The sequence below is a fragment of the Pogona vitticeps genome, chromosome 4 (genome assembly GCF_051106095.1).
Source record: "Pogona vitticeps strain Pit_001003342236 chromosome 4, PviZW2.1, whole genome shotgun sequence".
Classification (NCBI taxonomy): domain Eukaryota; kingdom Metazoa; phylum Chordata; class Lepidosauria; order Squamata; family Agamidae; genus Pogona; species Pogona vitticeps.
In genome coordinates this window covers 83,021,778-83,143,673 of record NC_135786.1, presented here as the reverse complement: position 1 = coordinate 83,143,673, position 121,896 = coordinate 83,021,778, and the positions used below count along the sequence as shown (strand labels likewise).

At 42.0% G+C, this 121,896-nt stretch overlaps 3 protein-coding genes and 2 long non-coding RNA genes across 13 annotated transcripts; 2 read left to right on the top strand and 3 right to left on the bottom strand.

Annotated features, from left to right (window-relative positions):
• Window positions 1–517: 517 nt before the first annotated feature.
• LOC110089475 (interferon-induced protein 44-like) lies at window positions 518–15,357 on the bottom strand. The gene is made up of 8 exons (XM_020812573.3): window positions 15,287–15,357; window positions 14,555–14,756; window positions 13,054–13,105; window positions 10,394–10,589; window positions 6,385–6,537; window positions 5,913–6,084; window positions 4,251–4,351; window positions 518–989 (listed from the first exon to the last, which is right to left on the bottom strand). The coding sequence occupies exons 2-8, from the start codon at window positions 14,751–14,753 to the stop codon at window positions 777–779; spliced, it is 1,086 nt and encodes a 361-aa protein (XP_020668232.3). The 5' UTR covers window positions 14,754–14,756; window positions 15,287–15,357; the 3' UTR covers window positions 518–776.
• A 2,949-nt stretch (window positions 15,358–18,306) lies between these two features.
• Window positions 18,307–21,255, top strand: LOC140706323 (uncharacterized). The gene is made up of 3 exons (XR_012085962.2): window positions 18,307–18,371; window positions 19,682–19,724; window positions 20,518–21,255. It is a non-coding gene; the product is annotated as an uncharacterized LOC140706323 (long non-coding RNA).
• Window positions 21,256–23,646: 2,391 nt separating this feature from the next.
• LOC110089469 (interferon-induced protein 44-like) lies at window positions 23,647–41,820 on the bottom strand. Of its 3 annotated transcripts, XM_020812566.3 has the most exons (9): window positions 41,670–41,818; window positions 40,464–40,509; window positions 39,946–40,020; window positions 36,941–36,989; window positions 35,586–35,781; window positions 30,216–30,368; window positions 29,211–29,382; window positions 28,398–28,498; window positions 23,647–27,126 (listed from the first exon to the last, which is right to left on the bottom strand). In XM_020812566.3, exons 2-9 carry the CDS (start codon window positions 40,504–40,506, stop codon window positions 26,938–26,940), a joined length of 978 nt encoding a protein of 325 aa, XP_020668225.3. In that variant the 5' UTR covers window positions 40,507–40,509; window positions 41,670–41,818; the 3' UTR covers window positions 23,647–26,937. The 3 variants fall into 3 exon arrangements, with proteins under 3 accessions (XP_020668225.3, XP_020668226.3, XP_078249155.1); XM_020812567.3 differs by lacking the exon at window positions 39,946–40,020 and having other exon boundaries at window positions 41,670–41,820; XM_078393029.1 differs by lacking the exon at window positions 39,946–40,020 and having other exon boundaries at window positions 36,941–37,213; window positions 40,087–40,509; window positions 41,670–41,759.
• Window positions 41,821–41,850: 30 nt separating this feature from the next.
• On the top strand, window positions 41,851–51,068 carry LOC144589093 (uncharacterized). 2 transcript variants are annotated; one of them, XR_013544998.1, is made up of 4 exons: window positions 41,860–42,825; window positions 45,465–45,550; window positions 46,994–50,358; window positions 50,707–51,068. It is a non-coding gene; the product is annotated as an uncharacterized LOC144589093 (long non-coding RNA). The 2 variants fall into 2 exon arrangements; XR_013544997.1 differs by having other exon boundaries at window positions 41,851–42,825; window positions 45,465–50,358.
• Window positions 47,049–88,508, bottom strand: LOC110091231 (interferon-induced protein 44-like). Of its 6 annotated transcripts, XM_078393027.1 has the most exons (11): window positions 88,372–88,508; window positions 85,625–86,130; window positions 85,489–85,540; window positions 83,610–83,805; window positions 81,358–81,510; window positions 79,605–79,776; window positions 78,542–78,642; window positions 67,583–74,099; window positions 67,314–67,495; window positions 58,929–58,992; window positions 58,347–58,399 (listed from the first exon to the last, which is right to left on the bottom strand). In XM_078393027.1, the coding sequence occupies exons 2-8, from the start codon at window positions 86,121–86,123 to the stop codon at window positions 73,896–73,898; spliced, it is 1,377 nt and encodes a 458-aa protein (XP_078249153.1). In that variant the 5' UTR covers window positions 86,124–86,130; window positions 88,372–88,508; the 3' UTR covers window positions 58,347–58,399; window positions 58,929–58,992; window positions 67,314–67,495; window positions 67,583–73,895. The 6 variants fall into 6 exon arrangements, with proteins under 6 accessions (XP_072853934.2, XP_072853933.2, XP_072853935.2 ...); XM_020815266.3 differs by lacking the exons at window positions 58,929–58,992; window positions 67,314–67,495; XM_072997833.2 differs by lacking the exons at window positions 67,314–67,495; window positions 78,542–78,642; window positions 79,605–79,776; ... (3 more) ...; window positions 85,625–86,130; window positions 88,372–88,508 and adding exons at window positions 47,049–48,153; window positions 49,864–49,964; window positions 51,067–51,238; window positions 54,181–54,333; window positions 55,848–56,043 and having other exon boundaries at window positions 58,351–58,399; window positions 58,487–58,992; window positions 67,583–67,726.
• Between the last annotated feature and the right edge of the window lie 33,388 nt (window positions 88,509–121,896).

Here is a 121,896-nt window from a genome sequence, read left to right as displayed (position 1 = left end):
AGAGATATCTCTTGCACTTCCTGAGGTAATTTACTTAATGCAGTGTTTCCTTTATCCACCCGAGATGAGGGAGGGGGCGACTCACTTCCAAAATTGCCCGCTTTAATTGGTTCCTCTTCACAGTGCCTTAATATTAAAATACACAGGCCAAGATCCTAATGGTTGTATCCACCAGCTAATGAAATTAGCTTAAATCTCAACAGAGATCTGTTATTGGTATGAAGTTGGCATATCTATTTGCTAAACCAAGTCACAGCATGCAAAAGCAGAGGCCTACATAAGTCCTTACCTTGTGGGATTTAGCTATACAGATTCATGCCATTTGTGTTACATCAAGGTAAAAAAGGACTGGGGCCTTCTCTTCCTAGAACACAAAGTAATTCCCTTCAAAATGCAAAAAATTACCATATCCAATATAACATAAACAACCCAAACCTCAGAGAACAAGATTAAAATCATTGAATAGCTCAGTGACACGTGACAATGTTATCTGTACAGTACTTAGAAACACAGGACATTATTTATTTATTTATTTATTTATTTATTTATTTATTTATTTATTTATTTATTTATTTATTTATTTATTTATTTATTTATTTATTTATTTAATATCCCGCCCATCTGATCTATTCGACCACTCTCGGCGGCTAGTGAGATATTTGAACATTAAGATAGTTTTGCAGCTTTAAATATGTAAATATTAATCAGGTGCAAATAAAATCAATTTCATTACTTCTATAAGAAATCTGAAAAAACTTGGAAATGTAAGTGGCATATTAAACATTTAAAGAATCAGAATAATAATCATCCACAGGTCTTTGATCTGCAGAGATATTATCAAGGTATCGTTGGGCAAACCGCACAATCTGCCTCACGGCCAAAAGAATAAGGATATCAACATCATCTGTGAGCTCCACCTCTGAAAAGTAATTTCTTACAGGAACTATCTGACTCAAAGGGATGCCAAGTTTTCCTGATGCTATCTCCATCTGTAGAGGAAATAAGAACATGACAGATTGTCAAAAGAACTCTGCTTTGGTTTCAGAAAAAGGTGTCCATTGATATGGTCTGGGTACTGCTGGCCCTGTGAAGTGACTGTCTGGAATCTTCTGTGTGTTTTCTGGATGGCTATGCTGCTCTGTTAGAAGAACTGTAAAAGATAAAGGTAAAGGTTCCCCTTCACCATTTCAGTCCAGTCGTGTCTGACTTTAGGGGGTGGTGCTCATCCCGTTTTCAAGCCGTAGAGCCAGCGCTTGTCTGAAGACAGTTTCTGTGGTCATGTGGCCAGCATCACTAGGGAACACTGTTTTACCTTCCCACCGAGGTGTTACCTATTTATCTACTTGCATTTGCATGCTTTTGAACTGCTAGGTTGGCGGGGAGATGGGACAAAGTTAGAAGAACTGACTACTGCACAAACTAAATTACTGGAATACATTGTCAGTACTTTTTATAATAATACAAATGGGTGAATTTGTGCATGCATTTGTGTGTGTGTGCTACTACCATAGTCTCACGACTAAATATAAACAGATTCAGATGAAATTTGGCAGGAATACTGAGGAATCCCTTGAAGTTGTTTATCTGTGCAACACAATTGTTTATGACTTGATTATTATTTTTTTGTTTCAATCTTTTTGACGCCTCAGATTACTACATGTACTGAGGATGTGATAAGAGCCAGTAACTATGCACTATTTTTCAAGTCATAGCTATGTTTATGACTTGAAAAATAATCAAGTCATAAGCAATCTCATATTCCTTCAGTTTCCAGACTGGGATAACCCACCTGTTCTGGGGCAGCTTAATGCTTCTTTACTTAAAGATGAGACATTTAGAAGTCAGATGATCAAAAAGCTATCACGATACCTTAGTATCAGTGAAAGATCAACTAGTACTTGCATCATAGTGAGAAGCATGTAAAAGCTAGTTTCCAACATCCCCCACACCTAATCTTTATCATGATTTGCAAAATGCCAAATGTCAATCAAAAATTGCATCCCACTGACAAAGATGAAAACAATGAAATGCCTGCCAGCCTTGTCAAAATAAATATTACAATCATAGAACAATGAAGCTAGAAGGGTCCTATAAAGTCATCAGGTTCAATGCTTTGCTCAATGCAGGAATACAAATCTAAGGATAGAATAATAAAATCATAGAAAAGTGAAGTTGGAAGGGGCCTACAAGGCCATCAAGTCCAACCCCCTGCTCAATGCAGTAATACAATCAAAGGTCATCTACCAGGTGATTAGCTAAGTTTTCTTGAATGCCTCCCGTGTAGGAGCACTCACCAACTCCCGAGGTAACTGGTTCCATTAACGTACTGCTCTAACCATTAAGGAGTTATACCAACAATTCCATATGTTTTACTCAGGACAATATAGTTAGGGCAGACAACTGATAAAAGCATTCTTTTCTCATCTTGGTTTACTCTGCCTACATCATCTACAGCAACAGTTTCTTTGTCTTGGGTCAGAGATGAAATAAAGGCAGTGATTATGAATATGAATACTGATAAATCCTGAGGACCAGATGGATTTCCTGGAGAGCCTTTTCTAGATCTTTTAACACCAATATACCATCAGATCCCTGCCTTCTATGTTATACCATGAGTATATTATAGTGGTTCCGAAGCCTGGCAAGAACGACAATGTGCAAACCTATTTCTTTCATGAATGTTCATGTAATATTAATGGCTATAATAACCAAGAGGCACCAAAAGATCACTAAAACCCTAGTACCTCCAGACCAGGTTGGGTCTATACATGGCACTCGTGGTCCCAGTGATCTGAGAGCAGCAGTAGATTTGATTAGCGAGAGACCTGATCAGCTTAATGTTTCTTTACTTAATGATAAGACATTTAGAAGTCAGATGATCAATAAGCAAAAATTCTCTTTTGCCTGATGCTGAAAAAGCTTTTGACAAAACATACCAACAGTTTATTTTTGCTGAATTTATTAACTTTGGTTTCCCCTTCTGACTTTTGAAAAAGGATTTGGATTTTTCTAGATTTCTGTTCATTCTGTACATGGAACATATCATATGGAAAGGCAGAACAGATTCAGATGAAGGAGAGAAAACTGATGGAAGAAATCTCAAGAATTTCAGAGATAAAGATGACACCTTCTTATTGCCAGGAAGCAGCAATGTCTTGAAATGCCTTTTAGTAAAAGCAGAAGAGAGTGCCCAAGCAGAACTGTAGTTGAATGTTAAGAGGACAAAAGCCATGACTGCAAAAGAACTACAACACTTCAGCATTGAGGATGAAGAAACTGAAATAGAAATTTTGTGTGCATAGGATCAGTCATACATCCAGTTAGAGACTCTAGCCAAGAACTCAGGAGACTGGGAACAAGGATGCAGTTAGAAAAGATCATAGAGTGTAAGGATGTGTTACTGGCAACCAAGATCATCCACGTTCTTGTATTTCTCATCTCATTATGTATGGATGTGAAAGCTGAACAGTTAAGAAAGCTAAAAGGGAAAATGTATTTCTCTGAAATGTGTTTTTTCTGGATACCTGAGACTGCCAGAAAGATGAACAAGTGAGTCCTAATTCAAATCAAGCCTGGACTATCTCTTGAGACAAGAAAAATGATGAAACTGAGGCTCTCCTGTGTTGGGAACATTCTTAGAAGGCAGGATTCTCTGGAAAAGACAAATCTGAGTTGGATGGACTCCCTAAAGGAAGCAACAGGCTTGAGTTTACAAGAACTGAGCAGGGCAGTTGAAGACAGGACCTTTTGGAGATCACTCATTCAGAGGGTCTCCATAAGTCAGTAGAAAGAAATATGGATTTCTTGTGGAATTCTAAGTGCAGCCTTCCTTTACGATAAAAACAAATTACATGAATGGCAGAAATCCTGTTGTTTAGTGTAGCAAGTCATACTACAGGGGGCCTATTGAATCAGTGGGGATTTGGTGAAGTGACTCATCTGTAAGTTCTATTGATCAAAAGGGACTCACTGCTTGCAGAGAAGCCTATGGATGTTTACATGGAAGCAGGTGTCCAGAATAAAAGAGACTGAAGTGCTAGTACATGTGGGGAAGACTGCAACCTAAATGCTGAGTATATGTATTCCTTTCCTACAATGACTTAAGAACATAGCAGTGATGAGTGTTCATTCCATGGGTGAGTAAAAACAAAAGAAAAGGCCAGAACACTGTGCATAGCCTGACCGTGTAAGAGCATGGCTGCCTGTTTAAAACAATGACATTGACATGCAGAACAATAAACAGCATTTACCTTTTGTTTAACAGCTTGGCTTTTGTACACATCTGAAACGTCTTCTTTAAGAAAAGAAGAGATTTCATCCACTTTAGTAAGTAATACAAGTTGTGGCAATTCTGGAAGGAGAAAACAAGTTATTGAAAGAGCAGTATCATGAAACATGGATTTCCCAGTCTCTTGAATTCACTGTCATGGATGTCTTATCAAGAGAAAGGAAGTATTTCAAACCAGCAAATTTTTGAAATAGTTACCCTGCCATTCTTGGAACAGAAACTATAAGGACATTAGGACACCCAAGATGGTTCACAATATTAAAAGAATAAAATTTAAAATGTAAGAAGCTAAACATTAAAAAAAATTAAACTACAGTGGTGCCTCGCTTGATGAGGATAATTTGTTCTGTTCAAATCGCTGTTAAGCGAAATCCTCATCAAGCGAAATGAAAAAGCCCATTGAAATGCACTGAAAACCGATTCAATGCGTTCCAATGGGCGAAATATCTCAGCGTCCAGCAAAGATCCTCCATAGGGATGACATTTTAGGTGCCTGTAAAGTGAGGAATCCATCCTAAAACACAGCGGGGAGCCATTTTAAACAACGGGCAGCCATTTTGAAGAACTGACGATCAGCTGTGAAGATCGTCGTTAAGCGAAAAAATCGGTTCCCAAAGCAAGGAACCGATCGCCGTTAAGCGATTTTTGCCTATTAAAACATTGTTTTGCGATCGCAAAAGTGATCACAAAAACTTCATCGTCAAGTGATTTTCTTGTCTAACGAGGTAATCATCAAGCGAGGCACCACTGTACCGTATTTTTCCATGTATAAAATGATACTTTTTCCTAAAATAATTAGAGAAAAATTGAGGGTCGTTTTATACTCGGAAGGCAGCAACACAAGGCAGAGAGTGAGGCAAAGAAGAATCAGTGATCGGACACCTCTTGCAGCTGCCCATTAACTGCTGCCGCCAGCACTCAAACGCCCCCTTCAGCACCACTTAAGGGGCTTATCTCCAGCTCATGTTTCTGCCTTGTTCCCTGCCCGAAGAAGACAAACACTGGAGGAGGAGCCTGGCGGCAGCAGCAATAAAAAAACAGCCGCAAGAGACGACCGAACGTCACTGCTCCTTTGCATCTGTCTCTGCCTCCTCCTGCTGCCTCTGCCACTGGTTGTGGGCTCTGATTGTGCAGCCCTTTGATCCCTGCTTTCTGCTTCCTTTTTCTAAATCCCGTGGGGCTTAGCAAAAGGAGGAGGAAAGTAGCACTCAAACAGGATCATGCAGTTTGATCCCTGCTTTCCCCTTCCAAAGCCCAGGGTTTAGGAAGTGGCAGGGAAAGCAGCGATCAAATTTTCTAATTTGGGGTTAGAAAAGTGGGGATCGGCTTATACATCAGGTCGTCTTATAAACAGAAAAATAGTGTACATTATTCACTAAGTAAAACACAAGTGAAAGCAGGTAAACATTAAAAGTTATCTTATCATTGTAAATCATGATTGTTCCAGCTCTCAGAATCGCTTGACCAGCACTTCCTGTGCACATCAGTGTGCTTTTGGAGTACAACTCCTAGAATCCCCAAGGCAGCATGGCTACTGGAATTCCATGAGTTTAGGTCCAAAACTACAAATATGCATCATCACTCTGTGATCGTTTAGTTTCAAGCATTAATATGTGAAACTGACCAAGCTCAATAACTTTTTGTCGAATTTCTTTTAACTTTCCTTCCACCTTCTCAGAGAGAATTTCAACCTTGGATCCATCAATGACAAATACAACACAGTGAATCTGGTCCTTCAGAGAGGGATACTTAATGTAGCCAGGTGCACTTGGTTGCATAGCTGCGCTTGGATTAAACTGAAAATAAAAAGAGATAATAGCAATCAGCAGAAACAACAGAGAATAGCTAGAACGCAACCCAATTCCTGCAAGAAACTGCTAGACACAAACCGACATCTGAAATGCCTACTCAGGAAAAATGTGTTCCACATCAATACAAATGTCTTGCATGAAACAAATATACCAAAATTATCCTACCAAATGACAAAGAGACAGCTTTATGACATTGTGTAAATATGCCTGAGTAGATACTCAGATTTTGGAATAACTCTTCCTTTACTTCACATGAGCTGTAGAGTTTTAGGTGGCACATCCTACCTGATACCCATCAGGAATGTGTCCTTTTAATATGTTGATCACATCATCCATTTTCAGGCTGGCGAGTTCTCTTTCTTCTAGCCCCATGGTGTCACAGAAGATGATGGGCAATGGCTTTCCAGTGCTTCTGTTTTTCACTTCATAGGTCCTGTACTATTTTTAAGGGCAAATAAATAAATAGTAAAGTAAATTCTCATCCATGTGTGTTTTTTAAATATGTAAATAAGAGGCATCAAGTACAGGTAGACAAAAAGAACCACCTTTCCATTTTTTTTTATAACCTGTGTCACAAAACTAAGAATAGAGGCAGCCCGCTGAGACAATTCCAATCAGACAATTCCAAAAGTGGGGTCAGCCCAAGCAAAAATTATAACTTTTAACCTGGCCTTCAGATCAGCACCAAATAGGACAGAGTTGTAGCAGACAGTGTCCTCTTCCTCTCCACCAAATTTGGGAAGTTTTGACAAAGGATTTTTGGGTTACTTTTTTTTAAAGCACAAATGGTTTACACACACATAGGCAACCAGGATAAAATAGAGAAAAAGTGGGGAAATGATACTGAACACCTATAAAGAAGGGACAGAAGGATGACAGAGAGTCCTTTGAAGAAGAATCCTACAATGAAAAACCTGCACTTCTAGAAAATGAAATGAAAGCTGCTCTGAAAGAACTAGGAAGAAATAAATCACCAGGGATAAATGGAATACCAATAGAACTGTTTCAAGCCACAGAGACTGAATATGGCCATCAGAATCCTAACAAGAATCTGGCAATACGTATGGGAAATAAAACAAAGTCCCACAGACTGGAAATGCTCGATATACATTCCAGTCCACAAAAAGGAGATGCCAATGAGTGAACTTACTAAATATCATTTTAATTTCTTATACAAGCAAAGTGATTATCAACATATTGCAACAAAGACTTTTACTATATATTGTGCAAGAAATGTCTGATGAATGAATTCCAAAAAGAAGATTGTATTGCATATATCCACATGCTACTGGAGAGCACCAAAGAACTTCAGAAGATCAGTCTATGCTCTATAGTCTAGGCAGAAGTATCAGACAATGGTGCATTTTACCTTCTTTTCTATTGAATCTGTATTCAGAGCATATAATTAAGAAAACAGGAATGGATTCACATGAAGGAGAAGTGAAAATTGGTGAACGAAACATCAATACTTAAGAGATACAGATAACACCATCTGACTGAAGGAAACCCACAATGACTTGTAATGACTTTAGTGAATGTGAAAGAAGAAAGTTCCAAAACACAGTTGCAGTTGAACAGTGATGAAGAACTGCACAACTGCATTGAAAATGATGAAATTACAGTAGAAATTTTGTATACTTGTCTCAACCATCAACACAAATGGAGACTGCAATCAAGAAATCAGAAGAATGAGACTAGGAAGGGCAACAATTAAGGAATTAGAAAATATCATCAAGTGTATTAATGTGTCACTGGTGACCAAGACCAAAATCATCCACACTCTTGTCTTTCTGATAACGGATATGAAACCTGAACAGTTAAGAAAGCTGAAAGGGGGTGGAATGCCAGGCTTAAATGGCAAAGGGCAGCATCAATGATGTCTGCAAAGCTGTCTTCCAACAACACATTTCAAATGAGTTGACTTGTTCTTGCCTTTCTTCGTGGTCTTCTTTTCACATAATATGGATAATTTTGGCCTTGGTTTATTTATTTATTTAAAATATTTTTACCCCACCTTTCTCTTTAAAAGAACCCAAGGTAGCTTTCCAGTGAGATTCTTTGCTAACTCACAGCTCTCCCTTTTTTCAATTTCAAAAGGCAAGGGCGCATCTTTTGGAAAGCATACACACATGTTCATAGAGTTTTTGGCATAGTATGGCTTTTTATGTGCAGGATGCCTAGCCCAAACAAGGCTTTGAAAATTGGAACAGGGCTTTAAAATCTGCACTCTGAAGAACAGATATGGCAACATGAGTTTACCTGAGAGGTTAAAGGTGTGTGTGTTTCCCCATTACAGTGGTGCCTCGCTTAACGGGTGCTCCGTTTAATGACGAATCCGCATAGCGATGGCTTTTTTGCGATCGCTTTTGTGATCGCATTGCGATGTTGCTTATGGGGAAAAATCACTTTGCGATTTTTCCCCATAGCCCATTTTCCCCCAGCTGACCGGCTCCCACCGCTCGGCTGGGGGAAAATGCCGGTGGTATCTTCGGAACGACCACCGGGGAGCCCTGCCCCGCAGTCCTTCGGAAGCCACTACCGGCATTTTCGCCCAGCTGAGCAGCGGGGGCTTCCCCTTTGGAAGCTCCCGCTGCTCAGCTGGGTGGGAGCCTCCACTGGGAGGAGGGCCGCCGGGAACACCCGGGCCTTGCCCTGCCTCCCGGCTTTGCCCAAGCCACCCCTCACCCCCATCTCCGCTGCCGCCACTGGGAGACAAGAATGAGGGGTGGCTTGGGGAAAGCCGGGAGGCCGGGCAAGGCCCGGGTGTTCCCGGCGGCCTCCTCCAGACCCCTCACCCGGCCGGCCAGTCAGCCGGCCGAAAAAGCTGGCGTGCGCTCGGGAGGGGGCGGGGGAGCCTTCGCGCCCCCTCCTGCCCGATCGCCGGCCGGTCAGCCAGCCGAAAAAGTGGGGGTGCACTTGGGAGGAGGGAGGGGGAGCCTTCCTCTGCCCTCCTGGCCAAGCGCTGGCCCCATTTTCAGCCAGCTGATCGGCGGTTCCAAAATGGCCACGCGCAGCATTTTTGCGCCCTGCCCTTGCTTACCGAGGATGCGAAAATGGCAGCACTGTGGAGGAACATCGCTGAACGGTGAGTTTGGGGCCCATTGGATCTCATTAAACAAAGTTTAATGCATTCCAATGGGTTTTTCTATTCCGTTTAGTGATGTTTCCGAATAGCGATGGTTAATCCGGAACAGATTAACCTCGCTTTGCGGGGCACCACTTATGTGTTGCCCTCATACACGCTGTTGCTTCACTATTTTATTGTCCAAAAACAGCCCTTCAAAACAGGTTGGCAAAGAGAGACTACAGTCATTGGCCCACTGTTTTTGCTTCTGTCCTCTCCCAGTAGCCACAGTACAGATTATGTGCTTGTCTTCTAGGATCCTCTAATATAATACTAAATGAGGGAAGTTTCTTTTGGAATTTTTGTGTAGTATGTGCATACAGAAACATCCACTTTAAAAAGCCAAGAAATTTAATTCCTCCAAAAAATGAACAACTTCTGGTTTATGGATGTGAAATGTTGCCTCTCTTTTTGCAGCACCATATCATGCCCATGTTGCCATCAGGAAAAATCATACAGTGGTGCCTCGCTTAATGATTGCCCCGTATTACGACGAATCTGCTTAATGACCATCTTTTTGCGATCGCAATTGTAATCGCAAAACAATGGTCTAAATGAGGGAATTTCACTTAGCGATGATTGGTTCCCTGCTTCAGGAAACAATTTTTGCTTTACGACGATCAAAAACAGCTGATCGTCAGATTTTCAAAATGTCCACCGGGTGCTTAAAATTGCTCCCCGCTGTGTTTAGGGATGGATTCCTCACTATACAGGCAGCTAAAATGGCCGCCGTATGGAGGATATTTGCTGGACTGTGAGTTTTTACCCCATTGGAATGCATTGAACGGGTTTCAATGCGTTTCAATTGGGTTTTTAATTTCACTTTACGATGTTTTCACTTAACAGTGATTTTCCTGGAACGTATTATCGTCGTTAGGCGAGCCACCACTGTACCAAGTTTCACATAGGAATGGGGAGCCTAAATGTTGACAACACCAATGGCAGTAGTCAATATAGTCTACAGGCTACCTTCTTCTCTGTATTAGAAGATCCAGCAGCTGAGAGGAAAAGAACACTATTCAAAATACAACCTGATTTCGCCCATTCACCTTTGTTGAAAAACAGCCCTGACAATTGCTTTGTGTTTCATTGAGGATTGATTAACTGATGAAAAAGGGGCCAGCTTCTGGGAACACATCTTGATTTTAGATTTTGCAACCTGACGCTAACCTTCTTTGTCAGACTTTTGTCATCTGCTCCTGTCGCTGCAAGATGAAGCACGTAGCCCTGGAAAATGGAATCCACTGAGTTGAAAAAGCTGGACTTCCCAGCACCAATTTGCCCAATGAACAGAACCCGGATTTTTGGCACCAATTTTAAGGGACGCTTATATCCTGCGATCTCATCCATCAGTTGTTTTCTTCCTCTGTTGAGAAAGTGAAACACACCAGCTTAGCAAAACACACTAGGATCAACTACATTCTCTTAGACAGCTTTGAAGTGCCCCCCTTTTTAAAGGGGGTTGGACAAAACAAGAAAAAAAAGAACCCTGCTCAAAAGTATAAGAAAGACGATGGTGTAGTAAATCACCAGACTGTGTGGCCGAGAATCCAGTCTTCTTCCATAGGTGAAGTGAACTTAGCCGTTTGAATGGGCGTCATACTAAATATCATCCTTAGTAACCACAGCGGGTATTATACAATGGTGCCTCGACTTACAAACATCCCTCCTTACGACCATTTTTATTTACGACCAGCTCTGGCTGCAAAATTTTGCTTCTACTTGTGACCAGAGCTTCCACTTACGAACACAAAAAGGCAGGGGAAAACAACGGGGAATTCAAATTGCTAACTGTAGGTGATGATGAGGCTGCTTCTTTGTAGCTCAGGGCTGGGCAATTAATTTCTGTAAGGGGGCCACATGAAAAATCTGAACTGTGTTCGGGGGCCAAACCAACTTTACTTAAAAATAAAATGAAACAGTGATGTTATGATTGTTTTTATTTTAAACTTGTTAATCTTCACAAATACTAAAGAGGTTGTTTGCAGTATGTTAAAGACAAGCAACTGATCAACTTTAGACAAAAAGCTATAAATGGTTTTGATGTTTAAAACTGTCCGCGGGCTGGACAGGAGTGGCTCGTGGGCCATATGTGGCCCTCAGGCCGCACTTTGCCCAGGTCTGTTGCAACTCTTTCGCCCCAGCAGTTAGAGAGTGTGCAATCCAAGGAGGCTGCCTGGCAAGGTAAGGTGCTGCTTTATGCTTTTTAAAAACGGTTCTGGGTGTTTTTGCAGTGTGGTTTTGGGCTGGGGGAGGTATATGTTTCTATGCTGTGATGGGTCTTGGGGGTTTTGTTTGTTTTTTGTTTTTTTTCCCCTTTCCGATGGGTCTTGGGGGAGTTGGTTGCCTTTTGGAGTGTTTTTCCCCATTTCCAATGGGTCTTGGGGGTTGTTTGCTTTTTGGATTTTTCCCCTTTTCCAATGGGTCTTGGGGTTTGCTTGCTTTTTGGATTTTTTCCCGTTTCTGTTGGGTCTTTGGTTTTTTTGTTTCCTCCAATTTCCGATGGGTCTTGGAGGGTTGGTTGCTTTTGGGGGGGTTCCCCATTTCTGATGGGTCTTGCATGCTTCCCTTGCCTTTTCCTTTGTTTTCTTTGCATTTCTGATCTGCTCCATTTGTTTTCTGTGCATTTCCGATGAGTCTTGCACGCTTGATTGCTTTTCTTCTCCCCCCCCCCTTCGGCCAGAAGAAATTAATCGCATTTCCAATGAGTCTTGCAGTGATTTTGGGGGGTATGTGTGATTTTTTCTTTGGCCAGAGTGGATTAATGGTATTTCAATGCATTCCTATGGGAAATGGTGCTTCAACTTGCGACCATTTCCAATTACGACCATCTTCTAGAACCATTTAAGTTCGTAAGTTGAGGCACCACTGTATTCACTAAGGTCTTGCATGATATTTACCACAATGCAGAGAAATGTGGGTGTCACTTGGCTTTTCCCCCTACTTTTTGACCAGGCAGGAACCTGCACCCCAAGCTGTTCTTCTAGTGTGGGTCTTATGCTATGGCATCCTTCTTGATGAAGACTGCAGGATCCCATGGGATTTATGCCCTGCTTTAACTTGCTGAGAACCCACCACACCCAACAAGCACATACCAGACACTTGGAATACATTGCTGACATGACCTTAGGGGATTGCACAAAACAAGGGCAGATGGCAAGGTAAGTGTAGTCGGATCCACCCAGTGCGACCCTTCTCCACACACACATGTCACTTGCCCTCTAATCTTCCCTTTGTCCCCTAAAACCTCCCAATGAAAACTACCCAGAGAGAGGTAGTATGGATGGATGGATGGATGGATGGATGGATGGATGGATGGATGGATGGATGGATGGATGGATGGATGGATGGATGGATGGATGGAGGGTTTCCAGGGCTTTAAATAACCAGTAATGCCAATCATGGAGAGTCATTGGTCATCTGCAGGCATTACCTCCCCACACACTCACATACTTCATGAAGGCCCAAAGGGGTTTTCCCCCACATAAGAAAGACAGAGTGGCACAAAGGCTCCCAGGTAACCAATTACATCCCCAGGGGGCACCGTTGGATATTTCAAGTTGCCTCAAATTTCAGAGAAACTTTGGAAAGATTGAGGGAAAGTACTATGTAGGCTCTGGGCATGCAACCCATGGGCCAACTTTTGCTCCTTCCTGGCATATTTCAACCTCCTTCTAACTGGCGCTCTCCTGAGGTAAGACACTACAGTGATCCCACCATCCGTGAGCCACCATTTGCTTTCTATTTTCACAATTAAATGCCCTTCAGACCTATGGTTAATGCACATGATCATGAAATGTAACACAGGCAAGGCCAAGTCGTAAACCTACCCAGATGACAGATCAATCGGCCTCCATGGTTTTTCCAGCATACAGTCAGCACCTAAGGGGGTAAAAATATTTAGGGGGGGATATTTGGGGGGGGGGAATAATCTTGAAATTGTATTTTGTAAAATAGTTTTCTTTATTTATTTTTAACTATTTCAATACACACCTAATTGTGCAGGCTTCAACGCATTAAGTATGAGCCCTCTGTACTTTGAAAAATTATGTACCTAACAAGGTCCATGGCACAGCAATCATATATGCTACGTATTTTTAAAAGCATCATAGAACAGTTGGGGGCAATCTCAGAAGAAGATGAAGCAGGGGAGGGGGGGAGGGGAGGAAGACGGGGAGGAGGACATGCCATTGAGCAACACACAGAAATATTGAACCTTCACTATGAAAAGGTGTTTTCACCCCAACAAATTGATGAACAAAACACCCACTTAAAACCCATCTTTCTAAGGCTAATTATTTATAAATTGATTACAATACTCCTGGAAATGTAGAGCTTTCCTCTCCTCAAATTATCCATAGTGCCATGGTTTTAAAAATCTTAAATTCTGAGGGACATCTTTTTTTCTTTTTCAACTTGATGCAGCAAAACACAAAGGGAAACTCCTGAGGTAACTTAATTATTAAAGAAATCACAAGGCCTTCCATTTACAGAGGGAGGGGACGGGGAAGTTCTCAACAGGCACACCCTCCCAGGCATGTTGAGGACTTTGGACTATTTTGTCAGCAGGCAGAATAGCTCGGAGGTGAAGGGCAGGGACACAGGAGGAGTGCTGTGTTTGAGTCAGTAAAAGACTGGGTGGGGCGACAAGAGACGCAGCCGTGGGGTGGAAGACATAGTGCTGCTGTGTCTCCCTTGCTCCTAGTGGCCAGGAATCTCTGAAAGAACTGCAGAGAGTTCTCGCGGAGAGAGAACACTCCACATAACCATGAAAACAAGAAAAGCAGAGGAAGAGAGCCACAGGGAGGACCTTGCAGGTGACTTCAGCCGAAATGTGGAGCCCCAACAGGGCAATTCCGTGCAACTTTTGATTTTTCTTTTAAAATGCACACCGTGGTGTTGTTTCAAGTATCTGGAGATATTGGCATGCTCTTATCAATTTCAAAAATCTCAGCTCACTTCGTAGTTGGCACAGATGCATAAAACCGGCAGATAAAGAATACCACCTTAGAAACAGTAACATCTGTGAAATATAGTTTCTTGAAAACCAGGGTAACTAACCGTGTTAACTATTCATTTATGTTATTATTTGATCTCTGAATACAAGGGAGGGAGAGAACGCCAGTCACGCTGTCCTCTGAAGAGAGGATGGGAGACAGAGATTGAAAGCAAAAGAGATCCTTCCCTTTCAGCTTGATTTTTCCTCTACTTGCAAGAGGAAGGGGCACCTGCTGCTCTCCTCCCTTTTCTGGTCTTCCTTTCTGAGCAGGAAGTCTGGGTAGAAATGGTGCCCTTTTTAGACAAGAGCTCTTGATCCTCTGTTTCACTAACCTTTGCTGTTCTCTTCTTCCATTACCCTTTGTCGTTCACGTTCCAGTCGTTCACGTTCCAGTCGTTCACGTTCCAGTCGTTCACGTCGTTCACGTCGTTCACGTTCCCGTCGTTCACGTTCCCGTCGTTCACGTTCCCGTTGTTCAGGTTCCATTTGTTCACGTACCCAACGTACCAGCTCAGATATCCATTGTGCCATTGCCTGTCATACAGATCCAGAAATTTATGCAGTTTTCAGTCAGATAAATAAAAAATGCTTTGTGCTACATGCCTTTCATGTTTGCTTTTTTACAAAAATATTTATTTATTTATTTATTTATACATTTATTTATTCTCCAAATAATTGTCTTCATTTCTTAGCAAGATTAGAAATTTCTAATAGACAATTAATTACAAATGACCAACCCACATATGATAAATAAATTAAATAGATATAATGCTTATTTTTAAAATAATCTTCCAGATTAACTTGCATGACCTCTGCAGAGGTTTAAATGAGGAAAGAATAACTTCCAAAACCAGGTTCTGCTTATAAATGCATAATAATAACAATAATTACAATGATGGTGATAACGTATTTTCCTTATCAAGAGCCCTTCACCAGGAAATGAAAGGCTGTCAAGCTGCACTAGTACGTACTTGATGAGAAAAAGAGGCATTGACAAGTCCCCACTCAATTCTGTAACAAGGCTGTGTCAGGAAAATTTGATAAACAATTCCCCTTACTCTTACTGTGGTTCTTTCTTTGTTTTCTGTGTTGTGGCTTCCTTTCTGTCCAGTGCTATCTTGTCCTGTTGCTTTCACAACTCCTCACAGGTTTCAAAAGAAACCTACATTTATAGGTAAGGGGAAAACAAAAGTGAAAATGAAAAGTTTCCCCTTAAAAGGACAGGTTACTTACCTGTAAACATGGTTCTTCAAGTGGATTCTCTATGAATACACACCAGTGGGTAAAGACAGCGCCTGCGCTGGCCTCTCGGAATCTGCTAGAGCTAAAGAGAAAAGTAACAATGTTTTAGGTTGCCCTGTACAGCGCATGCTCTGCCCGCCAACAGCTCAGTTCCATATGCCCGCCACATAAAGAGAGTTGGAACTCATCTACCAGTGACAGACATGTGGGGAGGCCGGGCTGGACGTGTGTATTCATAGAGAATCCACTTGAAGAACCATGTTTACAGGTAAGTAACCTGTCCTTCTACAAAGTGGTTCTCTATGAATCCACACCAGTGGGTGACTAGCAAGCACACTTACTGGATGGTGGGCCGTCACTGTAGCAATGAAGTCAAAACAGCCCTTCCAAACTTGGTCTCATTCTTAGCCCGAAGGTCCAGTTTGTAATATGTAACAAAGGTGGACACGTTGGACCAAGTAGCAGATCTACAGATTTCTTGTATGTCAATTCCTCGCAGCAGGGCAGTTGAGGTGGCTACAGCTCTGGTGGAGTGGGCTTTGAGACCCTCAGGAATGGGTTTCTTCTGCAGTTCATGGGCCAAAGAAATGGTGGAAACCAACCACCTAGAGAGAGGAGGGTGAGGCGGCAGACCCTTTACGCTGACCATAGAAACAAAGGAACCGTTTTGGAACCTTTCTAAAGTCCTTAGTTCTGGTGACATAATAGGCTAGTGCTCTCCGAACATCCAAAGAATGGAGCATGCGCTCAATATCTGTAACTGCATCAGGAAACAACGTTGGTAAAATCAAAGGCTGGTTAACGTGGAACTCTGAAACAACCTTTGGAAGGAATGAAACAACAGGGTGGAGAACAACTTTATCTTTAAAAAACTGCAGATATGGGGAATCTGCACGTAGTGCCGCCAATTCACTGGCTCTTCTAACCGAAGTGATGGCTACCAAGAATATGGTCTTAAGGGATAAGAAATTAAGGTCACATGAGGCCATAGGCTCAAAGGGATGTCTAGTAAGACAATGTAGTACAGTCTGTAAGGACCACTGCGGAACTGGCTTCTTCCCCGGTGGCCTCATGTTGCATAGACCCTTAAAGAAGGCTTTAAGTGTCGGGTGAGAAAACCATCGAGATGACTCCGAGCCCGGAGGTTGGAAGGCAACAATGGCTGAAGTATAAACCTTCAGAGTAGATTTAGACAATCCGAAATCAAAGAGATGCTGGAGGTACAGCAGGAGAGTAGACAAAGCAACAGGCGAAGGTTGTAAATTGCATTCTTTAGTAAACTTCAAAAAACTCTGCCACTTGTATTTATAAAGCAACTTTGTGGCTGGTTTTCGTGCCTTATCAATGACCTCCGTCAGTGATGGGAAATCCTCTACACTGTCAAATGGAGGGCCTCCAGGTCTGGATGAAGGACGTTTCCGCTGCTCTGAGTGAGTAGTTGCGGATGCAATGGTAGTGTTACCCTGTCCACTGCATTCTGAAATAGTATGGAGAACCACGGTCGACGTGGCCACCAAGGAGCAATTAGAATTGCTTCTGCCCTCATCTGCAGAGTTCTGACAATGGTTTTCTGTAGAACTGGCAGTGGCGGATAAAGATAGAGCAGACCTTTGTTCCACGGGACCATAAATGCGTCTCCTAGGGATCCTTCCCCTTTCCCGCCACGGGATGCGTAGATTAGGCACTTCCTGTTGTCCTGGGTCGCAAACATGTCCACAAGTGGCTGGCCCCATCTGCGGCAGAGAGTGAGGAACACATCCTGATCCAGTTCCCACTCGTGGGATTGGAAGGAGCGACAACTCAGCTCGTCCGCTAGTTGATTGTCTGATGTTGAGACGTGGATGGCTACCGGAAAGATGTGTTGCTGGTAGCACCACTCCCACAGATGGACAGCCAGAAACAGAAGGGACTTCGACTGTGTGCCTCCCTGCTTGTTCACATAGAACATTGTGGTGTTGTTGTCTGTAACCACTTGTATAGCTCTGCCTCTCACAAGGGGGAGAAAGGCTCTGAGCGCCTTTATAACTGCCAACATCTCTAGGTGATTGATGTGTAGTGCAGACTCCTGCGGGGACCACAGTGCATGGATCTGATGGCCCTCGCAGTGGGCTCCCCAACCCACTGGGCTGGCATCTGTTGTCACCTGTCTCATGATCTGCAGGGGTCGGAAAGGTCTTCCTACCAGAAGGTGTGGAAGGAACGTCCACCATTGAAGCTGGTCTGCAAGCTCTGGTGTGACTCTGAGACGCTTGTGTTGACTTCCGTTGCGGGGTCGAACAAGGTCAGCAGCCAGCATTGGAGTGAGCACATCTTGAGGCGCGCATGAGGCAGGGCAGCGGTTGTCGAGGCCATGAGGCCTAGCAGGTGTTGAGCTAGCCTGGCAGACACTGTCCTTCGAGGTTTGAACCTCCGAACTGCCTTCCTGATTTTTTGGATGCGTTCTGGAGGCAGGAACATGCGTGCATGTACAGCATCCAGACATGCTCCTATATAGTCCATCACCTGAGAGGGCTCCAAATGAGATTTCTCGTAGTCGATAGATAGACCCAGGGCTTGTAGGGTATGGAGGACATGTTGAGTGTTCTTGTATGCCTGTGTCTTGGATCTGGATACAATCAGCCAATCATCGATGTATGGGTAAATTTGAATCCCTTGCAAACGCAGGTAAGCCGCCACCGGGGCTATACACTTGGTGAAGGTCCTCGGTGCAGTGGATAGGCCGAATGGAAGAGCCACAAATTGGTATATAGTGTCCTTGAACATCAGACGAAGGTATTTTCTGTATTTCCAGTGAACTGTGACGTGGAAGTACGCATCCTTGAGGTCCACCACAACAAACCAATCTCCTTTTTTCAGCAGGTGAATGATCCCTTCCAGAGTAACCATCCTGAAGCGACGAGGTCTGAGGTAAGAATTGAGGTCCCTCAGGTCCAATACAGGTCTTAGGCCACCATCCCTCTTGGGTACTGCAAAGTACCCATTGAGAATGTCTCATTGAGGTACATGTTCTCTGTTCTTCTTGAAATAGAAGTGGAATTAGCTGGGTGTTCCCAGTACTCCATGATAAGCTCCATAAGTTCAGGTACATAAGACAGGCTAACAGGATGAGACCTCTCCTTGTTGATGTCTCCAAAGATGAGGTCATCCTCACGAGCTGGTGATTTTTCCACCTCCATTCTTAAAGTAGTGGCCATCCTCGAGACCATTTGTGGGTAGGATGAAAAATCCTCAGAGGGAGAGGATGGATGAATATCTGCTGCATCCGATCCCAAAGGCTCTCCTGGGAGAGGTGTCTCTAAGGAGGCCTCAGAAGTTCCCTCGTCTTCCTGGTCAGATGAGGTTTGAAAGTCTTGGCTGCCATCATTATCAGAAGACTGAAGTATATTAGGACGATGGGGCGCATCCCTGGCCTTGCCTGACCTCTGGGGAGGAGGATTGTCAGGAGGTGGAGGAGGACTTACAGGTGTAGAAGAGGGAACAGGTTTTGATGACATCGACTTCGAAGTCTCCTTATTCACCGAGGTCGACTGTACATCCTTATCGACAACGAGGTGTTTACGTTGTCGATGCTTCTTCGGGGGAGGAGTAGAGGACAAGGACGAAGATGCATAACGAGTTCTCCTCCTTCGCCTCCTCCAGTCTCTCAACGTTGATGAAGATTCTGACGAATAGTCTCTCCAACGACGTCGACGGTGGGACCTCCTCCTCTCCATGCTGTCATTGGAGTTGGAGGAAGAATAATCCCGACGGCGATGTTTCCTATGCCTGTCGACCCCGGAACCGTGCTTGCACTTGTGATGGCGCTGGGTCTTCTTAGATGGAAGCTCCTCCTCCAAATCGGATACTGGGTGTCAAGGAGAAGGGGTCTCAATAGGCTTCACCAGTCTCCGCGGTGGGGAAGGTGGAGACTTGGAGCCTTGAGATTCCGGTGTCGACGACCGGGATCTAGACGCGCACCCCGTTAGAATAGGGCTATCAGGGGCATTGGCTAAGCCAGAAATCTCTTGTCCAATCTGGCTTGCCGTCGGTGACCTCTCGAGAACGACAGGAGGTTCCTATCTGGGAGGTAGAGAGGTACCCATATCCGATGTGGATTCTCAGTCATGAGATGAATCCTCCAGTATGGGTGACGGAAGCGAGGCCAAAATCGGAGAAACAATGAGAGTAACCTCCCTAGATTTCGGTGCCGACTTGATAGCAGTTTTCTTCTTTTTCAGGTGTTCGGAAGTCGGTGGATTAGAAGACTCATTCGATGCAGAGGTAAGTGTTTTCTTTGAAGAAGTCTTCTTTGTAGGTTTGTCCTTAGATTTTTGCTTAGGGGGCTTCTCCTTAGATGTTTCCGGAGCAGGGGATGGGACCACTCTAATCTCTGACCGCACCGATGAAGTAGAAGGAGCGACTTCCATGTCGGAAGGCTGGGAAGCAGAAAGAGTCTGTTTCCAAAGGGAGTATTTCAAACGTTGCTGGTGAGCCTTGAGGGTGACTTTCGTAAACTGCTTACAATGTCTGCAGTGGGAAACGGAGTGTGATTCCCCTAAACAGTACAAACAGAGCGAATGCCCATCCTCGAAGGGTAGTTTTCTGGAGCAAGCGGTACAGAGGCGAAAGGGTCCTCTCCTCGGAGATGGCTTTTCTTTAGGAGGCATAGACTAACCAAAGGTAACGCTGCACAATCGAAAAATCAGGCGCGTGGCGCCCCAGCGGGAGCCAGAAGGTTCACGAGCGGCTATTAAGATAGGAAGCAGCTTCAAGTAAAGAAATCCGGTAGGCGCGTGGCGCCTCAGCAGGAGGTAGATTGAGGCCAATTAGGCCGTTAAGGGCACAAAAGATCGCCAGAGGCAGAGGGAAGTCAAAAGGCCAGTCCAAGGTCAGGGCAACAGCAGGAAGATAAGCGGTAAAACAATCCCAAGTCAGGTAACGTAGAAATAGCCAAAAACTCACAGCTCTAACCGAGAGGTTCCAACTCCACGGGCAGAAAAATGGAACTGAGCCGTTGGCGGGCAGAACATGCGCTGTACAGGGCAACCTAAAACATTGTTACTTTTCTATTTAGCTCTAGAAGATTCCGAGAGGCCAGCACAGGCGCTGTCTTTACCCACTGGTGTGGATTCATAGAGAACCACGTTGAAGAAGCAACAACCATTTCAGTAGAAACAAGTAGTTGTGCAGAAACAAATCGTTTTTCAGAATGTATAGTTATTCCAATGCAACTGCAAGAAAAGGATCATATTCTGGTTTACAGAAACTATTCGCGAATACATTATTCTGTAATTAATTAATCTATTTCCAAATATTTTTTTCCATTTATTGGCAAGATTAGAACTTTCTGATAGAGGTGTAAATACAAAAAACGAGCCAACATATTATAGATGAATGAAGCAAGCACAATGCTGCAGAAAATAAAAATCCCTGTCCACACCTGGCATGTAATTATGCTATAAGGAACCCAAATGGCACTCTTTAGCATGAAAGGAAAGACTTTGCTTGTGTTTCTATTTAGAATAGATCCATCCTTCCTCTTCAAGAGGGGTACCACACTGTTCTGACACAGGGCTGGGGCATTAATTTTCTTTGGGACTATTTGGAGCCCTGCAGGCTGGAGAGCAGAAGAAGGGGACATATCCTCCGAGGGGTCACAATGCTTACATCCACATACAATGTGTGTCTGTGTTGTGGGTTGGAAATACAACACAAGCACTGAGACCCCCTGCAATGAAGTGAATCTGCTGCAAGCGTGGGACAGCTATGCTTAAACAACAACTTTGAAAGGAAGGACGGGAAGGGGGGAGGAACAGGGTTTTAAAAAAGCATAGAGAAGACAGGAAAGGGGGAGGGCAGGTGGGTTAGAACACGAAGGACCGTTGGCAGGCAGCGGTCCGAGGCTGAGAGCCCCTCTGAGTCTCCATGGCCTCTTCCGAGATCCAAGGGGCCGGCTGAGAGGCGGGGAGAAGCTGCACCCTCAGTATCAGGGCTGTGGATTCCCAACCAGAGTGGAGGGAGAAGAAGAGAAGGGAAGCAGGGCGGGAGGCAGGGGTGGGGATGTGCAATTTGAAATGCTTTGTCGAGCCACACCATCAAATTGATTTGGACTTGACTTGGGATTTTCCCCCAATGACTCGAATGTGACATGTGACTCAGTATCATTTTTTTTCAAGTCGCATGTCAAGTCCCTGCCTCTGCTGCTGCCCATTGCTTATCTTACAAGCAAGCAGCGGGCTTGATTTGCCTTCCAGAAGCCAGGCTCACCACTTCTGGGTATCCTCAGTCTCAACAAGATAAGGAATGTCTCGGCTTCTCAAGGAAGAGGAGGAAGGAACCATTTCCCCACCACAAGTAGGAATTTATTTGTGAACAGCTCCTTTATGCCTTTTCTAGGCCTTCTGCATCCTCCTCAAACACGTTTTTTCCATACTAGTTCAACTTCACTGGGAAAGAACCAATCAGTCATCAGCTCCCAGCCAGTCCACAAGCCCATCGCCCCTGCCCTCTTCCTCCAATACTATCGTGCACGTTAGTGGCATATAAACATCTCACACATGGCTTTCACCTGGCAGCTAGAGAGCACCAGTGTGCTTCTTCATTTCACGTCTGACCTGAACAGCTAGAAGGAGAAATAGAGGAGCACTAGGGGAGGCGGAGCGTTCGTGGGCGGTTTGTGCTTTGCCCACTGGGCATTCCCGAAGAGCCAGTCTCTGTCACTTTGGGCCAGCTGCACAGTCACAGGATGGCCACAGAAGGGAAAAATAAATCACTGGGAGTACTCTCCACCTGGAAAACCGAAGGGTCACCATAAGGCAGAACTGACTTGACGGCACTCGGTTAATTATTAATCATTATCTAGAGAACTGTGCTTTCTGCTCAGTTGTTGAAAAGAACAACTATTTCCTGGTGACCTGAGTTCAGCCTTTCTGGCTAATTTCTCCGCCTACTATGAAAAACCTTCTCTGGCTGAAATCTTATTCGTGGCAGAGAAAGTTAAGAACCAGAATAGGCCTTTTTGAATCAATGGGACATACAGTACTTATAAATTTAAATTAAAAATGTGCACATCCATGTCCACAGACATACTTCCTCTCCTATGGCCAAATATGTGCCCCACTTGGTTCTGCTGCTGCTGCTGTTTCTCGAGTACTTTACTTATTTTCTCCCCAAATGCGTATCTTATTTTATTTTGGCACGACACATAGTCCTACTTAGTACCAACTGTGAATAGGATGGCCCACATCCTGTTGCATATGTTATACACCTGAAGAAGAGTGATGATATCACCCCACCCCGTCTTTCAGTTGAAGACTTCCTCCTTCTATTCCATGGTTTCTGACTCCAGTGAGGGCCAACGGCATTGGGTTGATGGAGGATCCCTGCCCCAGTCACATGTCTCCCTCTCAGACCAACTGGAACAATCACAGCTACTGCCTCATCCACTTCCAGGACCTCTTTTGGGTCGGTGTGGGTCTTTTGGGTCATGGCTTGGAGAGGTGGCTGGGTCACCATTGTGAGGGCCAGTGGGGAGAAAATAACAGCTCATCATCATCATCCCTTATCCATGGCAAAGCTGACCCAGTGCCTGGTTTTGGGAGAACAGAGGCTGTTCTTCTCCCAGGGCACAGAGTTGGTGGCTCCTCTGTCCAGCCCTCTGACCCCAAGGAAGGCAACAAACCCCCTCTTCCTCTCCCTTTGAGTCCAGCTGTTGCCATTCGGCACCAACTGGGGCCTCCCCTACCAGATGTGGCTCATCTTCTCCCTTGAGCCCACTCCCACCTTTTGTTTTCCCACACCACACTGCTCTGATCCCTCTAAATTACTGAATAAATCAGAGGCATCAGAAGGCGAGAGGTTTCTTATGGGTCAGCCTCACATAGATTAACATTCCCCTTCTAGGAAGGTGGGTTTTCGCTTGCATGAAACTCAAAATAATTCATAGCATTTTAAAATAAAACATCTTCTGATTTATCTCAATACGTTTCTAACCCATTTTTGACAGAGAAGTGAGCTTGTGAAACATTTCAAGTTGATGAACTTTATATTTTATTTTATTAAGGACACATATAAGAAAAGCATTATGCAAGGTTTTTTTAAAATCTTTTTAATTTTGTAGTATTTCATTTTATTCATACAAAGAACCATTAATACAAGAACATTAAAACAACACTATAATATAACCACTGTTATGTATCACTACTGGGATATTAACTTGTTCATTACTTTTTCTTTCCTTTCTTTCTAATCAACATACTCTAATTTTCTCCAAAAATGATGAATTTTGAGCTTTAGTTTGTCATAATTTATCGTAATTTAATATAATTTCAGTTGTTCCATTTTACCTGTAGACCCAATATATCTCCAATGATTTTTATTATTATTTAGTACTTTAATTTTATACTATTGTCCTACTCCTGCTATTGACCTGTACCCTCTGATAGTGTTTGCTAATAATTCTATAATCAATGTGAATAAACATAGAGATAAGGGGCATCCTTGCCGAGTGCCTCTGTCTAAATATATTTTCTCTATTACTCTATCATTTACCAACACTGTAGCATAATACACTGTAGCCATGTGGCATACAAAAAAGCATTTCTAAAACATGAAAAATCTTAATTTCTAGATAGTAAAAATAATCATTACAAAAGAAAATCTTAGTTACATTATTTTGTCAGATATAGAAAAGAAAATCTTAGTTACATTATTTTGTCAGATATAGAAAAGAAAATCTTAGTTACATTATTTTGTCAGATATAGAAAAGAAAATCTTAGTTACATTATTTTGTCAGATATAGAAAAGAAAATCTTAGTTATATTTTTGGCAGAGATACATAAAAGAAAATCTTGCCTCTGCAAGACTTTTCCAAGCCAAATCACATATAAATGCACACACCAAAACAATCTGCTTGCCAGCACAACATTGGTAAATTACAGGTGCCAATTCTCATGTCTTCTAATTTCCTCTCTTCTCCTGACTTTCTAGTTGAATTTACTTCATATTTATATTTTTTTTCTTGTCTCAAGGGGCTTTAAGCAAGATCATAACAATCTCAGATTATCATTGCCAGCTTCTAAGAAGTGAGGTTATTTTTTATCTTTGTCAAAGCAATCTGACAATATTTATATGCTTCTAGTTACGTTCATAGTTCTACTTATCTATGGAAGTATTATATCATGGCAGCATTTTGTTATATGTCTACCAAAGGACTGTTCACAAAGAGGCTTTATTTCTCATTTAGTATGAACTGTTGAATGATTATCTGTTGCATTTAACAATGAATTATGAATCTCTGAAATTATCAGTCTTCCATTAACATACACGGTACAAAAACATTTGTTTCAGTAGGTACAGTGGGGTCTTGACTTGAGAACTTAATCTGTATTGGAAGGCGGTTCTCAAGTCAAAAAGTCTGTAAATCAAGTCTCCATTGACCTACAGTGCATTGAAAACCGATTAATCCCGTAACAGGCTGTTTTTGTTCCATTTTGGTTTTTTTCTGGTCTGTAAGTCAAATCTCAGTCTGCAAGTCAAACCTAAATTTTGCAGCCAGAGAAGTCTGTAACTCAAAAAGCCTGTAAGTCAAGCCGTCTGTAAGTCAAGGGTCCACTGTATCAGCAAAGTTATCCTTAACAAAGCATGTCATGGTTTTGACATTGTTGTATTCAGACATTTCTTTCTTACAGGTTTTTGGCAATGCCAGCTGAACCTTTTCTCTCAAGCCAAAGCTATTGTACTGCAGTGGCCAGCTCTGAAATGATGATGATGATGATTCACAAATAATTTTTATTCTGTTCTTCCAAAGGTATTTTAAAGCCTTTCACTCAGCTATGAATGATAGTTTTGTAAGCATCAGTGGTTTTTACCTTTTCTAGCCAGGAGTCTTGGCATCTCTACCTAGGGAAGTATTTCAACTTTCTATTTTTATATTGTCTAATTAAGCAAACACTGGTTTTACTACGAATAATACATCTGCCAAGATACTTAGGCTGTCACCTAAGGTTTCATTCAGGAAATTGAAGCTCGTTGGAGAGATGTTTTTTAAAAACACTATAGTCTGATTGTTTCACAAATCATCTGGCCTCTTCATTTTTCACTAGCTGCAGCTTCTGGAGTCTTTTCAGAAGCAGCCCAACATAAGAAGGCACCATAGCACACAAATCAGAAGATAAGATGTAGATCAACACAGACACCATTTGTCCAGTGACAAAATGAATCTGGAGATCTTTCACTCATGTGCCTTGATAGACTAATCTAAATATGCAAGTAGTAGGTGTGTAATTCTTTCCATCAGATATAAGCTTTTCACATAGCCTCATTCAACTGTTCTGAAGCCTGGGAAGAGGGTAGGCCCACCAACTTCCTCCTTGCATTGTTATTGCGACCACTGATGTGTGTTGAAGAGAAAGGTCCTGCTCGTATGTACACAGGAACAAGAATCCAGATCTTCCAGGGTTCTTGCTGATGTGTAGACTCTAACATAAAAGCAGGCATCTCTCCAAATTCATTATTACTAAGATGAACAAAGCCATAAGAGGGAGGCTGAGCTAGCCTCTGCTTTGTAACTGAACTGAGGGTTGCATTTCAGAAACAATGAATGGGAATAGATTGACTTTATCTATTAGCTGGAAACATCTACTTGTTTGATCTACAATTCCCAGAATGCCCCTTCCATCATAGCCAGTCACCATGTTACCAGAGGAATTCTGGGAGTTAAGAGTCCAGAAAGATAACTTATTTGAAACTGTGTGTTTACAACTATGTTACGAACAACTGTGAGAGGCACTAACGATATTATACAAAGTGTCAGCAAGGATAATTATCTGTTTGGACACTTCTAGGGCCTTAATATGAAAACACAAAGGCTAAGATCTCACCAGCATGACACAAGTGGCTTAAATCTCAGCAGTGTGCTGCCATAAATTAAGAAGTTCTCATATATTTTTGTTACTGAATGTCTCAGAATGCTTGTAGGAATTTGCCAGCATGATGTATGCACTTTTGTTAAGCTAGTGTAACAGTTCAAGAGCAATTTGGCAACTTTCTTCCTGGAACAAAAAGGAATTCCACCAGGAATGAATACGTTTAGCACATTCACAACAACGGTTCCCAGCCTTGGGTAACCCTGGACTGCAGTTTTCAAAAACTGCAACTAACTCAACTGGTGGTGAAGGCTTCTGGGAACTGCAGTCCAAGAACACCTGGGTCACCCAAGGTTAGGAACCACTGCACTATAAAATAATCAACTCAGTCCACAGAGAACAAGAATCTTTTGAGAAAATTGTGAATCACCATGTGACAATGTTGTTTGAACTCCAAAATGCAGAACAGGTGGGCTATTTGAACATTAAAGCTGGCATTTCAGCTTTTCACATTTAAATATTTTATCATTCGTAACTAGAATGCATTTGATAGGATATCTTTAAAAAATGTAGAAAAAAACCCTCAGAAATCTAATTGGCTTCAGTAAACATATCTGTGCTCCAAATATTAATCCGTTGTGAGACCTTCCTCTGAAAGGAAATTATCAAGGTAGCAGTCAGCCGATCGCATGATCTGCCTCACGGCCATAAGGATGAGGATATCAACATTGTTCTCAAGTTCAGTCTCGAAACAGTAATTTTTGATGGGAACTATCAGACTCAGAGGGATGCCGAATTTTACTGAGGCTATCTGCATCTGTAGAGGAAATAAGAGCATAAGTTATTGTCAAGAGAACCCTGCTTCAGCTTCCGAGAAATGTCATCCCAATATTGTCTGAGTACAGCTGGTCTTGCCAAGTTACTGTCTGCATTGTTTTCACTGTTAGAACCATTTACTATGTACAACATGAATTATCTTCGTTGCCAGTACCTTTCATGACAAAGTCTGTGATTTTGTACACACATTTGCATCTGTTGGTACCACAGCTTAAATACTATATGTCAAAACATTTGAAATTTGGCAAAAACACTACAAAAACCCTGTAAATGTGCATCTTGGGAGAATTGTTTTTCAAAAGTGGATTAATTAATTTAATTAATTAAATCTCCTGGAATTTAGGAAACATGGGGGGCAGAGGAAGGAAAAGAAAAAGTGGGAAAAGCACTGGGGTCCACAATAAGAAAGGCCAACATGAAAACACGTCTGGCTGATAGGGTTACATGCTCAACCACCTGTATGTCTTTTATCAAGCTGCAAGGTCCAAGAATGCTACTAGAAAGAGGGAAGTGATGAAACATTTCTGAGTGGTATAGACATAGGGAAAGGACTTTGAAGCTATAAATCGAAATCAACCTCCCTGCATTTAGTTATTCATGAGGGGCAAAGTGTTACTGGAGTGCAGTGCTTCTTGGGTAGTTGTCAATCTTCTCAAGAACAACCAGTCCTAGAGCCAAACTTTTACTTTAAAGACACAGGCCAGAAGCAATGGTGCATTTCCACTGGATCTTGTTATTCTACTGGAAATGCTGATTCTCCTGCCTCTGAACAGACAAACAGGTTATGAAAGTCCCTTCCAAAACAAAAGTCAAAGTTCCTCAAGCACCAGCCACCTTGCAGTCATGGCCTGGTGATCCTGAACACCTTGAGCTGCCATCAAGTGACAGTTATGAAAATGACAGAATTGCACAGGAGGAAGAGTGGAGGACCCATCGCTGCAATTCAATGGACAACCCGATGGGCGTTTACATGGAAGCAGGTGACCTGAACTGACTGAGACTGAAATGCTAGTTAAGTTTGCAGAAGACTGTAACCTAAATATGGAAAGACTGCCCATACTAAATCAGGCCCTATGTGTGTACTTATCCCGTATTGTGGTTTAAAAACATATAGCAAGGATAAGCATTCACACCACAGGGTAGTAAAACTGAAGGAAAAAGCCAGCTCTCTGTACATAGCCTGACAGGGCAAGAGCAAGGTTGCCTATTAAAACAGTGGAATCAACGTACCAAACCGCAACCAGCACTTACCTGTTCATGAACAGCTTGACTTCTGTATACATTTGAAACATTTTGTTTCACAGAAGAGCAAATTTCATCCACTTTGGTAAGTAATATAATTTGTGGCACATCTAGAGAGAGAAAATAAGTTATAAAAAGAAAAATAACATCAATCATGGAATTTGCCGTCTTGTGAATTCATTGTCATAATTGTCTTATTCTAGGAGGGAAAATGTTTCAAGTTTACTGGCCATGTTACCTGGGGAATTCTGGGAGCTGTGGTCCAAAAAGACAAATACTCATCTCTCTTAACCAGCAGAGCCAGTGGCAACACTGGCTTGAGAATTCTGGCAGTTGTAGGCCAAAGAAGGAACATTTCTAGCCAATACCACTCACTGATAAGAAATAGAGGGCCGGTGCAATCTGAAAATGGATGCATCTCTTTAGGGATAAAAACCTGATTCCAATTTATGCCAGTGCTGGGTACAATACAGTCCCTCCTTTGTGGAGCCTTGAAGTGCCTCATCATCTACTCTCCAGAAGCTTTGAAAGTTTCTTCCAAAACGCAGGGCTAAATTTTTCCAGCCCGCATACCTTGAGAAGCCATGAATTTCCAGTAAAGACCACCTGTTTTACTGGAAACCACAAGTGGAGACCACACTTCTGACCCTTGAAATGGTGCTGAGCTATACTTTCAATCATTCACGACTAACTTCAACAGAGCTGAAGACACAGCTTTCTCTCCCCTGTGCTAGAGAACAGGCAGTAATCTGAGGGGACCATATCACCTTATGATTTTTTTAAAGATTCAAGCTCTTCAACACATAAGTATACAAAACTGACCCAACTCTCTAGCTTTTTGGCGAAGCTCTTTTAGTTTTGATTCCATCTTCGGAGGCAGGATTTCAATCTTGGACCCATCAATAACAAACACCATACAGTGAATCTTGTCCTTCAGAGAGGGAGACTCGATGTAGCCGGGTGTACCTGATTGTATAGCAGCATGTGGATTAAACTGGAAATAAAAAAAAAAGGTAGTAGCAGTCATAGTAACAAAAATAGAGCATAGCTAGAATACAATCTGATTCCTGCAAGAAAATTGCTAGGCACATACCGACATCAGAAAGATCTACTCAGAAAAAAAATGTGTTCCACATAAACACAAATGTCTTGCATGAAGCAAATATATTAAAATTATCTTACCAAATGGCAGAGAAAGAGAGCCTACGCAATTGTGTAATGGTTTCCCTGGGCATAGGCTTAGTGGCATAAATAACAGCAAAATGCTGCTTCACAGACAGCTTGCCTCTCAGAGGCCAGTTATCCTGCTCTGTTTTTATGAGACTTTCACACCAAAGACCACCATATAAACATCAGTCCTTCATCTAGAAAAGTATCTGCAAATTACAGGAGGTGGCAAGTCTGAGGTCTACAGCAACATAACTTGTGACAAGTGCATCCAACTGCTGAATAGCTCAATGGTCTTGGCCAGTCATTCTCTATTGGGGCCATATGGTCCCCAGAGATCCCTTGGCATATTTGAAGGATTGCCACAGATTGGAAACAATGCTCTACATACCACTTTATAAGGCTTGTCATGCAGCTGACACAATCCTGATTCAGCCTGTCTTTCTTTCATTCTGTACTTACAGTAATGAATAGCTGATCTAGGCTTCTGGCTGCAGAAGTCAGGTTCTCCACTGTGCCTCCTTAACAGCTCTGCACTTCAAAGATTTGTTGTTGTTACTCTTACTTGCACTAAGAAAACTGGGTGTGCAAAACACAGATTCCTGAATAAATATCCCTTTATTTCACATGACCTGTGGAGGGTTTGGTTTTGCATCCTACCTGATACCGATCAGGAACATGTCCTTTTAATATGTTGATCACATCATCAACTTTCAGGCCGGCTCCTTCTTTTTCTTCTAGCCCCATGGTGTCACAGAAAGTGATAGGTAACACCTTCTTGTCACTCCCAGTTATAACAGGATAGGTCCTGTACTATTTTTTTTTTTTTAAAGGAAAATAAAATATTAGTAAAGTATATTTCTGTCCCCTTGATTTTTTTTATTTTCATACGTTACAAACTGACACCAAATACTGGCATACAGAAACAGGTTCTAAGGCTTCATAGGACTTCATTTCAGCCCAGGAAAGTCTTCAGGATGAGAAAGGAACTTCTAATTTCCAAAACGTAGCACAAAATTGCCACCTGTACCCCCAATCCCACTCACAGTGATTCAGTGGGGATTTTTATATTTGAAAGGTCTCCCTATTCAGAAGCTCCTTAAGATTTCCCCAAGTCACAAAAGAGCCCTTGGATTTCAACAACCATACTAATTTTTTTCTAGTCCCTGCTTCTTCAAGTCTCTCTAGAGGGTGCCTCCACACCTCTACGACAGGCCAAGGTTAGCATTTATTTTGTGATGCCACCTCATGGCAGCCATTTTGAACTGCTTTATTTCCAACCATACATGTCTCCAGCACTGTTTCAGATGCCCCTCCTTAACAAGCGCACCTCAGTTAACAAGTTTAAAGCTGCAGTTCTGGGGAAGATTTATGCGTTGGTAACTCTACCCTCCATCTCACGCTACCCGACAACCAACAGAGAGTCAGAACACCTCAGATAATTCATCACTTCCAAAGTCCTGCTACTCATTCTGGCCAGAATGGAAGACGGAGGGAGGCTTCCTACAGCCCCTGACCAACCCTCTGGGAAAAGAATGGAAGACAAAATGCCCAAATCCATTTTGTGTTCCACATATATTGTAAAATTATACAGATGTAATTTTGCCAGGAGTCAGGCCTAGGCACAATTCATAGTTCCCCCTATGGCTGAATGTGTTGCCATATCTAGGGATAGCACTTCAACCTTGGTACTATTGTAGCTACTGCACATGTACTGTCACATTATGCCAGCGTAGCTACATACATGGATTCCTGGCAATAATGTCAGGATCATCTAATTAATTGTTACAGTCCTCAGGGCATGAAAGTGAGAAATTCTGGATCCAGAAGATTTCTCACTGCTTATGACACAGTTTGATGGTCTACCACTGAAGGAAAAAATAGCCAATGCTACTCCTCCATGCATAGTCCTTTTCATGAAGGGGGGGAAATGCCTGGAAGCGCCAAGGAGGACATGCTCTCCCATTGGTAGAGATACACCTTCTCTGCTGACCCACAGGTAAAGAGGTACTTCCACTCCATCTCATCCCCCACAATACAGCTGTTTATGTAGGTTAGGATTGCTCTGCCTAATCCTGTTTAATACTGCTAGTACTGTTTCTAATACCCATAGCTATGCTACCTAGGAATTGTCAGGTAAAAAGGCTGATGTTAGTGAATATTTTATACTTGACAGATCATAGTAACCAATCTGGTTGTTTTAAGAACCCTCATCAGACACAACAACTTGTTTCTTTTTAATTTGTCGACACATTGCTATTTCATCTATCAGAATCAATTTTACTGGGTGAACTAATTTTTCAGATTGTGTTTTATGAAGACAGAAGCCTGTCTGTATTGCTTCTTCTTCTTTTCAAAAAGCCAGGGAGAAATCATTATATGCAAATGAATGAAAAGAATATTGCAGAACCAATAACACTGCTAAAGGTAGTGAAAGATTTTTAACTAGTTAATTGTTTGGAAGATGGAAGCAAACAAACACTGCACACACCTTTATCTGACTAGAAATTCCCATTCACCATCACAGAGTGTCCCCAGAACACTGTGAGACACAATCCAAGCAAAACAACAGCAGATGAATGGAGCACCAACTTCAGGCAGATTTGCTTTGATCTCAGAATGAGATTTCTAAGGTGAGCAATGCATGTAACATACCCAGTACATTTTATAAACGTTATAATTAGACATGGGGATGAATATAAAAATGAATCAGGATATTCAACGAACATCCCTGATTCATCAGATATTCGTTACTTTGTATTCTTGGGGTCCAGAGACCCCAACGAATACAAAGCAATGAATATTACCCTTTTATATTCGTCCCTGAAGAAAGTAGGAAAAACCACTGGGCTAGTCAGGTCTAATCTAAGCCAAATTCCTTATGAATACACAGTGGAAGTGAAGAACAGATTTAAGGAACTAGATTTGGTGGACAGAGTGCCTGAAGAACTATGGATGGAGGCTCATAACATTGTACAGGAGGCAGCAACAAAAACCATCTCCTCCCCAAAAAAAAGAAAATGCAATAAAGCAAAGTGGCTATCCAACAAGAACTTACAAATAGCAGAGAAGAGAAGGGAAACAAAATGCAAGGGAGATAGGGAAAGTTACAGAAAATTGAACACAGACTTCCAAAGAAGAGCAAGGAGAGACAAGAGGGCCTTCTTAAATAAACAGTGCAATGAAATAGAGGAAAATAATAGAAAGGGAAAAACCAGAGATCTGTTCAAGAAAACTGAAGATATTAAAGGAACATTTTGTGCAAAGATGGACGTAATAAAGAACAAAAATGGTAGAGACCTCACAGAAGCAGAAGACATCAAGAAAAGGTGGCAAGAATACACAGAGGAATTATACCAGAAAGATCTAATGTCCCAGACAACCCAGATAGTGTGGTTGCTGACCTTGAGCCAGACATCCTGAAGAGTGAAGTCAAGTGGGCCTTAGAAAGCCAACAAGGCCAGTGGAGGTGATGGTATTCCAGTGGAACTATTTAAAATCTTAAAAGATGACACTGTTAAGGTGCTACACTCAATATGCCAGCAAGTTTGGAAAACTCAGCAATGGCCAGAGAATTGGAAAAGATCACTCTACATCCCAATCCCAAAGAAGGGCAGTGCCAAAGAATGCTCCAACTACCATACAATTTCACTCATTTCACACGCTAGCAAGGTTATGCTCAAAATCCTCCAAGGTAGGCTTCAGCAGTATGTGGACCGAGAACTCCCAGATGTACAAGCTGGATTTCAAAGGGGCAGAGGAACAAGAGACCAAATTGCTAACATGCGCTGGATTATGGAGAATGCCAGAGAGTTCCAGAAATACATCTACTTCTGCTTCATTGACTATGCAAAAGCCTTTGACTGTGTGGACCACAGCAAACTATGGTAAATTCTTAAAGAAATGGAAGTGCCTGACCACCTTATTTATTTTCTGAGAAATCTATATGTGGGACAGGAAGCAACAGTTAGAACTGAATATGGAACAACTGATTGGTTCAAAATTGAGAAAGGAATACGACAAGGCTGTATATTATCCCCCGGCTTATTTAACTTATATGCAGAATATATCATGCAAAAGGCTGGACTGGAGGAATTCCAAACCAGAATTAAGATTGCAGGAAGAAATATCAACAACCTCCGATATGCAGATGATACCACTCTGATGACAGAAAGTGAGGAGGAATTAAAGAACCTCTTAATGAGGGTGAAAGAGGAGAGTGCAAAAAATGGTCTGAAGCTCAACGTCAAAACAACTAAGATCATGGCCACTGGTCCCTTCACCTCCTGGGAAATAGAAGGGGAAGATATGAGGGCAGTGACAGATTTTACTTTCCATGATCACTGCAGCCACAAAATTAAAAGACACATGCTTCTTGGGCGGAAAGTGAAGACAAACCTAGATAGCATCTTAAAAAGCAGAGACATCACCTTGCCGACAACAGTCCGCATAGTCAAAGCTATGGTTTTTCCTGTAGTGATGTATAGAAGTGAGAGCTGGACCATAAAGAAGGCTGATTGCCGAAGAATTGATGCTTTTGAATTGTGGTGCTGGAGGAGACTCTTGAGAGTCCCCTGGACTGCAAGGAGAACAAACCTATCCATTCTGAAGGAAATCAACCCTGACTGCTCACTGGAAGGACAGATCCTGAAGCTGAGGCTCCAATACTTTGACCATCTCATGAGAAGAGAAGACTCCCTGGAAAATACCTTGATGTTGGAAAAGTGTGAATGCAAGAGGAGAAGGGTATGACAGAGGACGAGATGGTTGGACAGTGTCATTGAAGCTACCAACATGAATTTGACCCAACTCTGGGAGGCAGTGGAAGACAGGAGGGCCTGGCGTGCTCTGGTCCATGGAGTCACAAAGAGTCGAACATGACTTAACAACTAAACAACAACAATATTCATCCCTTCCTTCCCTATCTGCTTATGCCACCGTGCATCAGCTGTTCCTTGGGGGCATAAGCTGAGAGGGCTTTTCCCTTCAAGTGGCTTGCTAAAGGTAAAGGAAATACTACCCCCCAAGGTGGGGGATAGCTTGGTTCCCCTTTCCTCCTCTTCCTCCCACACAGCATAGGAAAAGGAGCGTAGCCTGTCAGAAGTGATCCCCCATCCCATCTTTTCAAAGATAGGAGGGGTGAAGGATCGTCTGGGTCCCCCTTTGCTCCTCTTCCTATGCCCTTGTGGGGAAAGGAAGAGCATAGCCTGATCTAAATGATCCCCCACACTCACTGTCTTTGCAAAGATAGTGGGGGTGGGGGATTGCTTCTGACAGGCTTCCCTCCTCTTCCTATGCCGCAGCAGGGATAGGAAGACCAGGGAAGCCTGTCAGAAGCAATTCCCCACCCACAATGTCTTTGCAAAGGCAGCGGGGCTGAGGGACCACTTTGACCTCTTTCTTCCTATGCCATGTGACATATGAAGGCTGTTGGGGGCTGGCTTTTTTGTTGGCTTTTTTTTAGACAGCCCTATGGGCTGTCTAGAAAAACGAAAAAATGACTCAGCAAACCAAGGAATTGATTCATAGTTTGTCAGGCCACCGGGGGGGGGGGGCAATTAATGGTTTGATGACCCAACAACCAAGATGAAGCCCCATTTTGGTACTTCGTCCCCATCTCTAGTTATAATCCGCTGTCAAGAAGCAGGGCACAAACTACGAAATAAAAAACAAATCAAACCCTGGTTTCTCCTTGTATAATATTAAAACCTAAAATTTGTAGAGAATTAAAAGAACCACAAATCCAGCTACGATCTTTAAGAATGGGAAATAAATTACTTTTTCTATGACATTAGCATAGATATTTAAATACAGCTAAGGTTAGCATATTTTACCATAGGTCTAATTACTTCAGTGTGGAGGGACTGAGCTATAGGCTAATTTGAATACGGCAGTGGAACTTTTGTTTTTTTGGCAAAACTACAAGAACTAAAGTCTGACTGAGAAACACTGGAAGCGTCAAGAAAAAAAATTGAAGCTACAGACTGACTGGATGTGTTTTAATTTTAGATTCTAAAGCATATAGCTCACCTTCAATGTTATACTTGTTTCACCGACTCCTACCCAGGCTTGGTTCCGCACATGGCCACGGTAAACGGAATTCACAGAGTTGAAAAAGCTGGACTTCCCAGCACCAATTTGACCAAGTAAGAGAACCCGGGCCTTTTGCACTGAATCCAAAAGAGGCTTAAATGCTGAGATCTCGTCTATCAATCTTCTTCTTTCCCTGTTAAGAAAGTGAGACACATCAGCTTTGCAAAACATGCCAGTATTAACCACATTATCTTAGACAGCTCCAAATTGTTCTTTAAAAATACTTCAAAAGCATAAGGAAGATTGTATAAATGACCAAACTACCTAATATGTAGGTGGAGTGACTGTACGCTTTTGAACGGGCTTCATTTTAAATGTCATCCTTAGTAAGCACAGCAAGTATCATCTTTGTTAACTGCCTGATATTTAGCACAATGCAGAGAAATATGGGTCTCACTTGACCTTTCCCCTCCTTTTGAGGCAGGAATCCCTATGCCAAGCTGTTATTTTATTGTTGGTTTTATACTAGCGAACTCTTCTTAATGAAAAGTGCTGGGAGTCATTGGGTTTCTCTCCTGCTTTAAAGTTCTAGAACTCATCAGACCCAATGGGCCATACGCTTGTAAGGCATTGTTTACACGATCTTAGGGGATTACACAAAAGAAGGGTGGGCAGCAAGGCAAGTAGAATGGGCTTCCCTGTGCCCCACCAGCCTCTCTAGAACACAGAATCCATTGGATAAGGCAGGTGCAGAAGGGGAGAGACATTGGAACCATTATTTCTTCATTGCCTTGGATAAAGACTGGGAGATGGCCAAAGAATCGTTCACACACCCCTCACTTGGACTCCAATCTTCTCTCTGTGTACTAATACCTCCCAATCATGTGTGGGGAAAGAGAGAGAGAGAGAGAGAGAGAGAGAGAGGGAGGGAGGGAGGGAGAGGGAGAGGGAGAGGGAGAGAGGGGGGGGGGGAGATTTCCAGGACTCTGAACAGCCAGTAATGCCCTTTATGGAGTGCAGTTGGCCATTTGCAGCCATTACTAAGGCCTGTGCCAGCCTTTCCCCCTGCCAAAAAAAGGGAACATGGAGCAAAGACTCCCAGTCAACCTGTTATACTAGCCGAGGGGTGCTATCGGCCATTTCAGGCTGTCTCAACATTCAGAAAAAATATTTGGTAAGTGTTGAGAGAGTCACAGTGTGGGCTCTGGACATGAAACCCACACTCTGCTCATTCATGATTTTGATCAACCAGCCTCCAACTGATGCCCTTCGCAGCTAGTCTTTTTCCCCTACCTATTAAAATAGACACAATCACAGACTGCAACACAGACACGCTCAAGTCATAAACCTACTCAGCTGTCCAATCAATCTTCCTCCATGGTTCGCTCAGCATACGAGGACCTAATGAGGAAAAATATAAGACAGGGGTGACACTTCGAAATTGTAAATAACCAAAAATTTTAAAAAAATTAAAAGTTTCCTCTTTAATGTGAGTTTACCTTTTCCTTGTTATATTTCCTTCTTATTTAGAGTTAATTCCAAATAAATACACTTCAGTATCTTGCATCAGGAGGACAGTAGAATGAATGACTTCTGAAGTCACTTCCAACTGCAGAGTTCTGTATCTGTTAGTTATCTGTAAGGTTCTAAAAATTGATGCACCTCACTGCCTACACTCTGTGAATTACCTGGCCAGAGGGTGCGAGTCTGACTCCTCACCTGTGATGCTTTGGGAAGCTCAACAGCCCCAGGGTAACCCCAGAAGAAGGGAACAGATAAAGCACTTCTGAGTATTTTCTATCTAGAATATCATAGAAAGGATCGCCCTAAATCAGAATCAATTTAGCAGCATACAACTATTATTTTTAAAATGTGATACCAATACTTGACCAAATAGAGGTCTGCATGAAAATGCTTGTAGTGCATGCCTGTTCTGCCTACTACATCCAGTCACAGTCATTGTAACCTGGAAAGTATAATCAGACAGGCAAACAGGGTGGGGAAGGCATTGACACTCTCAGAACAGGAAGGATAACCAAGTACCTTTTGCAACTTGCCTTGGGCACTCATGGTGGGGCGGGTGCTTTCTTAGTGCACAGCAACCCATTTCAAGACTGCCATTTATTTATTTATTTATCTATCTATCTATCTATCTATCTATCTATCTATCTATCTATCTATCTATCTATCTATCTATCTATCTATCTATCTATCTATCTATCTATTTATTTATTTATTTATTTGACTTACATGCTGCCCACTCTACCCAAAGGTCTCTGGGCTGCTTACAACAATTAAAATTCATTTGATCTTGGGACCCTAGATGCAGAATCCAGAGCTGGGTATTTGAATCCTTATTGGGACTCCCTGAAATGAGCCAGCTGGAATCACCAGGAGCATATGCGGAGGATGGATTTAAGTCTACTGCCATCTATTCAGTCCTGGGCAAGCTGGAGAGTCCCAGAACACTTCTAAGAGAGACCTCTGAGTAGTTTCTACCTAAAAAAAAACACTTGGGAAGTCACCAGATATTGGGATCCACTTGATGACATATACAGTGGTGTCTCGCTTAACGGGTGCCCCATTTAATGATGAATCCGCATAGCGATGAAGATTTTACAGTCGCTTTTGCGATCGGATTGCGATGTTCCCTATAGGGAAAAATCGCTTTGCGATGATGGCTTCCCCTCCCCATCATTGCAAAAGCCCCATTTTTGCACAGCTTGCGATGAGGGGGCGAAGCGATCATCCCAGAAAAGATCCAGGAGCCATCTTCCCCGCTCCAGCCCCTCCCCCTCCCCGCCTTACAGCTGATGGGCGCTGCTCTTAGAAGCTTCCCCAGCAGGTAAATAGGCAGTGGAAATGCACTGGGGAAGCCTCTGAAAGTGGCACTTTGCTGGGGTGGGGGTGGGTGGGTGGTGGCAGGGACAGGCCCGCCACCCCCTCGCGCCCCCCTGAGTCAAAGCGGGGCTTTCAGAGGTGCATTTTCACTGCTGAAAAAGCCCCATGAGGCTTCCGAAAGCGGTGCGAGGGGGCTCTGGGGAGCGGGCTGCCCCTACTACAACCCCACTCACCCCCACCCCGGCAAAGTGCCGCTTTCAGAAGCCTCCTGGGGCTTTTTCAGCAGTGAAAATGCACCTCTGAAAGCCCTGCTTTGCCGAGGGGGGGCGCAGGGGGTGGCGGGCCTGTCCCTGCCACCAAACCCCTTCCCCACCCACCCATCAGCGCCCATCAGCTGTAAGGCAGAGAGGGGGAGGGGCTGGAGGGGGGAAGATGGCAAAATGACCACCCACTGTGTTTTGGCCCAGATTCCTCGCTTACCAGGCAGCGAAAATGGCAGCCGCATGGAGGATTTTCGTATAAAGGTGAGTTTTTTGCCCATACGAATGCATTAAACGGGTTTTAATGCATTCCTATGGGCTTTTTTATTTCGCATAGCGACGAATCTGTATAGCGACGATTTTTGCTGCACAGATTATCGTCGCTATGTGGGGCACCACTGTAATTAATTTCATTGCAAACGCTGTAAGGAAGACTGTGGTCCTTCTGGCAACCACATGCTGCCAACAATAATTTTATTTATTTATTTATTCAATTTTTACCCCGCCCCTCTAGACAACGTCTAATGACATTGCCTACTGACACTAGCAATCTAATAGGAGACCTTTCTTTTTGAAACTTGCAGAAAAAGTGATTAGTTAATGGCTGACACCATGGCCACTGCATTTTAGGCACATCTGGATTTATCTATAGAGCCAGATGAAAACCACCTACTGAAACTGTAGGCCCTCTCCAATTTCTTTCCCTTTCTTAATTGTCAAGTCTGACTCATTTTAGATGAGGCATCCTAATCTAAAATGAGTCACACTTGACAATTAAGAAAGGGAAAGAAATAGGAGAGGGGCTATAGTTTCAATATGTGGTTGTCATCTGGCTCTATAGAAAGTGTAAATCCAGATGTGCCTAACTTATATGCAAAGGGAACGTTCTCAACAGGCACACCCTCCCAGGCATGCTGAGGACTTTGGACTACTTTCTCAGCATGCAGAGTAGCTCGGAGGTAAAGGTCAGGGACACAGGAAAAATGCTGTGTTCGAGTCAGTAAAAGACTGGGTGGGGCGACGAGAGACACAGCCATGGGGTGGAAGAATGTAGTGCTGCTGTGTCTCCCTTGCTCCTAGTGGTCAGGAATCTCCAAAACCACAGCAGAGAGCAGATTAACACTCCCCATAACCGTGAAAACAAGAAAAGCAGAGGAAGAGAGCCACAGGGAGGACCTTGCAGGTGACTTCGGCCGCAATGTGGGGCCCCAACAGGGCAATTCCATGCTACTTTCAATTTTGCTTTTAAAACGCACCCTGTGATGTTGTTTCACGTATCTGGCGACGTAGGTATTCTCTCACCAAAATGTCAACCCAGTTCACAGTTGGCACTGATGCATAAAACCGAGGGTTAAAAAGAATACCATGTTAAAAACAGTAACATCTGAAAAAGATACTGTAGTTTCTTAAAAAAAACAAGAAACTGATAGTGTTAACTATTCATTCATGTCATTATTTGATCTCTTGTATGTGAATACAAGGGAAGGGGAGAATGCCAGTCACAAAGGGAGACAGATATTGAAAGCAAAAGAGATCCTTCCCTTTCAGCTTGTTTTTGCCTCTGCTTGAGGCTGAAAGCAAGTCTACAAGCAAGAGAAAAGGGATCCTGCTGCTCTGCTCCCTTATTTGGTCATCCTTTCCGAGTAGGAGGTCTGGGTAAAAACAGTGCGGAGAAAGAGAAAGCAGGAGCAAGGAGGAAACACCAGGCAGTCCAGGCAGCTGCAGTTCATCCCTTCTCCTTGGAGAAGAGACGTTGATCCTCTCCTTCACTCACCTCTGACGGGCTCTTCTGCAGGTTTGCTTGAGGAACCTCCCATTGCCTGTTGTGGAAATCCAGAATTGTTTATAATTTTTCTGTGTCACAACAGAATACGATATCCAGGCTTATCTCCTAGGAGGGGGGCTGTGCCTGGCAAATTACACTCAAGATAAGTAGATAGTGGTTGATGGGTTGGTTTGTTCTCCAAATATTTTTTCATTTCGATAGAGAATTAATTACAAATAATGAGACAACACATAATAAATAAAATAAAGCAGGTATAATCATGCATAAAATAATTAGCCCTAGCCTATAGTTATGATCTATGGAACCTTGGTGGCCCTTTTTAGCAGGGAAAAAAAGACCTTGTCGTTCTTAGAACAGATCCATCGCTCCCCTTCAAGAGGGGTCAAGCACGTCCCTAGCATATTACTAATTCTTTTCCACAGTATTTCGGGCCCAGCAGCTGAGGGGACATATCCTTCCAGGGAATACTATTAAAATCCTCTGAAATGAAATGACTCAGCAGCAAGCATTTGACAGCTATATTTAAACAGGAATTTTAGAAGAAGGGAGGGCGAGATGTAAATAAACATCGTCTTCCGACAGAGTTCAGGGAAGGGACCAGGCTGGCAGGCAGGCGGGGAGGAGCGAGAAGAAGGACGGGCGGCCGGCAGCGATCTGAGGCGGGGAACTGCTCTGCGCCTCCCTGGCTTTTCCTGCGACCAGAGGGAGAGGCGGAGAGAGGCTCAGCCAGAGACTGCCCGCAAAGCACCCTCCCCTCAGCCTCAGGATCATGGCTGCGGATTCCCAGCCCGGGCGGGCAGGGAGGAACAGACATCAGGGAAAGGGGTTTATTGATAAATGATCGGGCTGCGAAGAACCCTTTCCTGGGGGAACGGGGCCAAATGGCACTTCCCTCCCTCTACCCCCCCCCCCCGATCCTTTTCAGCTCAATCCAACAGCCCCTTCCCAAAACTGTAAGCCTGGACAGTACCTCCAAGTTGCACTGCTTCCGAATAACTTTCAAAACCTACTTTAAAATGTACAACAACAATAAAGAAAACTTATTCTACTTATCCTAAGCCCTTTACGGGGGAGAGAGAAGGTTGTCGAGCTGAGCTCGTGCTTGCTGAGAAAAGGGGGCATTAACAAGTCCCCCCCCATTTTAAAATGAGGATGTGGCAGGAAAATTTAATAAGCAACGCTATTTGCTCTTACTGTGGTTGCTCCTTTCTCTTCAGTGTTGTGACTTCCTTTTCAATTCAGTGCTGTCCTGTGCTGCTGTGCTGCTGCTGCTGCTGCTCACACAACTCACAGATTTCCGAATGAGCCTACCTTTATAAACTTGGGGAAATCAAAAGTGAAAATGAAAAACTTCTTCTTGATACACCCTTTCTGTACAAACAAGTAGGAGTGAACAAAAAGCTTTTCTAGAATGCACACTTATCCCAAGGTCTCTGCCAAAAGGACCATATTCTGGGTCTACAGAAACTATTTTGTCCTTTAAGATTATTTCTCTCATATTGTTCCCATCACTCTTTTCACCTGCCTTTTCCAGAAGAGACCAACCTGTCAGATTTAAAGCACAGGGGCTTCAAAAGCAGATCCTGGTTGTAAATGCACCACATTTTAATTATCCCAAGTCTTGGAAGGAAATAAAAGCTGGATTCATGAAATTAAAAAAAGCATCTTCATTATTTGAAGAGATTAAAGTAAAATATTGAAGCTTTGTGTAACTTTAAGAATATGCTTAAGAATTATTCCTGAAAGAACGTGTAATCAATAAACCTGTTTCTCTTTAAAAGTTCAGTACTAGATGGACCTTAGTCTTTTATAAGAAATGTAAGTTGATAAAGAGATCAACCAGTGGCAGCGTGTCAAAGGGCATGTTGGGATACCTTCGTGAGCTCTGTGTTTGGTGAAACAAGCAGGGGCCACGGGGTAAACACCACAACGATATAAAATTCTGAGTCACACCTGACCAAGTTGCTTCAGCATGGATGTTGAAGTCCCCCAGCACAACAAGTCCAAGAGACTCCAACACGACCTCCAAGACCAGCTCAGCTACCTGAGGAAGAGAGACTGTTGAGCAACACCAACAGAATCCCTATTCTGTCCAGGACTCCCACTTTCAAATACAATGGTGCATCAACTTACGAACGTCCCGACATGACAATTTCAAGTTACGACCATCTCTGGCTGCAAAATTTTGCTTTGACTTGTGACCAGAGCTTCCAGTTACAAACAGAAAAAGATAGGGAAAAAACACAGGAAATTCAAATTGCTAACCATTGGTGGTGAAGAGGCTGCTTCTTTGTAGCTCTTTCGCTCCAGCAGTTAGAGAGTGTGCGATCGGAAGAGGCTGCCTGATAAGGTAAGATGCTGTTTTCTGCTTTTAAAAAACTATTCTGGGTGGGTTTTGCAGCCTGGTTTTGGGCTGGGGGGTTATGTTTCTGTGCTGTGATGGGTCTTGGTGGGTTTGTTTGTTTTTTGGTTTTTTCCCGCATTTCCAATGGGTCTTGGGGGGTTTGGTTGCTTTTTGGAATATTTTTTACAATTTCCGATGAGTCTTGGGGAGTTGGTTGCTTTTGGGAGTGTTTTTCCCCATTACCGATGTGTCTTGGGGGATTTGTTTGTATTTTGGTGTCGCCCCCATTTGCAATGGGTCTTGCATGCATCCCTTGCTTTTTGCTTTGTTTTCTTTGCATTTCCAACCTGCTCCGTTTGTTTTCTTTGCATTTCCGACCTGCTCCTTTTGTTTTCTTTCCATTTCTGACCTGCACCCTTTGTTTTCTTTCCATTTCCAACCTGCTCCCTTTGTTTTCTTTGCATTTCCGATGTTCTCCCTTTGTTTTCTTTGCATTTGCAACCTGCTCCCTTTGTTTTCTTTGGATTTCTGACCTGCTCAGTTTGTTTTCTTTGCATTTCCGATGTTCTCCCTTTGTTTTTCCTTTGTTTTCTGTTCATTTCCAATGGGTTTTGCATGCTTGATTGCTTTTCTTCCCCCCCCCCCTTTGGCCAGAAGGGATTAATTGCATTTCCAATGGGTCTTGCATTAATTTTTTAAATTTTGTTTTGTTTGTTTTTTCCTTTGGCTGGAATGGATTAATTGCATTTCAATGCATTCCTATTGGAAATGGTGCTTCGACTTATGACCATTTCAAGTTACGTCCTTCTTCTGGAACAAATTATGGTCGTAAATCGAGGCACCACTGTACACACATTCAAACACAGAAAACTGAGGGATGTGGCACTTGACGCAGAAACATAGATCCAAGGCACCAATCCTTGTGGAGCTGCATTAAAATCATGGATTTCTCACTACATGACATTGTTACAGCCTAAGAACATAGATTCAAGCCATAGATTCTCATGGACCAGCATGTGTTTCCTCCCAAAACCATCTTAAATGTATCCCCTCTATCTCTCCTTTTATGGACCAAACCATAAAAATTGCAAGATATGACATTAAGGTACACAGCATGGTGTACTGGATAGAATGACATATTAGGATTCAGGAGTCCTGGGTTCAAATATCCACTCAGTTATGGAAGCTTATTTGAGAAAGAGGATGGCACTAGTAAAACCACTCCTTAAATACTTAACTTGCCATGAAAAGTCCTGGATCAGCCTCAAGGGATCCTGAGACTACAGCAAGTCCAGAATGTGGCAGCCAGACTGGTGGTGATATCAGCACGTTCTACCATATCACCCCAGTTCTGGCATGCTTTCACTGGTTACCCATTGTGGCTCAGATCAGGTTCAAGGTTTTGATATTCACATACAAAGCTCTGCATAGTTTGGCCCATGTTGTTGAAGTATGTTTCCCCAATGTCATCTGCCTGACTCACTAGATAATCACAGGCAAGGTTTCTTCAGGTGGTCACTCTGAGGAAAGTCCATAAGTAGAGGTGGGGATGAATTGAAAAAAGGGTGCTTCATCTGGATTCATCATTAGTCAAAGTTGATAAATGGATAAGGTGATGAAGCACCAAATTTTAGCAACAAATATTTGTCAAATCTTCCTTAAAACACGATGTCCCAAGGAACAGCTGATTGGCAGGACATTGACAAGCAGGCTGGCTGTGGGAAGGCAAACCCCAGTTTTAGTTCCTTTAACCACCCTATTTGTCAGTTAGCTGATGGTTGAGATATTGACAAGCAGCTTGTTCAAAATAACCCATCAAACCATGTTATCTGGAGCATCCATGCTTCAGTTATTGGCTACAAAATGAAGTATAAAAATAATGGATGCCTAGCTACCCAGTTCTGCCCCATTTCAAAACTACAGATCTGAGGAATGGATCCCCATTGGTCTGCATGATTTTTATATGGGATCTTCTCCCTGACACTTTGAAACAATATATCCCATCTCTGCCCACACACCAAACCATAAGACTCACAGATCCCTCACTTCATGGTGTCAACATGTTAGAAAAGTCTAGGTCTGAGCTGTGGATGCTCCCCAAATTATAATCAGATCATAGATCGTATCTATGCCCACAGATGACTCATACAAATCATGGATCTATTGACTCTTAACTCTCATCTGTGCTTATAGTCCAACCCATTAAAAAAACCAACTTCTTCACATTCACATCATACATTCAATTCTTGCATATTGCCCAGATATACAAGATATAATTTTACTTTCACTTATTCCAGAGTGTTGACATTCAGCTATGCCTATCACAGGAAAGTATACACTGATCAGTAACATTAAACCTACCTGGCTAATATCATGCAAGTCCCCCTCATGCTGCCAAAAATCACTCTGATGCATCATGGCATGGACGCCATAAGACCTCTGAATGTGTCCTGGTGTATATGGCTCCAAGACATTAGCAGTAGATCTTTTAAGTTGTGGAAGTGGTGAAGTACAGCTCCATGGATCAGATTTGATCTTTCATCATGTCCCATAGATGCACCATCAGATTAAGATCTGTGCAATTTTGAGGCCAAGGGAACACCTTGAACTCTGTCATGTTCCTCATTCCTAAACAATTTTTGCAGTGTGGGTGCATTATTCTACTGAAAGAGGAGTCATCTGGGGAACGCCATTGCCATGAAGGGGTCTATGTGTCCACCACAATCTCCAGGTAGGTGGTACATATCAGAGTAATATCCACAGGTTCCCCAGCAGAACATTGCTCAGAGCATAACACTGCCTCTGCCACCTTCTTCCCATAGTGCATCCTGCTGCCATCTCTTCCCCAGGTAAATGTTGCACACACACACAGCCATCCACCTGATCTAAAAGAAAACGAGACTAGGCAACCTTCTTCCATTGCTCCACAGTCCAGTTCCGATGCTCACAACCCCATTGTAGACACTTTTGGCAGTGGACACGGGCCATCGTGAGCATCCTGACCAGCCTGCAGTTGCACAGCCCCATATGCAGCAAAACTGTGATGCGCTGTGTTCTGATGCCTTTCTATTATAGCTACAGTAGCTTTTCTGTGTGATCAGATCAGATGGTCTAGCCGTTGCTCCCAACCCTGATGCTGGTTCACTGGTTGCCCTTCCTTGCACCATTTTTCATAGGTACAAACCACTGCATGCCAGAAGCTCCCCACAAGACTTGCCATTTTGAAGATGCTCTAACCCAGTCATCTAACCATTGCTATTTGGCTCTTGCCAGAGTCACTCAGATCTTTTTGCCTGCCCGTATTTCCTGCTTCCAAGACATTAAATTCAAGAACTGACTGTTCACTTGCTGACTAATACATCTCATCATTTGACGAGTGCCATTGTAACATATAATCAATGGTATTCACCTGTTAGTGGTTTTAATGTGGCCACTGATCAGTGTAGTTCTAAATCAGGAGTGGCCAAAGGACATCCTTCTGGATTTACTGCACTGTAAGACCCAGTATTCTTAAGGAATAGCTGTGCTGGCTAAAGCGAGCAGGCGATGCTGTGCAACACCACCTGAAGAGCTCCCATTTCCCTTTTTCTGTTAAGCAGCCCTGAATATTCAACTCTGGACAGCTACCTGTGTTACACTACTGAATTCAAATACAGATATATTTCCCCAGATACATAAAAGAGCTGTGAAATCGAAACAAGGGAATGTGTTCCTGGGTCATCTGACAATTGTCAACATGTCTTCATCCAAATTCATTTAACAAAATGATGCAGGAAATTGTAAAAAAAATATGGCCTGAAACCTCAGAGAACAGCTAACACAAGCCAAAGGCATAACATTAACTCGCTTCCAGACAGCGATTCTCGGGTCTCAAGCTCTTGAGAATCCCAGTAAGAACTCTTTAATTGCCAGGTGGAAGTGAATGAATGTGTTTGTGGTGAAAAAAAAATGCAACAGGATCTCAGCGAGTGTATGTTCTTACCCAGATCATAGCTATTCAACATTGTGCTTTGCTATCTGTTACAGCTAACTAGCACAAATGCACAGGTATCTGCTCTCCTTACCACCACTACCACCCACAAAACTAAAGTTAACAAATTTCTTAGAAATACCAATCAGCCCTGTTCATTGTTGTGACGATGCTTTCCTCTTAAGTATGCAAATATCCTTGCAGGTATATATGCCTGGTGGTGAATTCCAAGAGTTGCAGAAGAAAAAAGAGAAACATCTCCAAACTCTGATTTTAATCCAACATTTTGTTATACAAAATAAGACTAACAATAGTTGGAACGTAATTTGCATGGACTGGATATTACCAAACCCAGCCATTTCACAAGGTGCCCTGATAAGGATATGGATACCAACCACTGAATGGAACCACCCCTGTTATGAAAGCTGATCCTACAGGGCATCGGTTTGTGCAAGGAAAAGATATTGTTGCATGTTTCTAATGCTTGAATACAGTATGAATATTGGGGGAAATGGAAATAAAATTTAGGATTACTACTCTCCTTAAAAAAGGGTTCTATATATTCTCAAAGTATTGATGTGTAACCAATGTTTAGCTGATAAAACACAAGGTACCAGTTCTCCCAGAACTAAAGGTATGGATTTTAATTAAAATAACTTCTCTAGGGAACAGAAATTAACTTGTTTTGTTAAGACTTTGGATATAAGAACTTCTGTGTCACTGATAAATAATATCACCCTTTAAAAATAGACAGAAGATGGAATAGCTCAGTGGGTTGGTGTGCCTGGATCGGAACGCTCACTCTGCTTACCAGGAGAGGGGCCAGCTCAGATCACCAGAGTGTTTGCCCCTGATAGGGACTATATATACTTTATACCAAGAAAGATCTAGGAGGATCACCCCAAGACATATGACTGGACTGCACAGTTACTTATGCAAAACTGTCTAAACACCTAACTATCCCTGGTGAAAAAAGAAACAAATTGAGTTTTATATGATTGTATAGAGACAGCATAAACAAACAAACAAAATCCAGAGGTTAAATGCAAACAAGGCAACTGTAACTAATGACTATATTCTGGCTTCAATAATCAAACATTTTCTTATTAACAACCAGCATGAACTTGTTAAAAATCAAGAAAAACTACTAAGTGAACATATCATTCTTCAAAATAATCATCCATTTTGGAGGTGTGGTCAGAAGGGAAATTATCAAAGTAGCTTTCAGCTAAACGCAGCATCTGCCTCACTGCCATGAGTATCAGGATATCAGCATCATCCTTCAATTCAAGTTCTGAACAGTAATTTTTAACAGGAACTATCTGGGAAAGAGGGATTCCAAGACTTTCTGCTGTTATCTCCATCTGCATTAAAAAAACATAATATGTAGAGAAGCCTTTGTTCTTATCCTACTGCTCTCAAAAGAACTCTGCTAATCCTGATAATGTTTGTGTTCTCCTACCTTTGTTGCACTGTGTGTGAAGTTGCATAAGTTTTATTTTCAAATTGTGCAATAGATTTCCAAAATGGTTAATATAATGTGTAATAGGGCAAACTCATTCCAAAAGCAGAATCATTTTTTCACAAGGAGACTCCTGCTTATGTGATTAGCTCCTACTAACAAAAATGCAACTCCTCTTTTTGACAAAATACTGCTTTTCAGGTTTTATTTATGTAGCATGCAAGATTTAAAATAGATATACTTTGTTTCTAGGGCTTGGAATCAGGAGCACTGATCCTTAGGCACTTAAGAAGACTGAATTATTAATGTTAGAACACTGAAGAAATTCTGAAATAAATTTGACATTGTTATTAAGATATTAGTTTGTGTATTGAAAATATCAATTAAACAAAAAAGTAACATTGCACTAATATGAAACGTTATTTGCATTCAACAATTAAAATAACATTTGAAATCAGTGTTTAAAATTTTAAAGAATTAAGTATAGGAAATTAATTTTAATACACTTACCCAGTTACTGTACACAAAAGGCACACATTAATTTAGGGAAATCCCCCCAGTGCCAAGAATGGTCAAGATGGTTTATGGAATGCCCTCTTGCTTTTTTAAAAACTGTAACTTGAAAACCATTTGCCTAAATTTCCCCAAAGCTGGTACAGGATAAGAGCAGACTGTCTGCTGCATGTGTTTCTAATTTGGTGTTGAACTAAAGCCATTATGAAAAGTTATAGTTTTTTGTTTGGGCAGCCCCATTTTTAGAATTTCCTTGTAGAATGTTGATTTTCATTGCTGTGCAATAACACAAACGCACTCCTGTGCAGCTATAATTCAGTAACATGTCTGTCCACACAGGCACGCAGACAGGCATTCACTCAGATACTCCCTCATATTCCATTTGAAAAGCAGAAAAATATCCCATCTCTCAGACAGAGATGTTTCCATTTACTGCTGCTTCCCTTCATGTTTGATTTTAAAGCTGGGATATTAACTTGACTACTCCCATTCATTATCCTATTCCTCTTCCACAACCCAAAATATGAGGTAGGGAAAGTTCAGGAGGAGAACAACACAGGTGGGGCTCTGATCATTCATCTCAAATAAAGAAATAGGTAAAAGTGGGATAGCTGGAAAACTGCATAAGTCTGAGGTGGGACACTGCCCCATTTGCCTGAAAAGACCAGCCTCCATTGGAAAAAGGGTCTGGAGATACAAGATAGCCTAACCAAAGGTAGGAATGGAAATCAAATAACTTTGGTAAGTGTGAAAAATTGCAACCCGTATGCTGAAGTCAGCCTATAAATAAGAATTGCCAATATATTCAGCTTGTATATGTATGGCAGCCTTTAAAGGAAAATGAATGAACATGTTAAGATACTAGCTGAAATTCTGTTGCTTAGCACAGTAAGCTGCAACCAGACAAAGCCCATTTGAATCAAAGGAACTTACACAGAACTGATTCACCAAATCCACACTGATTCAATGGACCTGCACTAATGCAATTTACTACACTAAGCGACAGGATTTCAGGCACTGAGTGTGGACTTAACTGTAGGAAGAGTACTGCTTGTTCAAAACTGCTGAATTAATATTCAGCATGACAACCAATATTTACCTGTCTCATAACAGCTTGGCTTCTATATACATCTGACAAGTCTTCCTTGAGAGAAGGACAAACTGCATCCACTTTAGTCATTATTACAAGTTGAGGCACAGCTATAGGGAGAAAGTGAGTTACAAAAAGAACAGTTATTACAAAACATGGATTTCCAAGTCTCTTGTGTCGCAATTGTTCCTCAGTAGTTATCCAATAGGAAACTCTTTCATTCCAATGTCATAGACATTAATAGTTGTACATCATAGGATCATCAAATCCAGACTCTGTTAAGGAGGCACAGAGGGGAACTGAACTCTTAATCTCTGGCTCCATGACCAGATACCTAAACCACTAAGCTATTAAACAGTTATTCTCCCAGTGCTTCTCTAAAGGCAAATGGTCCAAACTCAGATAGCAAAACTTGCCTGGTAAAATGGTTCGCCATCAGAAGTCCAGTCTAGTCTATGCTTGTGATCTCTACCTCCAAGGGCCAGAGAGATACATAGAGTCTAGGTAAAGGTAAAGGTTCCCCTTGACAATTTTTTGTCCAGTCGTGTCCGACTCTAGGGGGCGGTGCTCATCCCGCTCTTCAAGCCATAGAGCCAGCGTTTTGTCCAAAGACAATCTTTCCGTGGTCACATGGCCAGTGTGATTTAGACACGGAACGCTGTTTACCTTCCCACCGAGGTGGTCCCTATTTATCTACTCGCATTTGCATGCTTTCGAACCGCTAGGTTGGCAGGAGCTGGGACAAGCAACGGGTGCTCATTCCGTTGCGTGGATTCGATCTTATGACTGCCGGATCTTCTGACCCTGCAGCACAGGCTTCTGCGGTTTAGCCCACAGCGCCACCACGTCTAGACTATCACAAAATCTCCAATCATTTACTTCTGACTAGGCTGTCAACTCCAAGTCAAGGCATTACACTCTTTTCTGGATATCAGGGTAAGTTCAACAAGCTAACAATCAGTGCCTTGTGCTTCCACTGTTATGAGGCCATCTATTTGAGATCTGTTGCCTTTCTAGAGCACAGGTGGCAACCACCAGCCATCTAGGGCCAGGTGCTTGGAGTGGACCTATGACTGGAGATTACCGACCTTGCACGAGTGGCATGTACTCTGGTGACCCCACCTTCCAAAAACAAACAACTCAAACCTTTAGAGGCCCCACTGCACCCTCTGGCTGCTCTAAACAGAAATGTTAAAAAAAAAAAAAACTGACCAAGCTTGTTGATTTTTTGTCTAGTTTTTCTCAGCTTTCTTTCCAGCTTCTCAGGCAGAATTTCCATTTTGGATCCATCAGTAACAAACACAACACAATGAATTTGGTCTTTCAAAGATGGGCATTTGATGTAGCCCAGCGTATCTGGCTGCATAGCAACAGTTGGATTAAACTGAAAAGGCAGAAAGCAATGGCAACAATGTTAATAAAAGCTAGCAAGGAATCAGATTTTGATAAGAATGTGTTTACAAGTATCTACAATTCTGTAAAAATTAGACATGGGATATTCATTGTCCTTTCCCAGATTGGCGCAGCTAAACTATGACAGCTATGCACACCATGACCAATTAGTGGACCGGCCAGTTCAGGGGGAGGGACTTGACTGCCGTGGCACCTGTGATGCCAATATTTGTATCCCCAGTGATACAAATGCAAATATCCCATATCTAGTAAAAATGTGCTCTCTGTAGCTACAAATAGAATAATCAAAATAGGAACAACAAATTTATCTGTGCTCTATCTCTGAGAGAAGAAAAACAGAAAGGCTATATAACTCAGTATGTTCTATCTAAACACTTAAAACCTAACTCAAACAATTGTATATGCATGTCTTGTCTACTCATGTCTCCTCTATTTCCTCCTTTTTGGTTTCTTCTACTGTTATATTCAGATAAGATCCTAGCAGCAGGCACTATAGAATGCCATACACTCGGTATTCATATAAGTGTCAACACCACCTTAATACCACATAGCAAGAGGGAAAGTATCCAAACTGGTAACATGCTTTGGGCACTGAGCCTGGAGGACACACTCAAAGTCATCCAAAGGCTATCCTATCAGGAGCTGGTGATAAGACAGCAGGGAATTGTGAAGAGGGACCAATTAAGATGTTTAAACCTGAAAGTGAGCCGTCCTCTCAATCATCTTGGACAGAAGGAATTGATGTGTTGAGTGCTATACCTGCAGTGATTCAAGACCTGACTCTAGAGGAAGATCAAGCCACAGGAGGAAGGGGGGAGGAAAAGACAGGAGTAGAGCAGCCAAATGGCAGAAGGTTTTTTGGTGACTATGGGATTAGAGGGGAAAAAGCGGGAAGACAGAGGAGCTGGAGTTCAGAGTGGATAGCAACAGGGGAAGAGGAGAATGAAAAAGGTAGCCAGGGACACGAAAGGGAAGAGGGACCGTATGGGTTCTCATTTCCAAAAAGAGAGCACAAGAGAGGTGGCAGACCCACACGGCTGGGATAGAAGTTCAGTTGGGAGAGTTAGGCCTGCTAGGATGGACAGTGTATGTCTACCCAAGACGAAAGGGTCCTCGGAAGAAGGTGGTATGCCAAGACCCTATCCCTACTGGGGAGACACCTCGTGAAGGAGACTGGTCACATAACCCTTGCTGCAAGACGATTTGGACCGTAAGGAGCAACCTCTGAGGAAACTGACCAACCGGGAGAGATTTGGGACATCACCGCGCTGACAGAAAGTACAATGTGGATGGGACTGCCTATAACGTGGACTGGGTCACTTTTAGTTAATGGTCCCATTGGACCTACTGAAGTTGTTATGCACCCCTCCCCTCCTAAAGAGATTAAATGTGCTGCTAAGGATATTATGTCTCCTGTGATCAATCAGGTAAAAGAAGAGAAACTGCTTAGTTTAGAACGAGAATCCAATCACAGCAATGTTGATCATTTTAAGTGCCTTGTAAGCTTGACATTTTAAGTGAAGCAAGAACAAGTACTTCATCCTTAACAAATATTCATTTTGATCAAGATTAGAAGAATGAAGTTAAAAAGGAGAAGTGAGAGTACACAAGCTGGCTGAAAAGCTCCAAATAAACATACATATTTTGCACATCCAAATACTATGCCAGAGGCTTCCTGTGGCAACCACAGCCAAAATTCCAATCCAAACATCCAAGCAGGAACAGGTCAGCACTTCAAATACAGTACAGTGGTGCCTCGCTTAGCAATTGCCTCGTTTAATGATGTATTTGCTTAGCGATGAGGTTTTTGGAGCGATCTTGCGCTTCGTTTAGCAATGCTTCCTATGGGCAAATTTCGCATAGTGATGTTTGGGACCCTGCTTCGCTTAGCGATGACAGTTTAGGTCCCGCTGTTTCGCTTAACGATGGTTCTGACAGCCCCGTGTTTGCTGATTTTAAAAGGTTTTGAAATGTTTTAAAAGGGTTTAGAATGCTTGAAATCGTTAGTGCACTTAATAAACCCTTTGTTAAACTAATTTGGCTTCATTCTGACTCTTTTTGAATTTTTTGTAAAAAAAATTTCCCTCATTGAAATGCATTGAATAGGTTTCAATGCATTTCAATTAGGGAACTGCGTTTCGCTTAGCGAATTTTCCTATGGCGATTTTTGCTTAAGGATGGCAATCCATTCCCATTGGAACGGATTATCTGGTTTTCAATGCATCTCTATGGGAAAACGCGTTTCGCTTAGTGATGTTTTCCCTTAGCGATTTTTTTTTTTTTGCACCAATTAAAATCGCTAAGCGAGGCACCACTGTAATCTCTTTTGTGAAGAATTTGCCATTATGGCTCCAATATATTCTCGACGGCTTTCATGGCCGGGATCTGATGGCTGTTGTGGGTTTTTCAGGCTCTTTGACCATGTTCTGAAGGTTGTTCTTCCTGACATTTCACCAGTCTGTGGCCAGCATCTTCAGAGGACTGGAATAAGAACAGAGCATGGACTGAGTTCCAACTCCACTCCTCTGAAGATGCCGGCCACCGAGACAGGTGAAACATCAGGAAGAACAACCTTCAGAACACAGCCAAAGAGCCCGAAAAACCCACAACAACCATGGCTCCAATACTTTTCACGGCTTCCTGGAAAGCCACTGTAAAACCACAGCTTTCATGCTACCACACTGTGGGGACAGACTACCCCCTCACATAAGCTGCTTGCCACCCAACTCCCATCCTACTTTCATGAAATCGGGTGGGTGGGTGACCTGACTCTCGGTGTGGGAATCAGGCTGTTTAAGACTTACAAATGATTATTCCTAAACCAGTGGCTCTTTAGTTCACCTGAGCAGAGATTCCTACACAAATGCATCTTTATTTTAAGCAACCTGTGGGCTATTATGTGATGCATCCTACTTGATATCTTTCAGGAATGTGTCCTTGTAACAGGTTGGTGATGTCGTCCATATCTAAACCAGCTCCTTGTTTTTCTTCTAGTCCCATAGTGTCACAGAAGACGATGGGTAATGGCTTTCCGTTGCTTCCATTTTTCACTTGATAAGTTCTGTACTTTTTTTAAAAAAAAGAATTTGAAAATAGCAAAGAAACCAGTATTTAAATACATTCTTATCTACATTGCTTTCACTCTGCAAATATAAGTATCAAATACAGACACAAGGAGAAAGGTTTGGGGGATTTTTTTAAAAAAAAGCTCTGCATATTATCACAAAATAGACTAAGGGGCTCCTTTTATAAATTTTGAATGTGTTGACTACAGCACAACATTTTTACTTGGAAGAAAGTCTGGATTTACAGCAAAATACATAACCATCAACACTGAGATTCAATTTAACCCAGTGATGTCAGCATGTATGTGAAATCTTTGAGCCTCAGTCCCCGAAACTTTACGTCTTCCTATACTGAATCTTATTTCTTTGTTTGATGCCTTTTATTCCTGTCCTCCTAGTTTGAGAAGATCCTTCCAGAATTCTTCATGGGTAGCTTGTGACATTGCCTCTGAATAATCCTGTATCACCTATATATTTGTCAAAATTATTCCTCATAACAAAATACTTTGTTCAAATGCAGCCAGTGACCTTTTACTTCCTGTAAAACTGTCATTTCACATAAAATGATTTTACAGTACTACATAAACCAATTCTTCAGACACACTTGCTGGAATCCTACTGCCGATTTATACTTGCATAAATGGCAGTGTGTAAGTCTTTGAGGCAAGTTGCTGCTTATTAACAAGGTGCCATTTCAGCTCCTTATGACTAGGCACATGCCCAGAAACCCAAGCAGCACCTCATTAACAAGCAACAATGTGCTACAAATACTCTCGGAATTTCCCTTATGCAATTATAAATTCACATTTTTTTTTGCCTTTCTTTTGATAGCACATTGGTAAAATAGCAGAATAAGAAAGTACATAAATGGTTCCAAAGAACACAAAGCAACACACAACAGAAAAATTTAAACTGTTATATATAGTAGAATCCAAGACAGAAGGGTCCTCGGTGTAAACAGTTGTGTTTTTAGAATACAAATTCTATATTTCCATCTGACAGACAAAACACTTAAATGCAGCTCATTTGGGGAAAAGGCCTAGGTTGGAAGCTACCTGGGATGCTTCCTTTGTTGGGAGAAATTGAGTCTATGTTAAGTTACAAAGCTTAGGCCCTTTTCCCAAGAAAGTGCCCGCCTGTCAGGAGGAACTCCCAGAATGGACAATAATGGCATTGTAGTCCAAATGGCACTTGGACACAGTATTCCAGGAGAGGTCTGACAAAGGTAGACTGGAATGATACTGTTGTGCTGTTCATCTGTTGATGAAGTTTAGTGTTGCATTTGCTTTTCATTGTTGGATCGCACTATTGAATACTCTTTAATTTGTGGTTTGCAGGGTTGTTGTGTGGGGTGAAGTGGATCACCAGTTAACAGGAAATATAGGTGGATAATTGTCTTTGGTTGTTTGTATCTTTGCCAGAAAGTCTGAGACAGGGGCATTTAAATCCTTAAGAAAAAGAGCTATGAAGTGACTGAATACATCTTAACCTTAAGATTTATTTGTGTAGAGATACCTGCAGCGTCACACTTCCAGAATCTGATCCTGCTATGGCTTGACTTGTCACATAGCCCCGGAACACAGAATTCACAGAGTTGAAAAAGCTGGACTTCCCAGCTCCAACCGGCCCAAGGAACAGAACTCGAACTTGTTGCACCGAATTCAAGGGAGGCTTGTAACTTGCTATTTGGTTCATCAGTTCTTTTCTTTTCCTGATAAGACAGTAAGACACATTTTATCTAGTAGACACAGAATTAAATTCACTCATCACCAAGGAAGGTAGAATTGCAGTAAGGTGCAGCTTTCCTGTGCCCAGAAGTTAATATAATTCAGTGTATTTCTTTTGAAAAAGACAAGGAAATCCAGGGATCGAAAATATCTTCAGTTTCAGAGGACAGTTTGGTGTACTTATAGATGTACTCATCTAGCATGGAAAATACAGCTTGTAACATCCAGCTTTAAATCAGCACTATTTAAACAATTTTTGTTGGAATAATTGCATACTCATATGAAGCCTTTAAGTACTTTTTAACTGGGAGAGACCTTTCTGGACCAGGGTTGATTTCAACCAACTCAGCAGCAGCCAATTGTTCCTTTACAACCTCAGATTCTTTTCCCTTCCTTTTTCTAGTGTTCAGTTAGTGTCTTGTTAGACAGTTAAAAAGTTATGGAGTCAGAAGTGAATAGTTAGAATGAAGTTTTCTTTCAGGAATGTAACTAGTCAGTTAATTATTAATCTAATTAACCATTTAAGCTCAGTTAGGTAACAAGTTACTTACACAAAATACAATTTTTGTTTTAGATAAGAACTGTAAGTAAACAAAAACTTCTCTTTTTTAATTTACTGGAGTCTCTGAGTGCATGCATTGAAACACGTAAGTGCCAGTTGAGGTAAACTAACAAATAAGAGGTAATGTACTAAGGGAGACTGAAGCTCAATCTGCTCTGTAGGTCCTTACCAGAACCATTTTTATCTCCTGCATAAGAGGAAAATTATTACTGTTTTTAAGGCCACATTCAGTTTTCTCACACCAAATTGTGTCAAACAACCCAAAGCTTTCTCTGGTCCAACTAAGCTGTAAAATAACACAAAGCCAAGCAACACCTTTAAGATTAGAGTAACTGGACTTCAATGGATGAGTACCTACCTTAGCAGAATTCCTCAGATGTAGGACACATATACAGGACTCGTTTTCTCCTTTTTCTAGGAGAGCGGCAGTCTCATGCACTTCACACCCGTCTCTCCCCAGTCTGTGCATTTTCAGGCACATGAGGAAAGCAGAGGATTCCGGTGCAATTAGATGGCTATTATCCACATACTGTCTTGAGGAAGTGTGTGGCTAAAAGGCAGTAGAAACTTGTGGGTTCAGGCTCAACATCCTGAGACTCTAGGTAAGTGGTTCCCAACCATGGGTCCCCAGACGTTCTTGAACTAAAACACCCAGAAGCCTTAACCAGTTTCTGTGATGGCCAGGATTTCTGTGAATTGTAGTCCAAGAACATCTGTGGATCTAAGGTTAGGAACCAGTAACCTAGACAAAGATTGGGCAAACATGGCCCTCCAGATATTTCTGGTATAAAACCTGCACAATCCACCATCAGTGACTAGTAGAGATGGCACTTTGTGACTTTTTACACTGCAATTCCCAGAGTACTCACAGGCAGAATTCTGGGAGATGGAACAAAAAAAACCCAAACACACCGATGTTTACAAAGCAGCTTTCATTATCTATATGTGGGTCTCCAATGCCATAACTTGCATTTCAAGAAGGAAACTGCCCAGGTGCTGACTGGGAGTCACAATGCTCCATGAGGGTCAGATCACTTCATGGAAGAGATAGCCTCACTGCCCTTTAGATTCTACAGCATCTCTCAAAGAACTACCATTCCCATGAAGATCTGTAACTCCCAGGCAGCATTGGGACAATTTCTGCCTTCCTGAAAAGTAAGCAATGATAACAGAGACCCACACAGGTACTGAAAGTTGCTCTGTAAACTCCTCTTTCGGTTGTACAGTATCTCCCAGAACTCTGCCAGGTGCTGGGATTCTCGGCAAATTACGGAAGCTGAAGTCCAAAAAAGCAGAAAATCCCATCCCTAAGGCTTCTTGAGACATGCAGCCAATAGCATCTGGAAGGCTAATGTTGCAGACTTCATTCAAGGAAGTGAAGGACAGGTGCCTTAACCTTTGCACTTTCCATAGTGACTTTGTATGCACTTTCTACAAAACTTACAATTTTGTTATTTTTTAAATTCCTGCTATGAAACTGAGGCAAATTACATCTAGGCAGATGCCAAAAAACTTTGAGGGAGAATCATACTAAAAGCAGTGTTCTCTAGACACAGTAGATTTGTTTTCTCTAACCCGACATTCTTTAGGTGGAATGCATGCTGACTAGGGATACTGGGAATTGTAGTCCAACAGTCTCCAAAATGGTAGACATCACATACCCATTTTTCTCATATTCAATTATCCCTGTAACAGATTATTAAAAAGACTGCTCATGTCACAAACTTACCCATGTGTCCAGTCAATCTCCCTCCATGGTTTTTTCATCATATCACCATCTAAAGGAAAACAAAGAATAATCTTTAGAATAAAATTCCATTAGTTTTCAAGGACAAAATCTTTTTTTTCCCTTTAGTTTAACTCACCTTCTACTCGGTATACTTCACATTCCAAAAGGACCTGGTCATTGCCATGTAAGTCCTCTGCAGAGAAGGTGTAAGTGGCACTGCCAACTTTTGTGGCTACTGCTGCACTGTTTTGTGATAGGAATAACAGGGCATTGTCTCCAAAATTAGGACCAGTTTGACTATGATCATAGACAGCCTGATTGGCAATTTTGACTGGGATTTTTAGAGGGCCGAGCTCCCCATCTTTCCCTTTCAGTCTGAAGAGGAAAGCTTTTTCATCATTCAGATACATCCCACGGGAAGTGTAACTCTGAACGGTAAAGCCTCCAAAAATATAACCACTTCCATTGTATGCCACAACCACAGTTGGGCCCTGGCGGTTGCATATGCTATGAAATGCATTAGCATCATAGCCATGAACACTTCCTTTATAAAGAAGGCTAAACTGTTTGCTTCCCACCAAATAGGACAGACTCCTCTTCTCCTCTTTTGTCAGTCGGGATTGGACGTTAAACATTCTTAATCTGCAAAATTAGAAAGAATAACAAAATCTGAATCTTTTGGGCTTCACATACAGCTTAAGAATTTTGTATAGACACACCACAGTGAGGGATTCTCATGCTAAATACTGCAGCCACATTACAATTATAGATACAAAAGATGGTTTGAACAGGTATGGGAAATGGTTCTTGTGGCAGCGCTTATCAATCACGTTCATCTGACAGAAAAGCTGGACAATTCCTTTTTGGTGATGGCTCAATTGATCATGACACCTATTGCCTCTCTACTTCCCCTCCTCGTCTAGTCTCACCAAGAGTTGGAGAACAAGCCATTTTGCAGGCACTGTTAGTTAGGCATCCTTCAGTCTCGAAAGACTATGGTAGCGTGCTCTGTATGGAGGGCTTGGAACAGCGCCTAGTGTGGCTGAGAAGGCCAATTCGAGAGTGACAGTCCCTTCCACACTGAAGACAAACCCAGTCTGTCCCCTGTCCGGCTCCCTGGTTTTGCTGCTTATGTGACTTCCTCTTTGCCTCGGCCTGCTGGGCAAGAGTCTCTTCAAATTGGGAGAGGCCGTGATGCACTGCCTGCCTCCAGGCTGAACGGTCAGATGTCAGGGTTTCCCATCTGTTGAGGTCTATTCCTAAGGCCTTCAGATCTCGCTTGCAGATGTCCTTGTATCGCAGTTGTGGTCTCCCTCTGGGGCGCTTTCCCTGCACTAATTCTCCATAGAGGAGATCCTTTGGAATCCGACCATCAGCCATTCTCACGATGTGCCCAAGCCAACGTAGGCGTCGCTGTTTCAGTAATGTATTCATGCTGAAAATTCCAGCTTGTTCTAGGACTGCTCTGTTTGGAACTTTGTCCTGCCAGGTGATGCCAAAAATCCGTCGGAGGCAACGCATATGGAAGGTGTTCAGCTTCCTCTCCTGCCGTGCACAAAGGGTCCAGGACTCACTGCAGTACAAGAGTGTGCTTAGAACACAGGCTCTATAAACCTGAATCTTCGTATGTGTCGTCAGCTTCTTATTGAGCCATACTCTCTTTGTGAGTCTAGAGAACATGGTGGCTGCTTTCCCAATGCGTTTATCCAGCTCGACATCTAGAGAGAGGGTGTCAGAGATGGTTGAGCCGAGGTACACAAAGTCATGAACAACCTCCAATTCTTGTGTGGAGATGGTAATAGAGGGAGGTGAGTCCACGCCCTGGCCCATGACTTGTGTTTTCTTCAGGCTGATTGTTAGTCCAAAGTCTTGGCAGGCCTTGCTGAAATGATTCATGAGTTGTTGGAGGTCTTCAGCAGAGTGGGCAACAATGGCTGCATCATCTGCGAAGAGGAAGTCCCGCATGCATTTCAGTTGGACTTTGGTCTTCGCTCTCAATCTAGAGAGATTAAAGAGCTTTCCATCTGATCTAGTCCGGAGATAGACGCCCTCGGTTGCAGCTCCAAAGGCATGCTTCAGCATGACAGCAAAAAAGATCCCAAAAAGTGTTGGTGCGAGGACACAGCCCTGTTTCACTCCGCTTTGGATGTCAAAGGGGTCTGATGTTGAGCCGTCAAAAACTACAGTGCCTTTCATTCCCTCATGGAAAGATCTGATGATGTTAAGGAGACGCGGTGGACATCCAATCTTGGGAAGTATTTTAAAAAGGCCATCCCTGCTAACCAGATCGAATGCTTTTGTAAGGTCTATGAAGGCCACTAAGAGTGGCTGTTGTTGTTCCCTACATTTCTCCTGCAGCTGTCGGAGGGAGAATACCATGTCAGTGGTGGATCTATTAGCTCGAAATCCGCACTGTGATTCTGGATAGACTCTATCTGCAAGCACCTGGAGCCTCTTCAGCACAACACGGGCAAGCAGCTTCCCTACCACACTAAGAAGAGAGATGCCACGGTAGTTATTGCAGTCACCCCTGTCTCCTTTGTTCTTGTACAATGTGACGATGTTTGCATCCTTCATGTCCTGTGGTACTCCACCTTCCCTCCAGCAGAGACAAGAGACTTCATACAGTTCGGTGGTGATGATCTCCTTACCGCATTTCAGCACTTCAGCAGGGATGTTATCCTTTCCAGGTGCCTTGCCGGAGGCGAGGGAGTCCAAGGCCGCTTTTATTTCTGCTAGGGTTGGTTCGTTGTCCAGCTCTTCCAAGACAGGCAGGCACTCAATGTTATTTAATGCTTCTTCGGTTACTACATTCTCTCTGGAATATAGCTCAGAGTAGTGCTGTACCCATCGTTCCATCTGCTGTGCTCGGTCCTGGATAAGCACACCTGTAGCAGACTTCAGGGGAGCAGATTTCTTCTGTATTGGACCTAAGGCCTGTTTGATACCGTCATACATTCCTTTGATGTTACCTGTGTCCGCTGCTAACTGTATCTGGGAGCAGAGCTGGAGCCAATAATCATTGGAGCATCTCCTGGCAGCCTGTTGGGCTTGACTGCGAGCGGCTCGAAGAGCTTGCACGTTGTACTCGCTAGGACAGGCTTTGTATGCTGCTAGAGCTCTTCTCTTATCCTCGATGGCTGGCATTAACTCCTCTGAATGGGCTTCGAACCAGTCAGCCATCTTTTTGGTCTTCTTGCCAAAGGTGGACAAGGCGGTGTTATAGACAGTGTTCTTGAAGTGTTCCCATCGTTCAGATGCATTTGCATCAGCCGGACCTGGAAGGGCTTCCTCAAGTGCTTGGGTAAATTCCTTCACTTTTCTTTCATCGCAAGTCTTGCTGATGTCAATACGTGGTCTTCCTTCCTTTTTCGTGTGATATACTCTCTTTGTTCGTAGTTTTACTCTACTACACACCAGGGAATGATCAGTATCACAATCAGCACTCTGGTAACTGCGTGTGATCGTAATACTAGGAAGGCTGGAACGTCTAGTGAGGATTAGATCAAGCTGATGCCAATGCTTGGATCTTGGATGCCTCCAGGAAACTCTGTGTTGCAGCTTCGTGTTAAAGAATGTGTTGCTGACACAAAGACCATAATAGCAGCAAAACTCCAGCAAGCGTTGGCCATTTTCATTCATCTTTCCAATGCCAAAACGGCCTAGACAAGTGGGCCAAGAATTATGATCAGCACCAACTCTAGCGTTAAAGTCTCCAAGAATGAACAGTGCCTCTCTTTCAGGGACTTTTTTGATAGTAGCTGCCAGATCGTCGTAGAATTTGTCTTTCACTTCTGGAGTGGATGACAGTGTTGGTGCATATGCGCTAATGAGGGTTACTGGTCCTGCTGATGAGTGGAGCTGCAGAGACAGGATTCTTTCACTCCCCACAGTAGGTGGAACAATGCATCTCAGAAGAGTATTTTTGACTGCAAAGCCAACACCATATTCCCTGGTCTCATTCGATGGTTTTCCCTGCCAGAAGAATGAGAAGTTTTTTTCTTTGACAGATCCAGAGTCTGGCAGTCTTGTCTCTTGTAAGGCAACAATGTCCATCTGCAGTCTACTCAGTTCCATGTCAATGACAGCTGTCTTGCGCACATCATCTATTTCTTGCAGGTCGTTAGGAAAGCCGTAGTCAGGAAAGCCAGGGGTCATTGTCCGTACATTCCAGGTGCCCAGCTTTAGGGCAGAAGTTTTCTTACGATTGTTGCATGGTGCACAGTTATCGATCTGCTTGTCGGGTTTGACCCTAAACCCCACGCACCCCGTGGAGTTAACAGACCGTGGCGAGGTAGCACCTTACTGGCTGGGGGCTGCCCAGCTTAAGGCGGGCGGTATCTACCTAGTGAGGTGCAATGACCTCTCCCACCGTCAGAAGTAGCCCCTGGCGTCCTGCTCTACGCCAATTGAGCAAAGACTTATAACCGGTAACTGCTACTTCCCGTGTTGTTTCGACGCTGTATGCGAAGCTGGAGTGTCCTCTCCAGAGCACGAAGCCTGGGTAAAATAATATGGAGGATAGGCTGTTACCCAAGCAGCAAATCCCCCCTCTCCACGTCGCTGAAATGGTCCAGTGGAGAGGCAAGAGCCAATACAACTGGTTCCAGCAACGTCGCAGGAGTTGGCAGAGTGACACAAAGTGCCTCCGGGACTCCAGCTCCGGATTTTGCCTCGAGGTTATCTCCTGAAGCCCTTTCCATGAGTGGATATAGCCACAAGGCAGTGGAGGTTTAAATTCGGAGTTTTCCTTCTCCTAGATGGGCTGCCTTCCAGGGCTGACGAGCCCCACCTACCCGGCCTGCTCTCTAATAATGTGGGAGTATGCAATGTTGAGTGGCTTTCTTATTTCCCAAATTAGGGTAAGAAATAGGATTAGAGAGTTTCATGCACCATTAAACATGCTCTCTGGCTCATCCTCCTTTAATGCTAAAACTCTGCCCTTCCTCAGGTAATTCATATTTACCATATTAGAATTGGGGTTAAGAGTTAGGGTATTTGAGAATTTCGCGCGCCGTTAGGCGCGTGGTCCAGTAAAAAACCCAAATTCAGGGGTCAGGCCCAGCCCCCTCTAGGACCATGTGGTGCAGGGGGCAAAGACAAAAGCAAATTCCTTAGCAAAATATCAATAAAGGCCTACCTTTATCCCTGAAACCTCCCTCAGCAATGGGCACAGTTTCCAGTAAAAAACCCAAATTCAGGGCGTCAGGCCCAGCCCCCTCTGGGACCATGTGGTGCAGGGGCCAAGACAAAAGCAAACCTTAGCAAAACATCAATAAAGGCCTACCTTTATCCCTGAAACCTCCCTCAGCAATGGGTACAGTTTCCAGTAAAAAACCCAAATTCAGGGCGTCAGGCCCAGCCCCCTCTGGGACCATGTGGTGCAGGGGCCAAGACAAAAGCAAACCTTAGCAAAACATCAATAAAGGCCTACCTTTATCCCTGAAACCTCCCTCAGCAATGGGTACAGTTTCCAGTAAAAAACCCAAATTCAGGGCGTCAGGCCCAGCCCCCTCTGGGACCATGTGGTGCAGGGGCCAAGACAAAAGCAAACCTTAGCAAAACATCAATAAAGGCCTACCTTTATCCCTGAAACCTCCCTCAGCAATGGGTACAGTTTCCAGTAAAAAACCCAAATTCAGGGCGTCAGGCCCAGCCCCCTCTGGGACCATGTGGTGCAGGGGCCAAGACAAAAGCAAACCTTAGCAAAACATCAATAAAGGCCTACCTTTATCCCTGAAACCTCCCTCAGCAATGGGTACAGTTTCCAGTAAAAAACCCAAATTCAGGGCGTCAGGCCCAGCCCCCTCTGGGACCATGTGGTGCAGGGGCCAAGACAAAAGCAAACCTTAGCAAAACATCAATAAAGGCCTACCTTTATCCCTGAAACCTCCCTCAGCAATGGGTACAGTTTCCAGTAAAAAACCCAAATTCAGGGCGTCAGGCCCAGCCCCCTCTGGGACCATGTGGTGCAGGGGCCAAGACAAAAGCAAACCTTAGCAAAACATCAATAAAGGCCTACCTTTATCCCTGAAACCTCCCTCAGCAATGGGTACAGTTTCCAGTAAAAAACCCAAATTCAGGGCGTCAGGCCCAGCCCCCTCTGGGACCATGTGGTGCAGGGGCCAAGACAAAAGCAAACCTTAGCAAAACATCAATAAAGGCCTACCTTTATCCCTGAAACCTCCCTCAGCAATGGGTACAGTTTCCAGTAAAAAACCCAAATTCAGGGCGTTAGGCCCAGCCCCCTCTGGGACCATGTGGTGCAGGGGCCAAGACAAAAGCAAACCTTAGCAAAACATCAATAAAGGCCTACCTTTATCCCTGAAACCTCCCTCAGCAATGGGTACAGTTTCCAGTAAAAAACCCAAATTCAGGGCGTCAGGCCCAGCCCCCTCTGGGACCATGTGGTGCAGGGGCCAAGACAAAAGCAAACCTTAGCAAAACATCAATAAAGGCCTACCTTTATCCCTGAAACCTCCCTCAGCAATGGGTACAGTTTCCAGTAAAAAACCCAAATTCAGGGCGTCAGGCCCAGCCCCCTCTGGGACCATGTGGTGCAGGGGCCAAGACAAAAGCAAACCTTAGCAAAACATCAATAAAGGCCTACCTTTATCCCTGAAACCTCCCTCAGCAATGGGTACAGTTTCCAGTAAAAAACCCAAATTCAGGGCGTCAGGCCCAGCCCCCTCTGGGACCATGTGGTGCAGGGGCCAAGACAAAAGCAAACCTTAGCAAAACATCAATAAAGGCCTACCTTTATCCCTGAAACCTCCCTCAGCAATGGGTACAGTTTCCAGTAAAAAACCCAAATTCAGGGCGTCAGGCCCAGCCCCCTCTGGGACCATGTGGTGCAGGGGCCAAGACAAAAGCAAACCTTAGCAAAACATCAATAAAGGCCTACCTTTATCCCTGAAACCTCCCTCAGCAATGGGTACAGTTTCCAGTAAAAAACCCAAATTCAGGGCGTCAGGCCCAGCCCCCTCTGGGACCATGTGGTGCAGGGGCCAAGACAAAAGCAAACCTTAGCAAAACATCAATAAAGGCCTACCTTTATCCCTGAAACCTCCCTCAGCAATGGGTACAGTTTCCAGTAAAAAACCCAAATTCAGGGCGTCAGGCCCAGCCCCCTCTGGGACCATGTGGTGCAGGGGCCAAGACAAAAGCAAACCTTAGCAAAACATCAATAAAGGCCTACCTTTATCCCTGAAACCTCCCTCAGCAATGGGTACAGTTTCCAGTAAAAAACCCAAATTCAGGGCGTCAGGCCCAGCCCCCTCTGGGACCATGTGGTGCAGGGGCCAAGACAAAAGCAAACCTTAGCAAAACATCAATAAAGGCCTACCTTTATCCCTGAAACCTCCCTCAGCAATGGGTACAGTTTTTACTGCAGGCACTGTGCAGATTAGATAAATGTGCAATTTCCATCTGTATGCACAGTAATTCACCACAAAATAGCGGCCACAGAATCAAAGAAATGTACAGCTTGAAGGGACCCGAGTTCAATTATCTGTCAAAACCAGAAATGCACAGCTAAATCAGATAGGAGGAGATCTAAACATATGGGTGGAGTATATGTTTCCTCTAAAAAGAATTTTTTTAAAAAAACTTGAACTGTAGGTGTTAAAAGTAACTTGTAATTTTGTCCAGATATGCAGCCCAGTCCTCCAATGTTTATTTGCTAGAGTATCTAACAGCACACCAGATATGCACTGAACATATATTTACATTTATCAGTTGACTCATATTTTTAGGATCACTACAGGATCCCACCAACACAAGTCAGGTTCAAAAGAGATCTTTTCTTCTGGCCCAAAGCAGAGGAGGGACAGGTCTACAAAGACTCCTCTGGCTAAATAGGGTTACTTAAGGTCATGCAAAGGTGTGGTAATGTATGCTCAACACATGGTGATCTTTGCATCCTCATGGCACACACACCTCAATCTACCCTCTCTGGGCCCTCTCCCTTTTTCCCTTGAATGACAAGAAATAAACAACAACAAAAATCCCACTCCTGGTTCCCTCCTCCTTCCTCCTCCCAAGAGGCAGCTTTTAAAAATACATTTAAAAAAATTCTAAATATGCTTTTAAAAATACTTTGGCTCTTCCCTCTTTCCCTGCACCCTGGAGCAGAAGAGGTTTTAAAGAGGCTGAGCTGTTTGCTTATGGCACATAACAACACTGGGAATCTCAAAGCCGCCAGACTTCCTTTTTACAGCACTTAAGTAATCGCACATGCTAGAACCGAACCAAAGCTGAAAAATCCTAGCCTCATCTAAAACTGGATTCGCTCCAGACAGAAATTAACAACTGTGCGGCGAGGAATGCGGCGGGAATGCGCCGGTTTACACAAGCATTTTCAGTATGTCACGTGATTGCTGGGAAAAGAAGAGAAACCACCCCTCCCCGCAGCTTGAAACAAACAGCGGGGCAACCCGCCCATCCGCTCCGCCTCACCCTTTCCTCTCGAGCAAGCGCTCGTTGGCTGCTCGAAACAAAAACGTGAGGAGTTTTTGTCTAAAAGCCCGGGTGTCATGGACTTGCCGCGCAGGTCAGGCCACCAAAGGCCACCCAATTCGAACTCAACCCCGTTCAACCCGCGGGAGCTGCTATGATACTTGCACCCGTTTGTACCATCGGTTTGCAAACAGTGGGGATCCCCCAGAAGTCCTTAAGACTTCGGAATAAACATGCCTAGGATTGCTTTTTTTTTAGCGTGTGACTATTTTGCTGTTGTAAATCATCAAAATTTGGGGGGGGGGGGGGGAAGGATTTGATGCACAGCACCAAACAGCTTTAGAACAAACAATGATCCCCCAGAAGGTAGCCACGCGGAGGATCATAAACCACCGCTATAGCGAATCCGGGGTAAGATTCCAAATACCAGAATCCTCCAACGCGGAGGATGGATCCCGGGAATTATAAGCCAAAAAACAAGTTAGGTTTTTCAGGCCGTGCCTTACACATGGAGGGAGAACGCTCTTTTTTTCTTTCTTTCTTTCGCCTTCAGCTCGGCTGCCCTCGCCTTCCTGCCTAGTTTGGTGATAAGAACACACCACGTTGAGGCTCTGCGAGCCGAGAAGAAGCGAAACCGAAAGCGCGCCAGTTCGCGATTTCTGGGAATTCCTGCCCCTCCGTGCAGGAGCTTTGCAACGAGAAAAACAAAAAACATCAGGGAAGTAGTCTGAGGATAAAATCAGCTTCACCCCCAACCAAAGGTTCACCCGCTCACCTGAGGGCTTCGTTTGCCGTAAGGGCTCCCAGGAAGAAAGATAGTTGGGGGGGGGGGGCGGAGCGGTCCTGCTGGCAACGGCGGGAAAATGGCAGAATCGACGCCCAGACCCTTAAACGGCACAGCCCACCTAGTTCTTAATTAGCAAATAGGGTCAGCTTACCTATCCCCTGAGAGGGTTCTGATTGGCAGATACCAGGCTTTCAGATATATTAGTGGGGTGGCTGAAGTACCGTAGGGCCCTCATGAGGTTTTTTGGGGGGTGGGGGTTAGATGGCCCCTGTCATTGGAGAATGGTTTGGAGATGATCTTATATAAAGTTTATGTGGATCAGTCAGGATTTGTGCCTTGGATTAGTGTTTTTTGCGCCTCTGCAAAACCATGCACTCACCAATTTCTATGGTATAGTCTGTGGGCACAGATGGGAATCTGTGATTGGGCAGTGGTTTAGGAATGATCCTACATAGAAATGTGGATTCATGAGGATCTGTGACTTGAATGGGTGTTTTTGTGCCACTGCAAAGCTATGCAACAAAGGACCGATGATTTCTGCCTTGTGGTCTGTGGGAACAGATAGGATCTATGACTGGTTTAGAGAGGATTCCATCTAAAGATCATATGAAATCATGTGGATCCATGCCTCAGATCCATCTTTTTGTATCACTGCAAAGTCATGCATCAAAGGAGCCATGATTTCTGTGTTGTAGTCTATGGAGATAGGTGGGATCTATGATTTGATGGTGATTTGGCAAGGATCCTATGTAAAATCATACGAAATCTTGAGCATCCATTCTTTATTTCATAGACTTGCCTTTCCCCCAGACCCTATTTGGGCATCCAGCGGAATGCTGACTCTTGCCTATGTGAGTGCATAGTTTGACTAGTCAGCTTTCCCATCTTGTCTGCTATGTTTCCAAACAATTTCTTATCACCAAACTAGGTAGGGCAGCTAACTGCAACAGCTGTGGAATGATCTTATACTGCTTTCTGCAGGAGATAAGAATGCTCCTGATCAAACACATTGCCTTTAGTTACTTTGTTGCTGCTACATAAACACAGTATACATGAGCACAATATTTTGTGAAGCCTTTACCAAAACAGTATGCAGAGTTTGTAGACCAAAGAAAAATGTATTTTGAAAAAATATAAACAAATAAAAAGGTTTAGTTATTAGGTAAAGGTGAACTATAAGAACAGTGTCTGAGCAATCAGTTCTTCATCATACACTCACAAGCCCTTTTACCTGACTTCTTTCTTTGTAGTGTAGAGACACATGACTTCTTTAGAAAGACGGATAGATATTTTATTTTTATTATTTCTTCCCCCCCCCCGAACTCTCAGGGCAACTTATAATACTAAAACAAACAAATTATATTAGCAAGAAACACAAAAGTTAAAAAAAAGATACTGTGGTGCCTTAAAGACTAATTGCTATATTTTAATGTATGGTTTCATGGAACTGGCCCATTTATTCAGACATAAGAGTAAAAATTAAATTTATTTATTTATTTATTTATTTATTTATTTATTTATTTATTTATTTATTTATTTATTTATTTATTTATTTCATTTATACCCTGCCTATCTAGTCAATTGTGACCACTCTAGGCAGCTGTTATGTTAACCTTTATTGTTCAAATCCAGGAGCCTGCCTATTCATACCTATTACCTATGTTTGATTGTTTAAACCAATATATCCTCGTTATTTGCTTTATGTGGAACTAAGACTAAGGAACCCAGAATGCAAACAAAGAAAAGTACACCCACAATATGTAAAGCTACATTTTAATAATAGCAATGCAGAGAACACATGAATTATTTGAAGATACCATCTTGTGGCAAAGGACCTCTGGCTGGGGCAATATAAAAGGAACAACCTCAGAATGTACAGGACTTTGAATAGAATTCATTAGCTTTTGAGTGGTGAATCCTATTTTAATTGCCAATGTCATGGTCAAAGAATATGATATAGACATCCAATTCATAAAGTTATCCTTGTGTCCAAGCAAACTTCCTCCATGGTTTCTCAATTGTATCACCAATATCTGAAGAAAAAAAATTAGAAGAAAAACATTTGGAAGTGTAATTAAATGGAGTTCTATATATCAATTGCCACTAGTTAAGAGTTGCCACATCCTGGTTGCATATCAGCTGATGCAACTGTGTGGTGACTATTAACTAAGACCATTGTATTTATGCTGTTTTATCTACAAATAGGATTCTAGCCAAATTATTTTTATATATAACTATTTTTCTACAAATCCTATTTGTAGAAAAAACAGCATAAATACAATGGTCTTAGTTAATAGTCACCACACAGTTGCATCACCTGATATGCAATCAGGATATGGCAACTCTAACTAGTGGCAATTGACCTCTGCATTTCACACCTGTGTACTTATGCTATCATAACAGCCAATAGGGTTTTGCCTTTGTTTTCAGTTTGCCTTCAGTTTGGTATACTACCTCACATTCAAAAAGGATCTGGTAATTTCCATGTAAGTATTCTGTGGAGAAGGTATAGGTGGCCCTGCCAGCTTTTATAGACCCTACTGCACTGCTTTCTAACAGGATCATGAGAGTATCATCTCCAACATTAGGACCATTTTGAGTAAGGTCATACACAGCCTGGTTGGCAATTTTGACTGGAATTTTCAGTGGGCAGAGTTTAAGGCAAACATTGGCAACAAGTCTGCCAATGAATTCAACATTAGAAATGGAATATTCAGGGTGACCTTTTCAGTGGCCTCTACTGCCATGTGGGGTAGTAGCAAGTTCCCTATCATGTCAATGAGCTTATACTGTCACTTTTGTTGAAAAAAAATGCAATTCCAAATGCACACCTGTATATTATGTTCTCCTAATAGTAATAACTACATGCTGTCAAGTGAATTCTGACTTGTGGTGACCCTTTCCAGGATTTTCTAGGTATAGATCACGCAGAAGAGGTTCTATTTTTCTGGTGTCAACCCGGGATTGTGCTGCTTGCCCAAGATCACATGGGCTGGCTCATCTCCTCCAGGGTACACTGGGAAATTGAACTCCCAGTCGTTGGCTCTGCAGCCAGATACCTCATTTGCTGAGCTGTGAAGCAAGTTATAATATTTATTTCTGGGCACATGTATAAACTATTCTTTTTGGGGGTGGGGGGGTCCACAGACATTCACAATAAGAATAGATGCAATAAAATCAACATCCATAATATATACAATAATGAGGGAAAGTGTAAAACCCATTAAAGACAATTTGTTAAACCCAGGGTAACTGATAATAAGGTTAACAACCAATGACTATTTATTTATGGAACACCCATGGTAGGAAATTCTGTACATAAAATGCCCCAGGTCTTCCCATGATTGTCATTTTCCCTTCAACAATGTCTCCTTTCTGGAGTCTGTACAGTAATAAAAGGAGGCAAAGAAGAAATGAAAGAGAAACTGAAATGGTTTATAAGAACAGCTTTATTTCCCGGAATTCTCCCTCTCTCCCCCCCCTCGCAAAATGCTATTTATGTCTCCACAACATAATCTTCCAGCAATGCAGCAACCTGTCTCTCCAATCAAACATCTTTCCTCTTCTCCTTTAAGCTCACCCATTCGCTGTGTGTGCCTGTAAAAAGGCATTCAGCTCCCTTTTTACACCCATTGTCTCACACAGGATACCTGACCTTACTCAGGAGTAACAACTTAGAACTGTGGGTAAACACTTAATTTGACAAAAGGGTGGGTGTTCTCACTGCAGATTTTGTTTTGAAGGGAATGGCTTGGGTGAGACAACAGGGAAGTTAATAATTGGTTTGTGTCTGTTTTTCTCCCCACCTGGTATATAGCAGAAGCTGGAAACAGAGTGAGTTCATTCCCTCCCCCATTGCCCCATGACTCCTCCCTCCTTTCAGCTTTCTAGCAACATCAGGGAAGTCTGCAAACCGAGGATGCAGGGACTGCTGCCAGCTGCTGGCTTTAGGTCTTGATACCTAATGTTGCCAAGAGAGGAAGCCTGAGCAAGGAAGAAAGCCTCCTAGTCTAGGAAGGCCTCAGACCAGCCCTTTTCCTTGGAGAAGAGGCCTTGATGCTCTCATTCATTCATCTTTGCTAGACCCTTCTTCTGGTGAGCCCTGTAGTTGAGAAAGAACCAATCATACATCTCATGGTGGAGGTGTGAGGAATGTAGGGGGGTGCAAGTAGGGAAAACCTTGGAGGAACATCTTCACCTGGGACAGAATAACAGAGTGGTGAAATACACCTTCCTCCCAAATGTGTCTGTCTACTCTCCTTGTCAGCCAGGGCTGAATAGTTTGGATTTGACCGGGACAGCCTCCACTACAAAAGATATAGGGGTAGGGTGTTTACAGAGGAAGGATCCGCAAAGCGATTTTTCCCCATAGGCAACATTGCAATGCAATCGCAAAAGCGATCACAAAAAAGCCATCGCTATGCGGATTCGTCGTTAAACGGGGCGCCCGTTAAGCGAGGCACCACTGTACTGTAATAATTCACCGTAAATTGTCCAGCTTTATTTTTGTACATAGTAATTGGGAATACCATTGTATGGATGACCTTCAACAACACATCCATCGTACACTTGAGGAGTTTTCCCTCATATTGGGGAGATACGATGCACGGTGGTTGAATTCATCCAGGACCACCCTCCTAAAAGTCCCAATTCCCAATGCTATCGAACAAAAAAAATTTTTTTCATTTTGTTTTCTTTATGCCTTAGAATTCCCTTCCTGAGTTCTTGCAAAATATGATGATGTTGCAGGTAAAACCACTACTTAAATACCTCACCTTGAAAGCCCTATTAGGGTTGCTGTAATTCAGGTCCAACTTGATGGCACATAAGAACAACATTTAGTTGGCAAAAGACAGGAACATACCAATTCTCCCAGAACTAAACTGGTCTCAGTGCACTGATCCTTATTAAAAGAATTTTGTAGGGCACAGAAGTTAACTTGTTTTGTTGAGACTTTGGATATAAGAACTTCTGCATCACTGACAAATAATATCACCCTTAAAAAATAGACAGAAGATGGAGTAGCTCAGTGGGTTGATGTGCCTGGATCAGAACGCTCACTCTGCTTCCCAGGAGAGGGGCCAGCTCAGATCACCAGAGTGTGCGCACCTGATGGGGGCTATATGTACTTTATACCAAGAAAGTTCTAGGAGGATCACCCCAAGTCATATGACTGACAAATAATATTGCCATTAAAAGCACTCAGAAGATAGGAAAGCTCAGTGGGTCGGTGTGCCTGGATCAGGAGTCGGAATGCTCACTCTGCCTCCCAGGTTAGAGGTCAGCTGAGATCACCACAAGTGCCTGAGATTGAGGGGCTATAAATACTTCATGTTATTACCGGCCAAACCTGGGTTCTAAGATTCTCTGGCAATGAATCATGCATAGACGCAACAGCTGAACCAAAGGCCCAATTTTATTTGAATAGCAGCAAATAAAAGGTCAGCTGGGACTGCTCTTAAAAGTAGAGAAGATCCCGAAAATACAGTGTACATATGTTTTATAATGATACAAACAAAGAGTCATAAAATGCTACAATTCTATTGGTCATTTATACCCCAAGTTTGGATCCACTCTCACATTGGGTAATGATGCCAACTACGCTGATCTATTGGATCCCTATAGATATGCAGATTGTGTGCCCATGTGTCTTTGGCCTATGCTCAAGATGCGCCTGAATGTTGGGGAAAGAATCTTATCTGTTGGTATGTTTATGGGTAGGCTTCCTGGGTCTTCACTCTCTAGCTCCCTGGTGTGAATGTTTTGGCCTGTCATGGCTGGCTTCCTCTTGCCTGCATTCCAGGACCAGGCCATCTGCCAGATCAAAAGGAGGATGGACAAAACAAAAGTGTGACAATGACATTCCATAGGATGTGTGAACGTTCCTCTATTTGCCTGAGCTATGTGTGAATGTTCTTGGGCCTAGTTTCTCTGAGGCCTGTGTTTTCTCTGCTAACGGTTATACTAAAATCTAGTTTGATTTTGGTCCAGTATCAGTACCGAGAAAAATCTAGGAGGATCACCATAAGTCCTAACTGACTGGACATAGTTACTTATGAAAAAATATCTAAACATTTAAATTGACTATCCCTGGTAAAATATAAGGAACAATTATGCTTTATATGATGATTGTACAGAGCACACATGAACAAAAAAAGGAAGTTAAATGTAAACAATATTACTGTAGATAGCCATTTCATTCTGCCTTTATTACTCAAAAAAAATTTTAGTTAACGACTAGCATCGATTTATTACAAATCTTCAGGAAAAATTACAACTCAAACAGGCTTCAATGAACATATCATTCTTCAGTATAGTAATCAATTTTGGGAGTGTAGTCAAAAGGGAAATTATCAAAGTAGCTTTCAGCTAAACGCAACATCTGCCTCACCGCCATGAGTAGAAGGATATCAACGTCATCCCTAAGTTCGATTTCTGAACAATAATTTTTAACAGGAACTATCTGGGAAAGAGGGATTCCAAGTCTTTCTGCTGTTACCTCCATCTGTTAAAAAAAAAAAACCCAAAAGACATCGTTAGAAATGTAGAGAAGCCTATTTTCCTGTCCTACAACTTCCGAAAGAACTCAGCCCTACCAAGGGTTATGTGCTTTACTCCTCTGTTTTGCATACATTCTACCATCTATCACTTTTTTTCTTTTAACTACAAAAACACAACTCTTGTTTTAGAAAATATTACTTCTCGCGTTTTAATTATGTATCATACTAGATTCAAAATAGATATATCTTGTTCGTAGGGCTTCAAATTATTAGAATTAATCCTCTTGCACTTTTTAAATTAAATAGTCAGATTCAACGTATTTGGTAACATTAGAACACTGAAGAAATTATGAAGTTAATTTGACATCGCTATTAATACACTATTACCGTATTAGTTTAATTTAAAAAAAAATCTATTAATGTACTAAAAATGGCCAGCTGCTCCTGAAAAGTAAGGGACGTGGTGGCGCTGCGGGCTAAACCGCAGAAGCCTGTGCTGCAGGGTCAGACGACCAGCAGTCGTAAGATCGAATCCATGCGATGGAGTGAGCGCCCGTCACTTGTCCAAGCTCCCGCCAACCTAGCGGTTCGAAAGCATGCAAATGCGAGTAGATCAATAGGGACCACCTTGGTGGGAAGGTAACAGTGTTCCGTGTCTAAGTTGCACTGGCCATGTGACCACGGAAGATTGTCTTTTGACAAAACACTGGCTCTATGGCTTTGAAACGGGGATGAGCACCACCCCCTAGAGTCGAACACAACTGGACAAAAATTGTCAAGGGGAACCTTTACCTTTTTACCTCCTGAAAAGTACCTCCCCCCCAAAAAAACACATTGCACTAATATGAAACAATCCCATTGGCATTCGATAATTAAAATAACACTTTAAACCACTATTGAAAATTTCAAAGGACTGGGCATAACAAATTAATTGTGATACAGCTGCCTAATTACACAAAAAGCAGAAGTTGACTTGGGAACACTTGCCTCTAAAACCTATGCCCGTTTGCATTCTCACACAAGAGGATTTTCACCATTATTTCTAAGCTGTTTCTTTGTCACAAGGCACAATATATTTGCTGAAGCAAAACATGAGGGGATCATCAGATGAGCTGAAAATATGTAAAGTAAAATATAATAAGATCAGAGTCATGTTGATTTAAGGCTGAAGTATATAAGGAGAAAGGCACTGGATCCTGGTGCTCATAATAGCAGGGGAAGTAAAAAGCATTGCAGCTAATATGGGGTGAAGGTAAATCTGGGGTAAAGACTGGTATTCATGAATGTGCCAGTCTGCACATACATGCAGACAATCATCCACTCAGATACACCCACACAACATCCCTTTTGAAGGGTAGAAAAATGTCCCTACCCCTGAATTAGAAATGTTTCTAACCGCTGCTGATTCCCTTTGTGTCTGCTTCTAAAACTGGGAAATTGACTTGTCCAGGCCCATTCATCTTCTTACTCCCCTCTAGAAATGGGCATGAACCCCCCATGCTGGTTTGTTTTTCCACCAAACAGGTGTTCAGTGCTTCCCAGACCTGCCTCCTCACACAAGAGGACATGGCAGGCACCCACTTAGAGGCAGCACCCAGAAGAGGTGGGGCAGGAAAGGATGAGGATCTTACTGATCCTGGATCCTACCTACGTATATCAAGATGCTAAAGTATTTTCAGCAATATTAGCAAAGGGAATGAACAAGCTTATTACTAAATATATTAAGAAGAGGAAATGGGTTTTCTGATAGGAAGATAAATCTGACAAGAAGAGTGTTAAATGTAATAAATGTAGTAAGAACAAAAAAGGTGAAGGCAGGAATAAATTCATTAGAAATTTTCAAGGCATTTGATTGTGTGGAATGGCCAACCTTAGAAAATAAAAAACTAGGTGTGGCGGTTGCTCTACATCACTCCTGTCACTCACAGTCTGGTTCTCATTTGCATGAGCCTATGAGAGGAGTGGAGGGGCGAAGTCAGTGGAGATAAGGGGGGTTTGGCAGAAAAGAGAAGAGAGAGAAAGAAGGAGGAAGAGATAGATAGTCAGGGAGACAGTGAGAAGAAATAATAATACAGTAGAGATAAGCTAGTCAAGATAAATAGAGCAGGTGGTGAAGGTGGCAAGACAGATATATTTGAATGATTTGATTGCACGCATTAAATAAAGAACATTGGTGATTCTGATTAAAGTTATTACACTTCAATAAATAAGTTATTTTGGCAGCACCCTGACAAGTGTCTGACTTAAGTTGTTTATATATATTGTGGATAAAGGAAATCCACTGGTGGCAGTGAAAAAAGGGGGAATGTCCCAATTGTTATCTGCTGGTGGGAAGACATAGCGTGAGCCCTTCATTTGAGAAAACAAGCAGGGGTCACGTGGTAAACATCACACTAGGTTTTGGGGAACTATTTAAATGTATGATAGATCAATTATATTCAGAAAATACAGCACTAGTAGTAAATGATGGAATAACAGAACAGATGTCACTAGGCTGTGATGCTAGACAAGGATGTCCTCTTTCCCTGGTATTGTTTGCATAAGCCATAGAATTGTTATTGAACATGATTAGAGAAAATAAATTAATTTGTGGTGCTGGTATTAAAGACAGATTTACAATTAGCTGATCTGCAAGTGATACTTTATTAACAATCAAGACACCAATTATTCCAAGTTGTGTTGGAGAGGTTGTCAGAAGATCAATACTTATTTTCATATGTGGTAGGAATGTTATAATATATTGAAATTTTGGCAATCAGTTTTTAAGGAAATAAATGAAACAACTAAGTTAAAGATAGAGGGATGTCCCAAAATAGCATTTTTATCCATATTGGATAGATGATATCAGAAAATTAAAGAATGAATTTCAAAATTATTAAAAGCAGCAAGTTCTAAATAAACTGGACTAGATAGGAAATGGGAAAGAGTGTATGAATTTCAATTAAATGAATGGTAAAGAGAGGTTTGAGATGTAACACTAAAGTTAAGGGGTGGTTATGTAAGACTATATTTATAGACTGTGTATTGATAAAAGAAAAGGAATATACACCTTCACAAGAATTCGTGTAATTTTGAGAGATAGGGCTCTATAGAATGGGAGGAAATGGCTGTAATTCCCAAATGATCCCAGTGGTGGAGAGTATGATTTGTATTATTATTATTATTATCAACAAAGGTTGATACTTTGGTGTAAAGAAAATCATCTCACACTTAACATCAAAAAAACTAAAGAACTCATAATTGATTTTAGGAGGAAGAGAAATGTACATTTGCCACTGTACATAAACAGTGAGGAAGTGGAGAGAGTTGGTAGTTTTAAATTTCTGGGTACTTACATCTCAGAGGACCTCTCATGGACTATAAATGCCAATATGCTAATGAAGAAGGCACAGAAGAGGCTGTATTTCCTGAGAATGCTCAGCAAGTTAAATTTATATCAGCATTTACTTCTGTCCTACTACCGTAGCACCATTGAGAGTGTCCTAACCTATGGCATGCTGGCATGGTTTGGGAGTAGCTCTGTAGTGGACAAAAAAGCTCTACAGAGAACCATTAAAATTGCCCAGAATATCATCGGGCTCCAGCTACCAACCCTGGATGACATCTTCACATCCCGCTGCCTAAGAAAGTCACACAGCATCCTGAGAGACTCTTTCCATCCTGCTTATAACTTTTTTGAACTGTTACCATCTGGCAGAAGATATAGAACAATTAAGACTCGGACCACACGTTTTCTCAATAGTTTTTATCCCAAAGCTATAATTGCAATTAATAATGACCTTAAAGACCACCAGTAGTGAATAATTAGTTGGACCGTGTTACTTGGCCTGCGGTGTAGATGTTTGTATTTTTAGTGGGGGATTTTTTAGTGGGTGGGGGGTGTTTGGGGAATTTTATGTGTGTGCATGTGTCTGGTCTCTGGGTGTCTGTGAATTTCGTTGTATGGGTATACTGTGTATATACTTACAATGACAATAAATCATTATTATTATTATTATTATTATTATTATTATTATTATTATTATTATTATTATTATTATTATTATTATTATTATTATTATTATTATTATTATTATTTTGTTACATGTTATTAGATTTTTTTATGTTTGTATGAAATAAGAAATGAAACAATAGTCACTTTGGTAAGTGCAAAAGATTGCAGCTTGTGTGCTGAAACCAGCTTATCATTCCATATGGTGGCCTTTCAGGGAAAATGAATGAAGATATAAACACACTAGCTGAAATCATGTTGCTTAGCATAATACATTACAACTAGAGTAAGCCTATTGGAATCAATGGAACTTAGAGAGAATTGACTCACAAAACCCACACTGGTTCAATGGGCCTACATAAATGCAACTTACAGGATTTCAGGCACTGAGTATGGACTTGCAGCTGCCTGTTCAAAACTGCTGAATTAATATACAGGATGACAACCAATATTTACCTGTCTCGTGACAGCTTGGCTTCTATACACATCTGAAAAGTCTTCCTCAAGAGAAGGACAAACTGCATCCACTTTAGTTATTATTACAAGTTGTGGCACAGCTATTGGGAGAAAATAAGTTACAAAAAAAATAGTTACTGCAAAACATGGATTTCCAAGTCTCTTGCATCACAAGTGTGCATCAGCACTAATTCGACGAAAAATCCTTTCTTGCCAATTTCATGTACATTAATAGAGAAAGAATCTAGGGGCTCTACATTTGAATTTTACAGAGTCTTAAGCTTTTCAGGAAAAAAAAATCATTGCCTTCTTGTTCCATCATCATCATCTTAGAACTGCAGAGCTCAGATAGCAAGACTTGCCTGGCAAACTGATTCATCCTGAGAAGTCCAGTTTGCTTGTAATCTCTGCTTCCAAGGGCCAGAGAGACACCTAGAGTCTAGACTAAAAACAGGGCAAATACAATCTAAAACTCCCCAGGACCCATTTGATCTGCATAACTGCTCATAGTACATCCCAGTTTGAGTGTAATATTTTTATATCACAAAATCCCCGATCATTTATTTCTGACTAGGCTGTCAGTCCAAGTGAAGGCAGTGCAATCTTTTCTGGATATGAGGCTTTGTTCAACAAGCTAACAATCAATGCTTTGTGCTCTCCCACAGTTCAGAAACCATCTATTTGAGATCTGTTGCATTTCTAGAGCATGGGTGGGCAAACATCATCCATCTAAGGCCACTTGCTGGGAGACTGGCCTTGAATGGGTGAAGATTGCCAATACTGGAAGAATGATTCTCCAACTTCAGAAACAACAAAATGTTACTGCACCCAGTAGCTAAATTTAAAAACAGAAAACTTTTGGGCATTAGCAAATTGTCCCTCACATCACCCAGAAGATATAAAGGAGGCTTGTTTGCTGTCTTTCCTCCCTTTCTTCCTTCTTCGAGTGCCAGCATTTCTCTCCACCGCCACAGAGGACTTGGCAGTATTTGAGCAAGACAACATCACCCCATCACATACAGGTTTCTGGCTTCTCTAAACATCAATGTAAAAAAAAACTGACCAAGCTTGTTGATTTTTTGTCTGATTTCTCTCAGCTTTCCTTCCAGCATCTCAGGGAGGATTTCAACCTTGGAGCCGTCAATAACAAACACGGCACAATGAATCTGGTCTTTCAAAGATGGGCATTTGACGTAGCCCAGTGAATCGGACTGCATAGCAATAGTTGGATTAAACTGAAAAGGCAAAAAGTAATGGCAACCATGTTAAAAGAAAGCTAGCTAGTAAAGTTACAGATACAGTATTAGTAGAAAAAAGTGCTAGAGAAGTATCTACAATTCTAGAAAAATGTGTTCTCAGTAGATGCAAATAAATTACTCCAATAAGAACAAATGTATCTGTGCTTCTATGCATCTCTTTGTGAGGAGAGAAACAGAAAAGCTATGTAACAATATGTCCTGTCTAAACACATGTAACCTACATTAAACTGTATATGTGTGTCTTGTCTATTCCTCTCTCCTTTTTGAATCTTTTCTCTTTTCATTTTTTGCTTTGCTTTGTTTTTTGTTTTTTTCTGTTGTGCTTGTTCGTTTAGTTGTTTGTCCGACTCTTCGTGACCCCATGGACCAGAGCACACCAGGCCCTCCTGTCTTCCACAGCCTCCCAGAGTTGGGTCAAATTCATGTTGGTTGCTTCACAGACACTGTCCAGCCATCTCATCCTCTGTCGTCCCCTTCTCCTCTTGCTGTCACACTTTCCTAACATCAAGGTCTTTTCCAAGGAATCTTATCTTCTCATGAGATGGCCAAAGTACTGGAGCCTCAGCTTCAGGATCTGTCCTTCCAGTGAGCATTCAGGGTTGATTTCCTTTAGAATTGATAGGTTTGTTCTCCTTGCAGTCCAGGGGACTCTCAAGAGCCTCCTCCAGCACCACAATTCAAAAACATCAATTCTTCGGCGGTCTGCTTTCTTTATGGTCCAGCTACTCTGTTGTGCTACTTAGATCCTAATACAAGAGGCCAATTCTCTTGTACTATATAAAATGATATGCATTAAATGGTCATATAATGGCACCTTAATATCACATGTCAAGAAAGAGAGTATCATAACTGATGAATGTACTTTTGCCCCTGAGCCTATTTAACAGAAACGGATGAGTTTAGTCAAGGAGAACACACTCAAAGTCATCCATGACTGCCCTCTTCTGCCAGGAACTGGGGATGAGACTGTAGACAATGTTCACCATTTTAAGTGAAGCAAGAACAATAACTTTGTCATTAGAAAATGTTCATTTTCATCATGTTTAGAAAAGTTAAAAAGAAAGAAGGAGAAATACAAAAACTGACTAAAACCCTCCAACTAAACAAATATGTTTCAACATAAACTGTTTACATACCTAAATGCTAAGAACTGACAGAGGTTTCCTATGGCAACCAGAGCTAAAATGCCAGTCCACACATCCAGGCAGGAACAGGTCTACATTTCAAATACGGCAATATGTTTTGTGACAACTTGCCATCTGGCTCCTGTACGTATTGCCACATTATGGAAAGCTATTGTTAAAAGACAGCTTTCAAGCTACCACAGTGAGTGGAGGAGGGAACACTCCTTCATATAGGCAGCTTACCACCCACTCCCATCTTGCTTTCATGGAATTCTGTGGGTGAGTGACTTGATGTGGGAATCTGGCTGTTTCCAGCTGACAAGTTATTACTCTTAAACCGGTGGCTTTTAGTTCACCTGAGTGGAGAATCCTGCACAAATACACCTTTATTTCAAGTGAGCTACTGTATGGAGTACCAAGTGATCCATCCTACCTGATATCTATCAGGAATGTGTCCCTGTAACAGATTGCCCACTTCTTCAATATTCAGACCAGCTCCTTGTTTTTCTTCTAGTCCCATAGTGTCACAGAAGGTGATGGGTAATGGCTTTCCGTTGCTTCCATTTTTCACTTGATAGGTTCTGTACTTTTTTTTTAGATTTTGAAAATGGCAAAGAAACCAATATTTAAATACATTCTTGTCCACTTTGCTTTCACTTTGCAAATATAGAGATCAAATACTGATACAAGGGGACCCAAGCTTATTTTCGTAAGCAGCAACCATGATTAAAGGTAACAACAGTGAAAACAACATGTGGTTATATAGAGAATGATAAACTTTACCTCGGAGCCTTGTTCTGAAAGGGTGGGTCTGGTTAGTTTGGAAGTAAAATAGCAATATATAGCAATATAATATCACGTTTATCTTTAAAAACCTTGGCTAATATTTAATCTGTATATGTGAACACTCTTCACTTTTCTATGCTGAATCTTATGTCTCTTTTTGTTGCCTTTTACTGCTGTCTTAATTTATAAAGATCCTTTCAGAATACTTTACAGCTTGTGTTATCGCTCCTGAATAATACTGCATTGCCTTATCAACATTTTTGCTTAGTACATGATATACAGTTCAAAGTGCAGCCACAAAAGAACAAGGAAAACAGTTGTTCTCTGATCTGAAAAATTACTGAGGCATTTTATTATCTAAGATCCATACTGATACTCTTTTAGAAAAGATGGTCTTTTCTAAATCAATTCTGACTAAAGAATTGATAACTAATTTATTGAGGCTGGATTTATCACCCAGCCTCAATGATCTGCTATTTTCTAATTTGTTGAGTAATTCTGCAATTCCACATGAAATGATTTCACTAAGAAAGCTAATTCTTCAGACATACTCACTGGAATCTTACTGTTGAGTTCTACTTCCACAAAGGTCATTGTGTAAGTCTTTGAGGCAAGTTGCTGCTAATTAACAAGGTGCCATTTCAGCTCCTTATGGCCAGGCAGATGCCCAGAAACCCAAGCAACAGTATGCCACAAACACTCCCACAATTTCCCTTATGCAATTATAAATCCACAATAGGACTCTGGCCACTCCTGAAAAACAGGCAAACCTCCAGAATTTTCTCCCACAACAACAACAACAAATGAAAGGTACATTATATTTCATTTGAAAGCACATGGGTAAACAAAAAACTAAGCAATTGTATATTGTACTTCTGTGGATCAAATCTAGTGTTGCATTTGCTTTTTTGCTGTTGGGTCACATTGTTGAATAATGGTTAGTTCGTGGTTTATTACCACGGATGGGGATGCAAGTCGCAGGACTGTCTGTCAAGTCGGACATAAGTCACACCGGTGACTTGGATTAGACTCGACTCTGGTTTTTTTCAATGTCTTGGACATGACTCGCAAGTCAGAATCCACCCATCCACTATCTTCTTTCTGGGGGAAAAACCTTGTTTATAATAGGGATTCAGACTTGGAGTTTGGGACTCAAGACTTGGTACCAAGGACTCAGACTTGGGACTTGGTGCCAGAGTCTTGGCCTTGGGACTCAAGACTCAAACACTTCCCAACATACCTGTTTACTACACCCTCACATTCTTTTCACATGTAAACCTATGATGGTTTTTTTCAGTGTGAGTAGAACCAGACCACTGATTAGCTGGAAGTATGTCAGAATATAGAAATTTTGTAGGCCTGAACCTGGATAAATGTATTATTAACGAGCTGCCATTGTGCACAGATGTGTGTATGCTGAGTCATTCTGACTACTGAGAAGATGATGCAATGTCTGGAAATGAGAAGACACCAGGTGCAGAAGATGAAGTCATGTGTACAGTATTCTGATTGGACTAGAGAAGCCATGTACATGTATATAAGTGAACAGTGTCTTTGTATCATTCTCTTCTCTCTCCACCATTTGCTGCAATCCACTATGTCCGTTTGTGTAAAGAGTTCCTGCCATGCTGATGTGATGCCTGCCTGTAAATACTTGTAAATATTGTAAATATAACCGTCTTGCAAAAGAAGAAGAACTTGTAAGTGTCTTCAATAATTCTGCGCATTTTTCCTGTCGCCAAATCCTTAACAAAGTATAGGTACCAAATTGTCTTTGTTGTTTGTACCTTTGCCAGGAAGTCTGTGACAGGGGCATTTAAATCGTTAAGAAAAAGAGCTGTGAAAGCTATGAAGTGACTGAATGTATCTAAGTGTTAAGATTTGTTTGTGTGGAGATACCTGCAGCGTCACACTTCCAGAATCTGATCCTGCTATGGCTTGACTTGTCACATAGCCCCGGAACACAGAATTCACAGAGTTGAAAAAGCTGGACTTCCCAGCTCCAACTGGCCCAAGGAACAGAACTCGAACTTGCTGCACCGAATTCAAGGGAGGCTTGTAACTTGCTATTTGGTTCATCAGTTCTTTTCTTTTCCTGATAAGACAGTAAGACACGTTTTAATCTGGTAGCCACAGAAGCTAGTATAGTTTGATACGCTAACTTATGGTGATGGCGGAAGGCAAGATTAAAACGGCAGAGGAAGACTGTATAAACAATCAGAGAAGGTAGGTCAGGGGAAAGAGCCTTGTAAATAACCATTACCAAGTTGCTGTAAGGTGAAGTTTTCCTGCGCCCAAAAGTTAATATAATTCAGTGTTTGTTGTGGGGTTTTCAGGTTTTTTGGATGTGTTCTGAAGGTTGTTCTTCCTAATGAGGACTGAAGATGCCAGTCACAGAGACTGGTGAAATATTAGGAAGAACAACCTTCAGAACACGGCCAAAGAACCTGAAAAACCCACAACAACCATTAGATCCCGGCAGTGAAAGCCTTCGCGAATATGTAATTCAGTGCACACTATTTCTTTTACAAAAGACAAGGGAATCCGAGGAGCAAAAACATTTTCAGTTTAAGAAGACAGGTGGCGGTATTTATAAATGTACTCATCCAGGATAGAAATTACAGTTGAGACACCCAGCTTTAAATCAAGCAGTACATAAGCAGTAGATACTTTCCAGTCCAACTAAATTGTAAAAGAACACAAAGTCATGCAACAACTTTAAGATTAAGAGATATGTTTCATGAATTACCACTTACTTCCTCAGGTGCAGGACACATATAAAGGACACACCTTCTCCTTTTTCTTGGAGACATGCAATCTCATGGACCTCGCAACCCATTTCTCCCCAGTTTGTCCCTCTCTGTATTTTCAGGCACATGGGGAAAGCAGAGGGTCCCTGTGCAATTAGATGGCTATTGTCCATGTATTGTCTTGAAGAAGTGTGGCTCAAAAGCAACAGAAACTTGTGGGTTCCAGTACCTGAGTACATTGGTCTCCATTGCCATTACTTGCCTTTTAAGAAGGAAGAAATTGTCCTTGTGCTGACTAGGAAGTCACAAGGCTCCATAGGAGTCCCACGGCTTCATGGGACAGATAGCCTCACTGCCCATTAGATTCTACAGATAGCATCTCTCAAAGGATTTCTTTTCCCACAAAGCCTTGCAACTTCCAGGCAGCATTGGGGCAGTTTCCTCCTTCTTGAAAAGCAAACGATAACAAGAGACTCACATAAGTACTGAAAGCTGCTCTGTAAACTCCTCTTTTGGTTGTATCTCCCAGAACTCTGCTTTCTAGGAAAATTATGGGAGTTGCAATCCAAAAAAGCAGAAAGAACCACCCCTACTAGCTAAAGCTTCTGAGAGTTGCAACCAGTAACATCTGGCTTGCTACCATTGCACACTTCCTTTAAGGAAGTGAAGGACAGATGCCATGACCTTTATGCTTTATATAATCTGAAAGATTATATATTATATAATGTAATATAAAATATGTTTTTTTTATTATTCCTACCATGCCAGTGGAGCAACTGCTGCTGAGATGACATCTACACAGATGCAGAAAACTCTGAGGAAGAACCTTATTTCAAGCACTGCTCTCTAGACACATTACATTTGCTTTCTTCAATCTAAGTCTTCACACGAAATGAACTGTAGAAGGATGATGACTGGAGATGGGAACTGTAGTCCAACAGTCTGGGGAAGAGTACCTTTGGAAAGGCTACCTCATAAAAAGGTGTGGTCACCGGTTATTACAAAGATTGCTCATGTCATAAACATACCCAGGTGTCCATTCAATTTTCCTCCATGGCTTTTCCATCATATCACCAACATCTAAGGGAAAACAAAGAAAAATCTTTAAAATGAAAGTCAACTGGCTTCAAAAGAGAAATTCTTTAAAAAATTGTTTTAACTCACCTTCTACTCGGTATACTTCACATTCCGAAAGGACATGGTCATTGCCATGTAAGTCCTCTGCAGAGAAGGTATAAGTGGCACTGCCAGCTTTTGTGGCTACTGCTGCACCATTTTCTGACAGGAATATCAGGGCACTGTCTCCAAAATTGGGACCATTTTGACTATGGTCATACACAGCCTGATTGGCAATTTTAACTGGGATTTTCAGAGGGCCAAGCTCCCCATTTTTCCCTTTCAGTCTGAAGAGGAAAGCTTTTCCGTCATTCAGATATCCCTCAGAGGAAGTGTAACTCTCAACGGTAAAGCCTCCAAAAATATAACCACTTCCATTGTATCCCACAACTACAGTTGGGCCCTGGCGGTTGCATATGCTATGAAATGCATTAGCGTTATAGCCATGAACACTTCCTTTATAAAGAAGGCTAAACTGTTTGCTTCCCACCAAATAGGACAGACTCCTCTTCTCCTCTTTTGTCAGTCGGGATTGGACGTTAAACATTCTTAATCTGAAAAATTAAAAAGAACAACAAAGGTAGAAACTTTGGGGTTTACACATAGCTAAGTGATTTTATATATACCAACCACAGTCAGAATTCTTCATGCTAAATACTGCAGCCACATTACAATTGTAGATACAAAAAGATGGTTTGAACAGGTATGGGAAGAGGCTCTTGTGGCAGAGCTTGTGAATCACATTCATCTCACAGAAAAGCTGGACAATTCCTTTCTGGTGATGGCTCACGGCTTTGCGGAGCCCTTGAACAGGGCAGCTGCAATGGGCTCCCTCCCTCCTGAGTTTATCTTCTGGTCAGCACAGTTGCCAGCTGCTGCCCATCAGCCTCATCTTTGCTGCCAACCTCTTGCAAAAAGCTAAGGAGGAAACAGACAATGACACCTACTGTGCCTTCTTCACTCCCCCACCTTGTTTAGTCTCACTCAGAGACAACTGAACAAGTCTTTTTGTAAGAGTGAAGGGGAGAAAGAGGATTATGTTGACAAGTTCCCTTACATGTGACAAGTTCCCTTACATGTCTGGGTTGCACAACCAGCAACCTACAGGCACTGTGCAAATCTGATGAATGCACAATTTCTATTTGCATACATAGTAATTCACCATCAAAGAACTGTAGGCTGCTAGGGACCTCAAGGGTCACTTCCCTGCCAAAGCTGGAATTCTACAGCTAAAGCATCTCTGAGAGATAGTCATCCAACCTCTATTGAAAAACTTCCAATGAAAGAAAGTCTATTACAATCCAAGGTAGCCTATTCCACTGTCAAGCTCCTCTTGCAGTCAGAAAGCTGTTCCTAATATTTAATCACAATCTCCTTCCTTGTAATTTGAATACTTTTCACAATTTATTGAATGGAAAGCTTGCTACATTTACACAGAAAGATGGCAGAAATGTTGAGATGTATTTCATGTATTGTTGATCTTTGTGGCCTCCATCAGATTCTTCCACACACCTTTGAGAGTCACAGGGAATCCTTCCAACAACCACTGTGCAGTGATAAGGGTGTGTGTGCTTTCCTTGCCAAGTGAAAAAGATGGCATGGGAACAGCACGGAAGTGAGGGGGCTGTTCTACCTCCTATCAGTTCGAAGGCTTCCACCACCATAATTTGGCCCTGCGGGTGTGGGTGTGTGTCCTACCGAATTACTGTATAAGACTGGAAGCCCTTTAATTAAAAAAAAAATCTCATCCCAACTAAACATTATTCAACAGTGTGACACAACAGCGAGAAACAAAATCAAATGCATTATGTGGCCAAATCAACAGAACTATAGCATCCAGAACAAAGGAGATAATAGAACTCTTCTGCTTTGTTCAGACACCACCTGGAATATTGTGGCTAGTTCTGTGAACCACAGTGTAAGAAGAATATGAATGTGCCAGAATGTATCCAGATAGTGGATAAAGATGGCGAAAGGTCTGAAAACTAAGCCCTATGAAGAATGGCTGAAGTAGTTGTATACGTTTAGCTTTGAAAAAGAAGGCTGAGAGATTACACAATAAGCATCTTTAAATACTTGGATCACTGCCACATGAGAGATGGCGCATGTATGTTTTCTTGTGGCTTTCAAAGGGAAGGCCTGAAAGCATGGATTGATATTAGAAGAAAGGAGATTTCTGCTAAACATCAAAAGGGACTTCTTGATGGCAAGAGCAATTGCCATCAATTTCATCAATTGCCCTCAAGTTCATGGAAGGAACTCCTTGAAAGCTGGTGGCCTCTCATTCGTTTGATGCTCTCTCTCTCTCTCACACACACACACACAAACACACACACACACACACGCACAGAGAGAGAGAGAGAGAGAGAGAGAGAGAGCGCAAACAAAATCAAGAGCAGAACCTTCCTGTTTCATCTTAATGTGATTCTATGCAACGATTTACCCTCCCCCCGACGATTTTCTTCTTTTTTAAAAATCCCTATGTAGCTATGAGGACAGTTAACGCATATGGGAGCAGTACATATGGATCCCGGGAGCTGCAAGCCAAAAAAAAAAAAAAATGTAACTTTCTCCGGCCGTGCCTTAGACGTGGAAGGAGACTTTTTCTCCTTCGCCTTCCGCTCGGCTGCCCTCGCCCTCCTCTCGCCCACACACCTAGGAACCGCCACGGCGTTTTAACACGGATGCGCAGCCGGACATCCCTTGCTCACTTCCCGAGGCTCTCTGGAGGTTTTAAGCCCTTCTGCCCCTCCCCAAGCCCAGGCTCGCCTCTAACACGGGTAGGGTATCTTTACCTTCGAATCAGCCACCCGTCGCCCTTCGCTAGTCTCTTACAAACGCTTCCCTCTACTCTCAGGGAAGCAGAAAGCGAAAGGGAAAGAGGAACAAAAGCTTGAGGAACAAAAGCGAACGCCTGTGTGCTTTCCGGGAGTGGTCCAGAATTAGGACCGTTTGGACTGAGATCTTACGTAGCCCGACGGGCAACTTTGACTGGGATTTTCAGCGGGCAGAGATTCAGGCGAACGTTGGCAACAAGTCTGCCAGCAAATTAAACACAGAGAAACGAATCTTCATTTTGGAAACTCTTTCCGTTGATCACTAGTATCTGGACTGTAATCTACTGAAAGCCTATTGTCTGAGAATTTATTCGAAATCTTTCTGCATACTCTTTCTTCAACAATTCCCTCTCTTCGTGCTATACTCCCGCAAGTCTACAGGAATATAACTTGCTAGATATAAGACAGAAATGCACTGTGTCACTGCGTGGGTCTCCTGTCTATAAAACCCTGGAAGTTCCATATGGTCCACCTATACAATCTGAAATCATGGCTAAGTAATAGTTTTATTGAATCCCTAAAACTGTAAAAAAAAAAAGAGCAAGCTTCCAAGGCCCACAAGATTCTCCTTCAGTTGGTCACTGCAGAATTTGGTGAAGGAAAAATCCTCACCTCTGCAGATGCATATTAACATGTCACCTTTTAATGATATTGTAGTGGTCTAATATCTAAGAGCAAGTTTGCTGGCTAAATCCATATTTGGGGAAAGGGGTTGTTAACACTCATCTCACAGCTGCCCAAGCTGTAACCATAAGACAGCAACCAGACTCCTGACTTCCATCTAAGAGACCAGCCTGGGGAACCCCATCTTACCAAGAACTGCTCAACTTAATATCTAAGAGCAACTTTCTGACTAAATCCATCTTGTCATGTATGTTTAGATTTTTTTTTAATTTTAGACATTAAGTTCTTCACACTGAAACAAGCCTGACAAAGTGGTGTTTTAATCCATGAAAGCTCGTTTATTGTATAGTTCTGAGCAACAGGTCAGCTCTTTCATGCCATTTTCTATGCATTGTGACATTTACAAAATACAAAGTCCACCTTTACTTATATAGGACTTGGCTTCTTCCTTGCTGAAAGCAAGCATATCCAACAATAAAGTCTGTCTCTGCCTGCTTGTTTTTGATGTCATAAAGAGACGGAAATGTGGTCAGGGTTTTTAACAAAACTTTGTTCCCTTGTTCTTCCTTTTATTTCCTGGTTTGATGGCGGAATTTAGCAGTGGGAGACTAAAGGGGCAAGAAAAAGTTAACCCCTTGAGGGCTGGTGAGTTAAAGGAAGTTTCGTTAGTGCCTTGTATCAGCATTTCTATCTGTAATTTATCACCACCTTGTTTTCATAATGCCTGTTAATCTGTTGGGCATTCACCAGCTATGCACACCAGTTTTCCTTAGAAGGCTGGGTACTTTTTAAAAGCACAGGGTGGCCTTTCAGGGCTTTAGATTCAGATGACACCGTCTTATTGGGGGAAAGCAGCACTGACTTGAAATGACTTTTAGGGCAAGTGAAAGAAGAAAATACCAAAGCAGGACTACAGTTGAATGTTAAGAAGACAAAAATCATGATGACTGCAAAAGAATTACTGTACATAACTTTACTCTTGACAATGAAGAAACTGAAATAGTCAGAAATTTTGCATACCTTTGTTCTATCAGTCCACATGGAGACTGCAGACAACACACCAGAAGAACACTGAGACTAGGACGGGCAGCAATGGAGGAATTAGCAAATATTATCAAGTGTGTCACTGGCAATCAAGACCAAGACCATCCCCAGTCTTATCTTTCCAGTTACCAAGTATGAATGTGAAAGCTGAACAATTAAGAAAGCTGCCAGGAATATAAAAGGATTTGTTTGAAATGTAGTGCTGGAGAAGAGTTTTGCAGATACTCTGGACTGCCAGAGGGATGAACAAGTGGGTCCCAGAGCAAATCAATCCTGAAATATCTCTGGAGGCAAAAAATGTTGAAACTGGGGCTGTCCTACTTTGGGCACATTATGAAATTCTCTGGAAAAGAAATAATGCAGGGAATAGTGGAAGGCAGCAGGGAAAGAGGAAGAGCAAATATAAGATGGACTGACTCTCTAGAGGAAGCCACAGGCTTGAATTTATGAGAGCTCAACAAGGTAATTGAAGACAGAACAGTTTGGAGATTGCTCGTTCATAGGGTTGCCAATAAGTCAGAGGAAACTTGATGGCACATAACAACAACAGCTGAGTGGGTTGGATCCAGGGTTTGAATCTCCATTGTGATTCCCAAAGAAGGAACCAGTTGAGATCACCTGGATTGTATGTGGCTGATAGCACTTTGTACCCTGCAAGCTACATAGACCACCACCAGAATGAGGGAATAATCATAATCTTAAAAGTGCACAGTTTGAAAGGACCCCATGGATCATTGAGTCCTAGCAAACCACTGTTGAGTACTTAATATCTAGAAAGCCTTGAAGGGTTACCTCTTGCCACAGTCACCTTGACAATATACAACAAATTAATTAGCAGAGAGACTCTGAGGAAAACCTTTCTTTGTGCTGCTGGATGCCACATAGTGCTGACAGTGAAACTGAACTGCTGACATTGGCCAAGTGGAAATATGTCTGCTATACAAGACCCTCCTTCACAAAGCTTGTAGAAAGGACCATTGGTTAAGGTGTTGCCCTTATAGATGACCCCATTTTATGTAAATTCTGGGGTCTGGTTAGCTCTGTAAAGGTGGATCAGGACCACATCTGTGAATTGGCTAAGGTGGGTTCTCTCAGTCACCTTCCTTCCCAACTCTCAAGTTGAGGAGAGTAAAGTTCTTAGCAGGTTCACCCGCCAAGCATGCTGGGAACTTGGCCAACTTTCTTAGTGGACAGAACAGCTCTGGGGAAAGTAGTGCTGTGATCTAAATAACTGGTTGGGGAGACAAAGGATAGCTCTGTGTGAGAGACGTAGTGGGGATCCTAGTAGCCTCTTGTCCCTGAGGTGCAAAAAGAAAATTTGAACTCCACATATAAACAGATGGTTCAAAAAAGTATGGGATGTGGCTTTCATAACAAAGTTAATGAATTATATCCATCTCAAATAAAAGTACCAGATGCAATCGCCAGTGCCAGCAGGACTGTAGAACAAAGCACCTCCAAGCAGCTCATCCCCCTTCCCCCAAATGGCTTCACCTCATCACCTTCTACTGTTGGTCATCATCAATACCACCTGCATGCTTGCTAGGCCAAAAGCCAGTGAACAAACTGGCAGTACCTCGAACAGTAGTTCACAATATATACCTCCATCACTGCCTAGCCCAGAGCAGGGGGTACTCTGGTGTTTACATTTCATTTACAATTCATTACATTTCACCCGTTTGCCCAATAACAATTTATTTTCCCAAATGGCAACTCGGCCATCAAATTCAGTAATCACTGCCACAACCAAAGGCAAATCCTAACTGCCAAAATGGATGCAACAAGCAAAGTGATAACTGCCAGAATGATAGGTGAAAATGCATGTTCCAATGGTGGAGCAGAGGAACCAATCCAGGTGACCTTGTCAGTGACCTTTACTGCCATGTGGGGTTCTAGCAAGTTCCCCATCATGTCATTCACCTGATACTGTCAACTTTGTTATAAAAATCCTATTATATTATGTTATCCTGATAGCAATAATTACATACTGTCAAGTCAATTCTAACTGTTTCCAGGATTTTCCAAGTATAGAGCATTCAGAAGGGGTTTACTATTCTCTTCTTCTGGGATCATCCAAAGACGGTGCTGCTTGCCTAAGGCTACAAAGGCTGGCTCTTCTCCCAGAAGGTGCACTGGGGAATAAAATTCCTAATCTTTGGCTCTGGAACCAGATACCTAACTCATTGAGCTATACAGCAAACAATAGTATTTATTTCAAAGCAATTCGGGTACTCTTTTCATTAAAAAAAAAATCCAAAGCCACTCACAATAAGAAAAGATAATAATAATAATAATAATAATAATAATAATAATAATAATAATAATAATAATAATAATAATAATAATAATAATAATAATAATAATAATAATAATAATAATAATAATGAAAAGTGACAAATCCACTAATGTTTTATTAAACACCATGGTAACTGATAAGGCTAACATAGCAAGAAATTCTGTATAGTACATCATCTGCCAGTTCTTCCTGTGATTGTCATTTCCTGTTCAACGATGTTTGGTGCCTATATTAAAACTTTGTAAAAAAATACTTAAAGACAGCAATGAAGAGATGAAAGAGAAACTAAAATGGTTTACAAGAACAGCCAACATTCTAGTTCTCAGAATTCCCCCCTCCAATAATATTTACTTCTTTCCTCTTCTCTTTAAGGCTCACCTGCCCCCAGCTGAGATTCACTGTGGCAGGTGTGTGTACAACATCTTGTTTCTATCCCAAACTGCCTCTACAGGAGTTCAGCCTCCTTTTTTTTCTCCCTCCATCACCCACTGGTAGCCCGCCCTTGCTTATATTTACTCAGAAACAATCTCGAAGAGCTAACACTTAATTTAACAAAAGGGTAGGTGTTCTCATTGCAGTTTTTGTTTTTGTGTTAAAGGAAAGGAGGTAGATTGGGCAAGACAACAGGGAAGAGTAAATAGTGGCTTCTGCCATTATTTTATCCCTAGCCCCTACAGCAGAAGCTGGTAAATGAGAGGGAGGACCTTCCCAGCCAGTATCTCCCCACACCCACACAATGAGTAACTCCAAGAAAGAAGACACAGGGACTGCTGCCACCAACTGCCTTTTGGCCATCCACTCTGAGTGGGAGGTTTAGATACTTAACAGTGTTATGAGAGAAAGCATAAGCAAGATAGAAAAGCCCCCGTCACTCCTTCTCCCTGGATAAGAGACCTTGATCCTCTCATTTACTCACCTTTGATGGGCTCTTCTTCGGTGTGTGTGTGTGTCAGATGGTTAGTCCTGAAGTTGAGAAAGAACCAGTCACAGATCCCATAGTGGAGGTGTGAGTGATGTAGACGGATGCAGGCAGGGAAAACCTTTCAACCTTCACCTGAGGCACAAGGGACAACACACTGGTGAAATACACATTCTGTATGTGACCTTGGGGTGCAAGAGTATCACAATTCCCACCCTCCATGTCAGTCTGGGTGGAATGCTGTCTCTCTCTGCATTGGACTAGGAGTTCTCCCATTAGGAAATACACACCAGTACGAAGGCTGTGTGACAATAAATTGACTTCAAAAACTGAGAACCAGCTTGTGTTTTATTTCTGTAGTGTAGCTGCACCCTAACTTTATCTGTGCTCTCACCCCTTTTGATTTCTATCTTTCTAGATTGCTATGTTTGTTTATGTGGTTTGCTGTTGTACACCATTCTGGCTGTTCTCAGGCAAAGGAACAATAGCATATAAGCAAAAATAATGAATAATATTAATATGCCACCTTTTGTGGCAAAATAGTATATGTCAATTTTGCTTAAATGCTATTGATCTTTTGCCTGAGGACAGCCAGAATGGTGTACAATAAATAAATAAAATAAAGTCTGTTACTGTTTGCATAAAATTGTTATGGTAAATAAAGAGGTGGTTTTTTTTTTCTTTTATCAGATAAACATACCTGGAAACAAAGGGTTCTGCACCTTTTTAAAGAAGAGCCAGGAATAAATTGATGAGTTCTAAATTCTTCAGCCATTTAATGTGATGTTTTACTGTTCAGAGTGACTCAGAGTTAAAGCCAGCACAAGAATAGTAGCACATCCTCCTTCTCTTTTCTTTTAGATTAATATAGGCAACAGATGATGCCATCCATACATCTGAATATGCTACTGATCCTTAGGTAGACTTATTCAGCTGAAATGAGTGCATTGCAGATACAAAACATTATTGGTGAGAAATTCACGTGTGGATTTATAGATAAGTGAATAGCTAGAGATAATGAAACATACAACATTTAGAAGAATGGTTTTAAAAAATGCAGCTAGAAGGTCCGTTGCTCTCTCATCATTCTTGTCAGATATGGAGTGCAGTGTATTTCTTAGATCTTAAGCAATCGTTTGCTAGTTTAGATGTCGTTATCTGGAACTGGGCACGCTGCCATCTCCTCCTGTTCTTCTGTGGCTGAATCATTATTCTTGAGCATTTCAAAGAATCAACTACAGGTGAGTCAAGGTACCTCTGTTCATACAATGCTTTTTCTACACAGAAACGTGACAATCAGAGACAGTGCATTCTTGTCCTGTGAATACATGTCAGAACATTCAGGCATCACTACTGTAGTTCCCACTCCTTGCATCATTTAATCACATATTGTTTCCTGGAGTTATGACTTTTATTGTAAAGGTATTATACAGAATGAACAAAATATCGATTCTCTGAATGTAAACAACCGTACTTGTGTAAAAGCATTGCACCATTTATGTGCTGCAAATTGTGTTCTCTATGAATATAATCAAAGTAATGACTTCCAATTGAAGGCATTTATGATTTCCAAAGTAAGTATTTCTCAATAAAAAGTTGTTATTATGACAACTGAGTGTGCTCAGGACCACATTCTGCTGTGTACAGTACATTGCATATATAGATGCATTGTACCAGCAATGGGAAGGAACGGTGGGTCCCGAGATGTTAGTCAGGTGGAGTAACAAGGGGCACCCTCCACCTACCAGGTCCGGGTACCCAGAACCTGAAGTCAGGCAAATCATTTTGGCACAGTTGCCAGACAATTCATCAAGGAACACTCCCCATCTCTAGCAGTCAGAATACAGTATCAAAAACATAAATACCTATTAATATGCTCACATTTCACATGCCAGTTGATATTTTCTTCCACAGTCTGCAAAATGGAGGAGTCATCCCTTCTGGGAAGTGAGGTGAATTCCTATCCATCTCCTGTATCAAAGACCCTTATTATTACTGCAACAGAAAGTGGAACTCCAAGATGCTTTCTCTTAGGTTGCAACATGAACTAGATCTTGGGTAAGCTGTGAACTTCCTTCCCTCTTTCGCTTCTCCATCTCTAAAATGGTAATGACTGGTCAGAGCTGACTCGTATAGCACTGTCAAGTGGGGGCCAGGATTCAGAGCCCAGGAGGCCAAGAGGAGAGAGCTATCCATGAGTCAGAATGACTGGAAGGTGATTCCAGGAGCTGGTGCCAATGTGACAAGTTGAGAGGTAGAGCCAGGAATAATTATCATTCTGCATGAAAAAATCATGTTCTGTCCACAATCTAAATCACATTTATTATAGTAAATAATTGATACATATCATTTTCCTCCCAAAGATTTTCTTTCCTCTTCTTCTAATTTATAAATATGGCACAACTGAAAGAATATTAAAACGTTGCACTCAGCTGCCTTCCACCATCAGAATGCACCCTTCCTTAGAGGTATCAGAAATGGGATCAGACCATATATGCCAACTTAGAACACATTTAAATGTAGAATTTCTTCACCGCTATAGCTGGCTGAGTAGCTTAGTGAACTGAGTACTTGGCTGCAGAGGCAGAGGTTAGAAATTCAATTCCCCACATTCCATGTCAGGAGAAGAGCCAGTCTGTGCAGCTGTGGGCAAACTGCACAGCCCCATAACATCCCCATAAGAAGGAATAGTAAACCTTTTCTTTCTCCTGATTGATTGATTGATTGATTGATTGATTGATTGATTGATTGATTGATTGATTGATTGATTGATTGATTGATTGATTGATTGATTGATTGATTGATTGATTGGATTTCTATCCCTCCCATGTAGACCAAAGGTCTACTCTGGGCAGCTTCGTTCCTGTACCACTGGGAGTCCGATTAAACACGACTTAGAGCCCATTATCAGGCCTGTTTCATGGCAATTCAACTGGCGAAATGGCAATATTTCTCCAGCCGTATTGCTTCCTCAGAATGTCGTCCAGCAGAGCTGTTTCAGGTGGTCCAGGATCTTCTTCAACAGGGAAATCTGGTGGAGGTCCTGGACTGCTCATCAGCTTGCTGTGATGAGTTTGTCATTCATGTTGAGGGAAAATTGCTCAGATTCGCAGTGGGTTGTACTCAACTGTTACTGCAGTATCAGAGGATGTGTCCAGTGTGCCGTGCGTAGGTCAAATATTAATGAATGAGTTTCAATTGTTGAGATCTAAGGATGTGGACAGGGTGCTTGGATCTGTCCATTCTACCACCACTCTGCTCGACCCTTGCCCTTCTTGGCTAATTGGAAGATCTGCCAGGGAGGTTTGCACCTGGGTCCAGGAGGCCATGAACGCCTCTTTGAGAGAGGGAGTGGTTCACATTCCCAGGGGGTTTCAACAGGCAACAGTCCAATAAACCAGTCCAACATCAGAAGTCCAGAAGATGCAAAGCAGATACCAAAACGCCAAACCGAAACACAAACTGTAGTCAGCAGTCAGAGTCCAAAGCCAAGGGTCCAGAGAACAGGGTCCAGGATAAGCAGGAGCATGGCTGCAAGCCAAAGTGTTGAGTTGTTGCTTCCACAAGCTTGCAAGCCTCTGGGTGCAGATTTTATAGCAACAGCAGTCATCTAAACTTCTCACCCTGCTAAAACTCAGGACTGGTTGACCTGATGTTCGTATGGGAAGCATTCATGCGGGCTTCGGATCTTCGTGTCATGAGTCCTTGCCGAAGCTTCTCCCTCACTCTGGCTACTGGGGGAGGAGAATCTGGTGGTGATTCAGCTGCCTGCGATTCTAATTGCCCAGCATTCTCCTCAGCTGTAATTAACCCCTCAGATTCCAGATCTTCTTCGGCAGAACTCATGACACTATCCCCCTCCTCAGGACTCCCCCCTTCAGATGGGCTGGGTTGATCAGGATAGGAGGCATGGAACTGTTGTACAAGGTTGGGTCTGTGTAAGTTACTTGCGGGTTCCCATGATCGATCCTCAGGGCCGTAGCTCTCCCAGTACATGAGGCACTGTGGGCCTCCTCAGTGGATTCAGGAGTCTAGGATCTGATGAACCTCATATTCTTCCTTGCCATCAACCAAAACGGGTGGAGGTGGAGCCAGAGGTGGAGGTCGGGTAGAGTCCAATGCTGCAACAGGAACAAGGAGGGACCGATGGAAAACTGGGTGAATACGGAGAGTGGCCGGGAGTTGTAATCGAAAAGCAACAGGGTTGATTTGATCTGTGATTAAATAAGGCCCCACAAACCGAGGGTCCAACTTGCATGACCGGCCAGATAACAGGTGGAGAGCCAGATCTGGTCCCCTGGTTTCAGAGGTGGCCCTTCTTGCCACTTTTTTTTGTACGCATTCTTAGCATGCTGAAGCTGCTCTCGGAGTAAATTTTGGAGAGCCTGCAACTCATGTACTTGAGCGTCAGCAACAGGAGCGACGGTTGATGGCAGGACAGCTGGGAAAAAATGAGGGTGGCATCCATAGGTGGCTGCGATTGGGGTCTGTTTTCTGGGTGAATGTATGGCGTTGTTGTAGGTGAACTCAGCCAGGGATAGCAAGGTAGCCCAATCATCTTGCTGGTAGCAGGTATAGCAATGTAGGTACTGTTCAAGGTTGGCGTTAGTACACTCGGTCTGCCCATCTTTTTGAGGATGGTACGCTGATGATAAGTGCACCTAGGTACCTAAACTGGTGTGCAAGGCTTGCCAGAACCAGGAGGTGAATTGGGATCCACAATCCCAAATTAAGTGTGGTGGGAGCCCGTGTAAATGAAAAACATGTTGAAGGTAAAGCTGAGCCGTTTCAGGAGCTGTGAGAGGCTTGGGACATGGGCCAAAATGAGCCATTTTGGTGAACAGGTCCACTATTACCAGAATGGAGGTGTACCCTTGTGACCGCTGGAGGTCAGTAATGAAATCCAGAGATACTCTGTCCCAAGGGCTGGCTGGTGTGGTAGTGGATGTAGCAGCCCTGGAAGTTTGGCTGGTACATCCTTGGCTCAACAACAAACCTCACAGGAATCGACGTAACGAGCAACATCAGTGCGAACCCGGGGCCACCAGAACTCCCGTGTGTGTAGGTGCAGTGTCTTATATTGACCAAAGTGTCCTGCAGGAGGGGAATCATGGGTCAAATAGAGCACGTTGGCTCGGAGGGGCCCTGGAGGAACATACAGGCACCCTCAGTGCAATAGAAAACCCTGGTGGTTAGCGAAGTCTCCAACAGGGCCCTCCTGGAGTTCCTGCAAGCGTTGCTTGGCCCAGGGATCTTGAGCTTGGCTGGCTCGAATTTACTCAGCCAGGGACAAGCGGGTTGTAGTGGCTGTGAAGACTGAGGGTGATAGGATAGGTGCAGTCAGAGACTCTTCGGTTTGCGGGAGAGGGCATTGGCTTTCTGATTCTGGGTCTGTGGGATACAGGTAATGCAGAAGTCAAACCGGGAGAAGAAGAGGCTCCACCTGATTTGGTGTTGATTGAGGTGTCAGGCTGTCTGCAGGTGTTCCAGATTCTGGTGGTCAGTCAAAACTCGGATGGGGTGATGGGCTCCTTCAAGGTAATGCTTCCAGACTTCAAAAATGGTTTTGATGGCCAGGAGTTCTTGCTCTCAGATTGTGTAGTTGCATTCTGAAGGTGTGAACTGCTGGGAGTAAAAGGTGCGGGGCTGCAGTGGCTGTGAGGGGTCCTCCCGCTGGGACAGCACTGCACACAGGGCGACACTGAAGGCATCCGTGTCGCCCTGGAAACGGTAGTTGGGGATCTGGATAACACAGGATTGGCTTGGTTGTAAAACAAGTTTTCAGGGTGGTGAAGGCATGGTCTGCTTCCGGAGTCCAAAGAAACAGCTCTTTGGGCTGGAGGAGACAGGTCAGGGGGTGGTTATGTCTGCATAGGCGGGTATAAACTGGTGGTAATAGTTCACAAAGCTGAGAAACTGCTGCATATCCTTACAGTCCTGGGGCTTCTGCCAGGTCAGAACCACTTCTATTTTCTTTGGGTCCATCTGGATCCCTTGGCCTAGGAACTCGACTTCCTGCAGGTTGCACTCACACTTTTCCAGCTTGGCATAGAGTTGGTGATCTCATAGTCATTGTAGGACCTGACGAACGTGTTCTGTGTGCCGAGCGGGGTCTCGGGAGTAAATAAAAATGTTGAGTCCCGAAAGCCGTCTTCCACTTGTCACCTGCACAGATTCTCACCAAATTTTAGGCACCATGGAGGTCCAGCTTGGTATAACTACGTGCCCCCTTAAGGCGACCCAGAAGTTCACCGATCAATGGCAGGGGGTAGTGGTCCCGAATGGTTATTTTATTTAAGGCTTGGTCATCATTGCAGGGGTGGAGCTCTCCACCTTTTTTTTTTTTTTTGACAAAGATAACAGGTGTAGACAGTGATGACGTGGACAGTCGGATGAATCCCCATTTCTGGTTTTTATTTAAAAAAGCCCTGCAAGGCAGCGAGTTCAGACATAGGGTAGATCCACACCACAGGAAGGAGTGCCCCAGGCACCAAATTGATGGCACAATCATAGGGTCGATGTGGGGATAGCTGGTCAGCCCCGTTTTCTTCAAAAACATCAGCGAAGTCTGCTGGATGAAATGGATTTTCTGGATCCATTTCAATTGGGTTTCAGGCCAGGTTTTTATGACCTATGCCGGGAGAGAGACAGGGAGAGTGTGACCCTGTTGATACTCCTGGACCTCTCAGCGGCTTTCGACACCATCGACCATGGTGTCCTTCTCGATAGGCTGACTGGTTTGGGAGTTGGGGGCACCGCTTTACGGTCATTCCGCTCCTTTCCAGCTGACCGTGTCCAGAGGGTGGTGCTGGGGGACAGTTGCTCTGCCCCATGGCATTTATGTCATGGGGTTCCTCAGGGCTCGATACTGTCCCCCATGCTCAGCTCTACTTCTCATTTTCCACCAATACAGGTGAGGCGGTTTCTGTGCTGAACTCGTGTCTAGGCCTGATAATGGACTGGATGAACGTTAATAAATTGAAACTCAATCCAGACAAGAAGGAAGTGCTATTAGTGGGTGCTTCGCTGGACAGGCTGGAGGACCATTTCCCTGCCCTGAATGGGGTTACACTCCCCCTAAGGGACAGGGTCCACAGCCTAGGGGTGCTCTTGGACCCCAGTCTAACTCTGGAAGCCCAGGTGGACTCAGTGGCCAGGGGCCCCTTTCTTCAGCTGTGGAAATTCTACCAGCTACAGCCCTACCTGGAAAGTGGAGTGTCATGACAGTTACACACACACTGATAACATCTCGTATAGATTACTGCAATACACTCTATGTGGTGCTGCCTTTGAAGGCCTTGCAACTGGTCCAGAATCGAGCTGCACGGCTGGTGGGTTGGGGGGCCGCTATATCAAGCCGATTTTGTTTAAATTACATTGGCTACCAGTTGCTGCCCGGGGCCAATTCAAAGTGCTTGTTTTGACATATAAACCCCTAAACGGCTTGGGCCCTGGATACCTGAAGGACCACCTCCTTCCATATGAGCCTACCTGGCAGTTAAGATCTAACCAGGGGGCCCTTTTGAAAGAGCCATCCCTCAAGGAGGTAAGAGGGACGGCTTGCAGACAAAGGGCTTTTTGGCAGCTGCCCCCAGACTATGGAACGCCATCCCAATTCAGATTCATCTGGAGCAGAAGGCTTTTAACTGAAATAATATCAACTGTGGGCCCTGATGGCAATTTTTAGAGTATATATTTTAATTGTATTTTAATTTTTTATCTTTTTATTTTATTTTAAGTGTTGTAAGCCGCGCAGAGGCCTTTGGGTAGAGTGGGCGGAATATAAGTTAAATATATAAATAAATATCAAAGAGGCGGCCAGTTAGGTGGCCATCACACATTCTTTGCATTTGAAGCTTTGTCCTTCACCCACCCACCCTCATGCTGGTTGCCTCTCACAGCCACTCTTGGCTGCAACTAGCTGTATTCTAGCCTTAAGTATCAGTTTAGAGACAAATTAACTTTGCAAAAAAAAACAAAACATATTGCCATTTTTTAATAAGAGAAATTGGCAGCAATCAGCATTGGTTACATATATGATGAAGGTAAAAATATATTCATACAGTAAATGTGCTTGGACTCCTCCCTGTTTGGAGTGCAATCTCCTGGATAATGGTTCAAGTTTAGAAATGTACATACCAGTCATGCAGTCCAATCCTATGGGTGTTCATTTATGTACCCATTAATGTACCAAGTTCAATCATTTTAGTTGCATTGCATATATAATACACAAGTATACATAATAGTCAAACACAAAAAAAGTACTAGGAAGCATGGGGAAAATATTTGTTTCACTAAACTAATAAACCCAAGACGTCTCCATCTCCCATTCTGTGAGAGTCTGGTTCTATGTACATCTATGATTTCCAGTCACCACAAGATGGCTCTCCTACATCAAGAACTTAATTTGCCTTTTTTAACCCTGATACAATTTCTTCAACACTCATAATTTTCTTCTGTCTCTTGTTCACAATTTGATCTGGATTCCTTCCTTCCTCTCTCATTCTCTCCCTCCCCCTTCTCCCTCTCCCTTCTTTCCTTCCTTGCTTGCTTGCTTATGGATATTTGTACAAATATAAAGTTTTCATTTACTGCTTACAATTCTTGATCAAGATTTCGGGCCAATTAAATAACTATTATATAATAAGGAAAAACTCTCTCCCCTGGTTTGTAAACGACACATGTGCTTATGTTTTCTCAAGAGGTCATACGCCATCTGGATTTAATTTTTTTTCAAAGCATTAGATTCTAGGTAGCTGAAACTGCCAAAAGATGAATCAGTATCTTGAAGAATGTTTGGCTACTTCTAGTTAAACAATATAATTTTTTAAAATTATTTATATAAATCATGACAATCCATCATGTTACAAGTAATACATACAAGGCTTAACATAGTAGTCTATCATCTTATTTATTATGTAATTTAACTGTTGACCACCTGCTATTTCCACATTTCATAAAGTCACATTTACGCAATTCCCTATTTCATCTTAGAAAAATATTCACCATTGACTTCGTGGAGTCAAACAATATAATTAAAATAATTTTGTTCTGGCTTATGGCAAATTGATTTAATTTTGTGCACCTTTTTCTAATTTCTTAATGTTTCTATCTGTGGTTTTTCTTAATCTTATTTTGAGTCATTTATGTCCAGTCATAGGAAAAAGGCTAAACTGAATGAGTGAATGAGTAAGTGAGTGAGTGTTTATACAAATACTTCACTAGGGTATTCAAAAGCAAGAAACTGAAGAAAAGCAAGGTTTTGTGTTTAGTAAATTGTATTTAAATAAACAACCAAATTTATTCCCTACAAAAATTCCACCAGAATTTCAATAACTTTCACCCAAACATCAACCTCACCCTGGAACAAACTACAGTGGACCCTTGACTTACAGACGGCTTGACTTACAGACTTTTTGAGTTACAGACTTCTCTGGCCGCAAAATTTAGGTTTGACTTGCAGACTGAGATTTGACTTACAGACCAGAAAAAAACCCAAAATGGAACAAAAACGGCCTGTTACGGGATTAATCGGTTTTCAATGCACTGTAGGTCAATGGAGACTTGACTTACAGACTTTTTGACTTGAGAACCGCCTTCCAATACGGATTAAGTTCTCAAGTCAAGACCCCACTGTATACAACAGGCACATTTTCACGACACCACTGTGAGACTACAACTATGGGCCTCTTAGCACTACATTATACCAGAACCCCACTGATTAAGACACCTACCTGCACTCTTCTAGCTTGCATCCTGAACACATAACAAAATCCATTATGTATACCCAAGCCCTTAGATACAACTGCATTTGCTCTGACCCACAGGATAAAGACTTCAAACTCAAGGATCTACAAAATGCACTCCTCAGACTACAATACCCACCCCATATGATTAAGGAACAAATCAACAAAGCAAGACACATACTTACTGTAAGACAGACCCAGAAGACAAAATGACATAACATGGCTAGTCATCATAGCCCCTTTCCTGCCTTTTCCTGCAGCCATCATTCAGCAGGCCATGGTGACTTTCCTTTGTTTTTTGTTAAATCAAGTAAGTGGCATAGCGAAACAGCAATGTGTCAACCTAGCATGGTACACCCATTATACTAATTGTATCAAAATATACCTTCAGTCAAATTGTACTGTGTCAGTTAGGGAAATATTTTTTAAGAACTTGAAAATAGAGGATGGGGTTTCTCCATGCTCCCTTTTAATGTCACAGCTCACCTAATGCATCACAGGATTATCACCTCAGATAACACTACCCATTTAGGTGCAAACTAATTATCCCCATGGGCTACACAATGGGATAATTAGGAGTACCAAAAGCAATCAAATAGTGATCTATATAACCCGTCTGGATAGGCCTGTAGATATGGAGAAATACCCCATTTTGGTGCCTTGCAGATATTTGGCAATGCTATTCTAATTGTCTGGGTCAACGTATCTTTAAACAGATGAAAGCTGTCTGTATAATATCAACTCAAAATGACAAAGAGATCATATCATTTATAAATATGCTCCTCAGATTACAGATATAAACTTAGAAAATGTACAGTCCATAGATAAGGAATCAAGCAACTGAAATTTCTTTCATAGTTGTTCAAGACAGTTGCTGTTAGATGCCATCAAAGCACCTGACTTATAGTAAGCCTAATGGGGTTTCAAGGCTTGTGAGGTATTTAAGGAGTGGTTTTATAATTTCAGTATCCAGTGAATTTCCATGGCCAAAGTGGGATTTGAACCCAAGTCTTCTAAATCCTAGCCTTTGACTCTATCCACCACACCACGTTAGTTTTCAGTGTGTCTTGATAACCCCAAACAAACCATCAATCTGAGCAAGACTGCTCAGATTCAGATTCTTTCCTAAACCCATGCTATCACCTCAAACTCAATATTTCTCAATCAGTTCATAATTAAACCATTCTTTATTAAACACTGAGCAATCAAGGCATCAAGTTGGGCAATCAAGCAAGTACATTGTTATGTGAAGAGCTGCAGAGATCATCTTCCCACTGAAGCAAGCAGGTATTCATAGAGACAGGAAGCTGCCTGACACAGAGTCAGATTATTGGTCTAGCTAGCCCAGTATTGGCAACTGTGACTGGCAGCAGCTCGCCATGATTTTAGGCAGAATAAAATGCCCACAGATTACTTGTGGTCTTCCAGCCAAATACTAATAAAGTCCAATTCTGTTTGGTTGCTCTCTCCTTATGGGTTACAGAGACAAACCATAATTTGACAAACATGAATTAACACTTCTCTTGCACACCAGACTGAATCCTCAAAATGGGGACAGTTACTTGTTTAAAGTGAGTCTCCCAAAACAACTCCCCTCAACAGGACCAGAATGGCCCCACGTACAGGATTATTCCGGGAGCTATAGTCCCCAAAAGTTCCCTTGAGATGGGAAAAGTTACTTCAGAGAGGACTACAACTACCAGTTGAGACAAGCTAAATTTGAAGTGGCACAGGGTAAGAGCTGGCAAGGCAGTACAGAGGTATAGAAGCTGAGTGTTCCTCACTGCTTTTTCCCAAGAACATGGAAAAAATTTTGAGTCATTGAATGAATCAGTTATAGTGCCCGATGAATTTTTTTTTTCCTTCACTGAAATTTATTTCCATCTGACTCTGCAATGCCTAGTAGGGCTGTTTTAGAAAATTGGAAATGTGTGGGCTTGGGCTACAGCTCTGAGAATTTTGAGAGCTGTAATTTTTTAAAAATTAAGTTTGCAATGACTTGGACTGCTTGTATGCCACCCTGTGGACTTTTTAAAAACTGCTTTGAGAAAACTCATCAAAATGGCAGCGATATATTTGCTTGTGAGCACTACATGACCTGGAGTTTCTTTGTGGCTGGTTACGTAACATGTGTTCATCATATAAATGAGTCTGGTGGATTATCAGACACCTTTTCCACTTGAAATGGAACACATTTGATGAGGTGCAATCAGCCAGACTCCTTTTGGTGCCTCAGTGCCCAATTGTTTTTCATTGCGAAATTGCCTTCTAATCAGGGTCAATGAGAGCACGTTCAGGCCAATGCTGATGATTACAATTGAAGAACACTGCCTTGAATGATAATTATGCCCTTTGCTTCCACATTCTCCCTCACGGGCCAGGAACTCATTTTCATCAAGCAGAAACGATTCGGCCAAAGGTATCCATTTGCAGCCGGATTGCTTGTTTGGTTTTGCAACGTTTGTTGTCAGTTCCCCAAGCTTAATGCAGCTTGCCATTTTATCTCAGTACAGTTCAGCTCAGTTCTGAAAAGTGGATTATGAGAAATTCATTTTTATGCACCATCCTCTTTCTAGAAGTCTGACCAGCAAACTACCACCAAGCCATTTTGCCGTGAAGTGTGCCTCTATTCAGGCCATGAATCACCCCCTGATTGGAAAGTGTACCTTTTCTGCCATTAGATCCTACAGCTTTCCTCAAAGGCAAGGGAGATAGTCTGTTATTAGGGGTAACTTTGGGGGGGGGGAGGGATTTCATGGCCTAAAATGGGTTTTAAAAATCCCATTTTTAAAAAAATCAAAACTAAAGATACCTTGTATTACTAGGGAGACATAAGACAACCACTGGAAGTGCCGATTTCATAGTAAAAGAAGTTATATTGCTACTAGGATATCGGGAAACGTTTCCCTAACAACTCTGCACAAATGGAGAAATGGACTGTCAAAGAAAATAGCCTTGCAAGGTCTTTTTTGGGGAAAAAAGAGAATATCTATCATACTGCTGGAAGAGACTTAAACGAATTATAAACTCCTGCAGGCAAGCCATCTCTTGACCTTTCTACCACAAACATCAGAAAAAGCCATACTGGTTTCCTGGAGTTTCAGAGCAGGTGAGCTATTTTCTAAGCTATATAGTCTACTCCACACCCCTCCATATCTAGTTACAATGGTGGGATGTGATGCATCTCACTTACCCTGTTCATAGATCTGCATCTACAGCCCTATGGAAAAGCAAGTCATACAGCACTAAACATTTGTTGTTGTTCTCTGCCACCAAATTGCCTCCGGCTCATGGCGACCCCATGAGTGAGCAATCTCTAACAGGTCCTGTCTTCAGCTGCCCTGCTCAACTCCTGTAAACTCAAGTCTGTGGTTTTTTTAGGGAGTCAATCCATGTCGTATTTGATCTCCCCCTTTTCCTGCTGCCTTCAACATTTCCCAGAGTTACTGTCTGTCCAGAAAGTCCTGCTTTCATAACGTGCCCAAAGTAAGACAGCCTCAACTTCATCATTTTCGCCCCATAAATAGTTCAGGTTTGGTTTGCTCTAAGAGGCACTTATTTCAACTTTCTGGCAGTCTGGGGTATCTGCAAAACTTTCCTCCAGCACCACATTTCAAACAAATCATCCCCCCATCATTTTTCTTTACAGACTAGCTTTCACACCCATCCATTTTTATTGGGATACAAAAGTTTGGATGGTCTTGGTCTTGTTCTCCAGTGACACATCCTTATACTTGATTATCTCTTCTAGTTCCTTCATTGCTTCCCTTCCTTGTCTCAGTCGTCTTCTGATTTCTTGGTGGCAATCTCCATTTGGATTGATGACTGAACAAAGGTATGCAAAATTCTATTTTAATTTCTTCGTTGTCAACACTAAAGTTGTATAGTTCTTCTGTAGACATGATTTTTGTCTTCTTAATGTTTAACTGCAGTCCTGCTTTGGAACTTTCTTCTTTCACTTTCACTAAAAGTTTTTTTTCAAGTCATTGCTTTTCTGCCGGTAAGATGGTGTCATCTGTATATCTTAGATTCTTGATATATTTTCCACCAATTTTCACTCCTCCTTCTTCTGAATGTAGGGCAGCTTTCCATATGTTATGATCTGCATATAGATTGAATAGATAAGGGGATTAAAAACATCATTTCTTGACACCTTTACCTCTAGGAAGCTATTATGTCTCTCCATATTCTGTGCTAACCATGGCTTCTTGTTCACACAGATTACTCATCAGGACAATCGTGCTGAGCACACAGATTACTCATCAGGACAATCGTGCTGAGCATGATTTTTCAGAACAACCCATAGTTTCTCATGATCCACATAGTTTAAGGCTTTCTTGTAGTCTATAAAACATAGACTGATCTTCTTCTGAAATTCTTTGGTAGTAACCAGAAGATATTTGCAATATAGAAAACAAAACAATGGCTCACAGACTGGAAACATTCAATATACATTCCAATCCACAAGAAAGGAAATGCCAAGTATGTAGTTACTATACTCCCATTTCCCATGCAGGCAAAGTGATGCTCAAGGTGTTGCAACAAAGGCTTTTACTTTTTATGGAATGAGAAATGACTGATGTTTAAGCTCGATTCCAAAAAGGAAGAAGCACTTGAGATTATATCACAAGTATAACTTTAACAAGACCTTTTATTTCATACTGGAAAGTTGCAGAGGCAAAACAAAAATTAAAGTGTAATTTGAAGCGATATAGTCATCTCAATAATGCAGGTATGAAGGTCGGCTACGTATCTATGGGTGCGTCTTAGGGCTGAATATGCAAAGAAAAAAATGCTTCAGGTGAAATGTAGCCATCAGGGATCACTGTGCAATATGTGATGGCAGCATCACTGACATGTGATATCGAGTGCAGACAGAGAACATCTGAGATCAATAGCTCATCTAGGTAGCTGGCCTGGGAAGTACAGTACAAAGAAGTTGCCCAAGCTCTATTGGTCAATCACAGTCATAAGCAGAAATATAACAGGTCCAGTTTAAATGAACCTCATATTGCCTGCAAATTCCAGGATCCAATGTTGTCCCTGTTCCTTTCTATACCTGAGGAGGACTTTGAGGCACAGATGGCTGATAGTAGCTCACTAGGCTCAGATGCTAACATTTCTCCATCCTTAAGCAAAACCAGGAGAGTTGGTTGGTTGGTTGGTTGGTTGGTTGGTTGGTTGGTTGGTTGGTTGGTTGGTTGGTTGGTTGGTTGGTTGGTTGGTTGGTTGGTTGGTTGGTTGGTTGGTGGGTGGGTGGGTGGGTGGGTGGGTGGGTGGGTTGGTTTGGTTGGTTGGTTGGTTGGTTGGTTGGTTGGTTGGTTGGTTGGTTGGTTGGTTGGTTGGTTGGTTGGTTGGTTGGTTGCAACCATAAATGTCAGATTCTCAGCATCAGATTGGCCATTTGGGACTTGTGTCTCAGAAATCTTTACTTCAAATCTCTCTCCTGGAAGTTTCCTGACATCCAGAGGCTATCCTTACTGGCTGGATTAAGTTCCCAGTACTATGGGAAAATGTTTTAGAATGATGCAGTGCTGAAGGCCCTGAATTAGAAATGCATATTTTGCCAAGAATAGTGAGGTCACAGAAATAATTTTAGTCTCAATTACTTAAATTCTGGCAAATGCTTCCCAAGCAATTTTTAAATTGGCATATGTATATGGACACAGAATTAATTTACATGTGTTTAAAATTGTCCCAGACATGTCTCAGTTTTGTTTCTAAGGAAACAAACAGAACAGTTCAACAGCTGATGTGTCTGAGCATAGAAAGCATTTACTAGGCAGCTAATGTCACATCTATTATTATTATTCCTATTTGCTTTATACTTTTGATGCTTACTGAATGTATTAGAGTTCAAATAGGTTTGCTATTGATATATTAATGTATTATGTTTCTGGGTACAGTTATCATAGTTGAATGTGATACTGGTCACACAGAAACAGATGTTAGTAACAGATCAGATGTTTGGGGCGCCATCATGTACACATTTGGTCATGGGACAACAGTTCAAAACAGTAGATTTAGGGACAGAGTTTGCTGTCCTATTTCCAGAGGCAAAGTGGGGAATTGCATAAGCAATAAAAGGCATTATGGCACCTTAAAGACTAACTGCATTAAAGACGAAAGCTTTAAAATATAGTATTTCTATTTATAAAATATTTAAAATATAACAGTTATTCTTTCAGGTGCCACATCTTTTTTCCCCTTTCTTTCCTTTTGTGTATGTGTGTGGTTTTTTTTTTAAAACGATTGCACAGACTAATATAGCTATAACTTCAAAATGCTATAATGAAGATGCTGAGACAATGGCTTGGAGTTTAAAATTTTAAAAATTTGATTCAAAGTTTTATTGCATAAAGCCATGGAAACAATTTTTTTCAAAGAAATCCAGATTTCCTTTTTGAAAAAATTTCCAAATAACAGGCAGAGTGTTCCATGTTCATCCAATAGGGTGTAAATTATTGCATCTTCCGAAATCTCATGTTTCTCTTTCTTTCTTATTGTACTTGACATTTTTTTTTAAACTGAAGAGCTCTGACCACATGCTATTTAATTCAGTATTCCTTCTATTCTAGTCTTGCTGTTAACATCAAAGCTAAGTAGTGACAGTGCTGGTTAAAAAAGGAAGCCATGAACATCCAATCTTTGTCTCTTAGCACTTCCCAAATTGGCTCTCATTTTGGTATATCTTTCTGATGTGCTAAAAGGCCACGGTCTATAGTTACTCACCAAATTGTGATCTATGCTAGCACCTTCATTCATTGACTGCTACCACCAAGTTACACAAATGTGTGAACCTCACATTTTCTTTCTAGAAGCCAAAATAACAAATGAAAAAGAAAATCTGTGGATGGAGCAGATAGATGTGGGATGAGCTTGAAAAGCAGCAGCCATAAACAACAGGAAGAAATAGGTTTATATAACAGGAAAGTTAGATAAGAACCCAATTATTTTTCCTAATTATTTTCGCAATGGTTACACTTGTTAGATGTTCTATGGCAGTGGTTCCCAACCTTGGGTAACCCAGGAGTTTTTTTGAGTGCAATTCCCAGAAGCCTCCACCACCATCTGTGCTGGCTGCGATTTCTGGGCGTTGCAGTCCAAAAACATTGCGAACCATTGTCCTTACATATTAATGAATTGTTTGCAATGGTTTCTATTATTTTACAATAGAACAATTTTTAGTAACAGATTTTATTTTCTCTGATTGGTAAACCATTGCCTAAATAGTTTTTTTAAAAAAGAAAGACCACATAAGTATGCCCTTCACTCTAGCGCAGCAGTCCCCAACCTTTTTCAGACTGCGAACCAGTTGGGGTGTGTGGGCCCCATGTGGGGGGACACCCCCACAGTTGCAGATGGGCGTGTCATGCTCTGTGGAGGGGCGTGTCATGCTCGTGTGCAACACACCCACCCACAAGCACAACATGACCACCATGCGTGCGTGCAGGGGGGTAGAGTGGTACCGATTTACCAGATGGGCGGGATATAAATAAACTAAATAAAATAAATAAATAAATAAATAAATAAATAAATAAATAAATAGAGATCCCTGTCCATGGCCCAGTTCAAGGAAGCCCATGGACCGGCACAGGCCACAGACTGGGGGTTGGCAACCACTGCTCTAGCACACTCATCTTTGGGTACTCTTTATTGTATTGGTTGTGAGAGCAGTTCAAGTGCCTTATCACACAACAAAGAGTCTGCCAAAGCATGAGGGGCACATACATGCTTTCCCCTCCACTTCATAATTAGGCAACAGAATAATTAACCTCTGTTCTTATTGAAAATGGTGTTGGCATTTCTAAAAGTTCTTTTAAACTTTATGGAAAAGTAAGTGTTCCTAATTAAGGAACTCTGGTCAGTTTTCTGAGGAAGGAGAAGCTAGTGTAGCTCAGTGGTTTAGGTATCTGCCTATGGAGTCAAAGGTTGGGAGTTCAATTCCCCACTTTGCCTCTGGAAAAGTCAGAAATGACTTGACATCACATGATGAGTGCATCCCTGTCAATCTACTGAACAATCAAACTGGGGATGTTTTAAGATACACTTCCCTGACTGAACTGGAGTCTTCACTTTTCAGAAAAATAGGCAGACAGCCACAATAAGCTTTCTCAGTATTGACTTCCTCTTGTTTAAGTGCTGGGGTTTCCTACATTTGGCAGCACTATATACAATGTGGTGCATTTTTAAGATTACACACACACACACACACACACACACACACACACACACACACACCTTTTTTGTGCATGCTTTTTGATTTAAGCACCTGCAAATTGAAAATATAGGTCTTTAACAGTTTTGCTCGTGAGAAATAAAAGCTTATAAGAATCATTCAGCCTAAATCTACTGGAAATACATCTCTTGTCAGTTGAAATGCAGAAGAGAGCAATGTTCCATCCATGATTATATAATTTTGCCAAATGAGCAACAGTAAGTTACCTATGAAATTGAAATCACATGTCTGTTCTAGGGAAGCAGTTCAGCTGAAAATGCCTTATTTAGCTTCCATTTCTGTGTTTTGCATCACATCCTGTAACTATGTTGTATTTAGCTTCCAGCTAAATACAACATAGTTACAAGATGTGATGCAAAACACAGAAATGTATCACCATGGAGATATCTGCTATCTTTTTCCAAGAATCCTCCTCATGGACTATCTTCACACACCTTTGAGTTTTTTTAAATAGCAGCCTTCTTTTCTTATGGCTTTTCAGCTAGTTCTCCAGCATACACAAGCTCCATTTAGGCATTCTTTTCCTCTGCAATATGAGCACAAAGAGGCAAGCAGGAATATGTGAGAATAGCTCCACCCCATTAAACACAACTCGTGGTGGCCATATCCTTGTGTCATGATCTCAGTTTGAAGAGATATTGCCTCCTACAAGGGATTTCCAACATTGGTTTCCAACAGCAGACAGAAGTCCTGGTTAATTATATGCCCCCTCACATGGAGTGTGTGTTGTGTGTTGAAGGACATAAGATTGAGAAAATCACTTTAGCTAGTGTATGACCAGCTAAAGCAAAGCAAAGTGTGCTGCTTATATACCGCCCCATAGCGCTTCAAGCACTCTCTGGGCAGTTTACAATTTAATTATGCAGGCTACACATTGCCCCCCCCCCAGCAAGCTGGGTACTCATTTTGCCGACCTCGGAAGGATGGAAGGCTGAGTCAACCTTGAGCCGGCATCACTGCTGTAGGGGTAGAGCTACTGTGGAACATTCCTGACCACCCCTTCTATCATGTCCCTACTGAAAGATTCATCTTCTCAGTATGGCACTGAGCTTTCCAAGCATCGGGAGCACAGACCATATACCCTTGAGCAGCTGTACTCAATAGGAGCCATATGGCTCCCTGGGGGCCCCTGAAACATTTGAAGGGGGCCATAGACTGGAAACAATTCCTCACATACCACTTTCTAAGGTTCATTATGCGACTTACACAATCCTGATTCAGCCTATATTTCTTTCATATTGTGTTTATGGCTGTGGCCAAAAGAAGGTTGAGAATGGCTGTCCTTGAGTGCATAAATGACCCTGTCTGAGGTGGAGGCTGCTCACCCAACCCCAATTCTCAGGGGCACTAATGCTTGAAGGTGAGGATGGGAATCTACCAGTCTGTGTACAACTACAAGAAGGTCACATTAGGAATAAGAGTTTCCTAGGGAATAAGAGGTCTCCTCAAGAGAAGCATGGCATTTCCAGGGAGATTCAATCATTCTAGTTCCAACTAGAGAAGACCAATTAAATAAATGGGATTTGTGTGCATATTGGCTTCCTATTCAGCATTTGATTCAGTGGGCCTACTCTAGTGTACTCTAAGAGCCTCGTGGCGCAGTGGTTAAAACGCTGTACTGCAGCTAAAACTGTGCTCACGACCTGGGGTTCAAATCCCAGGTAGCCGGCTCAAGGTTGACTCAGCCTTCCATCCTTCCGAGGTCGGTAAAATGAGTACCCAGCTTGCTGGGGGGGCAATGTGTAGCCTTTATAATTAAAATTGTAAACCGCCCGGAGAGTGCTTGTAGCGCTATGGGGCGGTATATAAGTCCAATAAATAAATAAATAAATAAATAAATAAATAAATAAATAAATAGTTGGGACTAGCAACTGGGTTTAGGAAAATACGCTGGAGGTCTTAAAGCTGGGTTCTGGGTAGCACTCACACAACTCCACCATAAAAGCACCAGTCCTGGGTCAGTCAGTCCAGTTGCTGAGAACTATCTATGTACAGCTCCAGACTTGTCAGCCATACCATGCCCGACTACTGCCTGATCTTGGACTGTGCTTTGTTTTCACTGCAACACTCTTGTCTGTTATCTGCTCTGTTCACCCACACCTGGATATTGGACTGCCTGATCCTGTCTCCCTTGCTACCATTTTCTGGACTAATTTGATCACCAGTAAAATGGGACTGATTTGCCTTGACTTGGATATTGCTCCTACTGCTAGATTACTCCCTCCTGGATTCTCTTTATGTTTTGTTCCCCCGGTATCAACCTCTGGACTGGGCTGACTCCAGAGATCAGCCTAACCTGAAATAAGACATTGTGTGTGTGTGTGTGTGTTTTCAAATGAATACCATAAGAGGGCAGCACATGTTTGACACAATCTTCTCCATGCTCTGTATAAGCTACATGCATGGCCATTAGCAAGAACAAGATGAGGGCTCTTGTGGTAACCAACTTTCCCTCTCAAGTGTGATTAGGTTATTTTGTCACCACCTAATGGAACATAAGAGCTATCCATGCAGGAAGCTTTCTGACCATGTTCTTTATCCTTTCCTGTACTTCATTTCAGTTATGCATTAGACAATCCCAAATAAAAGAAGATCCAATAGAGCACAAGGTTTCTCAGCCCCATGGCACAGTGGTTAAGACCTGAGTTCAGTCCTGGCAAGTTCAGGTAGCCAGCTCACACTGGACTCAGTCTTTCATCCTTCCAAGTTCAGTAAAATAAGGATCCAACTCTCTGGGAAGCTCATTGTTGTTTGGATCATTATGTTGTAAGATGCCCAGAGAGTGCTCTAGCACTATGTAGTGGTATATAAGTCAAGACAACAACATGGTGTTCAGTGTGGATTATAGGTTGTGTGCAATGTCTGAGAATCTGTGAAAAAAGCCCCTTACTTGGCTTCCCAATTTGCCCAACAATACATTGGGTTTGCTTTATTGAAGTGTTATTTAAAACCCTTTTGCTTTCGTCTGTTTCCATTTAATGGGGCTATGATTTTATATCAGGGTTTATAAAAAAAAACCGACCGGAAAGTCTATGGCTAAAGAACAAAGGAAATATTGTTTTCACTTTATTCATACACTGTTCCAATTCCCCCCTTCTCATCCTTGGCTTTCTTTTTCCAGACATATCACCTGATTATACACAGAATGACTTTGTAACATTAGAAATAAATTGAATATTAGTATTAGAAATGGAATGACAATTAAATGATTTACATTCTCAGGATGCAAATCTGAAATGTTCTAGATATCTCTTCTGGGAAACTGTTAAGATAAAGAGCCAAAATTTAGAAATGTTAAGAATGATGTGGAGTGGCCTTAATAGAAAGAAAGGAACCTCCCTTGTTAAGGAAGGCAACTTGAGGGCATGGCTGCTCATCAACAACATAATGATGTGAGGATTCACTCTTTAACTGGGAGTCTGAGGAGCAAACTAGATGAGACATGGTTGCTGTGGGTTTTTTGGGCTCTTTGGCCATGTTCTGAAGGTTGTTCTTCCTAACGTTTCACCAGTCTCTGTGGCCGGCATCTTCAGAGGACAGGAGTAGCACTCTGTGTTCTGGTCTATGCTACTCCTGTCCTCTGAAGATGCCGGCCAAGATGGTGAAACATTAGGAAGAACAACCTTCAGAACACCACCAAAGAGCCCAAAAAACCCACAGCAACCATTAGATCCCGGCCGTGAATGCCTTCACAAATAGATGAGACATGTTTAGAAGCTGATAGCATGTGTTGTTCAGCGGTGCAGTTACCTCAGAACCAAGAATGTAAGCAAACAGTTACAAATGAAGCCCCTCTTTACCTCCCTAATGACCAATCATGAAACAAAGCAACATAGTGTGCAAGATGCAAAAATGAGAAAGGCTCAGGCAAATATCTTTTACCAGTTGAGGAAACATACATATGAGTTGAGTATCTCATGTAGTTGGAGGTTTACGAGGCTATAGGAGAAAAATATTTATAGAGGGTTTTTTTTTTTTTCAAATACTGTGAAATGTGGAATTAGACACAATGGCCTGCGTCTGAAGCCCCCAAAACTAGGTTTGGATTTTAGAAAAAGCTGTGTGCACGCCATATTCAAATCAAGATGTCGAGTAAGTATTTGTGTTTTGCTAAGCTGATGATGTGAAAAATGATGCACTTCTTCTTCCAACTTCCTTCCAGTGCTTCCAGAGCAAAGAAATTTTCATTGCTTTTGCAAAATGAAAAAGACAGGACTGCATTTCTAAAGTTGATCTTACCATCAATTTCTGCATCAGTTGCTAGAAGCAGGTATTTCTCTCTATAAATACTTCACTCTTAGCAGTAAAACAACATATGTGAAAAATTATTTCCAGAATGAGCAATCAGCAGACATTATTTTTATGGACATTCCTTCAAAGCACAAAATACTGTATATGCATAATTTGTAAGACTTGAAACTGTATAACCATATCTGCACTGCTTTTAAATCATAAGCTTCCTAAATGCAGCCTTTGGAACTAAACCTCATATTGTTTAATTCTTTCAGAGGTCAAAAGTGTGATTCCCCCAGGACTTCAGCTCCATATCAGAGGAAGGATGACATATCCTATGAAAGATACTCATGCATTTTCAGCACCCATTTTCCAGTTCAGTTCCCCAAACCATTTTTCTCATTGCGGATTGTTAGAAGTACTATTTAAAAGCCCACTCATATTTTCTACTCTTATTTCTTTGGAGTTTCTTTATAATTCAAAGCTGTTGGCTAACCTGGGCTCCTGAAAAAAGAGGAAACATAAGAATTTTGCAGGTTCTGGAGGCTAATGAGATTTCTAATGAGGTGTCAAGCTAACGTAATCCTCTCATCTGATCAGAGGCCAACACCATTTCCATAGCATATGGAAAATAGTGTGGTATGATCCGCCTATTTCCATCTAAGGCAGATTTCCCAGCTGCATCCCTACCTTGGCACTGGATCCCTTACCATGCCAGTTCATGAATTGGTGGTCTAGAGATTAGACTACTGCAATGCTCTCTATGTGGGGCAGCCCATGAGGCTACTACGGAAAATTTTGAAGGTCCAGAACACGGCAGCCAGACTATTGAGTGGTGTAAAGAAGTGTTGACACATTTCTCTCATCCTGGCTTTCCTGCACTGGTAACCTATCTGTTTCCCTGCCAGCTTCAAGGTGATGGTGTTAACCTATAAAGTCCTAAATGGTTTGGGACAATGATACCTGACAGAACGCCTCCTCCTGATGAGATCTGCCTTCCCTATACAATCTTCCCAGTTGAGAGTATCGACCCTCAGAGAGGCCCAGAGAGAACCAGAAACCAGGCCTTTGTGGTGGTTGCTCCTCAGCTTTGGAATAACATCCCACCCAAAATCTGCCTGGCCCCTTCATTAGGAATTTTTAAGTGACTATTAAAAACATGGCTTTTTCAACAGGCCTTCCCAGACCTTATAACCTTAATACACTCATTGGTCTAAATATTTACATTATTAGTCCTGCCATCCTGCTTTTATATTATTTAATATTATTTTAATTATTATTACTTAAAATGTTGGTTGTTTGTCCTTATTTTGATTTTATAACTATTATGTTTATTGTTTTGAGTTGTTTGTGCTTAATATGTAAATTACCCAGAGTGGCCTGGCAGCCAGATGGGCAGTATAGAAGTCAAACAAACAAACAAACAAACCTCTTTCATGGGAAAATAAAACTTTGAGGAAATCAGGGGACAAATCAAGGCATACTGAGTGCAGTACTGAGTTTAAATGCGGGGTCATAAGTTTTTGGTGGAATTTTAATTGCTGGGAGAAATGGGGTATCTATATTGGTATGGTGAGTGTTGTGTATATTTTAACTTTTTTTTTTGTAGTGGTGTTGTCCAGTTTTACCTTGGGGAAGAGCACCTCATTTCGTTGCACCCACTTGTGAGTGCAATGACAATAAATTTCTTATGTCTTATGTCTTATAGTGCTAACTTTACCAGGAAATATAATCTCTCATGCCTGCTAGAGGGTACAAGAGGATTTTCTGACCCCAAAATCAGTCTTTTAAAAATTTGGAGGTATGGATGTTGACATTTATTCCTAATGGCCCATCAAAGATATAATATTTGGAAGGTCTGGAAGTAGTACTAAAGCCTGAGGAATAACATGTGAATCAAAATTTATCAGCAGAGATTTCTCAGAAGCTTACGAAGATTTTCATTTTAATTTCATCCTTAGAAATATTTATTTATTTATTTATTTATTTATTTATTTATTTATTTATTTATTCATTCATTCATTCATTCATTCATTCATTCACTCATTCATTCATTTATTTATGTACTTACTTACTTACTTACTTACTTACTTACTTACTTACTTACTTACTTACTTATACGCTGCCTTCCTCCTTAGAAATGGAATCCAAGGCGGCTTACAGGATTTAAAGACAATACTGTATTTAGGAACAGAACAATGAGAATACAAAGATGCAGTACATCATTCAAAGGCAATATTTAAAGCTAAAAACAGAAGTATTAAAAAGGAGCAAAACAAATACCGCTCTTAGAAATGGGAAACACAAGCAATACTAAAAAGGCAGTCAAAGCAGTGATGCATAACAATCCTTCTAAAAAGATCAGGTTCAGGCAGCCTGTCACTGAGGGAAAGATTTCCTGAAGGCAGAGGTCTTCACCTGCTTGTGGAAGGACATCAAAGATGGGGCCAGCCTATTCTCCTGTGGGAGGGAGTTCCAAAGTCTGGGAGCAGCAATAGAGAAAGCCGTCTTTTGTGCCTCCATCAAGTGTGCCTGTGAAGGTGGTGGGACTGAGAGAATGGCAGAATTCACAGAACTGCTTTCAACATCTACTTTTCTCCCCCCTTTGGTTATCATGACCATATCATACTATTATGCCCTATTGGTGAATTTGGTGATACTCACCCACCAATTTCCCTTCTCACAGATAGGGTAGAGAAGTTCAGAAGGCCTTTGTACACAGCTATAGTGACCCAAAAAAGGCATTTTAAATATTAAGACATAATTAAAATGCTGAATAACTATAATATCACTATATCACTATATCAGTGATTTTATCTGATACCAGGATAATCCAACACTAATACCTGTGGGCTTCAATCCTATATTTGTTTACTTCTGAATAAATCCAATTGACTTTAGTGGAGAGTATTCATCAGTAAACATGTTCCAGCACAGTCCTAAAATGTGTATTCAGAATAAATTCTCCATTCAGTTCAGTGGAATGTACTCTGAGATCTATCTATCTATCTATCTATCTATCTATCTATCTATCTATCTATCTATCTATCTATCTATCTATCTATCTATCTATCTATCTATCTATCTATCTATCTATCTATCTATCTATCTATCTATCTATCTATCTATCTATCTATCTATCTATCTATCTATCTATCTATCTATCTGCTGCCTTTCTCCCCAAAAGGAGCCAAGGCAGCTTACATCAGTAAACAGCATTTAAAAGCTAACAGTAAATAAACAAATATTAGAAATAACTAAACATGTAATTAAAATGGTAATTGAGATCAAAATTAATGGGTATGGGTCAGCAACTTTAGTGTCCTTACTGTATTTTACACTCAAATTTTACTTTTCATTGGCACATTCACTTTGAAAGAGGAAGTCAATCAATTTTACACATTCAGATGACATGAACTGAATATAACAGAAAATATTAAGTATACAGTACTTGAAAGCAGAACTTCAGTGGTTTAGATATCTGGCTGTGGAACCAGAGGTCAGGAGTTTGATTCCCCACTATGCCTTCTGGAAGTAGAGCCAGCCTGTGTGGCCTTGGGCAAGCTGCACAGCCCCAGGATGCCCCCAGGAGAAGGGAAGGGTAAACCACTTCTGAGTGTTCTCTACCTGGAAAATCCTGGAAAGTGTCACCATATGTCAAAACTGACTTAACAACACATGATTATTATAATGGCTGGCTGGCTAGCTCAGTGGTTTAGGTACCTGGCCACAGACCCAGAACCTGGGAGTTTAACTTCCCACTGTGCATTTTAATAAAGCCAACAAGTGTGGCCTTTGGCAAACTGCATAGTCCCAGGATGTCCCCAGAAAAATGGGCTGGTAAACCATTTCTGAGTTTACCTGGAAAACCCTGAAAAGGGTGGCCATAGGTCAGAATTGACTTAACTGCACATGATGATGATGACGATGATGACGATGATGACGATGATGATGATGATGATGATAAAGAAGAAGAAGAAGAAGAAGAAGAAGAAGAAGCAACACTCACTCTGTTTTTCTACCCTCAATTAATTTGCATCATTATTTACTTCCACACATAATTGCATAACCTCTCTAAAACACAGTAAGCACAGAGGAAAACTCTGAACTATAGACAACTTTTATATATAATTTTTGAAGTGTGGTCATGCTGAGGCATTCACTTCTTAATATAAGATGCACAAGGAGAAGAAAAACAAAGAATAGCAACAGCAATCCAGAAATACTGGTACTTATAATAAGGGGGGGGGAGATATGCCATCTTCTGGTTGCAATGTTTTATATAAAGGATAGGGACCACATCCCTCACCCCCAGATATTGCTGGATTGCAGCTCCCATCATCTTTCACCATTGCCAAGAGCTGTTGTCTGAATTTTTGCAGAACTGCAGCAGCTGGACCAACACATGTATGCCCCACCCCATTTTAGAGATTTTGGCTGAAAGATCAAAGCAGACCATCAGCAATTATGTGAATGGCTTTAAAAAAGCAAATATTAAATACCTGGAGCACTAGTCTAGATTAGGACTGGGCTGCTCTTTCGTTCCTAGACCTAGAAGCTTTGAAAATCAGCATGCAAGACAGATATCTGGCCATGGAATTTTCTCTTACTGCTCTTAAATGATAAGCCATAAGATTTTAGATGCTCTCCTGTGTTTTATTCTTCCTAGCTCAATGCCAAGAAAGGAATTACTTATATGGTATCTGATTTAAGTCAAACCCTATAACTGTAACTACCAGGCATTTCCTGTTTTGCAAGTTGCTGTCCAGCATTACTTACCACTTTGGAAGATAAGGAATTCTTTTTTTTAAAGCAACTCTAGATGTATCAAAAAAAAATTGGCTAAAGAGTCAGATGATAACAGGAGTGGAGGAAGTAGAATCTCCGTGAACTTTCCAAACCACTGGAATTCATGTTGCCTGTTCCCGAAATCCCTCATATTTATCTATTATGAAGTTTCATCATTGCAACCCTCAAGCAAATCCCTCTGTCTCAACAATGAAGCAAGTTCTGATGCTTCCATTTCAAGACAGAATGATACAGATTTTAGTTTCTACCTCGGTTTATGGCTTGCCATCTTAATCCTTCGTTGTGTTTTAACTGATGGTGGACTTGCCAAGAACCTGTAACTGCCTTAATTTTATGTCTTGTTCCTTAATTCTAAACAAAACACCATTAGTGTCTAAATGTTAGACTTATGAACTCCATAAATGCTGCTGCCTTTTCCAGATGGTTTTATTAAGAATCCCTTGGGCCTCCTTCAGTAGAATTAGAAAAAGGTAGCCTTGCCCTTCATATATGTAAAAACACTGGAGATTCTTGCCACAGACCACCTGAATTTCTGGCACAGTTTCTTTTCTCTAGCTCAGTTTATAATGAAAGACACTGTGATCTTGTTTTTCTGCTTACTTTAAAATACTTCCCCAGTGAATCTATCTACAGACTTTTAGGGATGATAGGCTCTGTGCTTTAGCCATTTCCTAATTTCTATGAACAGACAGACCATGATCTGGGTCCATAATGTGGAAAGCAACCTTTTGAAAGGAATCGTTATTGTTACGTAATGGAATTAACTTGCTAATTTTAGAAATTAACTTGTGGCCATCATTTATTGCAGTTACACCCAAGTAACTTATTCAGTTTCTTGTTACTTTTTGGGGTGAATAGTTCATTCAAAACAAAGTATCTGCCAGTGTAAAAAAAAAAAAAAGATGCCACAGCACTTAAAGCACTTGAAGGGGTCACTTCCAGATCTGAAGGAAACTTCATGTCAAGTGTCATCTGATGGCTGCCCTTCTCTAGTACTAGACTTTAGTGGATTCAAGACATTGACAGCGGCACTCTGAAAAATGCCAGGTCACAGCCACCATTTTAATATTCCGTAAATTAACTTCATACAATACATAGGGGCATTATGAGACCCAGATTCTTTTTTGGAATCCTGGGGTCTTCTTGCTGGTTTTGGAAGAGAGCCAGGGCAGGTATCAGCAGCAGATCTTACTAGCTGTTGCCCAAAAGATGCCAGGTACCAAATCCAACCAGGAGGGTTGTTCTTGAAGAGACCCATTCCAGGGCTTTTTCTTCCAGCAGATTAAAAACTAACAGATTGGATAAAAGGATAATATTTTTTTAGCTGCATGTGCTTCTTCAAAAACAACTAAAAGGCCTAGCTGACCCGGTCAATAACCAAGCTGCTTGAAGACTGTGGGATTTATAATCCCAAAGAAGTAATTTTACTGAACTCTGGTTATAGTAATCATTTTCCAGTACAACCACAACTGCTCTGATGGTCTCATTTGTCCCAGTAAACAGAACATGAAACACTACCACTGTGCTGAACATCCCCAGTAATTTTCATGCCATCTGTTTTGTCGCCTACGAT

What these genes read in the sequence shown, in the direction of transcription:
- LOC110091231 (XM_078393027.1), bottom strand. Translation starts at nt 86,123, where the DNA reads ATGTTTAACGTCCAATCCCGACTGACAAAAGAGGAGAAGAGGAGTCTG. An exon ending in AAAATTGAATGGACACCTGG is followed by an intron (nt 83,806 to 85,488) that starts GTATGTTTATGA and finishes CTGTCTTATCAG; the next exon opens with GAAAAGAAAAGAACTGATGA. An exon ending in ACATTCCTGATAGATATCAG is followed by an intron (nt 79,777 to 81,357) that starts GTAGGATGGATC and finishes TTGCCTTTTCAG; the next exon opens with TTTAATCCAACTATTGCTAT.
- LOC110089475 (XM_020812573.3), bottom strand. Translation starts at nt 14,753, where the DNA reads ATGGCACAATGGATATCTGAGCTGGTACGTTGGGTACGTGAACAAATG. An exon ending in GGAAGAAGAGAACAGCAAAG is followed by an intron (nt 13,106 to 14,554) that starts GTTAGTGAAACA and finishes TTACCCCCTTAG; the next exon opens with GTGCTGACTGTATGCTGGAA. An exon ending in GCCAAGCTGTTAAACAAAAG is followed by an intron (nt 990 to 4,250) that starts GTAAATGCTGTT and finishes TTTCCTCTACAG; the next exon opens with ATGGAGATAGCATCAGGAAA.
- LOC110089469 (XM_020812566.3), bottom strand. Translation starts at nt 40,506, where the DNA reads ATGGGAGGTTCCTCAAGCAAACCTGCAGAAGAGCCCGTCAGAG. An exon ending in CCAAAAAGCTAGAGAGTTGG is followed by an intron (nt 28,499 to 29,210) that starts GTCAGTTTTGTA and finishes TTCTCTCTCTAG; the next exon opens with ATGTGCCACAAATTATATTA. An exon ending in GTCAAGCTGTTCATGAACAG is followed by an intron (nt 27,127 to 28,397) that starts GTAAGTGCTGGT and finishes TTTCCTCTACAG; the next exon opens with ATGCAGATAGCCTCAGTAAA.